Source organism: Microcebus murinus, chromosome 23 (genome assembly GCF_040939455.1).
Source record: "Microcebus murinus isolate Inina chromosome 23, M.murinus_Inina_mat1.0, whole genome shotgun sequence".
In the NCBI taxonomy this organism is placed as follows: Eukaryota; Metazoa; Chordata; class Mammalia; order Primates; family Cheirogaleidae; genus Microcebus; species Microcebus murinus.
Window position 1 is genome coordinate 30,212,807 of NC_134126.1, and position 104,466 is coordinate 30,317,272.

At 55.5% G+C, this 104,466-nt stretch overlaps 4 protein-coding genes across 8 annotated transcripts; 3 read left to right on the forward strand and 1 right to left on the reverse strand.

Annotated features, from left to right (window-relative positions):
• Nucleotides 1-13,786: 13,786 nt before the first annotated feature.
• On the forward strand, nt 13,787-24,846 carry CHIT1 (chitinase 1). The gene is made up of 11 exons (XM_012758734.3): nt 13,787-13,918; nt 14,910-14,939; nt 16,761-16,962; nt 17,543-17,599; nt 18,763-18,928; nt 19,126-19,250; nt 19,955-20,078; nt 21,745-21,930; nt 22,260-22,373; nt 23,743-23,869; nt 24,412-24,846. The coding sequence occupies exons 1-11, from the start codon at nt 13,894-13,896 to the stop codon at nt 24,654-24,656; spliced, it is 1,401 nt and encodes a 466-aa protein (XP_012614188.1). The 5' UTR covers nt 13,787-13,893; the 3' UTR covers nt 24,657-24,846.
• A 23,516-nt stretch (nt 24,847-48,362) lies between these two features.
• Nucleotides 48,363-55,689, forward strand: CHI3L1 (chitinase 3 like 1). The gene is made up of 10 exons (XM_012758724.3): nt 48,363-48,494; nt 48,713-48,742; nt 49,727-49,928; nt 50,417-50,473; nt 51,249-51,399; nt 52,164-52,285; nt 53,347-53,470; nt 53,962-54,144; nt 54,747-54,863; nt 55,057-55,689. The coding sequence occupies exons 1-10, from the start codon at nt 48,470-48,472 to the stop codon at nt 55,195-55,197; spliced, it is 1,152 nt and encodes a 383-aa protein (XP_012614178.2). The 5' UTR covers nt 48,363-48,469; the 3' UTR covers nt 55,198-55,689.
• Nucleotides 55,690-59,043: 3,354 nt separating this feature from the next.
• Nucleotides 59,044-66,765, forward strand: MYBPH (myosin binding protein H). Of its 2 annotated transcripts, XM_012758670.3 has the most exons (11): nt 59,044-59,337; nt 59,439-59,573; nt 60,268-60,435; nt 62,759-62,847; nt 63,175-63,370; nt 63,577-63,716; nt 64,296-64,455; nt 65,351-65,487; nt 65,629-65,815; nt 66,022-66,077; nt 66,565-66,765. In XM_012758670.3, the coding sequence occupies exons 1-10, from the start codon at nt 59,127-59,129 to the stop codon at nt 66,036-66,038; spliced, it is 1,440 nt and encodes a 479-aa protein (XP_012614124.2). In that variant the 5' UTR covers nt 59,044-59,126; the 3' UTR covers nt 66,039-66,077; nt 66,565-66,765. The 2 variants fall into 2 exon arrangements, with proteins under 2 accessions (XP_012614124.2, XP_012614133.2); XM_012758679.3 differs by lacking the exon at nt 60,268-60,435.
• Nucleotides 66,766-67,062: 297 nt separating this feature from the next.
• On the reverse strand, nt 67,063-101,430 carry ADORA1 (adenosine A1 receptor). 4 transcript variants are annotated; one of them, XM_075996941.1, is made up of 3 exons: nt 100,843-100,979; nt 100,128-100,454; nt 67,063-69,013 (listed from the first exon to the last, which is right to left on the reverse strand). In XM_075996941.1, exons 1-3 carry the CDS (start codon nt 100,962-100,964, stop codon nt 68,374-68,376), a joined length of 1,089 nt encoding a protein of 362 aa, XP_075853056.1. In that variant the 5' UTR covers nt 100,965-100,979; the 3' UTR covers nt 67,063-68,373. The 4 variants fall into 4 exon arrangements, with proteins under 4 accessions (XP_075853056.1, XP_012614155.1, XP_075853055.1 ...); XM_012758701.2 differs by having other exon boundaries at nt 100,128-100,525; nt 100,834-100,910; XM_075996939.1 differs by lacking the exon at nt 100,843-100,979 and adding an exon at nt 101,342-101,430 and having other exon boundaries at nt 67,064-69,013; nt 100,128-100,525.
• Nucleotides 101,431-104,466: the final 3,036 nt, after the last annotated feature.

Genomic DNA, 104,466 nt, shown 5'->3' on the forward strand with positions numbered 1-104,466 from the left:
CTCTTGCTTCTGGCCTGGGGGCTGTGTATCAGTCAGGGTGGAAGTTAACTACATAGTGGGAATAAACGGGAATGTTAAAGAATCCCCTAGGGGTGAAGGAGAGTACAAAAGGAAGCAACAAATTTGAAAAGGGATGGCTCTCCAAGGCTGGGGTACAGACCTGATCGGAGAAGGTGCAGCTGCAGCCCAGTGATAGCAGAGAAGTTCTCTGGGTGGTCCCTGGACAGAGCTGGTCCACAGTCAGAGGGCTGCACTGGTGGGCAGAGGACCACAGGCTGGGGCTGGTGGGCTGGAAGCCTCCTGCTGGGGTGCCCATAAAATTCCCCAAAAAGTTGCTTATGAGGGATGTGCTGATTCATGGCAAAGCCATGTAGGGCTGACTCAGAACTCGCTGGGGAGCTGCCTCAGGGGAGTGCTGCAAGCTGGATTTTGCAGAAACTGGCGGGGTTCACCCCTGCCCCACCAGGAATCCACCCAAGGAGTGCAGCTGAACTCACTGAGAAGAAGCCTACTGGAGTGTGCTGGAACTTGCCAGGGGAACTCGGCTGGGATTCAGAGTCCCAAGAGCAAGTAGGAAGGACAGTGCAGTGCAACCAGAAGAGATGTCTTCCCCTTTTCTCCGGGGCCCCTGCTAACAAAGCCTAGCATCGCAGGGCTAGCAGGGGAGACGGGTTCCAAGTATCTGTGAAGGGCGGATATGGAGCCAGAAGGCAATCAGTTGATAACTAGAACAGGACATGAGTGAATTCCACTAATGGGGACATGGGGAGAACTCTTCCATAAATCTTCTTTGAAAGGATATTACTTGAGGGAATATTCCTGCCAGCTGAGAAGTGAATCAAAATAAAGAATTCAACAGAAAAAAAGATGACGTGTAAAAGAAAAAGCAAAGAACAATTAAATCAGTAAGACTAAATAAAACTACATAAACTAAATAATTACAGTTAATATGATATGAAATGCAAAAAATATATAAAAATAATTTTTAATATTTTATATAAAAATATTTCGTGATTATAAACTGGGGTTTTTGTACTGCAGTTTACTTTGACAAAACCCAGGAGCAAAGGAAAGCATGCTAAAAACCCCAGGTAGCAAATAGCATGCATCTGTCATAGGATGTCAGTAGATACGGCTTTATTCTTCATGTTAAGAAATTTAAGTTAAGAGATTTTAAAGACAAAAGATATCCTTCCATTAGCAGAATAAAGTTGAACAGAAAATTCCCAAACTAGAGAGGGAAAGAGCAAGGAAAAATTGATTAATATAACAAAAGAAAATAAAGAGGAACAAAAGTATATAATGTATAAAACAAAATTACAGTAGATCAATAATACTAATGAAGAAAGTAAACATGAATGTTTTCATAACACATGCTTAAAGCAAAATGTTTCTGAATGGTTAAAAAATAATGAGATAGGCAACGATATACAAAGTTAATGAGAATCCAAAAAAAAAAAAACCCCAGACAAAGTAGAATTTAAGGCAAAAAGCAATGGCTGGGAAATTGAGGGCCTAAAATATCCATCATATGTTTACAGCAGTCATAAATTTTAAGATATTAAATAATATTACATCAAAACGTATGATGTGAGGCTGGGGGTGGTGGCTCACGCCTGTAATCCCAGCACCCTAGGAGGCCAAGGTGGGAGGATCACTTGAGCTCAGTAGTTCAAGCCCAGCCTGAGCAAGAGCAAAACCCCATCTCTAAAAAAAAAAGTATATATATATAATGTGAAATACACAAAAAATTCGGAAGTTGCCCAAACCACAAATGATATGGTAGAAGAGAAATTTGAAAATACTGCTCTTAGCTTTTGAAAGAATAAACTAAGATACAGAGATGGCAGCTTCTGGTAATGGCAAATTAGGTGACTTGGACCAACCCTCCTACTAAGGACAATTAGATGCTGAACACAAGATTAAAACACTTGCTTGAAAGTGTAGGAGCACTAACAAAGTATTAATAGTATAGAATTATGGGCCAAGGTCTGGAAGAAAACAGATATGCTGACAGGTGAGCCCTGCATTGGGGCCACTTTTGCCCTAGCAACATTTGCCAATCAAGAAAAGGCAGCTGAGAGGCTGAACAAGACTCACGACAGCCTCATGAGATGGGGGGACAAAATTTGGAGTCTAGAAGTCAGCAAGGTGGGTGCCCTGGTAACACCTCCCTCCTCCTTTTGGAGGGCTACATCCTAGGAGCAAGTCATCTCTCTATTCTTTATACACTGCAGACTGGCTTCAAGTCATCCGGCTGACCCAGAAAAACCTCCAGTTTTGAAACTGGATTAAAGTCACTCCAGACTGCCAGCACTCCTAGGCTTGCTAGGCTTGGAAGAAGCAAATAAAAAATTTTCTCTGGAAGAAAATGACATCATCCCAGGCTCAATTATTCCTACAAACAGTTTTGCAAGTACAGTGTCCTGAGCATATTTAAAAAACAACTGAGGGCGTTCTGCTCCCACTTAGGAGGTAGAAAATCCCGAGAGAACGTGGCTCCCATTATGACATCGCATACCAGCTGGAACACCTACAGACACCATAGTTTTTAAAAGCCCATCAGAGAGCAGAGTGAAGCTGCAAACAAAACAAAACAAATGGAAATAGATTAAAATGCCGGAAAGCGATGAGCCACTCCTAAGATATAAGAGCACCACAGCTGCTTCCGGAAGAGAGAGAGGAGGCCACTATTAACCAAAGAAGAAGGACCCAGTGTGGGCTGGCATGATGGGCCAGAGTCCCAAGGAGCCCCAGCCACAAAGAATCTGCACCTGCTCACCAGACCTTTCTATGGACCTTCCCAGAGCGTGAAGGTTGAAACAGAAGATGGAGAGTAGAGGAAGAGAGCTGAGAGACTCTCTCCTCCTCAGGTAGACACACACATAGGGTCTGTTGAGGGCAGTGCAGTTAACGGAGAGAAACCCTCTGAGAAAGCCTGGGCCCCCCCGTGAGGCTGCCTGAGATGGGACAGGACAGGAGAGCTGAGAGACCTTCCCGAGGTACAGACATGCAGAGTCTGCTGGAGCCGGGATCGAGGAAGGAGAACTGAGTAAGCTGCTAACGGACACTCTGGTCTTCCCTGTGTACCTTGCCTCAGCCCTCCATGGAGAGGGGCAGGAAATCAGGGTGGCGAGAGAGACCCTGAAGCACAGAAGGCCAGGGGTTGGACTACAGAGCCAAGAAACCTCCCCAAGGATCCAAAAGCTAGCAGCCAGTCTTTAAAGCCAAGTAGTATGTTCCCACAGCTCAAAAAGCTAGCAGCTGGACTAGAGAGCATGAAGAAATTCCTGGAATTTCTCTGGTACTTGGGAAGGTTCTCATCCTGCCTCAAATCATTGGAAGCCAGTGGTAACCTGAATCAAACTAAAGCTTTACCAAGCCCAGTCCCACCTCAATTATATATCAACCTGCCTCAGTCTGACATTCTAACAGCCCGGCACAGGAAGGGGCATGCCCTTTTCCAGGACTATGTTGTATTCACTTAAGTCTCTACTGTTACTTTACACACAATGTCTGGCATTTAATAAAAAATTATAAGCCAATTAAAGAAGGAAGAAAATAGTCAATGGAAGCAGATCCAACACATAGCCCAGGTGTTGGAATTATGAGACAGGAACATTAAAATAACTTTACAAGTACGTTAAAATATCTAGTGGAAAATGTGGACAGTATGCACGAGTATTTGGGGAACTTCAACAGGGACATAAAGACTATAAACAAGAGCACAAAGAAAAACGCTAGAAGTTATAAATATTACATTAGAGATAAAGAGTTCATTTGATGGTCTTATCAGCAGACTGGAAACAGCAGAGAAAAGAATCATGTGAATTTAAAGACATGTCAATGGAAGTTATCCAAACTAAAAAACCCACCATAATAGAAATAATAATAATGAAGCTTGAAATATTGTGAGAATTACCAAAATGTGACACAAAGTGAGCACATGCTGTTGGAAAAATTACACCAATCAATTTGTCTGACACAGAACGGCTACAGACATTCAATTTATATAAAAAAATACAGTATCTACCAAGCATAATAAAGCAAAGTATAATAAAATGAAGTATGTCTGTAGTAAAAGAAAAATTATCAATCAAGAATAATAGATCTGGCAAAACTGCCCTTCAGAAACAAAGGTGAAATTATGATTTTCAAGATAAATAAAATTTGAAGGAGTTTATCACCACCTGCTTTGTCCTACAACAAATGCTGAAGGGAGTCCTTCAAATTGAGACAAAGGAATGATAAAACTAAAAACCATATGAAATATGAAACCCCCTGGTAAACATAAATATATAGATAAATATGGAATCCTGCAATACTGTAATATAGGCATGTAAATCACTCTGAAATCTGGTATAGAATTTTAAAAGCAAAGCATAACAAATAATTATAAATCTATATTAATGGATATGCAATATAAAAAGACATCATTTGATTCATCAACAACATAAAGGTGAGGGGGTAGACATAAAAAGAAACAGAATTTTTACATATAATTGAAGCTACATTGTTATCAGTTTAAAATAGATTGTTATTAATATGATATTAGCAATGCTGATTCTTGTCTTCTATCTGAAAGTGTAAATCTTCACTTGTCCCGATGGTCCTGAACCCTAAAGCTGGAATTACTCATTTGATGATTGAGAATGAAAGAGTGGTTTTGTTTCCAGTCCAAAGCCAAATTTCTGTGGGGAATTCTAGAGAATAATTCTATTTGGGGAAAGTGTTATACCATCTTTTTATTGCTTTCCCCCAGGGAGGAGACAGTGTGTCTATGGAGAAATCTAATTACAACTTCTTTTGCTTTTTTTTTTTCAATACAAAGGGACAGATTTCTTGCTAATTTGTCTATGGAGACACACATACATAAAAGAACAGGAAAACAAAGTAAGCAAATGTCCAAGCAGGTTTTCTAAATTAAGGGATTTGATCAGGAAACCATCACATGTTACTCATGTGATCAAAACAATCAAAAAATAGATTGTTATAACATTAAAATGTTTTGCTTTGTGTAATTGCAATGGCAACTACAAAAAACCCACAGAATGTAAATGCTATTGTTTGAATGTTGTTTGTCACACTGAAACTCATGGTGCCCAGTGACATGGTATTGAGAGGTGCTGGGATCTTTAAGAGGCCATTTGGATCATGAGAGATCTACTCTCATGAAGGGAGTAAATTCTCACTCTTCAGGGACTGGATTATTTACTATGAGAGTAGTAGATTGTTATAAAGCAAGGTTGCCCCTCATATTTTCTTTCTTTTGCACATACCTACTTGCTGCTCTCACATGCATTCCCACCATGTGATGCCATCTGCTGTGTTATTATACAACATGAGGCCCTCACCAGATGCAGCTGCCTGATCTTGAACTTCCCAGCCTCCAGAACCATGAGCTAAATAAAACCTCTTTTCTTTACAAATTACCTGGTCTTGGGTATTTTATTATAGCAACAGAAAATGGACTAAGGCTATAAACAAAATGAAATAAGAAGGGAATGAAAACATGTCACCACAAAAAAAAAAAAAATCCAATGAAATACAAAAGAAAGCATCAAAGGAAGAAACAAGGGACCAAAAAAAGCACTACAAGCCATACCAAAAGCAATTAACAAAATGGCAATAGTAAGCCCTTCACCATCAGTAATTTCTTTAAATGTAAATGCTATTATGAACAATTACATGCCAACAATTGGATTTGGCAGCAATTTCTTGGAAATGACACCAAAAGCATAGGCAACAATAAAAAATAGACAAATAAGACTACATCAAAGATAAAATGTTTTGCACATCAAAAGGAACAGTCAAGAGGGTGAAAAGGCAGTAGTTTTTCCTTCTAGTAAGGAAGTAGAGAAAGAGAATGGGGGAAAGCACATATGAGGAGATAGTGGATAAGAAATTACTAAAAATTGTCAAAAGATATGAGTCCACAGAATCAAGATGTCCAATGAACCGGAAGATGCATAAATAAAAGGAAATTCACTATGAGAGATATTAGCATAATGGAGGTCAAGAGAATGCAAAATACAAGTATGAGGATCAGAAAGGAAGATATAAAACTGTCATGCACACCCTTAGCCCAGTGATTGGCTGCTGCTTTGCCAGGACACAAGAGTGATACCATTAGGTGACATTTTAGCAGACTGCCGTCCTTGCTGTCCAGAAACGGTGTACCAAAGTTGGTATTTTCCACACATACAGATGATAACTGAAGGTATATCTAGAAATATATACATAGATATACATATATACGTACACATATAAATGTGGACATATTTTAATATATAAAAAAGTCTCCTATCTAAATAGATACATCCACATATAAATTGGGTAAATACCAAGGAGCATGACTACTGGATGGCATATTAACACCGTTTAGCATTATAAGAAACTGCTGAACTGTCTTCCAAAGTGGCTGTACAATTTTACATTTTACCAGCAATGAATGGCAGTTCTTACTGCTCCATATCCTCAACAGCATTTGGTGTTGGATTTGTATTTTGTTTTAGCCATCTTAATAGGTATGTATTATTGTTTTAAATTGCAATTCCCAAATGATATATGATGTTGAATATATTTTTATATGCTTATTTGTCATCTGTCTATCTTTTTTGGTGACATGTCTGTTCAGATCTTTTGCTCATATTTAATTGGGTTTTTTTTTTATTGTTGTGTTTTAAGAGTTCTTTGTATATGTTGGATGCAAATCCTTATTTAGATATGTATTTTGTAAATATTTTCTCTGGTCCTTCATCCTCTTGACAGTATCTTTCACAGGGCAGAAGTTTTGAATTTTAATAAAGTCTGACTTATCAATTTTTTCTTTCCTGTGCGGTGCTTTTGTATCTAAAGACTCATCTCCAAATCCAAGGTCATCTACATTTTGTCCTCTCTAATCTTCTATAAGTTTTATAGTTTTGTGTTTTACATTTAGATTTATGATCTATATTGAGTTAATTTTTATGAAAGTTGCAAGGTCTATGTCTAGCTGCTTCTTTTTTTTTTTTTTTTTTTTGGCATACAATGTCTGCAGCAAAGGGTTAATTTAGCAGGCTTGAGGTGTGCAAACCCTGTGCATTCCAAAGAAGAGACTGACTACTGACCTGCTCTTGGGAGATAATCTCTAAGCCCTTGGAATATCCTGCCTGCCATTGAGTACCTGGGGCCTTGGGCCATGCTAGAGAATTTATGCTAACAATGTGACTTATGGTGGGAATCTTGTGTGATGTCACATTAATCTGATCTCTGTAGGGGCTGGAGACTGAATAACTAAGGTAAGTCACATGGATACTCCATGCCTATGTGACTGACACCATGGCTCAGGTGAGCTTTCCCCGTTGGTGATAATTCCTACATGTTGTCACACATCATTGCTGGGAGAAATAAATACTGTCCATACAGCTCCACTGGTGGAGGATCACTGGAAGCTTGATCCTGGGCTCCTCAGGACTCTGCCCATGTGTTTTTTCACTCTGGTGACTTTAGTCTGTATGCTTTCACCGTAATAAACTGTAACCATGAGTATAACAGATTTTCTGAGTTTTTTTGAGACCGTCTAGTGCATCATTGGGCATGAGGGTGGTCTTGGGGATGCCCACCACAATGTCCAATCGTTTCAGCACTATTGGTAAGAAAGACCATCCTTTCCCCATTGAATTGTCTTTGCTCCTTTGTCAAAGATCAGCTGATTATATTTGTGCGGATTTATTTCTGGGTTTTTAATTCTGTTATATTAGTCTGTTTGTCTCTTCTTTCACCATTACCACCCTGTCTTGGTTACTGTGCCTTCTTAATAACTGTCAAAGTCACGTAGTGCCAGTCTTTTGACTTTGTTTTTCTTTAATATTGGCTTTCCATATAAACTTTGGTTTGTCAATATCTATGAAATAACTTTCTGCCATTTTGTTTGGGATTGTGTTGAATTGACAGATCAAGTTGGTAAAAATTGACACCTTAACAATATTAATTCTTCCTATCCATTAACATGGAATGTCTCTCCTTTTATTTAGATCTTTTAAAATTTATTTTATCAGAATTTTGTAGTTTTCCTCATATAGACCCTGTACGAATTTTGTTAGATTTATGCCTAAGTATTCCTCTCCCCACACTTTTCTCCCCCCTCTCTTTGATACTAAAGTAAAATGGTATTGCATTTTTAATTTCAAATTCCAATTGTTCATTGCTGGTATATAGAAAAACAATTGACTCTTGTATATTAATCTTGTATCCTGCAACTATGCTATAATTGCTTATCTGTTCCAGAAGTTTGTTGTTGATGCTGTGGGATTTTCTGCATAGGCAATCATGTCCTTTGTGAACAAAGTTTCATTTATTCCTTTCTAATCTGTATACTTTTCATTTCCTTTTTCTATCTTACTGCATTAGCCATGACATCCAGTACAACCTTGAATAGGAATGGCAAGAGAGAACATCATTGCCTTGTTCCCAGTTTGTTTTATTACATGGAGAAAATCTAGTTTCTTACAACTAAATATATTAAGTGTAGGGTTTTTGTAGATGTTCTTTATCAAATTGAAGACGTTCTCCTCCATTCCTACTTTGCTAAGAGTTTTTGTCATGAATGGGTATTGGATTTTGTCAAATGCTTTTTCTGAATCTATCTATATGGTCATATTATTTTTCTTCTTTAGCCTGTGGATGTGATGGATTACATTAATTAATTTTCGAATGTTGAGCCAGCCTTGCATACCTGGAATAAATTCTACTTGGTTTATAATTCTTTTTTTACATTCTTGGATTTGATTTGCTAATATTTTGTTGAGGATTATTATGTCTAAGTTCATGAGATATATTGGTCTGTAGTTTTTCCCTTCTAGTAATATTTTTATCTGGCTTTGATATTAGGGCAATGAGAATCTCATAGACTAAGTTAGGAAGGGTTTACTCTGCTTCTATTTTCTGCGACTCGTAGAGAATTAGTATTTTTTCTTTAAACATTTGATAGAATTCACCAACAAACCCATTTGGCCCTGAGACTTTATTTTTAGAAGGTTATTAATTACTGATTCAGTTACTTGAATACATATAGGCCTATTTAGATTATCTATTTCTTCTTGTGTGAGTTTTGGTAGCTTCTGTCATTCAAGGAATCGATTCAATCAATGGGAATAAAGTTGTTCATAATATTCCTTCATTATTCTTTTAATGTCTACAGGATCAGTAGTGATGACCACTCTTTCATGTCTGATATTGGTAATTTATGCCTTCTTTTTTTCTTGGTTATCCTGGCTAGAGGTTTATCAATTTAATGAATGTTTTCTAAGAACCAGCTTTGAGTTTTATTGATTTTCTCTATTGATTTCCCCTTTTCAGTTGCATTGGTTTCTACTCTAATTTTTACTTATTTTTTCTACTTGCCTTAGGTTTATATTGCTCTTCTTTCTTAAGTGGGGTCTGTGTCTTGTCACTCTCTCAATTGCAGTCCATCATTATTTTACTGAAGCCCTGTTAATGGGGTGGAAAATTGTTGTGGAGGGCAAGCATTCTATGATTAAATCTCGGTTTTTTTAGTGGGCCTGAGTCTCCGGGCTGTGACCTTCAAAATAATTTCTTAGCCTTTGTGTTTTCTCTCCTTACATGAGATGAAAAAGATAGCAGGGCCAGTGGCTTTCCCAGCATGTAAGGTAAGACTGGTAAAGTAATTTCCCTTGGAGGCCAAGCCTTTGCTATGAAGGATGCTTTAGGCACATTTCAAAATAATTACTTTCCTCTGTGTGGGTAACATGAGGGTATTTTTTTTTCCAACTTTCAATATGAGAACCTGGTGAGAGCTCTGGAGGTAAAACCCACAGAAGCGTTATTTTAGGATGGATACCCAGGAGCTTCCGACTGTACTCGGCCTCCAGCCATTCATCACTATTGCCATTTAAGTATTCCAGCCAGTTTATTAAAAACTGTAGAATCGATTAGTAAATACACGAGCTTGTTTCCTTTAAAAAATAGAATGAAATGAACAAAGCCTTGGCCATGCCAATTTTTAGAAGGAAAGCACTCCAATACCTAGATGTTAGAGTGAGAATGTAAACGAGTATACAAGGACACAACGTACAATGGCACAATGTGTCCTTCCAGGCCCGGCCCAGCCAAGCCCACATCAGAGCCTGTGACAACACATCCCATGATGGTCTTGGGGAGCCCACGAGAGAGGAAGAAGGTGACTTGGAGTCACTCAGTCAGCAGGCAGAGAGTAGATAGAAGACCCAGAAATAGAAGCCTGCGCACAGCCCCCAAGTGGGATCTGAGGAAACCCAGGGCCACGATGCCCCTACTGGGGCCGTTCTTGCACAAGCCCTCCCTGCCTAGCTCCCCAGAGGCCAGGAGGAACCCGTCTCAGAGGGACCCGCAGGCCCTGGTCCACAACCCCCTGCTAGAGTTCCCTGCCCTTGCATGTCTTAAACCTTGAGTGATGAGAAGTCCCAGCTTCAAAAAGTTTGGGGGAAGTTAAGAAAAACCTCAGGACTCATGGTGGGGACCAAAGATTCTCCCTTCCAGCGAAGAGAAGCTAATGTGACTCAGAGCGGTTGTATCACTCAGGGGATTTGCATTTTGAGAAATGACTCTGGTGACAAGCAGTGCTTAACCCTGCAGGCTGTAAGCTCCACAGGGACAGGGGCTGCGAATTCATCTCAAGGTCCCCAATGCCTGGCAAGCACCTAGAAAGAATGCAACGAACAAGCATCTTAACATATGTGCACACGTACGATGGAATATAACAGACTACAGGGGCAATGTTGTACAGCAGAGCTCTGGAGCTTGTTCATCTTGTTTCACTTAAACTTTATGCCCATTGATTAGCATCGAGTGAGTTTTAAGACTAAGAGTAACGTGTACTCATTGTTACTGGGCGGAATGTAATCATGTGAGGGTAGAAAGTCAGAATCCCGGGGAGCTGCCTGCTCTGCTCTGAGTCCTTCTATTCATTTTGGTCTTTGCTGTGGGGACTCCTTCCGCGTAAGTCTGAGGATCTGGTTTCTTACGAGTGCAACAGTGCGTCATTAAAAGCCAGCTGGAAGCTCTGGGGGCTTGGTTGGCATCTTATCTGCGGTCCCCACCTTGGAGAGATGCAGAAGGACACAGCTGTCATCTGAATTTTGGTAGACTGAGTTTCAGTGACTTTTCTCCAAGCCTGGTCAGCTTTCCTTGCGAGGAATTTTTCAACCTTCTGCCTGGGGCTCCGGGAGCCTAGTGGGGGGAGAGGCTGGTGAGCCCGAGCCCGAGGGCCCCATGTGCAGACTGTCATTGAATCCCCCAGGTCACTGTCTCGGCCTTCAGTCTAGCATCCTCCCCCACCCTGGTCCCCTCCACCCTCTGCTGGGCAGCTGTCCCCAAGTCTGTGATCACATTTAGTGAGGATGAGGAAGAAGATCTGGGGGTCTAAGAAGTCACCCACACTCTCGCTTTTGTCAGCTTCAGCCCACTTTGCAAGTCTCTCTGACTCCTGCACCTTTCCAGGGTTCTTTGGCGTGAGTCCCTCCCTTCCCGCGGGCTCCCCACTGCAGGGTGAGGTTTCAGCTTTTTCAGGTCGGCTAAACCAGTTCCCCTGGTTAGTTCTGTTTAATCTTCCGAACATTTGTTGTGCTCTCTCTCTCTCTCTCTCTCTCTCTCTCTCTGTCTCTCTCGTTCATTTTGGTCCCCTCTTCTATTTGCTTTGTCCTAGTGGGTTTATACCATTTTATTCCTTTCACTACTATTTTCAGGGGTGTCAGAAGCAGGTGGAGTAAATACCTGTGTTAATCTGCTGTGTGCAGTGGGCACACCTTTCTCTTTTCCTTTAACAACATATTGAGGACATCTTTGTTTCTTTGTCATGGGGCATACATGGAATTCCAAGCTCCAATTGGTGGCACCTGAGACAGTTCTAGGTTTATGCCATTTTAAGAAATGCTACAATGAATCTTTTTTTTTTTTTTTTGAGACAGAGTCTCACTTTGTTGTCCAGGCTAGAGTGAGTGCCGTGGCGTCAGCCTAGCTCACAGCAACCTCAAACTCCTGGGCTTGAGTGATCCTTCTGCCTCAGCCTCCCGAGTAGCTGGGACTGCAGGCATGTGCCACCATGCCCGGCTAATTTTTTATATATATATCAGTTGGCCAATTAATTTCTTTCTATTTATAGTAGAGACGGGGTCTCGCTCTTGCTCAGGCTGGTTTTGAACTCCTGACCTTGAGCAATCCGCCCGCCTCGGCCTCCCAAGAGCTAGGATTACAGGCGTGAGCCACAGCGCCCGGCCTTACAATGAATCTTTTAACCAACATCTCCCTATCCTCCTCTCCTCCCTACCCTTCTCATCCTCTATCAACAACAACAACTCTATTCTCCATGTCTGTGAGTTCAGATTTTGTTTAGCTCCTACATAAGAAAGATAATATTTACATTTTTAGTGGTGCTTTTTCAATAATTTTTTAAAAAAATGAATACAATTAGATATAGTTTTTCCTTTTACATTTATTGCTTTCTATGTTGCATAGTAAATGTCTACAATAAAAAAAGAAATGTTACAATGAATGTTATTATTGTGCATCAATAATTACATATAGATATAAATAAATGAGAGGAAAAAGAGGCAGAGAGAGAAAGAGGGTGAGAAAGGGACAAGGGAGGGAGGAGGAGGTGAGGAGCAGAGCCTGTTACCACCTGGGACTGTCACTGAGCCGCCCAGACCACTCGCGTTAAGCCCAAGCACCAAGGCCCAGACCCCTTAGAAGCTGCAGTTTCTCCAGGGACCCTGGACTTCACGCATGCACCAGACATTGTCTGCAGACAGTATAAGCAATATGAACCCACCTAGGTCCTGGGGTGAGTTGGATGGTGCCCTCCTTCCCCCGCAAAAGATACCTCCACCTGGAATTTCAGAATGTGACCTTATTTGGAATAAGGGTGTAAGGAAGGTAAATTCTCAAGATGAGATCATCCCGGATTAGAGTGACCTTATGAGAGACAGAAAGGAGGAGACATACAGAGACAGCGGGGAGAAGACCACCCGAAGACAGAGGCAGCAGAGATCGGATGAAGCTGCCACAGGCCAGGGGCTGCCAGGGGCTGGAAGATGCAGGAAGGATTCTCCCCTGCAGCCTTTGGAGGAAGTGGCCCTGCCCATACCTTGGCCTCAGGCCTCCGACCCCCTAAACTGTGAGAGAATAAATTTCCGTTGTTTTAAATCCCTCGGTTTGTGGTCATTTGTTCCAGTAGCCCGAGGAAACTAACCGGGTGTCCACGATTTTTCACAAGAAATGTAAGCATTGAAAACTATTACTAAACACAGTTGCTATTTATCATTATGAGTTTTTCTCAATGGATGGATATAAAAATATTACTATCATGTGGATAGTAATAAAATATTACTATCATGGAAAATAAATTGTATTTGCAATCCCATTATCTTACAGATGGGGAAAGTGAGATCCAGAGAGGGCAGTGGAGAAGCCAAAAGGCTGGTCTGGAACCCAGCGCCCTGGCTGGATCATGAGGCCTTCTTCCTCCTCCTGCCTATGGTCCTCGCCAACCCACACAACGAGAAATCAGTCACGGTCATCCAACAGGATGAAGTGTTTAGAAACACTTCCCGCTTTCCTCTCTTTGCCTCCCAGTTTGGCAACACTAAGAGTCCTGTGTACACCCTGTGATTGTTCCAGAAAAGCAAGAATTGCTAAAGGCCATTGTGTCAGGTTTGGCCATTGTGTCAGTTTTGCCCAATCCATGCTACTGGATGTTCTACCCCTCCCCACTCCTCCCCCAGCCCCCCCTCTCTCCTCCCTCTGTCCCTCTGATTTCAACACTCCCGGCTGGGGCAGGACAGGACGACCAAATAAGAACAGAGCAGGACCTGGGAAGCTGGTCTGCAGGGCTACAGCCTGCCACCGAGCCGCATCATGGCGAGGTCTGTGGCCTGGGCAGGTGAGCACTGTCGGGGAGAGTGGGCGGGGCCTTGGGAGCCACGGGGAGGTGGCGAGACGTGTGTCCAGTGGCTCCTTGCCACCGTCTGCAAGGAAGCAGAGGGCTCAGGAGAACTTCAGAGGGTCATTCGATCCCTCTCCCTGCCTCCTGGCTTGCAGTCCCACCATCGCCTTTGAGTTGCCAGGGAAGTCTTTTCTCAATAGGCTGAAGATGACTTTTCTCTTTCTGTCCTGGAAGACCAGAGTCAGTGAGGCACTGGATCTTTTTGTCTTTCCCATGTCTTAGGTCCCTACTTTTGGCCTTATCCAAGAATCATCCATTGCTAGGACATTCTTCCCCAACCCCATGCTGGTGGTCCTGCAAGAGGGCAGCCTGGGGCCCATGAGCCCGGTGTCCTTGAAAATTTCCATGCAGGTTCTATTAGGTTAACAGGTCGCCAGGTGGAAGGAATCTCTTTGAAGGAGTCGTGCTGAGCCCTAGATGTTCCAGGATGCTGGTAACACAGTCAGGCAGTGGAAGCGGCGGAGAGCCATACATGTGGGAGCAGGGGCACAGGGGCCTCAGCAGGGCATGCACTCGCCTGGTCCAGCCCCTCCAGACTGGTTCTTGCTAGCCCCAGAATGAGTTTCCTTCTTGTTCCAAAAGAGAAGCTTTCACTCTGGATAGCTCCCAAGTCAGCGGTTTTTCCACCATCTTCCTAAATCCACACCAACCTCCGCTGAGGCTCTAGCAATGGAGCAGCAAATGGAACTTTCCATCAGCTTCTGGGACCAGCACAGGCCAGGAAGGGGCCCCTCCTGTCTGGCCTGGGTGAAAGGGTGGGCACAGTGCCCCCCCCACCGGGTCCCTTCTGGAAGGAGAAAGCTTGTTTGTATGAAACCACCCTGAACCCAGCCCTCCCTGACCACCTCTCTCTCCCGTGTTTCGTAAGCTATGGGGCCTGAGGTGAGAACGACGTGTAACCTCGGCCTTCTCTCCTGTGTTGTTTCAGGTTTCATGGTGCTCTTGGTGACCCACTGGGGTAAGTGGCATCTTTCTTGAGGCTGGTCCTTGGTCCCCTCAGCCCTTGCTCTTGACTCTGCTGCATTCTCCCAGACACCTCTCCCCAACTCACCCCCCCAAGAGCTCTTGCAAGATTTCTGTGGGGGCTCCTCTCCAAAGCTCAGCCCCTGCAAATGTCTCCTTCCCTCCTCCTGCCCTCACTTCTCCCAGGAAGATTCTGGTCTCCTTACCGACCAGCTGACCTCCTGCATGTGCCCGGGCTGGCTCACACGCCAGTCTCCCTCGGGTCTTTCTGAGGCCACTCGCCCCACCTCTGTGCTCTCAGCACCTGGGCATGTTTCACAGTAGGTGTCACAGGGTCTGCGACTGCTGACGCAGGCGTCTTCCCCACCGGACTCTGAGCCACTGGAGGGAAGGGACCTCAGTCTTCCCCAGCGGCGTGCCCCCAGCCCCTCAGCTCGGTGGGGAACACACGCCGCCGGCTCCTGTATCCGCTCAACTGATAGCACGTGGAGCGTGGCGGAAAGGAGGGGCCCTTCTCATGCCAAACAGGAAAGAGATCTCCGGGGCTCAGCAACTCGGACTCCCCGGTGCCCCTCCCAGCCCACCCCGGAGCCCACACGGCCACTCTGGCAGAGGCAGGAATGGAGACTAGCCTCGTGCTTTCTAGTGTCCTGCAGAGCTGACCCGAGTGGGGACGTCACCACCGGACCCCACTGGGAACAGAGTCCCGCCCCCGCCCAAAGTCTTCCCGCACGCTTTAGGGCAGGAGGCCAGAGACGAACTGCCTTTTCCTGGATAAAATAAGCTCTTCGCTAGAATCTTAGCAGCGATATTGATAAACACAGATCCTCCACGAGGGGTAACAAGCAAATGAAGTGAGCGCAAACCACAAGCCTAAAGAAACATAAACCTGGGCCTGTAGCGGGGCCTCTTCTCTGCTATCTTGTGTATTTGTGTCTTACTTGACATTTGGAAGTGTTTCGAGCCCTGTCGTGGCAGTCTTGCCCCCGTTCCTGCAGCAGACAAGCCTGCCATGCTGAGTCCCCTCTGGACCTTGTGCTGGGGCTGCTTTCTGGGTGGCTTCAGGGAGCAGAGAGGAGCATCCACCTAGGGGCAAGGGGGCCTGCCTGCCAGACCCCGGCTGGGGACCCAGGCTGTGAGCCTGGCCACTTCGAGGGCTGTCAACAGTCAGGAGACTGGGTCTTAGCCACCCGGCTCTTGCCTCTTAGCTGCCGTGCTGGCTGGGCCGGGTCTCCAGCTCCCGCATCCCAGCTTCCTTACCGGTGAGGTGACGATGGTCCTCACACTCACAGGTGCTCTGAGCACGCCATGACCGGCCCTTGGAAACGCTTTCCCAACCATGAGGTGCTGCCCAAGCAAAAGCAAACGCCATTTCTGACTGCGGCCCCTCGGCTTAGCCCAGGTGTATAGGAAGGACACACGGGGCACTGCCTGCCCTGGGATGCAGGTCACCCGTCCCCAGCAGGCCCTTCTTATTTTTGAGACAGAGTCTCACTCTGTTGCTCGGGCTAGAGTGAGTGCCGTGGCGTCAGCCTAGCTTGCAGCAACCTCAAACTCCTGGGCTCAAGCGATCCTCCTGCCTCAGCCTCCCGAGTAGCTGGGACCACAGGCATGTGCCACCATGCCTGGCTAATTTTTTCTATTTTTGGTAGAAATGGGGTTCTTACTCTTGCTCAAGCTGGTCTTGAACTCCTGAGCTCAAATGATCCATCTGCCTCGGCCTTCCAGAGTGCTGGGATTACAGGTGTGAGCCACCAAGCCTGGCCCCCAGCAGGCCCTTCTGACAGCCATGTCTTTTCTTAACCCCACTGGCCAGGCTCTGCTGCAAAACTGGTCTGCTACTTCACCAACTGGTCCCAGTACAGAGAGGGGGCAGCTCGCTTCCTGCCCAAGGATGTGGACCCCAACCTGTGCACGCACCTCGTCTACGCCTTTGCTGGCATGAACAACCACCAGCTCAGCACCCTGGAGTGGAACGATGAGGCTCACTACCAGCAGTTCAACGGCCTGAAGAAGATGTGAGCCACAGCGGAGGAGGGGGGACGGGAAGCAGAGGGGACAGACACCTCCTCCTCCTCTCTGAGCCAGAAACCTCCCCCAGCACTGCAGCCCTGCCACGGGCGGGCCTGGGCCTCTGCGTGGCTCTGGGAGAGTCAGATCACCCAGTGGGCTTTCCTGTGCTTAATGGAAGAGGTGGGGATAGATCCGGATCCTAAAGGGCCCTTCCAGTCTAGGTCTAAGTGGAATCCGGATAGTGACACTCTTTCCCTCTTCCGGGAATGCCCTTCCTCCTCCTGAAACCGACTCACCCTGCATCTCAAGTGCGATGGCCACCTACACAAAGCCCCCGGGGACCCGCCCCAGTCGCTTGCTTCCTGAATCCCTTGTGTCTGCACACGTGAGCTGCGCCTCCCCATTTAGACGGGAGTTCCCCGAAGTTAGGAACGTGCCTTTTCTTTCCCAAGCTGCGGCTTTCCCCGGAGCGCTCAGTACAGGCTCTGGGTGTAGGGACTTTCATACACTCCCACCCCGTCACCCCTCCCAGGGAGCCCTGGGAGCTGGCCCCGTAGCCTCTGCCACGCCCGTTGTCTTTCCCAGGAATCCCAAGCTGAAGACCCTGTTGGCCGTTGGGGGCTGGAGCTTCGGCACTCAGAAGTGAGTGGACTGTGGGGGATCGGGCCGGGCTAATGGGTGGCCGGGGGCAGGGGGAGAGGGAGGGAAGCTGCATGCCAGGGGCTGACTTTCCTTGTGGGTTCTTGGTGCCCCACCAGGAGGGCAGCGGGGAATGGGCTTAGCTCCAGGCCGTTCCAGACCCAGTCTTGCCAGGAGCACAAGATCTAAACACAGCACAGAGAGTTCTGACCTCTCCGGGCCTCGGCCTCTTCCTCTGTGAAATGGGAAGAGGGAGGGTCTTAACTAATCCCAGACAACACACAGTGTCTATGTTTTCTCAGCTCTGAAATGGGATGCCTTGTCTGAGAAATAAATTTTGTTCCACTTCTGGGCGTAACAGGTAGCCTGTGAGATCGAGGCCGGATGCCAAAATATTGGCATTTCTGGGACATGTTGGATGACTTAGGGAGATAATGGACAGTCTTCCTAAAACTTTTTTTGGATCGTCAACCCGTTTGAGAATTTTGATGAAAGTTATGACTCATCTTCCCAAAATAATCCTTATACACAGGTTTTTCGTTGACATGCAGGGACCCCAGGCACATGGGTCCCACTTAAGAACTGCTGCTGCTAATTAAATTGTAAATTAAAACAATAAGCTAAAATAGGATCAGTCTGTAAAGAACTTGAGACCCCCAGGAAGTCCAGAGACTCTTGTAGGGCCACTGTGGGAGGTGGCTCCTGGGGCAGGCGGGGACTGTGAAGAGCTCTGGACTAGCGACAGTAGCACAATGCACTGCACGGAGGGGAGTTGGAGGAAAGACAACAGGGTTAACCTTCAGAAAACTAAGGCAGCAGCTCCCCAGGCCACCAGGCCTTTGCCAACCCTGCTGCGCTTCTCTCTTCCTCTCCGTCATAGAAACTGGTAAACTTCTGCTGGGAAGCAGGACGCCCAGGGAGCCCATGTGGCCCCAGTGGTGTCGCTGTTTAGGGGTAGAAGGTGCTTCTAGATGGCCCGTTTCCCTTAACCAGAGCAGTAACTCACCAGCAAATACCCCAGCAGCCTCCAAAGCAGCCCTCCCAGGGCTGGAGGAGGCCTGGAACCAGGAGCACGATACCCTGAGTGGTTTTCCGCTCGCCGCTGAGCAGGAGAGCAGCCCCGGTGTGGTCCGAGGCAGGCCTGTACTCCCCTTCCCGCCCCACAGGTTCACAGAGATGGTGGCCACAGCCGACACCCGCCAGACTTTCACCCGCTCAGCCGTCGAGTTTCTGCGCAAATACGGCTTTGACGGACTTGACCTCGACTGGGAGTTCCCAGGAGGCCGGGGGAGCCCTGCCGTGGACAAGCAGCGCTTCACGGCCCTGGTGCAGGTATGGCTGGGCAGGGCCGGGGTCACCCAGAGCTGTGGCCAGGCACCCAGAGCACGTGGTGCTGCTCCGCCTGGAGGAGCAGCTGTTTCTCGTATCTGCACAGCTTTCAGACTCCCGAGAGTGCACATCTATCTACGTGGGGCTCACGGGGCCTGCCTGGTGCCTGCCTCTGTGTTTACTCAAAGCCACCCCCACAGGACTTGGCCAGCGCCTTCCAGAAAGAAGCCCAGACCTCCAGGAAGGAGCGACTCCTCCTGAGTTCAGCCGTCTCTGCCGGGCCAGCCATCGTGGATGCTGGATATGAGGTGGACAAAATTGCCCAGTGAGTCTTGGGTGCATGCTCTGGGCCTGTGTTCTCCAAGGTGGGGAGGCTGGGACAGACCGAGCTCCCTGCGGGTAGAGCAGGTGTTTGGGCGCAAGGTGTCATTTGGGAGAGCCCCTTCCTCCGCCAGCAAACCTGGCAGGGTTTGCCCCCTGTGTCTGCTTCTCCACCCTGGGGCCTGGGCCGTCTCCAGCAGCTCCAAGAGAATGGGTCGTCTGGATGCTTGCTCCTCACAGCGTGGCGTGTGGACCCGCAGCCCCAACACGCGGGTGCTTGTTAGAAACGTGGGCTCTCGGGCCCCACCCTAGGTCTGCTGAATAAGAACCTTCATTGTGATGAGATTCCTGGGCAATGTGTGTGCACACTAAAGTTTAAGAAGCACTGAGCTAGAGTTCTGTCCCAAGTAGCAAAATAGCAAGAGGTTTCCTGAGTGGAACAGGGAGGGCCTGAGGGTGCTGGGGCGGGACAGTGGGGTGAGGCTGGTGGGAGCCACCAGCCTCTCGGTTTGAGTGAGAATGGCCGTGATAAAGGGGGGCTGCCTGGGGGGGCCGTCTGTGTCATTTGTCCACAGAGCCAGAGGGGAGCCCGCCACCCCTGCCTCTGACCACAGCGGTCCCCCATGGGCTATGCACCATGAAGTTGGGGGGTGAGCAAGGGGGCTCCCCCAAGTACATGCCTCCCCCCTCTGTCTGTGCCTCTTGCAGGAACCTGGACTTCATCAGCCTTATGGCCTATGACCTCCACGGCTCCTGGGAGAAGGTCACAGGGCACAACAGCCCCCTCTACAAGAGGCAGGGGGAGAGCGGTGCGGCGGCCCAGCACAACGTGGTAGGTGGCTGGAGGGAGGAGGCAGGACTCCCCTGTCCTGCAGGTCCTGTCTGGTGGCCTCTTTTGAACATCAAGGCCCTCATGGAAAAAAGGAAAAGATGCAGGAAAACGAACCGGGAACTAAGAAAGAGGAATCTTTTGTTTCTTTGCATGTTTGTTTTACTTTCCTGTGCCGTGCCACTGCTGGGGAAACCTCACTTCCGTGGCGCACCTTGGCTGAGAGTAGACACCGCAAACCAGTGTGACGTCAGACGAGTGGCTGACGGGGAAGGCCCTTGTCTGCAGCCAGCGTGGCTCCGGCCTCCCTCACGCCCCCCACCCGTTGCCTTCCCGACAACCCGCAGACTTTTGCTCCCTGGTCCCTGGTTGACCTTCTGGAAGGTGTTTTCTGGGATGAGAGCCTTCCCATGTTGATAACATCCCTCCTGGGGTTGTCACTCAGAACAAAACCACCCCCTACCCCTGCCCCTTCCAAGGTCAGGCTTGGTTTAGACTGGGCTGGGCTGGGCTGGGCTTCCCTGGATATGTTTTATAAGCCCACTCTATATTTTAAAAGTCAGGAATAACCATATTATATCTCTTTCTTCAAACCAACAACAACAGCAACAAGAGGCCCTAAATTAGAATGCGTTTTTCTTTGGGGGAGCCTGCCTCTCTGTGTGTCAGCTGGAGTAGGGCGGATTTTGCTTTCTGGCTCTTTCACAAATAAAGCACACGCCCGTGGGCTGGGGAGTCAGGCGTGCGTGTTTCACGCTGAGCCCAACGCCCCCCCAGCCCCATCGGGAGACCTGTGTGGGTTCTGGAGGAAGCGGTGTCCCTGGAGAGCCCCCGGCCCGGTGGGCAACGCAGAGACAGGTCGCCGAGGGGTGAGAGGGGTCGGCGTCCCACCAGCATCCTGCTGGCCACGCCACGTGCCTGGACCCCCTGAGGAAGGGAGGCCCCCTTCTTCCCACAAAGGGGCCTTCTGCCTGCGCTACACGGTGTGTCTGGGGACTGCTTCTGGCCAGAGGGGTGACTTTTCCAAACTTGCACACAAGTGCCATATAAGTTAGCAAAGGCCCTGACCTCAGAAAGCTCCAGTCTGGTCATAAATAAATAAAACAGATCCAATTCCCTGCTCTTGCGCTCAGGGTGAAACTTAAAACGGCAGCAGAAATAGTGATGACGGTCCCAGCTTTGTCGCCCTTTATTGCCTGATTCTAGGCCCCGTACTTGTATCACAGCCTTCAGTTCTTACAGTGCCCTGGGAGGCGGATATTTGCATCGTTTCCATTTTACAGAATGGAAACCCAAGGCCCAGTGAGGTTAAGTGAGCTGCTGCGTGAGTACGGCAGGGACCTGTGTCTTTGTTCACGGATGTGTCCCAAGCTTCCAGGGCGGAGCCGGCACACGGCGGGTGCATGCTCGTTCAGAGAACGGCTGCCGGACTCTGAAGCCCGAGCTCTCAGGCTGCCGCGCCACGCCGCTTCCCTCACTGGGGTCGAGGGTCCAAGACAGGCTCTGAAGAAGATGGGGTAGGGATGGAATATTCATGAAGGCCCCGGAAGCTCCAGCTGAGGAGTCCCTGCCCTCCTGGCTCTGTCTCTGGAGCCCCCAGTCTTAGACGACCAGAGCCAGGCTGAGGGCAGAGGAAAGCAGCCCTGCCCTCCTCCTTCTCTACCGCCAGGACGCTGCCGTACAGCTGTGGCTGAACAAGGGGACCCCCGCCAACAAACTGATCCTCGGCATGCCCACCTACGGACGATCCTTCACTCTGGCCTCCTCCTCGGACACCGGGGTGGGGGCCCCAGCCACAGGGCCTGGCAGCCCTGGCAGCTTCACCAAGGAAGCAGGGGTGCTGGCTTACTATGAGGTAGGAAACCCCACAGCCACGCTGGGCAGTGTGGGGGGCAGGGGCTGCCTGGGAATGGAGGGGGTGCTCCCTCTCCCACAGTCGTTGGGCCAGGATGCCAGGCACGGAGAATTCTGGCCAGGTGGATTCCACCCCAGTTATTCCACCTTGTGAGTACCCTTAAGGCCAGGTGCCTCAAGTCGAGTCCAGGGTTCTAGATCACTCAATCTAGAACCTCCTAGCCCCTCCAGGCTTCCTCAGAGAGGAATTTTCCAGTCCCCAGTCTCCTCCTGGTGTGGAGGGGCAGGAGCCTGCCTCCTCCGCCCCAGCGCTCTCCTCTGCTCCCACAGGTGTGCTCCTGGCAGGGGGCCACTGTGCACAGAATCCAGGACCAGAAGGTGCCCTACATTGTCCAGAACAACCAGTGGGTGGGCTTTGATGACGTGGAGAGCTTCAAAGCCAAGGTGAGGCTCAGCCCTGCTGGGGGTGGGCGGGTGGTCCTGGGGGATCGAGCCTGTCGGTGACACAGAATAAGCACAGAATAAGCACCTTCACGACCTCCTTAAGGGGGAGTCTCCTTTTAAACGTCCCAACATTGCACAAATCTCCATGCGGGAGCACTTTGCATCTTTCCTACCTATTGACTGAGAAAAGACACAGTGACAAAAAGATTGCTCTACATTGAGTAGCGTTCTTAAAAGAGTTTGTATTTTATTAAGTACTGCACAGATTCTATAGACATATGAAGAGGAGAAATATGTATGGCGAGGTATATGGTTTTATTCAGCCCATTGGCAATATTTGTTCAAATTATAGGCCTTTTGATTTAGTTATTAAGACCCCTTCCTCCTGCCCATATTTATTGGTGGCCCAAAGCTTTAAGGCTTTTATTTGTTTCGGTGCCAGTCTCCCCCCACCCCCGAGATGGTTCACTCCTGAAGAAGGACACCACACTTGCTTATCTGGACATCCCACGCCTGTCATGGCATGTGACTGACAGTGGCAGGTTGTAGAGGTGGAGACAAAGTGCTCCAGGAGAGCCGAACCAGGAGCATGATCCTGGCCAGGGGAGACAGGAGACGGGGTCATGGCAGAAGGGCATGTCTGATAAGTCTGAAAGCACAGAAGGTTGGCACTCGGGGCAGGGGGTGGGCATCGCCCAAGCAAAGACATGGTGGAGAAGAAAGTGGAGGATGGGCTCTGAGAACAAGGTGCTGGCCCCTGAGCAGGGGTGGACACAGAAAGGGAGGCAGCTGGAGGGGGAGACTGGGCCCAGCCAAGGGTCCAGACCACCCCTACTTCCAGCCCTCAGCCCCACTCCTAGGGGGAGCAGTGCGGCCCCTGGCAGGGTTCAGGGACAGAGAAGCCCCCTCAGAGGGAACACCCAGCCATGCCCTCAGGAAGCCTCAGGAATCTAGCAGAGGAAAAATGGCTCTCGGGGAGGACAAAGACATAAAGACAAGGGAGCGAAACTTGATTCAGCTCTTTTGGGCAGCTCCGTCATTCCTGTGCTAACTGCACTCTGACACCCAGCAGACAGTGCCCTCAAATAAAGAAAGCAACGCGGCCCAGAAATGACCAAGGTCTGCAGGCTTCCTCCTTAGGGATGTTCACACACCTGACCCTATTCCTCCCCCATCCCCTGGCCCCACCTCAACCTGTGCTGATGTCAGGACAAAGGGACTGCACAAGGACTGATTCCCAACAGGGTCAGGGCTCCGGCCCAAGGGTGCTGGAGCAAAAAGGGCCCAGTCCAGATGAGGAAGCCGGGCCCTGGGGCTGGCCCAGCTGAGCTTGCCTGGGCTCCTCCACCCGCCTCTCCTCCTTGCGCAGGTCGCCTATCTGAAGCAGAAGGGCCTGGGTGGGGCCATGGTCTGGGCACTGGCCTTGGACGACTTCGCTGGCTTCTTCTGCAACCAGGGCCGATACCCCCTCATCCAGGCGCTGCGGCGGGAGCTGAGTGAGTAAGGGGGGAGGGGCCAGAGGCGGAATCTGGAGGTGGGATACAAACAAGGAACCATGCTGGGTCCATCTCAGGAAATGCCTTTGCCTCAACACTGATTTCCCAAGTTTCATGCACCCCCAAGAGCTAAGGAAACTGTCAAAACAATTCTCTTTCTGTGCTCTTCTTTCTTTTCCTGGTTGTAGCAAGGCCTTCCCTGGGGGTGTTGTAACTGCGGCTTCCCTCTAGGAGGCCCTCGGCCTGGGAGGTGCAGCTTGCCCCTCTTATCAGGGAGAAAGCCTGCTGGCGCCTGCAGAGCGGGACCCTGTCTCCCCTCACCAGCATGTGGTTGGGCTTTGCCGGTGTATACGGCCACAGACCGCCTGTTACTGCGGAGCTCACTGCTGTCTGGCTGTTCTCTGCCCGGGACACTGGGCTGTGCTCGCCTGGAGGGTGTGGGGGCTGCACTGCTGCCTGCCTGCAGTTACTGCCTGTATACTCGGCCTGCAGGTTTGGGATTTCTTGGAGAAGCCTGGGTGGAATCCTCACTGTCTTCCCAGGTCTTCCAGATCTGCCTTCAGGCTCCCCAGAGCCTGAAGTTCAAACCCCGGGTCTGCCCTCTGAGCCTGAGCGTGGCCCCGAGCCTGGACAAGACACCTTCTGCAAGAGCAAGGCTGACGGGCTCTACCCCAACCCCCAGGACCGGTCCAGCTTCTACAGCTGTGCAGGGGGGCGGCTGTTCCAGCAGAGCTGCCCGGCGGGCCTGGTGTTCAGCTCTGCCTGCAAATGCTGCACCTGGCGTTGAGTCCCCACGGCCGGGCCTGGGATCACGCTGCAGCTGCCTCCTCCGCTTTCCCGGGGACTGTCCGGCTCCTACCCGCCTCTCTGTGGTCTTTGCATACCCAGGCTTTCTGCTCTCAGCCTTCGCTTCCTTCCTTCTGAGTCTCCGGGGTGGCCTCTTTCCCTTGCAAAATAAATCTTTGGTTTGCACAATAGATGTGGTGACTTAAGAGGCTACCTGGGGAGCCAAGAGGGGAAGCTGGCATGAGGCACGCACAGGTCAGAGCCAGATGGGAAGGTGGTCGGTTCAAGATGTGCCAGCCCCCGTGCCAGGTCTCCCACCAACGAGTCCACATGCCAGTGGGTAGTGTCCAGAGCACAAGTGATGGCATCTGCCGCATGGCCTCGGGTGTGACACATTCATTGGCCATTGGCTCAAAGGCCTTCAGAGACAGGTGTCATTCCCAAGATGCGCACCAGATGGCAGCAGAGAAGAGCTTGTCCCAGCCTTAAGTGCTCGCCGGGCGGCCACCATGCATCAGGATGAGGATTCCGACCCCCATACTGGGTGCTCTGAGATAAATCCTGTTTGGGGCCTTTCACAGGCCTTGTCTCACCTATTGCTCGCGTTCACTGCACGAGGCAGGAACGATTATCATCCTCATCTTACAGGTCTTTAGACTCATTCCAAGCAGCCCTGAGTCCCAAACCAAGGCCTGAAATGGGCGAGACTCTGCATCGCGGTGTCATTGATAAACAGAGTGAGCTAAACGTCCCTGAGAGCTTTGGGCTGTACCTGGGTCAGTCTGTCTGAAGAAAACCTGCACCTCCCCTAGGGTCCGGCCTGCCGTGCACTCCAGGCTGGGTTTTGGATGGCACTGGGGCAGGCACCCGGGGACGGGGTCAGGTGAGGAGGGAGGGAGAGAGAGGTGTGGACCCCATGTGAGTACGACCACCACCAGACCTCACTCCCGAGCCTGCCCGTCTAAAGTCTGCTCTTCCCCAGACCAGGGCACACCCTGCTCGGGCATGTTTCCGTCCTCGTCCTCGGAGTTCTCAGCCAGGAGGGTCTATGCCCCGCCCACACCCCAGCGGGAGCTCCCTCGGCGTCCAGGGGTGGCCCCCTGCACACCAGCTGTGTGACTTCAGGCAGAGAAATGGATGGAGCCTCAGCCTCCACATCTGTAGGATGGGGATGCGCCCGGCGCTCAGTGCAGCGGTGTGCGGCTCCCCTCTGGTCAGCGTGCGCTCCTTCCCGTCCGCGTTCCTTCTCAGCCCTTTCTTTCCTCGTGTGAGCCGGACACGTCGAGAATTTAGCAAACACTGCAGTCTCCTTGTAGCAGAATGAGCCCGCCTACTGACACCCAAATAACCCAAGTCCTGCCTAGGAATCCAGCCTTGCGTCTGTGCTCATTTTATCCTCAGGAAAGTATTGGTCTTCCAGCCACCCTGCCCCCCTGCAAACTCAGGGTCCCTGCCTCAGCTCAGACCAGCGTCAGCTCGCACCCGGACCATCTTCTACCTGGTCTTCCTGCCCACCTCCACACGGAAACCAGCTAATCTTTCCAAATTAGGGGTCCTAACCTGTCACTTCCCTTGCCTAAGAACTACCAAGAGCTTCCCCCAAAGAATAAAGTCCCTACTCATCAGCACAGCATGGAGACCCTTTCGTCTCCTGTCATCCCCACCCCCATTCAGTCTCTGGGTGCCTCAGCCATGCCGGCTCCTCCTGTGGGATCCCCCAGATGTCCCCTGTCACCCCATATATGAGGCCCACTCCATTTTCTGAATGGGTCCTGCCTGAGACAGGAACAATAGAGCACCCTAAAAGCCATCTCTGCTCAGACCAGGCCTGACTCCCCCTTGGCCTCTGAACCCCATGTGGCTCTGGAGTCTTTCAGTCAGCACACTGAAAGGGGTGCTGTTCCTCCTTCCCCCCCCCCCCCCCCCCCCCCCGGCCTCCCCTAGTCACTCTTACAGAGCCAGATCATGGGTTATCTCCTGCAGGGAACATTCCAGACATCAGGTGACTGCTTCCCTGCTGCCCTGCAGCCCTGGGCCACCACACCCACGTGTGCTACTATAGCTGCCTGTGTGGACATTAGACTCCTGCCCTAGGGTTCCAGTTCTTAAGAGCAAGGACAATGTCTTCATCGGTCCTCTCCATCCATGACACGTTGGAGGCTCAATAAATATTGAGCCATACATAATTTCTGATTTTTTTCTTCTTTTATCCTTGGGTGCAGAAATCAGTTATGCACCTATGCTAGACCATTTCCAGGTTGAAGTAACATCTTGTGACAAGAGTATGACTTTCCCAAGCCCTTCTATGGAATTCCATTTGCTCTTTGAATGTTAGTGTCCAGCCATTAGCCCTATCCTCCAAAGGGAGAGGGGAATTAACATGTGTTGCATGACATGGACCATGCTAGGCATGTATTAGGCATGCGATAAATACTGAATGAATGAATAGCAAATGAATGAACTTGCGTCATTTAATCCTCACCAGATCCCTGCCAAGTAGGTGTGGTTATCGGTTTCTCTCAGGTTATGGGGGCAGTATGTGGCAGACCTGCGACTTCGATGTCAGTCTAGACGAGGCCCAGGGCTCAAGTTTGCTCTCCCAAAACACTGCTGGCTTTTCCTCCCCGAGTTAAAACCATATTCATTTTCTTTGTCTCCTCTACCCTGTCACTGGTGTGTGGACCTCAGAGTCCACGAGTGTTGGGCACTTCCTCTGTGTCCGGCCACGTGCTAATGTGCACGACCGTTTATCACCAACGTCGATCCTGTGGGATCCCAGAGGCAGAAGCCACGTGCTCAAGCCAAGCCAGTGGTGGAGTCTGGGTGTGACTCAGTTCCACCTGTGTCTCACTCACCCTCCCTCCTGTGTCCGTCGTGCCTCAGCTCTTGTCCTCTGTAATATCCGATTTTACAGTTTACCTGAGCATGAAGGGTTAATAATGCCCGAAGCAGTGAGCATTGCCTGGGCACCGACCATGTGCCAGGAGCTGTGCTGGGGCCCAAAGGGGATGCAGAAAGGAACCCTGCCCTGCCCGGTGGGCATCTCCAGGATCAGCATGGCACCTGGGTCGGGGGTCAGCCTGGGGGGAGGGGAGGACACTTCACCACTGACACTGTCTGCGGCTGCAGGCTTGTGGGGATACAAAGAGCAGACCAAGTCTGGCTTTGTTCTTGTTTTTTAAAATCCACTACGTACAAAGCACCCTCACTGTCTTCACCTGAGGTGGACCTCTCCTCCTGTTGCCCGGGACAGTCCCACCTTATGAAGTTTGAGCCCCAAAGCAAATACCACTTTTATATAAGACTTTCTCCCTTTACCCACAAGACCTCCCCATCACCCCTACACACTTTAACTTGTAAACCAGGTGATACAATCGTATATGGCCTCTGAAGACAGGCACAAATGCGGCTGGAATTGTGAGGTGTGCTTGACTTTGAGCAATACAGTTTGAAAGGAATTTGGGCTTATTTACACTTTGGTATAATAGCTTAAGCAGTGAATGTCCGGCCATTCTCCCTAACGGTGAGGACCACTCTCAGCCTGTAAAGAAGGGGTCCCTGCAGTCTTCTCTCTGGTAGTGTCCATCATTGCATCCTACGCACCTGTCGGAACCCCGGCTAATCTGCCCACACCCACCCCACCCCCCTACCCCACCCCCGCCGACTGCTCGGCTCTCATCACGCCCTACCTGGAGCAGTGAGAGCTGGAACTCTTTGATGTTTTTATTTTGTTCCGATTATAAAATATGTCATATATACAAAAAAGCGTTCAAAATACATATGTTCAGGAACTCGCATGAATCTGTCTCCCAGGAAAGGAAGCAGGACATTACCAGCTGTTACCTGATTAACAGCAACTAACTAATGTGCCCGCCCTCACGCCATAGATCTCCAGCTAGATTTGGTTATCCATTTCCTCATTTTCCTTGCAGTTTCACCAGCTGTGTGTGCATTTCTCTACAAGATATTATTTAGCTGAGCCTGTTTTGGGAACTTATATAAATGCAGTCATACTGTGTGGAATCTTCTGTGGCCCACTTCTTAAGCGTCTCGTGGCATTTCGCCGCTGTGTGGATTCCCATCACACGCGTGTGCCACAGTTCATGCGCTCCACCGTCAGTAGGCGTCTGGGTTGCGTCCAGTTTGGGCCACTGTGGACCATATTGCTATGAACTCTCATCTGTCTCTTCCTGTAAGTAAAGCCCATCTCCCCCTGTTCAGAGCTTGGTGCCAAGAGAAAATAGCCAGATCCCTCTTAATTAATTCAGGCATTCGGCAACAAATGTTTTTCAAATACGTAGAGAAACACCCCTTCCAAAGGCCCACTGCCGCATCTGTCGCATTTGTCGTGGGCCTTGCCTCTTTCTGCTCAGGGTGGGTGGGGAAGGGAGCACACAGGCGTTCCTGGCATTCCCCACGCTCCTGGGCCCCGACACATGGCATGTGGGATCCTGGGAGCTTAGGATGGCCCCAGCCCCACCCTACTCCCTTCGCCAGGGTGTCCTTGCCATTCCCAGCTGTCACCCAGGCCAATAATAACCTGACGGGGCCAGGCTTGCTGGGGACACCTCTCAGTCCCCATCCTCCACACTCCAGTGGGGGGCACTGAGAAGGGGGCATCTAGAGGAAAGGGGCGAGGACTCTGTGTCTGCCACTTGTCCTTGGCCTTTTTCTGGAGCAGACCAGCTGGGCCACTGAGGAGCCAGGCCCCCCCAGCCCAGCCCCGCCCAGACAGGAGCTGGTCCTCTCGTTTCCCACACTCCTTCCTGGCATCTAATATGAGACCTTCACGCTGCAGCCATTGTCCATGTGGCTGTGTCTGGGCCTCCTTAGGAGTGAAAATCGCCACCCCATTCAAGTTTAAGGTTAGCTCTCAGCTTGCCACGTGTGGCTCACCTGCCAGATAGGTAAGTCCTGGGCTGCCTTCTGGGGCACAACCCTGGGCTCCTTTGCTGAACCTACCTGTCTAAAGGCAGACGTGGGGCATGAAGGGACTCATTACATGAGCCAGGCCAGGGCTTCACGCCCAACGTCTACGACCCTTAACACCAGAGAACAGGAGGAACGTCACCCCTCCCCATTCCTGCTGCTGCCAAAGGTGACTCAGCATGGGAGAATTCACTAGGCCCCTCACCCTTGCCTCCCATGTGACCCGGGCACGGCACTTCCCAAGCCCTCAGTGTGCATTGTACAGTGGGCAGGTTGGACTGGGTGACCCACTAGGCCCAGCCAGCCACTGCCAAGCCCCTTGGGAAGGGTGCCCCTTCCCAGAAGATAAGGACAGCAAGGGAGGACCAGAGGCTTCATTTGGAATCCAGTACTGACCCCTCATCCTGCTCTCCCAGCCAGAAGGCCCTTTCAGTATGAGCATGAGCTGAACGTGGGGCTTGCTCTAGGGCCTCCCCCTCCCCCCACACGTGCACACACATGCACACACACACTCCTGCGTGTGTGCACACAGAGGGGACTTGTCCTTTCTTGGTCAAGCACAGGGGCCTACAGCAATGGGAGGGAGGGTGTCTTACAGCGCACTTCACAGCAGAGCCTGTCTTTACACGGTCCCCAGGGCCTGAGCCTGCACTGGCTGCCCCCGCACACCTGCCTTGCCCTCCCGCCTGCCCGGTTCCACACCAGCAGCGGCAGCCACAGGGCCGCAGCCAGCCAGCGGTGGTGGAGCCGTGGAGCCGGATGCCCCGGCTGAGCCCCAGAGCACCCCTGGAGTGACTCAGAGGTCGTTGACCTCTGGAGAGCGTCCAGACCTCCCCTCCCTACCAGCAGGGAGATCTTCTCCGGCACACCAGACCTCAGATGCCTTGAGACGACCTCTTCCTAATCCTTTGATCCAGTGGCGGGAGCCACTTTCTATCAAGGGACAGTGACCTCAGTGGAAAAACGTAATCACACGAGGGCCGCATCATTGTATAAAATTACTCGATTGAGGTGTGCCTGCTGCCGCTGCTTCTTTTCAATGAAGAAAGATGTATAAAACCTGATTTTAAAAGGAAGACAGAAACCACACCAAACAAAGATGACCGATTTGTTAGGACGTGTCTCCCAAACGTGAGGCAGTTGAGATGGCATGACTTGAAAGAGTGTGAAGGAAAGAGACAGAAATCACGGGAGGAAAAAGAGAAAGATAAAAAATAAGAAGAAGGAGGAAGGGGAGAGAAAGGGCAGGGGAGTGGGGAGGAGGGAGAAAGAAGGGAATGAGCTCAGGAGAGAGCAAAGGAGGCTCTTTAGGCCAAATGCTTGCTCGTGACTCAGCTCCGTGCTCCGGAGCAGCCCTGACCTTGCAGGGCTGGTTTGCAGATTATTGTCCGGGTTGCAGGCTGCCATGTATACGTGCTCAACCCGGTAGTGCTTATTTCTCTGACATCATTTAGTCGTCATGAGAGCTCTAAAAGTGAGGTATTTCACAGATGAGAGAAGTTGCCCAAGTTCACACACCACTAATAATTAGTCGGGACTCAAATCCATCCGAGGTCAGAGCTCTGCTCTTCACGCGGCACCGTCCCTTGCTGGCTCCCTCCCTGTTAGCTCTTCATTGAACTGTTGATCGTCTCAGCTCACTGCTGGCTGGTCCACCACGGTCCAGCTACTCGTTCCTTCCTGCTGGTCCTTGAACCGGTTGCGTTTGTCCCGTCTCTGGTCCCCGCCTTTCCTGACCTCGGACTTGGTCTTGTCCGCTCCCTCTCCCTGGGGTGCTCATGCCCAGCTCTTCCCAGGGCCTCCCGGCTGGCCCGCCAGTGCCACTCCTTCAGACGAGGACTCAATCACGCGGTCACTTCACTCTGGCTCGTTTGTGCCACGGTGCTTACAGCCCTGTGATGTGTTTTCCTTGCTGGTTATCTTCCTCCCTGGGCTAGAAGAGACTCTTCGCGTGCCAGGACTTCGTCAGTATTGCTGTTTACTATACCTCCAGCATCTGTGCCGGCACGTAGTAGGGGCTTGATTAAGTGTGTGCTGAATGAATGAGTGAATATGTGAATGAACGAATGAGCTTCTCTCTATCCCTTTGTAGACGCTGCTCTCAGCTGTCGGAGGTGCATTTTTGCAGAGAACCAACAAATCAAGCCCCGGGTTGCATTTTCCGCATCAGCTCAAGCTCCCCCCTCTACAGCTCTGATCCAAACCCCTCCACCCCACAAGCAGGTCCAGGCTCTTGGCTGAGCTGGGCATGGAGACAAACGAGCTTTGACTCCAGACTCAAGGCCAATCTTCCGGAGTTTATAGAGTCTAGAAGCGGGGATAAAGCACGCCCACGAAGTATTATAATTCGAGATGAAATGAGTCAGAAGCAGCAAAAAGGGAGCAAACCAACCACATTCGAAGGAAGGAGCAATCCTCTCTGGTTGGGTGATCGGCACGGGCCTTACAGTATAGACACCTCCGCACCGAGATTGAGCCTGGAATGAGGGCTCAGAGCCTACTGCAGGTCTCAGCCATGAGGCTGACCATGGCCTCAGACTGAGAGCCAGGATCCCCGGGGCATGTCCAGCCTGGACCGGGCATGGGCAGAGGAGGGGGGCAGCAGGAGATGAGGATGGAGAGAGAGGCTGGGGCCAGACTGTGCATGTTCATGGACGGAACATGGTCATGGGAGAGAGTGGCCACGCCCAGGCAGCAGAGCGAACAAGTGTAGCTCAGCCCCCTGCGCTCTGCTGCTGACAGGAGGATCGGGGACAGCCAGGGGAGGACCTTCACCCGCAGGCAGGAGGGGGTTAACCTAGTTGCTCTCTGAGCAGCTCAATGGGCCAGATTGCTCTCTTTTCTTAATAATGTGAAGCATCATCTGGTCAACACACATGATTTCTCAACAGCAGGAAATGAAGCAATTGTTTTTGAGACAACAACTTGTCTCATGGAGGCCAAGGCTTCAGGCTGTAGTTATTTTGCTGTCAAGTTAATCCTGGTTTTGGAAAACAGTCTTCCCCAGGATGCTAGCCCTTGGGGAAGGGGCCGAGACCTGGGCGCCTGGGGATGGGGATGGACGTGGGGGAGAGGCAGGGCTCCGTGTTGTCAGTCGTGGCCGTGGGGTCGCTACAAGGAGACCAGGGTGTGAGCAAACACAGACTGAGGGGTGTGGCGGGAGGCGGGGGGAGGGGAGGGGGGGAGGTACAACCGGGTTCGAGGGGAGGAGGGTCTCAGGGAAGGATGCCGGATCTGAAATGGTTCCCAGCCCCTGCGTCTTCCCTCTCTGTCTTCCCAAGGCCCGCAGCCCCCTGCACAGACCCGGCCATACCCCTGGCTTCTGGGACCTGGGACCACAGACATTTCTTCTAGTTCCTTCTCCTGGGCCCAGCTCTGCAAATACTTTACCGCACCGTAGCATGATTATCAGCTCATACAACTGCCTGCTACGCAGATGAAGAGCCCCTGTCCCGCTCCCCTGGCGTCCCCAGCACCTGGAACAGGTGGCGCTGAGCCTACAGGCTCTGTCGATGTTGGGTTGAATGAAGTAGCTGAAGTTGTGCCTCCCGGGTCTCCCCTAAATGTCAGGATGCCTCAGGGAGGGGGCATGGGCCCCTGTCCTTCTGTCTCCATGAGCTCATCCATCCCTAGGGCTTTACACGGCTCCTTGGTGCTGTGACCCCCCACGCACCTGTCTGCAGCCTGGGCCTCCCCCCTGCTCCAGGTGTGTGTACCCCTTGGCCTACTTGCTCCCCAGTTTATTTTTAACATGCCTGAAACAGACCCCTTCCTCTAACACCTGTCCCCACACCAAGTGTGGGGACACCTTCCTAGCTGTCCCTTTCAGCTCCTCCCATCAGAAAAGCACTATGACCTTGTCCGCGTTGCTAGAGGTAGGACCCTGAGGCGGGTCCTGGTTCCTCCTGTGTCCTCCTCCTCACGCACCCGACTCATCAGTAAAGGCGCTGCTTTCCCTCCGGTGAGTGTCTGCAGTCTCGCTCCTGTGCCTCCACTCCCCAGCCCAGCCGCCCGCATCTCTTGCCCCGAGCGCTAGTCACTGCTTATGCTCACGCTGCTTCGGCCCCTGTCCCCTTCCAAAGCCACTCTCTACAGAGCCACAACAGTGACTTTCTAAGACATAAGTCCTACCCGGGCTACCTGCTCAAACACCTGGTGGCATCTGATTGCAGGAAGGACAAAACCTCCTCCCTGGCTTCCAAGGGCCCCAGGCCCCAGCCCTGCCTCTCTGCACTAGCCCGGTACGTTCCAGCAGCCGGGCTGCTTGCTCGCTTGCTTTTTTGTTTTTAAAAAGAAAATACCCCAAACTCCCCCACCTCTGAGGCTTTGCACACGGTGTTCTCTGCCTGGATCACGTTCTCCCTCTTTGAGGAGGCGAACTCCCTCTCATCCTGATTCCGGCTGAGGGTCGTCTACCCAGAGTCCTCCCTGGCCATCCTCACTGAACGAGGTCCTCCCACCCCACTCCTCCCCCGCCCCCCGCCTAGCCTGGGACGTGGCACCTAACAGGGGCTCAGTAACTCTCGGGGCAGGGCCGCCCCGGGCCCAGGCTGACCGCTGGAAGGTACCGAGGACTGGCTCCCCTCTCCCCTTGTGTTCCAGTTTTCTCAAAACTGCCCACACGAACAGCATATTCTGGAGTTTCAGTCTCCCCCAGAGTAGCTGCAGAACTGGACGAAGACTCTTTGGATACCTGCTTCCTAGCTGTCCCTTTCAGCTCCAGGGTCCCAACGCCGCCGTGGCAGGGGAGCCGTGGGGAGGATGGAAAATAACCAAGGGGAGGAGCGGCGGTGTCCAGAGGCTGACGGAGCTGTCCCGTCACAGGCCCTGGGCTATAGTTAGCGTCTGACTTCCTCTCTTGGCAAGATCTGTACCCCTTATCTAGGCCAGCCCCACTTTCAACCACCCTGCACTAGCGCCTGACTGCGTGCTGTGAATTTGCTCACCGCGTGGGCGCCCGGTCCTTCCCTCCCACTCTCCTTTGGTCCCCGCGAGCGCGGCTTTGCTTAAACACCCCCCACACTCGGTGTCGGACAACACGGAACAGATCCGGTCCACGTCGTGCTCATCAAACCGGCAGGACCTGCGGCAGATCACTCATCCCCTCCACACCTCACCCCCCTGTACAGCAGGAGCAAGGCCAATGTCTCCGTTCCAGGGCCTGGCGGGGGCTGGCCAGTGTGATACGTGCCGAGCGCTGCACACCCACAGAAAGTCTTCCTTCCCCCTCAGGGTGGATTCGTGGTGTGAAGCAGTTTTCCAGCCAGACGCTTTCCCCAGCAGCGCAAGTGTGGGGCGATGGGGCGTGGGCGAGAGATCTATTCTCTCGGCTCTGCGGTGGCCCCGGACGGCGAGCCAGGAGGTCTGCAGGTGGGAACCGAACCCCCATGAAGAAGAGGGGCCCGCCCCAGTCCCCGGGGAACGGCCGTATCGTTGTTGAAAACCCGAGCTCAGAAGCCTGGCCTTAGGCAGACGGCACCGTCTTGCAGCAGGTGCTTGGTGCACGTCACCCCAGGGCCTCCCCTCGGGTCCCGTTCGAGCCTTGGCTCAGGCTCAGCTCTGCAGAGAGACGGCCGTGCCACCTCCTGGGTCAGGGTTAAGGGACCACCAGTGCCTCCACGGCCCCTTGGTGACAGCCTCTCAAGGGAAGGTGCACCCTGGCGGGTCTGAGGAGCAGAGCAGGCACCGTGCGGTCCTGCCGCCTCTCCTCCACCTCGTGGGCTGTCTTCGTCCACCGGCCTCGGCCGTGCTTTTATCAAGGGAGCTGGCACTTTCTCTCAAACGTCAGAGGTTCCAGATCACGACAGTTCCGCTTCCTCAGGGCCCTTGCTTAGTAGGAGAAAGGTCACCTGTGGCATGTCCTGCTTTGGGCCACGCCCGGTCAAAGGAAGCTGCAGGCCGGGCTCTAGGGCAGGCGCTGTCATTAGCAGCTGAGGAAAAGCCACCTACTTCCTCATTGTCCACGGAGAAAACAATCTCTGCACTGCTTCCCCGCGGCCGCGGTCACAGATTGCTACACACTTTGGTGCTTAAAACAACACACATTTTAATACCTTGCCGGTCTGGGAATCAGAAGTCCAGTAAGTTTCATGAGGCTAAAATCAAGGTGTTAGCGGGCTGCATTCCTCGTGGAGTCTCTTGCCGTTTTTACCTTCTAGAAGCAGCCCACATTCCTTGGCTTGCGGCCGATCTTCAAAGTGCCTCACTCCTCCCTCTGCCTCCATGGTCACACACCCTTGGCCGTGTCTGACCTTCCATCGTCCCTCTCGTGAGGACCTTTGCGATTACTCGGGGCCCACCCAGGCAATCCAAACTTACCTCCCCAGCTAAGATCCGTAACTTACACACATCGTCAAAGTCTCTTTTGCCGTGCAAGGTGACGTGTTCACAGGTTCTGGGGATTAGGACTTGCACATCTTTGGGGAGCCGTTATTCCCTCTACCACAATCTTCCCACTATGCAGGCTGCTCTGCTCAAACCTCATCCATTTCTCCAGCTCCAGAGAGGACCTTCTCTCCTTCCTTCAGGCCAAAGTGCCGGGACTTCAGGGCCCCTAAGGATGGAGGGTCTGTAGGTGCCTTCAGGTGCCTGTTTCAGTGTGGAAGCCCTTAAAGGGAGTTCCGACTGGTCTCCCACTCATCTCTTGGCTGTGACAAAGGGGACCCGGGTAGCTCTGTCCTGTGTGCTCCCCAAGTCCAGCACTTAGGGGGGAGCCACAGAGTCATCTCAACGGCAGCAGGTGGAAATCCCGCAGAAGAGCCAGAAATTAAGATGGGGTTGTAGGAGGAGGGGGCCAGTCTCTACTGAGCACCTGCTCGGGGCTGGAGCCTCACAGGGAGTGGCTCATCTCACCCTACAACGTCCTGCGGGGAGCTGGCTGAGCAATGCTCCCAGGGCAGCGAGTGGCAGAGCTGCGTGGGGACAGGGACTTCTGAGTCCACCACAGCACAGTGTGGGGCGGGGCTCACGGAGTCCCGGCTTTGCATGTTGCCAGTGGTTCTTGTCTCCCGGCACTAGAAACACTTCCAGGGAGAGGACCCGCCTTTCTGGTGAACAGGGCTGTTTAGACAGGTTAGAGCCAGGCCTCTGTAGATGACAGAGCATACAGAGAAGGTAAGTGTGTGCATGCGCATGAGAACACGTGTTTCATTCACTCCTACCGTGTTTCCCTGAAAATAAGACAGGGTCTTATATTTATTTTTCCTCAAGAAAACACGCTAGGGCTTATTTTCAGGGGATGTGTTATTTTTTTAAGTACGGTACAACAATCTACATTTATTCAAATATAGTGAAGTCGTCTTCTTCTGGAACATCATTATCACTCTCCAAACCCCGAATTCCATCCTGAATGTCTTGCGACTCTATTTCCTTTAGAACCACTGGCCCGATCTCTCCTGTCCAGCCAGAGCTCTAATGGGGCAGATGAGAAGGGCTGCTCGTCTTCTTACCGCTCTGTGACGACACGCATGGGCTGTGCATGTGCGCTGCGCAGCCACGCCCGTCACTAGGTCTTATTTTCGGGGTGGGGCTTCTATTGCGCAAATGCTCAGACATCCTGCCAGGGCTTATTTTATGGGTAGGTCTTATTTTCGGGGAAGCACGGTACTCGCCTCTGGCTAGCGATGGAGAGGAGAAGGGGAAATGTCTAGTAGGTTGGATTTTTAGATTGCCATCTGGACAGGGAGGGAGGCCCAGCTAAGGGGCACTACAAGCAACTTCTGTGTTCCCTGCGGAGGAGCACACGGCGTTCCTCGCACGGCGGTTTGAGGTCGTCGTCGTCGTCCAGAGAGACTCACCAGAGGCCTGGGTCCTCTGGCGGAGGAGAGCTGCCGAGCCAGGCCCGGCGATGGAGAAGTGCAGCTGAGGGAGAGAGATGCAGCCCCCGCCCGCAGAAGGCACCAGGTCTGAGAAGGGAAGGAGGAAGGAGTCCCCACCTCCGGGGAGACCCACGTGCAGCAGACAGAGAAGGGACGCCGTGCCCTCGGGCAGCGCGGGTCTGAGAGGAAGGATCCGGCACGCGGGCACTGAACCTGAGCCACAGACGCCAGCATGCCCGGTCCCCACAGATTCGACAGTCGCAACACCAGAGTCAGCAGGTAGAGCAACTAGGTGTGAGCTTGGTGAAAGGGAAAGGCTTCCAGAAGGAGGTGGGTCTGGAAGCAGGGAGAGGGACCACCGAGGTGGGAAGTCGGCGCCCCGGTGTGTGGGAGGGACGTGGGAAGGTGACACAGGTGGGAGCCAGCCAGCTGGGCCCAGGTGGGGAGCGAGCACCTGGGTCGGCTGCAGTGGCTGTCACCGCTCTGACAAGATGGGCCGAGGCTGGGGGTCCTGTAGGAAAATAAATTCAGACTTCGCTGATCCAGGTGCCCTTGGATGGGTGACGACTGCTGGCCCCAACTTCTCGAGCGGTTCCTCACCCAGCTTTCTCCCCCAGTGCGCTGCCAGCGTGCCCAGAGACCGTGGACCCCGGGGAGCCACTGCTCCCTTACGGCAGAGGCCACCTGGATGTGGCCGTACCACCCGCCCAGGTAGAAATGGTGCCGGGGTGGAGCCCCATCCCATCCGCCCACCCAGAGACTGAGTTCAGGTTGGCTGCGGGGACCCTCGTACAGTCACGTGTCCGCCGCCTTCACGTGGCATCTCCGGGAGACCAGGTTTTCACAACCCCGTGGGGGACTGCCAGTTCCGTTCACTTTGACAAATGTGCACTTGAGCGTCGCTGACACTTTGCCCCATTTCCAATGTGACTAAGCACTTCACATACCACAGCAGGAAGAAAAAGGGAAAAAAACAAACCGGTCTGGCCACCCTGATTGGTTCTGGGCCCCAAAATAACAAGCCTTGAATATTTCCGAGAAATTTGGACTCCCTAACCAAAACAAGCTGATCCCTGAGTTTTGCTATGTGAAGTCTGAGGATATGTTGCGAATGTGACAACCATGTGACAGAGCTGCTATTTTCCACCGCGAAGAAACGGAGAGCTAATGTAAACGTGGTAATCTCGGCCATTTGGGATTTTCTTTCCTTCCTGTAAACACTCGTGCTTTGTATTTGGCGATCCGGTTCTGTTTGAAAGCGGACGCACTCGCATTCTTTACAAGTAAACGTTTGTCTCTCCCTTTTCTAAATGCATTGGCCTCGGGTGCTCCTTTGACAGCTTGTTCCTGGAGGTTCCACAAAGCAAGTGGCCGCCTGGCTCCTACCAAGGAAGCCAACAGACACGTGGAGGTGACAGTGGACCGTCTCCATGCCCGGTCCCATCCATCCCTACCCACCCTCCCCTGGCTCCTCTGCGAAGTCTCATGTCCCATGATGGAGCTAAATCTGATGCTTGCCAAGTCTGGTCCTGGTCCTGGTTCGGCCGGCAGACAGCCAGCTGTGCCCACAGCTGCAGGGCAGCAGCAGGAGTGGAATCTGGGAGTGATTCTACGGCCTGCCCATTACGTGATTTCCTGCAGGGGAGCAGACAGGGTTTCTGGGATCCGATTCCCCTGGTAGTTTCACTGGGGTGAATGTGTTTGTCCAAGAATTCCGATACCTGCTAGCACTTGAGAATACAGGGTCGAGAAGGTTTTTAGTGTCTCTATGACTATTCGATAGAATTCTGTGTGTGTTATGTGTTTCACATGGGTGCCAGTAGGGGTTCTTTTAATCCTGAGCTCAGAGCTTCCTTCCTCGTCCCACAGTTTTGGTTTTTAAAGTCATTGTGGTCCCAGTAGTTGTTGATAGCAACAAAGATAGAATTCACTATAGCAGTGATAAAGGGAAACAAGTCAGCTTTCCCTAATTTTTCTAAATAATTAAATGATTCAAAACATGATGTCTCTTCAGAAATCTTTATATAAGGCTTAAAAGGGAGATTGCCATTATTGTAATGCTAGGGACATAAAAAGAGAGAGACTGCCCTGCTAAGTTCAGAAGGAAATCTCCAAATTACTCAGATTTTCAATAATAATGCCTCCCCCAAAAGACCTAAGGATGCTGGATTGCATGTCTTATCTGGTCAACTTTCTTAATAGGTGTTGAGGGCGCCTATTTCTACTTTGGCTTCTGCTGCAAGAGGGGATAAAATAACCTTTTTCATAAATATAAAAAGAGTTTGAGCAAACAGATATAGTTTATCCACTCCTGGAGGGGATTAATAAATCGGATTATAAAATCTTTTTAAAATCTAGTAGAATAAGCTTCTGTTCCAAATGGCTTTTTTCTAAAAGCAATATTACCATTTAAGTACTTGCATAAATATAAAGAATTCAAAGATTTCTAAAACATTTTTCTACTTTTACCCTTTCCCTTTTTTTTTTTTGGCTAAAACTATAATTCAGGGGGAAAAAAGAATAAAACCTTTTTTTTTTTTTTTTTTGAGACAGAGTCTCACTTTGTTGCCCAGGCTAGAGTGAGTGCCGTGGCATCAGCCTGGCTCACAGCAACCTCAATCTCCGGGGCTCAGCGATCCTCCTGCCTCAGCCTCCCGAGTAGCTGGGACTACAGGCATGCGCCACCATGCCCGGCTAATTTTTTGTATATATATTTTTAGTTGGTCAATTAATTTATTTCTATTTTTGGTAGAGACGGGGTCTCGCTCAGGCTGGTTTCGAACTCCTGACCTTGAGCAATCCGCCCGCCTTGGCCTCCCAAAGTGCTAGGATTACAGGCGTGAGCCACCACGCCCGGCCAGAATAAAACCTTTTGACTGTGGGTTTAATTAATGACCTTGGTTACTAGGGCACATAATAAAAGGAGAAAAACATTACTATTAAATAACTTAAAAGTTTTACTAATAAGATATAAATTATATAATAAGAAAAATTTATCTAATTTATTCTAATCAAGATGATTCTCTGGAAAAATCAGACTGATTTAATAATTTTGGTTTAAAACAGCTCTAGGCCTTCTCCCTGATTTTGCCACCATTATAAAAACATGGTAAGTGAGAATGGCCTTTATCAAAAAGTCTCCAAAGAACAAATGCTGGCGTGGATGCGGAGAGAGAGGAACACTCCTACACTGCTGGTGGGACTTCAAACTAGTTCAACCTCTGTGGAAAGCAATATAGAAGTACTTCAAAGTGATACAAGTGGATCTACCATTTGATCCAGCAATTTTGGGCATCTACGCAAAAGATCAAAAGTCATTTTATGAAAAAGACACCTGCACTCGAATGTTTATAGCAGCACAATTCACAATTGCAAAGCTCTGGAAACAATCCAAGTGCCCATCAATTCATGAGTGGATTAATAAAATGTGATATATGTATACCATGGAGTACTACTCAGCTTTAAGAAACAATGGTGATATAGCACCTTTTGTATATTCTGGATACAGCTGGAACCCATTCTACTAAGTGAAGTATCTCAAGAATGGAAAAACAAGCACCACATGTACTCACCAGCAAATTGGTATTAACAGATCAACACCTAAGTGGACATAAAGGAGTAACATTTATTGGGTGTCGGAGGGTGGGAGAGGGGAGGAGGGGATGGATATATACAACAACGAGTAAGATGTACAATGTTTGGGGGATGGACACGCTTGAAGCTCTTACTCGAGGGGGGAGGGGGGCATGGGCAATATATGTAACCTTAACACTTTAAAAATGAATGAATGTGTAAAATTTTAAAAAATAAAAACATGGTAAAATAATGGGACCACAATATTTTAGTTTCTATAACTCTAGGGTTTATTTTCTCATGAAAAGTCCAATTATTTTGAATTACCTAAATTTCCTCTACTGTTCTTGTTCGTCAGATAAACTATTATTGATTTATTTTAGATTATAAAATTTAAAAATAAAATATCTAAATTAATGATAACTAACATCTTTATAAAAAGAGACTATTTTTAGAACACTAAAAATCATACAGACTTAATGTGTCAACTGAAATTGTAATTTCCACATTGTCAGTTAACTCTAAGACTTTAATAGTAATTTTTGTGAATAATAAATAATCTTTGATTACTTGAGCAACATAATTTTAAAATATTGCTGCTGTTTTTTGATACAATATAGCACAGACATCAGTAACAGATTGAAGAGCTTGTACAAATGCCTTTGCATTGTGTTAGTGTACATACTGATTTTTTTTTTCAAGAAAGGTATAAAATGTCCATGGCAATAACAGAGGAATATATATAAAAAATAATGGGTGTTTGTTTATCAAGAGGAGAAAAAGAATAGTTTTGTTTGTTTGTTTGTTTGTTTGTTTTGCTTAGGGATTTCTCTTTGCTTAGGGGTTTCTCTCTGTCGCCCAGGCTAGAGTTCAGGGGCAATAATCAATCATAGCTCACTGCAGTATTGAACTCCTGGGCTCAAGCAATCCTCCCACCTCAGTGTCCTTAGTAGCTGGGACTCCAGGCACAAGCCACCATGCCTAGCTAATTTTTTTTTTTTTTTTACATTTTTTTAGAGACAGGAGGTCTTGCTATGTTGCCCAGGCTAGTCTCAAACTCCTGGCCTCAAGAAACCCTCCTGCTTTAGCCTCCTGAGTTGCTAGGATTACAGGTGTGAGGTCAAAAAAGAATAATTCTATCTTAAATAAAAATGTACTTGGTGTGTAGAAACATAAAGGTAGATAATGAATGACAAATTTGAGATTGTACTATAAGTTTAGATGGTCTGAGGAAGTGAATTTTATTTTCTTGGATTTAGAATAGCTGTAGATAATGCGTTTGAAAGGAGCACTAATGTGTTAAATTTTCTCAGTGAAGTTGGTTCACTGGGCTCAACTCCCAATACAGCGCGCCCAGGTGGGGATTTGTAGGCCAGGAGCAGGGTGGGGGGCAGTGCGAGGGGGATTCTGGCTGACCCACCTAACAGGGGTCTTGCTGAAGACAAGGGGGGGGGTCAGGCATCACCTGGGGGGGGTCAGGCATCACCTGGGGGGGGTCAGGTATCACCTGGGGGGGTCAGGCATCACCTGGGGGGGTCAGGTATCACCTGGGGGGGTCAGGCATCACCTGGGGGGGGTCAGGCATCACCTGGGGGAGTCAGGCATCACCTGGGGGGGGTCAGGCATCACCTGGGGGGGGTCAGGCATCACCTGGGGGGGTCAGGTATCACCTGGGGGGGTCAGGCATCACCTGGGGGGGTCAGGCATCACCTGGGGGGGTCAGGCATCACCTGGGGGGGTCAGGCATCACCTGGGGGGGGTCAGGCATCACCTGGGGGAGTCAGGCATCACCTGGGGGGGGTCAGGCATCACCTGGGGGGGGTCAGGCATCACCTGGGGGGGTCAGGTATCACCTGGGGGGGTCAGGCATCACCTGGGGGGGTCAGGCATCACCTGAGGGGGGTCAGGCATCACCTGGGGGGGGTCAGGCATCACCTGGGGGGGGTCAGGCATCACCTGGGGGGGTCAGGTATCACCTGGGGGGGTCAGGTATCACCTGGGGGGGTCAGGCATCACCTGGGGGAGTCAGGCATCACCTGAGGGGGGGGTCAGGCATCACCTGGGGGGGTCAGGCATCACCTGGGGGATGGTGGAGGATGAAGAATGTGATCAGATGCTGGGAGGGGGGGTTCTTGCGAAACCAGCTTAGCAGGGCTCTATGCTAAAACTAGATTTTACAAGGAAGTGCAGAGGTGGGTCTGGGAGAAAGTTCGGAAGTCTGACTAAAGTTTGACCAACCAAAAGATTTTTGTCTTATTTTAAGCCACTGTTAAGGAACAAAGACCACACTGTACATGTGGAATCGACAACTATGAAGTCTCTGGAAAACACTGGGATAGCTTTGCGACTTACGAAATTCCAGCCTTAGAGGTAGCAAAGGACTGCATTTCCTAGCAGGCCAGGAGTATTAACAAATATGGGAATTTTAGAGAAAATATTGCTGAAAATGATGGCACATAATTACCTCACTCATAAAAATAATTCATTCCCGGCACTAGGAGCTTTACAAAGCCTGCAGATAGAAGTCAGTGTAAAAACCCTAACACCATTCGGCTCTAGTTTTTCCATCCATACAAAAAGATAGTATGTATGTATGTACTGTGTTTCCCCGAAAATAAGACAGGGTCTTATATTTATTTTTCCTCGAGAAGATACCCTAGAGCTTATTTTCAGGGGACGTGTTATTTTTTTTAAGTACAGTACAACAATCTACATTGATTAAAATAGAGTTAAGATGTCTTCTGGAACATCCTCATCACTCTCCAAACCCAGAATCCTTTCCTGAATTTCTTGCGACTCTATTTCCTTTAGAACCATTGGCCCCAATCTCTCATGTTGAGCAACAGAGCTTTCATGAGGCAGATGAGAAGGGCTGCTCGTCATCTTTACCACTCCGCGACGAAATGCATGGGTTGTGCAGATGCGCTGCGTAGCCACTCCCGTCACTAGGGCTTATTTTTGGGGCAGGGCTTCTATTGCGTAAATGCTTAGAAATCCTGCCAGGGCTTATTTCATGGGTAGGTCTTGTTTTCGGGGAAACACGGTATTCATCAACACCTCTTGTTATGCCAATGGAAATAGATTTTGGTCAAATAAAGCAAAATATCCACTTAATAACATTGAATTGGAAAGTATTAAGCAACATATAGGGCCAAACCCATGCCTTGATGGCAAGAACTTGCCCACAAGGAAGGAAAACTGTAGAAGCAAAACCTGCCACTTTCTTTGCTCTGCTAACTTCACTTGGGACTAAGCACCACTGTGGGGTGGAGGTGTGGACGATTTGCATCTGAGATAAACCAAAAGTAACAGGTTATCTTGACTGCTTTGGACTCCAAAATAATAAGCCTTGACTATTTCCCATAAGCACAGACTCCCTGACAAAAGCAATTTTATCCCTGATGTTTGCAATACTGATAAGTGCAGATAGGCTGTGAAAATGATGGACCCCCGAGGAAGCTCCTGATTCCTACCACGCACATGTTGACCTTGGTCTTTTTCTTCCTTCAAACACTTGTGTTTTGTGTTTGATGAGCCCGTCTTCCCAAAGTCTGACTCTCGTTCGCTTTTCACAAGTAATTGTTTTTTTCTAGATGTCTCTGCCTCTGGGTCTGTGATAGCATCTACTGTGTGCCAACCACAACACCGAGCTGAGGATTTAGAAATGACTTTGAACTCCTGCCTGGCAGAAGTTCACATCTGGAGACAGAGACCTGCCTGTGAAAAAGAGAAAGCCTCCTCAAGTACGTGATGGGGCATGAACACCACCTCTGTTTGCTCTGATACCCTGTGCAAAAGGGAAGGATCTTCAGAACAGTTACGCCCAAGAGACCGGCCCAGGGGTGGTGGGGACTTGCTCTCTGAAGGGTGGTCATGTCCACCTTCAGGTTCCTGATCCAGTCTCCTCTTGGGCTCCAGGCTCCCTCCCCCCAGTTCAATGCCGCAACTGCTCTTGAATTTTTGCAGTTCCCAGGCCTGGCGCGGTGGCTCACGCTTCTAATCCTAGCACTCTGAGAGGCCGAGGCGGGCGGATCGCTCAAGGTCAGGAGTTCGAAATCAGCCTGAGCAAGAGCGAGACCCCGTCTCTACTAAAAATAGAAAGAAATTAATTGGCCAACTAAAAATATATAGGAAAAAAATTAGCCAGGCATGGTGGTGCACACCTGTAGTCCCAGATACTCGGGAGGCTGAGGCAGGAGGATCGCTTGAGCCCAGAAGTTTGAGGTTGCTGTGAGCGAGGCTGACGCCACGGCACTCTAGCTCAGGCAACAGAGTGAGACAGAGTCTCAAAAAAAAAATTTTTTTTTTCCAGTTCCTGGAACAAAACAGCCTCTTCCCATCCAGGGTTTTTGCAATTTCTCCTGCCTCACCACTTTTTTTTTTTTTTTTTGGTCAGGCTAACATCTGCCCTTCCTTCCGACATCGGCTTAAACATCACTTCCTAGGGAAGCCTTCCTTGACCACCCACACCCTGTTATGGAGTCTCCGAAGCCTTGAAATTGCCTTGGAGAACTTCTCACAAGTGTCATAAATGACTTGTTACTCTTTAACGTCCCTCTTCTCTGCCAGACCGTGTGCTTCGCGAGGACAGGGACGGCCTCTCCACGGCCACTCACCTTCTCTCTCTACCACCCGCCACTGTGCAAGGCTACTAGTACATGCCCAACAAGCACTGGTTGAACATCAGTGTAGAGTGGGGGCCTGGGAATATCTGATCAGGGAAATTAAGTGGGGACACTTGTTTTGTGGTTCTATGGTACCTCCGGAGTCAGTTATTCACAGAGTGACAAGAACTACTGGATGAGATGAAAGTTTAAGAACATCAGGTTTTAAACTCAAAACCTAAGAGTTTGGAGTTATGTCCCATTTTGAGATCATTCATTTATGCGGCCATTCAAAGAGTATTTTACTAAGCATCTACTATGTGTCAAGCACTGCAGGTAGACACAAAGGTGGATAAAATGCCCCAGTCCTTGTCTTTCTCAGTTTGTAGTCTAGAGAGGGAGGCAGACATTAATAACACGCCCACACACCAAATGTAAAATTGTAACAGTCAGGTGTTAGGAAGGGAGGTACAAAATGCTCTGGCAGCCCCAGTAGGGTTTTCCATCACCTGGGGGACTGTCTTTCCTGCAGAAGAGAGGCCTACTGAGCTGCGATCTGAAGGCTGAATAGGATGGAAACCGCTAAGAAGGGCAGTGTGGGTGGTAAGTCTCCACGGGCCTCCTACATTTCCTGGACATTTTATGAGCAGAGGCAATGGCTGCCTTCGTTCTAGGCTCTCTTTTCAATCATGTTTATATAGCAAACAGCCTTGGAAGATAGAAATAGTGTCTCCCTCCAGAGCAAAAGGCAGGTCTGTTTACTGTCCAGCAATAAAGCTAATGTCTCCTTCACCTTGGGCTAGAGAAGACGAGGCAGGCCTACTGCCGATTATAAAATATTTTGGTTCCTTAAACTAGGATTCCACTGCTGTGTTGCAACCCACTGCATGCACACCGTCTACCTGGGTTCCTCCAGCATCACCCCTGTGGGACTTGGGGGCCGAGGGGAACGGACTCGCGCATGAAGTTCATGCTGCTTGCTGTGCCATAAACAGAAAACGTCTTTTGTCTCTGACCTACAAGTCTCATGTCCTCCGCCAGCATCCATGAAACCGTGGCTGTCTGTCTCATTAACTTGCATGTAGCATAAAATCTCAGACCCTTCACTGTTATCACCAGGCAGATAGACAGCATGTGCAAAGGCCCTGTGGTGGGAGAGAGTAGAGCAAGGTTCCCAGAGAAGACATGCGTGGGTAGGATGCAGGAAGTGAGGGCAGCGTGGTGTGAGATAGAGCCGTGGCACCTTGGCAAATCCCACTGAGGCAGGTCCGTGGGGTGTCTCTGCCATTTGTTGTGACAAGGTCGCCTTCATGCAGAACATGTGGACTTAATAAACTGAGCCCGAGGGAGCACAGGATAATGAGGCTTAGGACAATCTGAGCCTATGATATAATTTTTAACAAAGGAAGAGCATGAAGATATTAATAGGAGGTATTTTCTTGCCGTCCTGTACTCTGCATGAAAATGTTTGCATGCACGTGGCGTTTTGTAAAATCTCTATTAGAAAAGAGAGGAAGTCTTCCTCTCAGTTCCCCAAATGAACGAGAAAAAAGTTATCATTGACTGTCACTGCTGTCGATCATCTTGGATACAAAAAGAAACAGTCACCTGAAAAGGGAGAAGTGGTGATCCTTCAGTCCACAGAGGGTGACTCCGGGCAAGCAGTGACTTGGTCCTTGGTCCACTCCTCTTACAGTGAAAAGGAGGGATCGTCGGAGCTTTATAGGAAGAGAAAGGGAGAGAGGGAAAGCAGACGGAGAGAGGACAGAGACTTCACCAAGACAGGGCTGCAAAGCCGTCACAGATAAAATCTGATCATCATTACTTAACATAATTGTAAAGATAGAAAGACTTTGTTCAAAAGCCCTCTGACCCATTCTGGCTCTTGGAGTTCTAAACTTTTCATTCGTTGCTTATTAATTAATTTATGGCTTACAAAGAATGGAGTTGTCCCGGATCTTTGGCCAAAAAAAAAAAAAAAAAAAAAAAGATCCACAAACAGGGGCCCAACCAGGCAGAGCCTCGTTAAGAAGTGCCCTTCTTATCCCAGGAGCGCTAAGGAGGCTCTGAAAGGTTTAGAGAGAGGCCACATCATTAGGCTTGGGCTCCGAGATCCTCTGCAGCTGCTCCTCGGGGAATAATCTCGAATGGCCTGTATTCCTTCTGTAGTGCCTCACTGTAGTCCTGTAGTCCTGGGCTTGCAAAAGATCGTCTTTCCTGGCATTTCAAAACTGAAGCCAAAACATCAGGGCTCAAAAACATTCCTGGGAATTTCCCACTTTCCCTTTAAATAACCAGCATATAAACTGTGAAAGGAGGGGAGGCATGACCCCCAAAGGGAGCACTCGGCCTTCCTCCCAAGGCTCTCTGGCCCTGACCTAGACCAGGGAGAAAATAACAGGCTTGTTCGGGGGGCGTCGTGGCTTATGTAACTCAATTGCGCCCAGTTTCAACCTGGCCAAGGGCCTGGGCTGAGGGCTGGAAATGCCAAGGTAGAGGCTGCCAGAAAATCCAGGAAACGGCTGGCAAGAAGAGCGGCGGTGGGTGTGCAGGAGGCCTTTGGAAATGGGGCTGAGTCACAGCCCCCGCAGCACCCCCCCACTCTGCTGGCCCTTCTGCTGGCAGGTGCTCATGAAGACCTGGCCCCAAATTTTCAACACTCCGAGGTTTCCCAATCCTGCCCTGGTGGCTGCAGTACTCCCCGCCTCCACTGCCAGCCTCTGGTTCCCTCATTGACACACAGCTCAGTTCCCATAAAAGGGACGGTTTGGGCGGAGGGGAGTGGAGTAGGACAGGTATAAAAAGGAAGTGCAGGGCCTGGGGCAGAGCCCTGTCTAGGAGGCTGGGCACCGGAAGAGGCTGCAACCACCGTACTGCTCCCTGCAGCCAGCATGGGGCTGAGGGCAGCTGGAACAGGTCTCTGGGCTGGCCAAGGCCGGATCAGGGTTGAGGGTTTTTTTTCTGGGCAGCCCAGAGAGCTAAGTGGGCCACCCTACCGGCTGTGGGGGAGGGGAGGGGAAGCAGAGCCAGGGGAAGGACTGAGGCTGCAACCAGGGGCTTGGAAGGAGGAAGGGAGGGAGCAGGAGGAAGGGCAGGATGCACCTGCAGGGTTCTGACCCTGGATTTCCCTCCAGGCTTTGCGGTCCTGGCGCTGCTCCAGTGCTGTAAGTAATCTCCCATCCCCCCCACACACACACACTTGGAGACCTGGCGAGGGGCACCGGGTGTTTGGAGGAGGTTGGCACCAGGGGAAGACTCTTCTTCCCCTGGTTTCTTCTGTGATTCAAATGGCTCCGAAATCACCACCTTTGTTAAACTGCAGTGATGGGTATATGGATGTTTATTAACCTGTCTCCGCTCTTCTGTATATTTGAAAATTTTCAAAATAACAGACTTTAAAAGGTTCAGGCTCAGGGAGGGCTTTGACGAGCAGCCCGTGGGAACCGCTAACACGAGCCCAGTAGCCACACGGATGAGTGGCGCCAACTGCTCTTCCCCCACAAGCAACGGCCAGAAAAGACTTCATTTGCGGCAGGAGAAACTAGAATTAGAGGAGAGGGAGAAATTCCTGGTCTATTGTGATATTGTGCCCGGCTTGGGGCACGTGGGACTGCCCTTCTGGGCGGGTCACAAGTTAGGGGCACTCCCACCAAGAGGCAGAGAAGAGGCGGGCCAGATCCCTCCCTCTCGATCAAGGGCTTCACTGCAAGTCCCAGAAGGCTCCAGGCTGTAGGCCAGGGCCATCTTCTGACGCTGGCTGTCTGGGGCTGGGTCCTTCTTCTCCCTCAAAGCCACCGCCTCCAGGAAGCCTGCCGTTCCTGCACGAGTCCCATTTCACCTTTACTCATCAGCTCCTACCCTCACCCCACACAGTGCCCCCATTTTAGTCTGCAGTGGACACTCATGCACTGCATTTGATCTTTTCTAGGCATTTCCAGAATAGGCCTTATTCCCATCACACAGGGAACTCCGCAGAGGCAGGGGGCCCTGAGCCAGCGCCTTTCATTTGAGAATTCTGACATTGCTCACAGCTCTGTGCCCCACTCCTCCCGCCCCACCCCTACGCCCCACTGGTGCTCAGCCCCGGGCTCAGCCAGAGGTCCCTTGCCGAATCCCGGCCCAGGCCCCAGCCCACGCTCCTCCTTCAGGCGCTGCGTACAAGCTGGTCTGCTACTACACCAGCTGGTCCCAGTACCGGGAAGGCGATGGGAGCTGCTTCCCGGACGCCATCGGCCCTTCCCTCTGCACCCACATCATCTACAGTTTCGCCAACATAAGCGACGACCAGATCGACACCTGGGAGTGGAATGATGTGACGCTCTATGACATGCTGAACACACTCAAGAACAGGTTGGGCCACGGGCTGGCCGGGGCGGGAGAAAGACTGAGGGTTGGCTGGGCCGGTCCCAGGGCAGGACAGCCCTGCCCAGGAGGATGGGCGAGGGCCCACGGGTCCACCTCTGGGTGGAGAATGGCAGGGCCTGGGCTTAAACGGGAGGAGGTGACGGAGGCAGGTGCTGGGCAGCGTTTGGGGTGGCGATGGGGGCAGGGCGAAGGGAGCCCTCTCCTCCCCCAAGGGTGCCTCCAGGGAGCATGGCTCTACTTCGCCACACTCTGGCCTCCCCACTGGGAGGGGAAAAGCGGGCAGCATATCTCAGGGTGACTGCCACACCTATGAGCTCTCGGAAGACTAGATCTCAGGGATGGGAGCAGGTCAGAGGTCTGGTCCAGCCTCTCCCAAAGCCAGAAACCTACTACGTCCTCCCCGTCATGGGGCCACCCAGTGTCACAACAAGCTCATTCAACCTCTGCCCTCTCCTCCTCCCTGTGCCCCACAGGAACCCCAACCTGAAGACCCTCCTGTCTGTTGGGGGATGGAGCTTCGGCTCTCAAAGGTAGGGGCGCTCCACAGGGGATGAGGGCATGGGAGGGAGGAGGCCGGGACCCCCCACCCACCGCGTGGGGGTTGCAGGGGGTCCAGACTGGCCCGGCGCAGAGCCCTCGCTGGTGGTCGGGGGTCAGCCTCACGTGTGGCCAAGAAACCAGAGAGGCGGAGGGATTTGTCGCATGGCCAGTCAGCGGCAGGTCTGATTCCCTGCCGATGCTCTGTTTACTGCCTGTCTGGCCTGAAAGCCAAGGACATTCTGGGGCCACTGCCACAGGGCTGGAAGGAGAGGGGTGAAAACCAACGGGGAAATTGGGGGTGTGGAGACCCAGGAAGAAATCCTTAGAGTAGACAGGGATGACGCAGGGCTTAAAAAGCGGGGGGTGGATGTGGCCATCACGGCCCCACTTACTGAGTCTGGCACCTTGCCCGCCATTGTCCCACGTTGTCCTGCAGCAGCACTGTGAGCTGTTACAACTATGCCCATTTCACAGACGGGGAAAATGAGACTCAGGTTATAACCTGACCAACGTGGCTGGCCAGTGAGTGACAGGGCCGAGCTTGGAAACCAGCACTGTCTGGCTCCAAAGCACGCGCTCTGTCTAAGATGCCTGCAGGTGGGCCCCGTCCCAGCACGCCCTCCTAGAGCTGCGTGGATTCAGGCTCCCACCCCCACCCCCCGGCCCTGGAAACCCACCACCAGAGGGCCGAGGCACCTAGCATATCCGTGGGACTGACTTCAATCCGAGATTTCCCAAAATCTACGGGGGTGATTTCGGTCCTAGATTTTCCAAAATAGCCTCCAACACCCAGAGTCGCAGGACCTTCATCAAATCGGTGCCACCATTTCTGCGGGCTCATGGCTTTGATGGGCTGGACCTAGCCTGGCTCTACCCCGAACGGAGAGACAAGCGGCATTTCACCGCCCTGATCAAGGTGCTGGTCGGCCAGGGAGACGGGCAGGGGTCAGGGGGGGTGGGTTAGAGGCCGTCTTCAGCTGATGTCCTGAGGACAGGCAAGGAGGGACTTCAGCCTTCTCGCTGCAGGGTCCTCGGACCCCGTGCCCTGGAGATCCTACACGGCAAGGAAGACCTCCCGTGACCACGGCGGGAGGCGGGGGTGGGCTCTAAGAGGCAGACGGGAGCAAGTGCGCAGAGCGCCCGCTCCTCACTGCCCGCCTAGTGGGCTGTCCACTCCGGTCCCAACCTGATGCCACCCACTGCCCAGCAGGCACCGTGTCCAGGGGCACTCAGCTGCAGCCGGGACAGCCCGAGCCTGGCCAGCTACCCAGGGCACAGCGAGAGTCTAAACAAACGTGCACAGTGCCCACACGAATCACTTTAGCTTTGCGATTTTACCCACCAGCCACACAAAGCACAGACGGAAAAGCAAGTGTCTTCCAACATCGTCTGTGGGCCTGTTGGGACCACCCACTGTCCTGACGGTCCCCCAGGACAGGGAGTACTCGAGTGCTCGTGGGTGTGCATGGGGTGCGGGGATGAGGTCGGCCTAAACAGTTGTTTAGGAAAAGGATGGGTGGCCCTGAGGATGGGACCACTGAGGGGCCATTTTACCCTCTCCACGCGGCCCCAGGCGGGTTGGGGACCACGGCAGGTGCTCAGGGACCTCGTCCTCTCCCAACAAGTCTCTCTCTCATGCCGCCTGGGCCCCTGCCACTCACCCCCCTGTCTCCCGTGCAGGAAATGAAGGCCGAATTTGCAAAGGAAGCTCAGCCAGGGAAACAGCAGCTCCTGCTCAGCGCGGCGGTGTCTTCGGGGAAGGTCACCATCGACAGTGGCTACGACATCCCCCAGATATCGCAGTGAGTCTCCTGTCCCCACTGCAGACCCTCCTCCTTCCCCGCCTGCCCCAGCTCTCGGTGTAGACTCGGGAGACGGGGCTTCCTGTCCCAGTCCTTCCAAAACGTCAGTGCGTGACCTTGAGCAGGTCACTTCCCGACCCCGTGCCTCAGTTTCCCCATCTGTCAAATGGGGCATGATAATCCCTGCCCTTCCTTTTTCCCATGGGGTGTTATTAACCAGTTGGGAGAATTGTTATGAAGGCATTTTGGAAAAGGAAGCAGAAAAATCTGTACTAATCCACCTGCCAGTATGGGGTTATTTCTCCGTGCCAAAGGCTGCTCCCTGGAGAGGCGACGGAGCTGCAGGAAGACCTGCGGTTTCTAGAAAGCTGGGGGGCGCTCCAGGGGCACTCACACACACAGGCAGCCCCCGTTCCTGTTCACCCCGCCCCACCCCCTCGTGCAGGGGAGCAGGAGCAGCACCCGCCAGGGGTGGATCTTGGGAAACCCAGGAGTAAGGAACGAAGACTCTGAGAAAGGACTTAGGAATCGCCTTTAGGACCTTAGGGAGGTGCGGGATCCAGAGCTTAGTTAAATCGACCCTTTAGAGCGTGAGAAAGAGTTTGCCCAGATAGCTGAGGCACACATTCACGAAATCCCCCTGCGGCCCCCCACCGGCGAAAGCCTCCTCCTCGTGCACCTGAGCTTCACACGGCCCTTTGTCCCGCTCCCACCCCCGCCAGGCTGTCTGTTGATGCCATCTTTAATCTGCCTGCATGGCAGGAGCGGAGGGCGTGAGGTGGGACAGAGGCCAGCTCCCAGCGTGCACTGGGCGTGAGGGAAGGCCCCAGTCTTGCCTGAAGTGCCCTTGTGGGACCCTGAGCCCACACCCCGGCGTGGCACAGGGGAGGCAGGCCGGCAGCAGGGACAGCGGTCACCTGGAACAGCTGGGGTGTGCGTTAGCGGCTGCCCCGCAGCTGCCTGCTGCCCTTGCCCGTATCCTGCCGGATACGTGAGCCTGGCAGGTGAGGCCGAGAGATTTTCCAATTTCCTTCCCCGCCTTCCATCCCCTTCCTCCCCAGACACCTGGATTTCATCAGCATCCTGACCTACGATTTTCATGGAGTCTGGCACAGGACCACTGGCCACCACAGCCCCCTGTTCCGAGGCCAGCAGGACGCCAGTCCCGACAGGTTCAGCAATGCTGTGAGCACGGGAAGGAGGGAGGGCCGGGAGGGGGTCCCCAGAGACCTGCCACCTGTCGGAGTTCTCACACCACCCCTCCACTCCTCAGTACAATCATGCAAGAGCGGGGTTGTGGGCCCCATTTCACAGATGAGGAAACTGAGGCCCAAAGCCTGTGCATTCTGCATGGCCCTGGGAAGGGACAGCGTGGGGGCTGAGGAGGGGGGAGTCTAGCCTCAGCCGGCTATTCGATGGGTGTGCAAACACCCCCGATTATCTGACTTCTGCAGGTGTCAAATAGCAATAATCCTTCCTAGGTCTAAGAGGCTGTTTTTGAGAATGTAGCTACAAATTCGTTTTAAACTGGCAGTGTCAGTCCCCAGAGGGACGGGGAGTCCAAATGCACCATGTACCTGTGACCCCCGTCAAGGCCGCAGTGTTAACCGCACGACCTCTGGCGTCCACGCACCACCCCCTCCCCTAACCACGTGTCTGCCCCCCCCCACCCCCAGGACTACGCTGTGGGCTACGTGCTGCGGCTGGGGGCTCCCGCCAGCAAGCTGGTGATGGGCATCCCCACCTTCGGGAAGAGCTTCACTCTGGCCTCTTCGGAGACGGGGGTCGGCGCCCCAATCTCGGGGCCGGGAATACCAGGCCGATACACCAAGGAGGCGGGGACCCTCGCCTACTATGAGGTAACGCAGCTGGGGGAGGAGGTAAGATTCCCCCGGCACCACCGGCAGCCCTGGGGAAGGTGACCCCCACTCTATCCTCAGCTTTTCTCCTTTGGGAATTAAAAAACATGTTCAGTTGCGCTGGTATCCCTGGGGAAGAGGAGGGGAGAGGTTAGGCCTTTCGCGACTAAGGGTCCCAGCAGGTGCAGGCACGCAGGTCTGCACCACCAGGCTCCCCGGATGGCCCTCTGGCCTCGAGCTCTGCTCTTCTTTCCAGCCCAGGAAAGAGCGATGGCCAGGAGGCAGATTTTTTGTTTCAGCCTCGCCTCTGCTGCTCTGTGGCCTACGGCCCGTCCTCAGCCCCATCTCCCACGTCCGTTCTAAATGGAGGAAGAGGATCAGAAACCCCTGTAGAGTGCTCACCTAAGGCAACCAGGAATTCTGGGACTTTCTCATCTGTTTTACATAAGTCTGCATGAAGCCTGCAGCCTGCAGACCCAGGAGAACCAGGCTGCAGGATGAAGCAGGGGCTGAGAGAGGTTTGGGGAGTGACACCTCCTGGTGACCTGCCAAGTCTCAGCACACCGGCTTCCCACGCTAACCCTGCCCTGTCCTCTGCTCAGATCTGCGACTTCCTCCAAGGAGCCACGGTCCGCAGACTCCTGGGCCAGCAGGTCCCCTACGCCACCAAGGGCAACCAGTGGGTGGGATATGACGACCAGGAGAGCGTCAAAAGCAAGGTAGGCTTCCCCAAGGCCAGCCTCAGGGTAAAGAGGAAGAGGAGGGCCCTGCTCCAAGCAGCCGGCATCCGGCCGGCACTGACGGCTGGGCTGGGCCACCCGCGTGTGGGTCTCAGGACCTCAGAGCACAGTTCCCCGCATACACGCCCTGGCCCGGGAACCCAGCCCTGCCCCTCTGGACCTTCCCCGCCAGGTGCGGTACCTGAAGGACAGGCAGCTGGCGGGCGCCATGGTGTGGGCCCTGGACCTGGATGACTTCCGTGGCTCCTTCTGTGGCCAGAACCTGCGCTTCCCTCTGACCAATGCCATCAAGGATGCGCTGGCTGCGGCTTAGCCCTCTGTCCCTTTGCACACGGTGGGGGGCCAGCTGGCCTGGAGCCTGATCACCTGCCCTGCTGAGTCCCCGGCTGAGCTTCAGTGCCCCTCCATTGGGACCCTGCAGAGGGCCACTGCCCTGGGACTGAGCTCAGCCCCAGTGGACAGGAGTGGGGTGGGGCTGAGGGGACAGCGCAGCGAGGGCCTGGGGACCCGCACAGTGTGAGACGCAGGATGAGCACACACCTGCTGTGAAGGGAAGTGCTCGCAGACCCCGAACCCGGCACAGGGACCCCTGCAACCCCCTCTCCCCCGGTTCTCCTTATCGAAGGACACCGTTTTGGCAAGCTCTGCTGCCAAGCAGCCAGACGTCCTACAAGACACAGTGGCCGTGCTAATTATACCCTCTGCAAAGCCCAACTTGAGACCTTCACTTAGGGACCTAATCGCGTCTCCTATCCTACTTCCCTCGCCTAATTCCACAGCTGCTCAATAAAGTGTGACAGCTTGACGTGTGTTGGCGCCCGCTTCAGTCTGTCTTCGTGGGCCCACTGGGCCATCGGCCTCGCCCCCCCATCTCTCCTGGATTCCTTTCTCTGGGGTCGGGAGGGAGCCCTGGGCGTGCAGGGGCCAGGCCCCGCGGAGCCCCGATGGGAGGCCAGCATCCTCAGATCCAAGATGTTAAAGTCGCTGCATCCAGACCTCTAAATTGAGCTCCTGTTGAAAGAAGCCCTTTCTGTTTGCTGAGGGCTGGCAGGCGCTGGGAAAGGAGCCCCTTAATCCCAGCACTTCATCCCCCCTGCCCCGCAGGAAGGTGGTGGGGGCTGCCCACAGGGCCAGCTTAGAGAGCCCCGAACCCGGGGCCCCTTGGGGCCAGAGGGAATGGCAGATGACCGCTCACACCCTCCCGGCCTCCCAGCGCTAGAGTCTCTGCAGAGCACTCGCGAGATGGCCCTGCACCCTCCCCATGACCCCAGTGCAGGGCAGCTCTTTCCCTTGGAGGCGGCCTGTCCCACTGCTGGGCTGAAATCTGTCCCTGCCCCAGGTGCCAGCGCTGAGCTCAGCCCTCTGTCCTGCTTGCCCTGGCCTCGTCCTCCTCCCTCACCCCAAGCAGAGGTCAGAGCCCCTCTGCTCACGCTGGCTGAGACACTGGGTGGGGAGGATGGCACGGACGGCTCAAACACCCGCCGGTGCCCCGGCCTTGCCGAGCTGGAGGTGGAGATGCTGTCCCCGGGCCACTGTGAGTTTCCAGGGCCCTTACGCAGAGAGAGTCCAGGCACACACGCCAAAAGTAAAGAGAATTCATTTGTGGGTTCCTTGATGTTTGGGTTATCTGTGGCTTGGGGTAATCACGTGTGGGCCTGACGGTTTGTGACTCTGGTTTGAGATGGAGGGAAGGAAATATCTGAAATTTAAACCAGCTGGAGCTGGGCAGATGCAGCTAGTCCCAAGGTCAAGTCCTGCTAACGGCAAAGGAAAGCAAGAACTTGGCCAGAGCCTGGGGCGGAGGGGGGCGGGGGTGTTGTACCTGGCGTTTCACTGCCGGCCAGTGGGGCGAAGTATTTCCCAGTCCTTGCCACTGCTTGCCCCCCCACGCAAAGGTCTTAGAAACCCCAGAGCTGTGGGCCCTCCTGGGCAGCCAACCCTTCTCCCCTGGGGTTGCCCTCCCCCCGCCTGGGACAAGCTCTCCAAGGCTGACTCAGGGTCCGGCAGGGTTAGTCACATTCACTTATAGCTGCAGAGTCACAGGCCAAGGATGGAGATCGGGTCTCCAGGACCTGCTCCCTGCCCAGCAGGACACTGAGTCACCTGGCTGAGGACAAGGGTACCCAGAGGCTCCCAGGCCCTCCACTGCCACTCCCCAGCAAGGACAGCTGGGGTTGAGAGGTGGCCACACTCCTGTGTCCCCCGTCCCTAGGAAGGGAGAGAGTATGCATGCTGCTGAGGGCCTTGAATAAATTACATGTTTATTTATTTATAACACATTAACTGCCTCGTGAGTTGTATTTAACTCACGCCAGTTTTGAGTGCGGGGCCTTGTGAAGTGTATGTAACTCACACTTCTTTCTATGTTGGGAGCCACGTGGTGCACAGGCAACTCACAATGCCCAGGGGGCTGCCCATCACACATGTTATGTGATGGGCAGTCCCCTGGGCAAAACCCTGCAGTTGGTTCATGAAAGTCTTACTCGATATTCTTACTGTTACAATTAATATTGACAACTTAATTGCATATGACTCATGTACAGAAAACAATGAAAAATATCAAATTTTCCATTGAATTAGAATCGTTTTGTTTTCAAAGTTTTTATTCTATTCTCATCATAAAACACCATGACCCCAAGGAAAAAATATTTCTTCCAGCGTGGCAGTCAATGTGTTAAATATCCGGACATATCACACTTGCTACAGAGTGCATAAAATGTATTTGTTTAATTTAAAGAATTATTATGTAGTGAGAACCTGTGTGACCCCCATCTGGAGCCCCTACAATCACACACACCCCTGTCCCTCCACCTGGAGTCAGCCACCATCCTGACTTCTGCGCTGACCTTGGCCTTGCCTTCCTTCTCGGCCTTACCCCCTGTGGCTGCACCCCAAAGAAGAGAACTTGGCGTCGCCTGTGTTTGAATTCAACGTTTGAATTTCCGTGTGCGTCCCTCCTTCTGCTCACCGTTAGGTCTGGGAGATCTTCCGTGTTATTGTTTGTAGCTGAACTTTGCTCATTCCATTCTATATTTTGCTTTATGGTTGCATAAACACTGCACAGGTATGTATCCACCCCACTGTTGAGACGCAGCTGTTTTCCCCCAGATTTCTGCAATTACAAATAATACTGCCCTGAGCATCCCCCTGTGCCTCCTGGGTGCACGCGTGGGCATCCCTAGGACTGGACCCGCCGGGAGGTGGCGTGGGCACAGCACCCATTGCACTAGGCGCCGTCGCACCTCGTCCAAAGCGACTGCTCCAGTTCATACTCCCGCCAGCAGTGACAGCTACCTCCCCCTCCTCCCTGACACATGGGAGTGTCTATCTTCTAAATTACCACCAGTCTTTTGACGTTTTACTGAATGAATGAATCGATGGCTAGAAATTTGATCACACCTGCCTCATTTCCCACACTAGGAATGCCCATGCCCATGGCCTGCTTTGAAGAGTCTAGAAGTTTCCAAACGCCGTCCTCCAGCAGGGTCTCTTCAAGATCTGCCTATAACTGGATCCCACCCCAGGGGCCGCAGGACCCCTGTAATAGACAGAAACCCAAAGCCTGGGGCAGGGACCGGGAGACCAGATGCCCAGCAGCCTCCCTGACAGACAGGACCTTCCCCCAGCCAGCCCCACCTTGGACACCCCAAGTCCCTCCCCCTGTAGGGTCCTGAGCCTCCTACCGCACAGGTGACAGTCCCCAGGGACTGTGGGGCCAGGGGAGTGTGGGCCCCAGGGCCAGAGCTGGGCCTGCCCCCCGTGAAGGCTGTTCTGGGCTGTCTGGGCCCCAGCACCCACTCTGAGCAGCTCTGGGCACAAGTGGCCCTGCAGAGGCCAGACACACAGAGCCTGGGATCAGTCTCCAGATAGAAGCTGTTTCCCCCGTTGCCCTGATGCCTGGCACAGGTCCCCATCCGTGTCCATCCCGCCCATCCGCGCCCTCCCCCTGTCCGGGCAGCGGCACCTTGGCTGTCGAGGGCCCATCCGGGTGATGGACAAGATAGCCCGCTCCGCTAGGGGCCTGCGGTCCCTCCCCGAGAGCTATTCCTAGCCTGGGCGCCTCCCCGCCCCCAGCCCTCCTGTTTGACCTGACCCCGCAGCTGGGAATCGTTTGCTGGGGGTGGGGCGGCCCCTGGCTATATAAGCCTGGACCTAGGTGTCCCCCCCCGGCACCCTGGAGGTCCAGCCCCTCCACTGCCGACCCCTGCCACTCCAGCCCGACCCCCAGCCAGGCCCGCAGTGATGGAAAACACCACCTCCAAGGCCCCCGCCTGTGGTCCAGAGGAGACCTCGTCTGAGTCTGCCAAGGTGCCCGCCACGGAGCCTCCCGGAGAAGTGGCGGCACCAGAGCTCCCCGGGGAAGAGCAGGCTCCCCAGCCACAGGAGCCTGCCTCACAGGCCCCCACGGCCCCCTCGGCCCCCGCAGCCACTAAGCCTGTACCCGCAAGCGAAGGTGAACAGAGGTGGGGCAGGTGGAGGGGAGGCAGCCGTGCGGGGGGGTGGAGGGGAGCTCTTGGCCATGAACCCCTTCATCGCGCCCTGGCTCCTCCCCAGACATTCCCAGCGCCCCGCTGCTGCTGACCCTGGAGGACGTGAGCCACAGCTCCGTGACCGTGAGCTGGGAGCCCCCCGAGAGGCTAGGGAGGCTGGGCCTCCAGGGCTATGTGCTGGAGCTCTGCCGAGAGGGAGGTGAGTGCTGAGCTAAGTCCCGCATGCACCCAGGAGGTGGACGTGGAGGGCAGCAGGGACAAGTGCCGGACCCTGCAGTCGGTCAGGGTGGGTCAGACACGGAAGGAGGGGGTGCAAGCGGTGGTTCCCCCGACCCACCCACTCGCCACTTCCCGCTCCACCAGCGTACCTCTGAAGGCGGGGGACACGCAAGTGACCTCAGGAGCCCCTTCGGCCTCCACTCAGAGGAGCCTCTGGATAAAAGAAGGGTGGGGACACCCGGCCCTGCTCTGATGAGAGGGGGGAGGTGCTGAGTCTCAGAGAACCTGCCGGGGAGGGCGCTGCAGGAGCAGAGGGGGGGTATTAGAGTAAGAGCCAGTGAGGAGAGATAGGGATGGGGTGCTCTGGCCACATCCCTGCTGCCACCGTCCCCCTCCATGGCCTCAGTTCGGCCTGGCCTCTGCCTCTGCCCCTACCTTGCTGTGTGACTTTGCAAATGTGTCCAGCTCTCTCTGGGCTTCAGCATCCCCAACTCTGGCCACGATTTCAGGGCTCTAACATCAGGTGTCTTTAACACCATTTGACAAGAAGTCGGGGAAGGGGACAAGGGGCAAGCAAGGCCCAGAGAGGGAGGTCTGGTCCCCAGATCGCCAGCAGGAGGGAAGGCCCGCAGAGCGGGGTGCCGTGGACCTCACACGCCCATGGCTCCCCTCAGCCTCGGAATGGGTGCCCGTGAACGCCCGGCCCGTGATGGTGACCCAGCAGACCGTGCGGAACCTGGCCCTGGGGGACAAGTTCTTCCTGCGTGTGTCCGCAGTGAGCTCCGCGGGGGCCGGCCCCCCTGCCATGCTGGACCAGCCCGTCCACATCCAAGAGAGCGTCGGTAAAGCCCGTCCTGGCCTTCCGCTCCCCAGCAAGCCCCCTCCCCCCAGGCACCTTATCCACCAGACAAATTGAGCCGGTGGGCGGAGGGACCTGGGCAGTCACTTCCCCACCCCACGCTCACATGCACAAGCCACACACTGTCACCAGCTTGCCTTAAGAAAGTTCCAGGTTCCTCAGCAGCAAGGGGCCTCTGGAGACCAAAGAAGCCATTCCCCTGAGCAGTCCATCCCCCAAGCATAGGGGAAGGGGCTTCCTGACCCCAGAAATGAAACCTCAAGTTCCCCGGGTCACCTGCCTCAGGTGCTAAGAATCCACCTGTTCTTCCTCTGATCTAACCTTAATCCCTCCGGTGGCCACAGAAGCTCATTTTCTGCCCATTTCCTATGACCAGAATTCCAGACCCACCCAAGGTTCTGGAACAGAGAGAAGGGCCCGCTTGTGGGAGGAACGAGAGGCCTGCGAAAGGCCGGTGAGGACCTCTCCATCCCAGAGGGCAGTGCCTCTCGGGGACCTGCAGGCCAGCTGCTGTCCCCGTTGCTAATATTTCTATTTGCAGGGTGCATTAACCTCAGTCCTCCCCTCCGTCCCCTCCCAGGGCTGATCGGGTTTCAGTCTGTTAATGGCAGTGAGTCATTTGGTCTGATCTGAGGTCCCTGGGGACAGCGCAGTGCCCCAGGGTGGGGAGAGACGTGGGCAAGCAGGTGGCCCGAGGCCTTCTCCACCTTCCTTCTCGCTCCTCCACCAGGGGGATGTACGGTCCCTGGCCGAGGCTGGGGCAGACCTTGCAATCTGGACAAGGCCTCCAGGAGGGGGTCTCCCCGGGAGGGGTCACCTCCGGCTTCAGGAGACTCAACTCAGAGGTCTGAAAGACGCGGGAACCGTGGGGTTAGGGACTGAGACTCATAGACGATCATGGCCGGTCCGTCCCGGCCAAGCACATCCCAAGGAGCCCGGGGACTCCTCCGAGGCCACCTGGCTTTTTAGCAGCAGTCCCAACATCTGACACCCACACAGGGCCATTCCTGCCCCATGGCACTGCAGGGCATCTTCTCTGGTGGTGTTCAAAACCCAAGGACATCCCCAGCCTTGGGGGCTGGGTGAGACTGGCCCTGTGAACTCTAGCCTGGAGGCGCCGGGAAGCGCTCCGGGCTGGGAGGGTCCTGGACCTTCGCCCAGGGCCGCAGGGAGCTGAGACTCTGAGGGGCCCCCGAAGCCCAGTGCGGAAGGAGCCATCCAGACTCAGCACCCACTTCTATAAATTCCTCCGGTAGGGAGCAGGGGATTTCCTGGAGAGAAGAGGGGAGGAGGCCGTGAACAAATGGGGGACAGCCAGGCCCGTGGCAGGCAGGGCGGGTGGGGCCTGTCCAGGATCCTTGGCTGCTCAGCTGTCCCTCCTCAGCCACCTGGAGCTGCCAAGCGTTCCTGGCCCCCCACAGCTGTCCCTAGAGCATTCCACACCCGAGGCTCCCAGAGCCAAGTGCCTGCTCAGCTAATCCTTGGAGACACAGTGTTCCTTCTCAGTGTCTCGTCCTCCTCTGCCCTGCGTGCCACCAACCAACTGCTGCCACCTGTTTGCTGCCGAGGAGTCTCAGTCCCCACCCCCGCACCCTCCCCAGGGGTGGGACGGCAGCCGCTGCAGCTTCCCTTGGAATGGCTATGGCTTCAGTGGTGGCACCCCATTCAGTGATGGCCAAAACGTGGCTCCCTAGCATAGCGGGGCTGAAACAGGACTCCAGGGAGGACTTCCTGCCTGTGAGAAGAACAGACTGCAGGTGGGGGTGACAGGGGAAGAAGGGGGTATACCTGCCCTGGCCTCATTTAGGAAGGAAAGGATCCTAATCTTCCCAACAGGGCCTCAAGACAGAGGAAGGGGCAGACGGGTTTCATAAGGGCATCTTTGAAAGACGGGGCTGGTGGAGGGTGGGGCGCTGCCTCCTTCCTAGAGTACAGTCGACAGGTCGACAGGTGCAGCACCTGCTCCCCGCCAGGGGGAGACAGAGAGTCAGCCGGCCCATCTGGTGCTCGGATGCCTGGGCTGCGGGCAAATCCCAGCCTGGCAGAGCGGAGGTGCCAAGGGAGTGCCTGGGATGCTTACCATTTCGCACCACGGGGCCCTGACCCCGGCGGCCTTAAGGGATTTGGGCTCCTAGACCTGGGGAGTGAGAGCTTCACCCTTCCCACATCCAGCAGCCCACGGCAGCCAGAGCACACCCGAGCCCTCCTGCCCGGCCTGCGGCCCTCACCAGCCGTCCCTACCCTGCCTCGGCAGCCCCAACCTGCTGCCCTGCTGGCACTAAGCCTAGACTCTTGCTTTGGCGCAGAGGCCCCCAAGATCCGTGTGCCCCGCCACCTTCGTCAGACCTACATCCGCCAGGTGGGAGAGGCGGTCAACCTGCAAATCCCCTTCCAGGTGGGTTCGCCTCCACTGAAGTAGGAGGCTGGGAGGAAACCAGACCCCCATCTGAGGTGTGTCAGGGCAGCTAGGAAATGTCAGGGTCCCCACGGGGGTCTGGCTGGGACCCCTTGAGACGGCCGCATCCTCCCCCGGTTGTGCACAGGATGGCTGTGAGTCCCCAGCTGCAGACAGGTGGGGCTCCAGTGCAGGCTGCACACCTGGGGGCGGGGCTCTGGGCAGCACCTGCAGCTCCAGCCCTGCGGTGCCCGCTGAGAAGGGCCAGTGGGGCGGGTGCAGGTGCCGGCAGCTCCCTGCACTCACCTGCGGGCTCCTCCCTGGCAGGGGAAGCCCAAGCCTCAGGCCTCATGGACCCACAACGGCCACGCCCTGGACAGCCAGCGGGTGAGCGTGCGCACGGGGGACCAGGACTCCATCCTCTTCATCCGCTCGGCCCAGCGCTCTGACTCGGGCCGCTACGAGCTCACGGTGCGGCTGGAAGGCCTGGAGGCCAAGGCAGCCATTGACATCCTGGTGATCGGTACGAGACCAGGGCCGACAGGGCTGCCTCCCCAGAGCCCCAGCTCCCACCCCAGAGGGGCCGGCTGCCGGGAGCAGGCCCAGGGAGGCTGCGGGGAGCAGGCCCAGGGAAGATGGCGGGAGCAGGCCCTGGGAGGGTGGCAGGAGCCAAACCCTGGGTGTGGGGACTGGGCGGCAGGCCTGGCCGCTCACACTGTGGTCCCGCAGAGAAGCCTGGAGCCCCCAGCAGCATCAGGCTCCTGGACGTGTGGGGCTGCAACGCCGCGCTGGAGTGGACGCCGCCCACGGACACGGGCAACACAGAGCTGCTGGGCTACACCGTGCAGAAGGCGGACAGGAAGACAGGGGTGAGGCCGGCGGGGCAGAGCGGGGCCGGGGTGGGAGGCGGCCGGGAAGGCCCATTCCACCGAGAGTCTGGGGACCGGGTTCTAGTCTGACTGCCACTGGCCTGACCCCCTCTGCCCCCCTCGACAAGACCCTTTCCCCCTCTGGACCTCAGTTTCCTCCTGGAGACTGCAGGGGGCGCTGGACGGGGCCTTCTGAGCACTTTCAAGCTCCGAACCGGTTGCCCAAATCTCAACGTGCATCACCTAAGGGCCTCTCTGAGCCCAGGTTCTGATTCAGTAGGTCCAGGTGGGGCCCGAGATCCCCATGTCTAAGAGGTTTCCAGGTGATGCTGAGGTTGCACACCTGCAGGCCACACTTTGAGTAAGAAGGTTCTAGATTTCTCTGAAGACCCCACAGAGGTCACCTGAGTGACCCAGGGGCCCCTTCTCCAGTTCAAATCCCTTGGATGCAAAGCTGGAGGGTTCGGCCCCCCGGGGTCGGGGACATGGAATGAGCCCCTCTAAGGAAGGGGCGACAGGGCAGGCAGGGAGGGCGAGGCCAGGGCAACAGGGGAGGGTGACAGGCCGTGCTCCCCACAGCAATGGTTCACGGTGCTGGAGCGCTTCCACTCGACCACCTGCACCATCTCCGACCTCATCGTCGGCAACTCCTACTCCTTCCGGGTCTTCTCGGAGAACCTGTGCGGACTCAGTGCCTCGGCCGCGGTCACCAAGGGACTCGCCCACATCCAGAAGGCAGGTGGGTCCGGGCGGGGCCGGGAACCAAGCCAGGGCTGGCCGTGCTGACTCTCGCCCTGTCCTCGTCTCTGCGTCCCTCTGCCGGGTGGCTGAAGCAAGGCCCCAGGAACACGTGCCACCCCCTCTCCCCACAGCTAAGCCGCATGCACCCCCCCCCCCGACACAGTGCGGCTGTAAAGCAGTGGACGTGGCCGATTGGTTTTAACAAACAGCTCAGGGCAGACCCCTGCAGACAGAAGGTGCCCGGGAGGCTGTGCACGTATTTGTTCTAAAGACGCGTGGGGCTCCCGACGTCACAGCAGTCACCGGGCTCAGGCACGGGCCCCAAGGGGACTGCCCTGCAGGGCGGCGTGTGCGCGGATGGCTGGTTTGTGTGTTTGCTGAAAGAGCGAGGCTCCCGCCCTGAGACACAGCCACGGTGGACAAGAGCCATGTGGGTGTTTGCCGTCTCCACCAGGCGCCCGTAGCTCCTGCGTCAATGTCAGACCCTGGGCCCTCGTCCCTGCCACCCTGAGTGCTCCTCCCTGACCCAGAGTCCGCGTGGGCTCCCCAAGGCACTCTCTCTTTCACACCCGCCTGAGCCGCACAGAATTAGGAAGACATTTTCGTTTAAAAAAGGAAAGCTGGTCAGGTCTCCAACGACAGACAGAGGAAATGCAGTGTCTCTGACTTGCGAGGCTCCGCCTTGTGCCACGCCCGGCGTGTCCCTCTGGTTGTCCTGCCTCTGCTCACCGCCTGACCCCCGGCACTGCCTGGGCTCTCTCCGCTTTGCCACGTCCTGTCTCCGAGTTCCCACAAATAGGCCATGGCTTGCTCCCCACAAATCCCGGATTAGAGCAGTCCTAAGAGGTCTCCTGCACTCCTCAAGTTCACCCCGCTTTCTCCCCTGAGCCCAGACATTGCTGCCAAACCTAAAGGGTTCATGGAGCGAGACTTCTCAGAAGCCCCCTCGTTCACCCAGCCCCTGGCGGACCACAGCTCCACCCCCGGCTACAGCACGCAGCTGTTCTGCAGCGTCCGAGCGTCGCCCAAGGTGGGGGCCAGGCCCCGCTGTGCCTGGGCTGGCGGGGACCACTGGGGCTAGCAGGGTTGGGGGGTCCTCCAGGCATCGCCACCTGAGCCTGAGGGTGGCCTCAGCGACCCCAGCCCAGCTCTCCCCTGCCCATGCCTCCAGCCCAAGATCATCTGGATGAAGAACAACATGGAGATCCAGGGCGATCCCAGGTACCGCACCCTCTCTGACCAAGGCATCTGCACCCTGGAGATCCGGAAACCCAGCCCCTTTGACTCCGGCGTCTACACCTGCAAGGCCGTCAACGTGCTGGGGGAGGCATCTGTGGACTGCCGGCTGGAGGTCAAAGGTAAGGGCTCGAGGAGGGTCATTCCTCAGGGACCCGCCCGTGGATGGGCAAGCAGCAGAAGCCGCCCGGTTGGAGCGGGACTGGGGGGCTGACAAGGCAGGAGAGGCGGGGCAAAGCGGGAGGGTGGCCCAGTGTGGGGAGGGCATGTAATCGAGAGGCCCCGCACCCCTCACCTCCCCCACCCTAACCTGCGAGATCTCTTCCAGCCTCGGCCACTCACTGAACAGCTGAGCCGCGGGAGGAGGCTGGGATGAGGACCCAGGTAAACGGCAGACCTGTCCCTCTGCTTCCTCTGGGGGCGGCAGGGAAGCAAAGAGGAGGCTGGGAGCAGGGGTGGGGGAGAGGGGAGGGTGGCAGTGGGTTCTGGGTACTGGTCCGCAGCCGCAGGCAGGCAGCACGCACGCCCCGAGACATGCGGTGATGTTACGGGGCGATGCTGCTGGGGCCCGGAGGGGTGATTCAGTGCACGGTCACGGGGCAGAAGTCTGGTCCTGGCTCTGAGTGACCTCGGGCCAGGGCGTCCTCCTTAGACGGGTCTCCTCCTCAGGAAAGTGGGGACAGCAGCCCCTGCCCTGCGGCCTCCCCTGCTGGTTCCGAGGCTCTGGCTGCCGTGGGCGGAGCTCGGACCGGGCGTGGGGCCTGAGGGAGGGGCCAGTAGGAAGAGGGCGCCCGGCCCCTGCCCCTCCGCACCCCCTGGCACCCCCGGCTCCGCCCCAGCCCAGACGCTCACGGAGCCTGTTCTCTGCCAGGTGCTGCAGGCCCAGAACTCCTGTTTCCATAGCAACAGCCGATGGAGCTGCGCCCGGTGCCTGCTGGCACCCACCCCCAGGGGCTGGAGTCCCGGCCTCAGGAGGGGGCCTGGCCGGCCCCAGCCGGGGGGCGCGGAGAGCGGAGCACCCAGAGAGTGTGTGCTGGGCGAGGGGCACGCGAATAAACAGGTGTGGTGTTACTGTGTGGGGTCTCTGTGGCAGCGAGCGTCACCACCTGGGGGGGCACCGTGTCACCAGGGGGGTCCCCAGATATGTCGCCATGAGGAGCATGGTGCCAGAAGGAGGGGGTCTCAAGATGTCGGGGTGGGTGGGTTCTGGACATGTGAATTGTCAAGACGCTGCTTCCTGACCCAGGGTTTGTGGCCCCAAGTGCGTAACTATAGAAACAGACACACCCTCTCTGGAACCCTCCTTGCTGGAAGGCCTCCCCTCCCCCGGTAGCGTCTCCCCCTCCCCCCTTAGCTTCTCCTCCCCCGAGGCTGTTCCCCCCACAGTGGGGGGCGGGTGGCCAGCACTGTGCTCTCCACAAGGGTTCACAGTCTTTTATTAGTCACATGGGCCTCCCTCGGGAGCCAGGGACCCCATCTCCAACAGTGGGGAGAGCCTGGAGTCCCTGTTCACACTCGGAACCCTCAACTTGACCACCACCTCCCCTCCCGCACCCTGCCCCTCTGCAAAGGGGCTCCGGCTTGGCAGGGGGTGGGTCGGTCCTTCCCCCACCCCTAAAGGCCTAGACCCCGTCCGTCCGCAACAGAGCTTCTGAAGCCCCGGGAAACAGATCTGAATGTCCTCTCGGGCCCGGCCCCTGTGCTCGCCCTCCCAGACAGGCAGAACTCCCCCGAGAGTTGGAGTGTCTGGGGTTCTCCTCTCCACGGGCCCGGAAGCAGCAGAGATTGTGTCACCTAGGAGAGTCCAGGCCTGTCACCAGGGCCGGTGGCCCAGATGACAGGTAATTACGCTCCAGGCTCCTCAGGAAGCTCAGGGCCAGAAGGAGGGCTCAGTGCTGCCGCCTGGTGGCTGCCTGAGGCCAGCACCTGCCGCACCACGCTCACTTCCCAAGGGGTCAGAGCCCCCCCACCCCCCGGGGGCCAAGGGCTGATGGGGAATAAAGCAAATGTCAGAAATGATTTCTGGACTCTCCCTTCCCACCTCTCCCAAATACGATCCCGGGCTGCCCAGGGCAGGGAGAGCAAGCACCCTGGCACCCAGCATGGCCTGGGGCACAGAGTCCTCAGCAGTGGGGACTGAGGCTCCCAGACTCCCGCCCCTTAGCTGCTTCTGGCCACCTTCCCCTACAGAACGGGAGAGAAGGCAAGGCCAAGGCAGGCCCCGCTTCCCTCCTTGCCCCCATCTCGGAGGGCATCCCCTCCTCGCCCCCAGCTTGGTCCCCGGGCAGCACCGGCCACACCTAAGACAGGCAGGCTCCCCGCCCTGCGGGGGCCCGAGCACCTTCTCCCAGACTCCGCCTGCCCGGGACCTGCCCAGCCCGGACCTCTGGACTGGCCGTGGGACTCCCCGGGCAGGCGGGGGCTCTAGACACTTTCTCTCGCTGCAGGGCCACGCTGCCCACCTGTGCCCCTGCGGGACCCACAGGTGCAGGGGGCTCAGCTCCCTGTGCAGGGCCCTCGCCCCATGGGCGCCCATCTCTCCAGAGCCTCCCTCGGCCCGCGGCCCAGCGGCCCAGCGGCCCAGCGGCGCAGCCTCAGGGGACACCAGCGGGACAGCAGGCAGGTGAGGCCCCGGCTAGAGCCCCGCCGGGGGGCGGCCGGCAAGCGCACAGGGCAGAGTCTAGTCGTCCGGCCTCTCTTCCGCGAGGTCCCCGTCCCCTGGGGGTGCGGGCTGGCAGCGGAAGTGGTCGTTCCAAATCTTGAGGAAGGTGACCCGGAACTTCTGGATGCGGAAGGCGTAGACGATGGGGTTCATGGCGGAGTTGCCATGCGTGAGGAAGATGGCGATGTAGATGAGGATGCTGGGCTTGTGGCAGGAAGGACAGAAGAGGGTGATGCAGTTCAGGATGTGCAGGGGCAGCCAGCTGAGGGCGAAGAGGAAGAGGATGAGGGCCAGCGACTTGGCGATCTTCAGCTCCTTCCCGTAGTACTTCTGCGGGTCGCCGGAGGAGGCCGACACCTTCTTGTTGAGCTGCTTGCGGATCAGGTAGAAGACTTCCAGGTAGATGAGGACCATGAGCAGCAGCGGGGGCAGCACCCAGACGAAGAAGTTGAAGTAGACCATGTACTCCATGCTGATGACCTTCTCGAACTCGCACTTGATCTCGGGCTCGCCCACGCTGCCGTTGGCCGCCCAGGCCCGCTCCACCTCGCTCAGGTTGTTCCAGCCGAACATGGGCGTGAGGCCCACCACGAAGGACAGGATCCAGCAGCCCGCGATGGCCACCGCCGCCCTCCGCGGGGTCACCACCGTCTTGTACCTGAGGGAGAGGAGGGCAGGGTGTGAGGAGCTGCCCCTCCGAGGCCCGCCCGGCCCCTGGGGGTCTCCACGAGGAGGCACCCCCACCCACCCAGGGCCCAGGGAGCAGAGAGGTGCGTGTGTCTTTTACTCAGGGGCCGAGTCTTCATGATCTAAGATTTAGGGCAGAGCTTGCAATGCGCTGGCTCATTCTCCTGCAGAGGAAGGAAGCCCTGATTAATGATAAAAAATAACAACAGAAAATAGCAAAGGACTTCCTTTAGGTGTTCCGAGAAGATAACCAAAGTAAAAATTGCTTACAAGTGCTCAGCACACCCCCACCCGGGGTTATCTCCTCATTACTTCTAAGGACTGCCCCCCTTTTTTTTCTTTTTTCTTTTTTTTTTTTTTTGGTGAGACAGAGTCTCACTCTGTTGCCCTGGCTAGAGTGCCCTGGCGTCAGCCTAGCTCACAGCAACCTCAGACTCCTGGGCTCAGGCGATCCTCCTGCCACAGCCTCCCGAGTAGCTGGGACTACAGGCATGCGCCACCATGCCCGGCTAATTTTTTCTATTTTTAGTTGTTTGGCTAATTTCTTTCTATTTATAGTAGAGACAGGGTCTCGCTCTTGCTCAGGCTGGTTTCAAATGCCTGTGCTCAAGCGATCCTCCCGCCTCGGCCTCCCAGACTACCAGGATTACAGGCGTGAGCCACCGTGCCCGGCCAGGACTGCCCCTTTGACAGATGAGGAAACTGAGGTTCAGAGTGGTCTCGTGGTCTGCCCGAGGCCACACAGAAGGCGAGAGTGCTGTCCGTGCTTCCTAACACACGTCCACACTGACCAACACAGCCAGGTGATTAACAAAGCACCTCTTCCCCAGGGCGGGCCACCGACACACTGTCATTAAAAAAACCCTTCACCCGACCCCCGTCCCACCCTCCCCTGCCGGGACGTCTCCCACCTCCATCTCCACCTCCCATTCCCCTCCCAGCTGCTGCGCAGTGCTCACCTCCCAAGCCGTGGGGCTCAGGAACCAGCTCTGCACCCCTCGCTAAGTGCGAGGCTCTCAGGAAAGCAGACTAATGCTCACCCAGCGCCTAGTGCGGCTGCGCCCCGCCCGCTCACTGTGCACGCCAGCACGCCTGGGCGCGTGCATTCAGCCCGCTCACTGTGCACGCCAGCACGCCTGGGCGCGTGCATTCAGCCCGCCCACTGTGCACGCCAGCACGCCTGGGCGCGTGCATTCAGCCCGCTCACTGTGCACGCCAGCACGCCTGGGCGCGTGCACTCAGCCCGCCCACTGTGCACGCCAGCACGCCTGGGCGCGTGCATTCAGCCCGCTCACTGTGCACGCCAGCACGCCTGGGCGCGTGCATTCAGCCCGCTCACTGTGCACGCCAGCACGCCTGGGCGCGTGCATTCAGCCTGCTCACTGTGCACGCCAGCACGCCTGGGCGCGTGCATTCAGCAAGCGCTTATCAAGCGCCTGCTGTGCCAGGCACGGCTCTCTGTGCTGAGGACAAGATAAAAGGTCCTTGCCTCTGTGTGTCTCACGTTTTGGATGAACAGACATAACACAGATCACGATATGTCCCTCAAAGGAAATAAATAGGATGATGTCAAGGGACAGAGCTTTCCACCCCTTTTCACACCGTGACACACAAAGAGGAGGAAAACATCTGGGCCTCAAGTGACGGCCCCTCCCCGTCGCGGGGGGATGGGGAGCAGGTTTTAACCTCTCCGGACATCGTCCAACCTCCCTTTACGCCAATCTCGCTGGCAGCCACCGTGTCTGCTGCCCACACGCTGGCCTTGGCTCGAGTGTCAAGGGCTGGGTCCCTCCTAGCTCTGGCCAGTCGGCAGCGGCTGGCCCAGTTGTTATTTTCCATCGCTGTTCTGAGACGGATGGAGCGCCCTGCTGAGCACGTGACAGCGCCCGCCGGGACCCAGCGGGGCGAAGGGGCGGCTGCTGACTGTCTTCTCCTGTCCCGGGCCTGCAGGATCTGCAGCGCTCCCTGCTTGGCGACGCGGCTTAAAGTCCCTGTCGCCCTGGACAACACCTCTCCCAGCCCCCGTGCCATCATCGAGGCCACCTGCTCTGTGGAGGCTATGAGGGCGGGAAGGGGGACGGCTGGGAGGGTGGGAGACACCAGGTCCCCCCCACCCCACCTCATCTAGACGGCAAGCACTAGAAGGGAACTGGGGAACCTCATTCCCCTCTCCTCACCGTTGTTCCACTGAACACCCCAGGACCCAACCCCTTCGAGCAGCACCCCAGCGTCCCTGCCCTGGGGCCGTGGTGCCCCAAGCCACCAGGCGCTTTGAGAGCTGCCCAGCTTACTCCTGCCTCACTGGGGTTTTCTTAGACACAATCCTCGCGCTCTTGCTGTGTGCGAAGGCCATTCCCTCCTCCATGTCCTCAGCAGAACAGCCAGGCCTGCGGCAGCCACCGTGTGATTTGCTAATTAATTCCTCCTCTGTGGACTGAGACCTACCCCAGAGGGCGAGGATGAAATAAGATGGTACACGGTGCAATGCTCTGTGAACTCCCTACCGACATCCCTTTGCCCACGCTCTCGTCCCTCCGGTCCCCTGGACCGACGCACACCTGGGGAGAGGCCAGCAGGTCCGGAAGCTGGGCAAGCACAGCCTAAGCACCCACAGAGCATCTGGCTCAGGGCTCGCTCCTGAGGATCTCAAAGTGTCCCCGCATTCGGTGGAAGAAGTTCTGGGCATGAGACTGTGGGGAAAGACGGAAGGGACGTAGGTCATTCTTTCCAGAAAGAAGGTGGGGAGAGACGCTGTCTGGGCGGAAGGTGGAAGATCGGGCCAGGCCGCAGAGGCTGCAGTGGCAGAAGGGAGGGCTGGCCGGCGTCCTGCCCCCACTGCCCGTCACGTTTGCCATTTACAGAGCCCTTTCTCAGTCCCGTCTCAGGCAATCCCTGCCACCACCTGTGCGGTGAGCGCAGCAGGTAACCGGACCCCCCATTTCACAGATTAGGAACGTCCCTTGCCCGGGTCACCTGACTCCAAGCCCAGCTCCCTGCAGGGCACCAGGCTGGCGGTGGGTCATTTAGACGGGGATGATTGGCAGATTGAGGACATCCCTTGTCTCAGAGCCTTAAAATAGGAACATGCAGGTGCCGTTCAGGAGGGTATCACCTGGAGTGAGCGGGTGACCTCTGGGGCCGCCATCCAGCCTGAGGATTCGGGGGCCTAGCCCCGGACCCAGGTCTGGGCAATAACGGCCTACCGAGGGCCCCAGGTGGGAGAGAGAGAGGAGACAGCTTCCAGCTGGAGAGGTGCCTGCCTCCCCCTCCTCCCTCGCCCTTCCCGACTGCCTGGAGCCCCGGGGTTAAACCTTTCCTGGGGCTCCTCCAGCACCCGGTCCCAGCAGACCCTGCAGCTTAGGGTATCGGTTCCCATCTGTTTTTCTTGCTATTTTCTCCTTGGTGGGAAAGGCTAGACCAGGACCTCGGCCGAGGTGGGGCAGGCTCTCACAGGAAGGGCTGCCTCCCGGGCCGGGGGAGAAGCTCACCTCTCCTTGCACGTGGGAAAGGGACGCAGAGGCTGCAAGTCCTGGGGTGCACATGGGTGGGGGCGTGCGGAATGTCCCTCCCAAGGCAAGGCCTCCCGTCCCCAGGGGCTGTGCCGGGAACTGGCCAGAGATGGCCACTCCCAGGACCGTGCGGTCTGGGACAGACATGGAGAGGAGCAACCGAATGGGGACACTAAAACCCCAAGTGGGGCCCTGTCCACAGGCAGGCAGGGCTGACAGCCCCTTAAAGACATAATTAATGGAGCCACGGGGAGCCCCACCACCCCCGGTACCTCCCCACGGGGCACAAAACCCACCACCAGGGAGACGTGCCTTTGGGTGAAGAGTCGCCCTCCCTGTGCGCTGTTTTGAAAAGCCAAGATAACGCAGACTCCGCAGTGTGAGCTAGTTTATTGGTCAGCACCATCTTGTTGACGAGGACAACACGGAAAGGCTGGGAACCTGGAGCAACGGGCAGCAGAGAGCCCGGGAGGGGAAGGGGTGTTAGCCGAGCCTCTCCGCCCTGCCGAGAGCCGGCCTGGCCGCGCAGAAAGGGTCCCAGGCCACGGCCGCTGCGGAGCACGGCGGTGTGGTTCAGGCATGGAAATGAGGGAAGAAGGTCTGCAAATCCCACATCCAAGTGGGGCAGGGCAGAGGAAGCCACTGCTTCCTCCCAGGACACCCTGGCAGGGCTGCCGCACGAAGGGAGGGAGATTCTGGGAGCTGAGTGAGGCGGGAGCTCAAAAATAATGGTTAACAGGCCGGGCGAGGTGGCTCACGCCTGTAATCCTAGCACTCTGGGAGGCCGAGGCGGGAGGATTGCTCGAGGTCAGGAGTTCAAAACCAGCCTGAGCAAGAGCAAGACCCCTATCTCTACTAAAAATAGAAAGAAATTAATTGGCCAACTAATACATATAGAAAAAATTAGCCGGGCATGGTGGTGCATGCCTATAGTCCCAGCTACTCGGGAGGCTGAGGCAGGAGGATCGCTTGAGCCCAGGAGTTTGAGGTTGCTGTGAGCTAGGCTGACGCCAAGGCACTCACTCTAGTCTGGGCAACAAAGCGAGACTCTGTCTAAAAAGAAATAAAAAAATAAAGGTTAACTGATGGATGATAATAACACCAGCGATGCAGACAGGAGCTAACCTTGACTTCTGTGTGCGGGGCCCTGACCTTGCAGACACGATTCCACTCCCGCCTTAGCACAACCCGCGAGCTCAGTACCACAGGCTGAGCATCCCCAATCCAAACATCCAAAACTCGAAATGCTCCAAAACCTGAAACTTTTTGAGCACCGACACGATGCTCAAAGCAAACGCTCGCTGGAGCATTCCAGATTCCAGGCTTTTTGGATTAGGAATGCCTGACTGTCGAGGATAATGCAAATATTCCAAAATGTAAAAAAAATCCAAAATCTGAAACACTTCTGGTCCCAAGCAGAATTTTGCATAAGGGAATCTCACCCCTTATTCTTGTTCCCGCCCCCTGTTTGCAGTACCTGACACTCAGAGAAATTAACACACATAGGCAAGGCCACGCAGCCAGGAAAAAGCAGCTACAGAATTCCTAAGACTGAAATAGGTCCAAGTCCAAAGCCCGTACCGGTCTCAGCTCTGCCACTCCGGGAGATGGAGGACGACGGAGGTCGGGAGGGGTGAAGCCTGGAGGGGTGAAGCCTGGAGGGGAGGAAGGGAGCTATGGCCTGGCCCCAGGTCGCCTGCTCTGGGAGATCTCCCCGGACCCCGGAGCACTGAGGATGCCGTCAGGCCTTGCCTGGGAGCCTCACTCATCCCCCGAAGTCTGGCCGAGATCTCCGTGAGCCCCCAGAATGACCTGTCCCTGTGATGTGTCACCTAGAATGTAGGCGGCTGTCCTGTTCCTGCTGGGGCAACCAGGCAGTGAGACCCTCCCTGTCGTTTATTAGACATATTCACTGAGCACATTTCTGGTGCCAGGTTCGGGAACGTAGAAGAGAACAGGCTGCCGTGAAAGCGCATTCTATAGGCAGAGAGGCGGGGCAATAGATACGCAAACAGATAAACCTGATCGTTTTGGAGAATGAAAGGACCTATCAAGTGAATTCGGCAGGACACCCTGAGAGCGAGTGACTGGGCAGGGTGGCCTGTCTGAGGACGAGATGATGGGCTGAGAGCCAAATGATCACCAGAGAGCCAGAGAGGCGAGGATCTGGGGCACAGCCTTGCAGGCGGAAGGTGGCACCAGGGAACGGTGCTGAGGCCGGAGTGGGTCTAGGGGGCAGAAAGAGGGCGGGTGCGGAGGAGCCTCAGGACCGGGGCAAGAGAGAGGCCAGCTCAGTGTGCGACCTGGCCAGGGACGGTCCCCTGGGGCTGAGAGGGCCACTGCAAACCCTCTGGGCTTTGTTCTCAGTGCAGGGTGAAGCCATTTTAAGCAAAGGAAAAACATCATCCAATGTCTGTTTTTAAAAGATAGCTCCGGCTGCTGCGCGGAGAAGGTGCTGCGGCAGGGGACGGGGGTGAGCACGAACAGCAGCCGGAGGCTGTTTCACCATCCAGGCGGGCGAGATGGGGGGACGGGGGGGGGCTCTGTAGTCGGTGGCAGTGGAATTGAGGAGAAGCATATGGCTTTGAGATGCATTTGGGAACAGGGCCAGCAGGACCTGCTGCTAAGTTTGGCTGTTGCTATGGTTTGAATGTGTCCCCCAGAGCTCATGTGCTGGAAACCTAATCTCCAGTGCAACGGCGCTGGGAGGTGGGACCTTGAAGGGGTGATCAGGTCATGCGGCTCTGTCCTCGAGAATGGGTTAGCGCGGTTGTCTCGGAGCGGGGCCCTTAGAAAGGACGGGCTCAGCCCCTTTCCCTGTCTCTCCCCCGCCCACGTGATGCCCCCCGTCACACAGCCTGGCAGCAAGAAGGTCCTCACCGGATGCCGCCCCCAGTCTCGGACGCCCCCTGCCTCCGGAGCTGTGAGCCAAATACACTTCTGCGCATTGTCAACCACCCCGTCTCTGCTCTCCTGTCACAGCAGCGTGAAACAGACGGAGGCGGGTGTCCAGGTAAGAGTGAGGGTCGTCAAGGTGATGCCCAGGTTTTTATCCTGGCCACTGGGCAGAGGCGGTGCCCTTCCCTGAGTCTCTTTGACACCTCTGTCCCTTACCCCGAGCCCCACGCCACTCGCCCAAGAACGCCACACATCATGCTACCGGACATGCCGTGTGTGCACGTGTGGGCGCCCTCCCGCCTCGGGGCATTCCCACTCCCTGCTCATCTCCCGAAATGCCTGGGAAGGCTCACCCCACCCCCACCCCCATCCAGGTCTCAGCTCAGATGGCGCCTCCCCAAAGAAGACTCCTGACCGCCCTGGAAAACAGTCTCCATCACTCTTACACTCTGTACGCTCTTGCTATGTTTAGTGTCCCTGAGAGAGCTTTATCACGTCCTGACCTTTTCTCTCCCTCCCACTCCCTCTCTCTCTCTCCCCCCCCTCTCTCCCTCTCTCTCTCCCTCTCTCTCTCTCTCTATATATATATATATATATGTTTATTGATGTACTATTTGTTTCTCTCCAGTATAGTGTAAGGTCCATTAGGACAGAGTCTTTATTTTGCATGCTCACCACTGCACCCCCAGTCCCCAAAACAGTGCTCAGTGACTATTTGCTGAGTAAATGAATAAATACATGTAAAAAAGGATGAACCAATTCATGTATCGTATCCACTTATTCAGAAATGACTAATTGAGGACCTGCCACATGAGTGCATCCCGGGGAGCAGGAGCAGGGATTAAATGGCGGGTGTTCAATTAGAGAGGTCGGATTAGAAAGGCCTGGCTAGACCGGAGGCAATTACAGTGCCCTGGACGAGGACGGCCATGCCTTGCTCCATGGCCCACTGTGCTGGTAGCTGCTGGGGACCTGCCGCTGAATCACAGGCTGCTATGACAGGGGCCTCGTATGAAAGGTATGAGCCGGTGCCGCCGGGCCCCCAGCCAGCCAGCAACATGTCCCCGGCCGTGCCGGGCCCCAGCGGCGCCCCAGCACACCGTGAGGCCCGCAGAGGCCCCCCTGGCCAGCACGGCCTGCCCGGAGTCTTCCAGCCTGCAGCCCGGAGAAGGGTGTCGCCTTCCCGTACTAACTCCCAGCAGGAGTCACGGGAGCGCCCGAGCTCCTCATGGCTCCTTTGCCTGGTGAGCGGCCCCTTCACGGATGAGATCACTTCCGGCTGGAGGCCAGCTGTGCACGGAGGGGCGGCCTCTCCCCGCCTAGAGCCCAGAGGAAGGCTCTGCCTGGACACCGCTGGGGACTGAGTTTTAGGCCGACACTACGCACATGAACACACACATGCACATGCCTGTCCCCCGCTTCCCCTCCCCGCACTGCCCTGCTCGGTTTCTCGGTGGCGCGGGCCCCGCAGACGCCATTTCCCCGGCTCCTGGGTCACTTGGCTCCGTGGGAAATACTGAAGTGCTGGAGGGCTGGAAAGAGGCGGAGAGCTGTCCCCATCTCTACCCCTGACGGTCTCAGGCCATGGTCACGTCTCCTCCCTGGCTCTACCTGGGCCCTGCTTCCACCAGCCCCGGGGCTCTGGGACCCCATTTTCTCCCTCTGCCCTCCAGCAGCCAGGCGGCTTCCTGTTTTGCTATAATCTCTGGGTGACCTCGCTCTCCCCTGTTTGGCGTCTGGGCTGCCTCATCGCCAATCCCCGGCACTGAAGCCTCCGCTGTAAACGCCTACGAAGACTCCTGCGTCCCTGGGCAGACCCAGGAGGTCGCAGCAGGAAGAACGGAGCATGTTTATCCCAAGGAACTCCCTGCCAGAGTCTGAGCAAACGGGCCGGACTCTCAAACACGTGTTGACTCAGAAGCAGCGAGAGAGAACCACGTGGTGGGCTGGAAAATGTTAAGCGTGGCTCAGTTTGAGGGCAGGGTGACAAAGTATCCTGTCAACTGCTGAGACTGGGGCAGGGTCCTCTGCCCTGGTGTCCCTGTCTCCCATCACCTGCTGTCACTGAGGTGCTGGGCAGGGGTGTGGGGCCGGATGGTCGGCGTCTCTCTGCAGTTCTGCAGTTTGAGTGGCCGGGACCGAATCCTCCATGCTCCCGGCCCTCCCTTTGGCCGAGGAGCAGTGACATTTCATAGCTTTGGTCCCCTCCTTCCTGCTTCCCTTCTTATCAAAGATCTCAGCCACTTGAAACTGGAAACTTGGATCTCCAGACCAGGGAAGTAGGGCTTTCAGACTATTAAACTACTTCCTGCAGAGAAATTCTTCCTCCCAAAGGAGAGCAGGAAACCAGATACAATCAAAAGGCGCTGGGCACACTCCGGGGGCCAAATACTTAGCAGTAACATTGCCCAGGGGAGTCTGGTGTGGGCCGGGGAGGGGGCAGGATGTCTGGGGACCTAAGAATCCTGCCTTGAATCCTGCTCTCTCGGGCCCTGTGGAGTCACCTGCCATCTGGAGCATTGGGGCCCACCAGTCACCAAAAGTGGGGCTCAGGCCGACACCCCCAGGCCAGCACGCAGGGCTACAGAGAGGAGGGGCATGAGCTCTGAGCGCCTCTGCCGCAGACAGCTGGATAAATTGATTAGGTCATTAGCGTAATGGGCCTTGGAAAGGGCTCCTGGTCACTCACTGAGGACAAATAACTCCAGCCTGGTGGGAAGACAATTAGGCTCGTGTGTGACTCAGTCACACCCCCGTTCTGAGCAGCCTCCCCCACTGTTCCTCCTGCAGATTCAGGGCCTGTCCCCGGGCACGGGGTGTGAGCAGAGACACAGCTCCTGCCCTAAGGGAACTCTCCGTCTGCAGACAGGCCCAGCCACCAGCAAAGAGTCCCCCACAGACACAAAGGCCACGCGACGGTGACGTCACAAGCTCCACAGCAGACGGCGTGCCTCGTCTCCTCCCTGGTGGCTTTGCTCAGTGCTTCCCATCCTCTGGAGGCGGCAGGGGGAGGGGTGCAGGGGGTGGGGTGCAGGGGGTAGGGTGCAGGGGGAGGGGTGCAGGGGATGGGGTGCAGGGGGAGGGGTGCAGGGGGTGGGGTGCAGGGGGTGGGGTACAGGGGGAGGGGTGCAGGGGATGGGGTGCAGGGGGAGGGGTGCAGGGGATGGGGTGCAGGGGTGGGGTGCAGGGGGTGGGGTGCAGGGGGAGGGGTGCAGGGGATGGGGTGCAGGGGGTGGGGTGCAGGGGGATGGTCTTTGATTCGGGGTGGGGGCGTATTTTCAAAGTGTGTTTGCCCACGATCCCCATCCCTTACCCCCAGCCCGGGCATATCAGGGTGAGCCTGCACAGGTGACAGCTGGCCCTCAGCGATTTTGAGGTGCAGCCACCTCCCCCCACCCCGAGGCCAGGTGCAGCCTCACATCGCAGACAGGGGTGGTCCTTGACGGGAGCTGGACCCAGGCCTCAGCATTCCCAGCGACTTCCTGCTCCGAGGTCTGATTCTCTGCAGCTTCGCCGGGATGGCGAAAGGACCAAGGCCTGTCAGCCCCACCTGCCGTGGGTGACTGTTTCTGACTCATCCAGTGGGAGAGGAAAAAACCGTCCCATCTGCATCAGACTTAATGGCCTGTGAGTGGCTGGTGCAGTGAGGCCTCACCGGGATGCCCCCCGGCAAAGGGGGCAAAATTCCTCTTCCAGCGGGGTGGAAAGGCCTGCCGTCGCGGGGGCAGGGAGGGCTCATTCGGGTTCCCATCGCCTGCCCTTTGGGCCTTTGCAGAGAATCCTCCAGCCCCACTGGCACCTGCGCAGGGCCAGGGCAGGAGGGAGCCGGAGAGCCGCAGAACTGAGCAGGCTTGGGAGAGCACAGGGAGCCAGGAGGGCGGACCCCAGACAAGGCCAGCACCCCTAAGGAACACCTCGTTGTGGCCAGTTCTGGCGCAGGCTCTGCCAGGAGCAAGCTGGCCTTGGATGAGACCCTTCCCCTCCTGGGGCGTCCCTGTCCCTGTCTGGATGATAAGGGATTCATCCAGAGATGTTTTTCAAGCTCTGGAAGGTCATGGTTCCCTTCCTCCGGAATGTGACAGATCATCCTCCGTGGAGAGCTGAGCTCAGTGTTAGCAGAAGGGGGGAGGGGGGAACCTTGGGGGGAGGGGCGAGGGGGAGGGGCACACAGAGCTCCCAGGAAGGCAGCCCCCGATTTAAGGATTCCACCCTCTAGCTCTGCACCCCTCAGAGAGGAAGATGGGGAGCAAGACACAATGTGAAGAGAAAGAAATATTTGCTGAGTGAGCAAACTAAGGAATGAGTGAGTGAGTGAAAGAGGTGTGCATGGAGTAAGATCCCAGCTCAAACCTCGGCTCCACCCGCTTGCAGCTGGTGGCCCTGAGCGAGGAGCCACCCTGGAGTAGCCACCCTGGAGCCCCGCTTCTGCGCTGGACACAGCGAGCCGAGGAGGCGGGCGCAGCGGGCTCACGGAGCGTGGGGCTGGCGCGCTACCTGGGCCTTCGGTAAACACCTGCATGGGCACCCATTCCTGTCCCTAGCAGGATACCTGATTCTATCGAAAACACAGTCAGCCCTGGAGGAAACACAAAACAGTTGCAGGGCCATAGGAAAACATAAAGTTACTTCTGTTTCGCCTTAGAAAGCTGGTCACTCGGCTTTCCTTCCTTTCTAGCTTGTACTCAGCCCTCTCGCCTAACGCCACCTTGGTGCAGGACGGGTCTGTGTTCCCTGGCCTGTCTGAGTCCGGCGGGGGAGTGGGAAGGGTTTGGGAACCTGCTCAGCCAGCACTAAGCCCTGCACAGGCCCTGGAGAAGCCACCACCTGGGTAACCCAGTGAAGCTCCTTTGAGGAAGTGGCCGGCGTGGGTACTGGGGGTGGGGGAGGTGGACCCTGGGTGGGGGGCACCATACCCTTTCTCCCAGCTCCCTTCCATGTCTGGCACCGTGGGCTGGGGGCATCTGCTGCAGGCCTGTCCACCAAGGGACCGTAATCCCACCCGCTGCGGAGACACCATGCGGACTCCAGATCAGCCCGAAGGCAGCGGCTGGGGTTGGGACCAGGTGGATAGGACCCAGCGGGTCAGATGTCCGCAGAGAGCCTGGAGTCACAAGAGGAGGTCCCAGAGCGTCCTGGCCGGGGAGACAGGGACGCTGTGCTCTGAGGAGGCGACTGCTCTCACGAGGCCTGGCCCTTTCTCTACTCTCACTGCCTGGGCCTCGGGGCTCCCTAAAGCTCACAGCATCTCGCCCCTGCCCTGGAAAAGATTCAGCCGATGGCAGGATGTGGGAGGAGGACAGAGGGGACAGCTCTCCACCCTGGAAATCTTTCCAGAGGCAGAGTCCACCCCCACCCTCAGTCCTGCCTTCCATAGCTCGTACTTCTACATCAGAAAGTTCTTCCCAGAGTCTAACTTCAGTCTCTCCCGATGCACCAGAACCAAGGAGACACTGCTCTTGGGACCTGGAAGAAGTGTCATCATATCGTCCCAGGCTCTGGCTTTTCTCCCCCACCCCCATCCAGGTCAGTGGGGTTTGGAGCTCAAATAACAGCAGTAAGAACCCCCCACCCCAGCCAGTTACAACCCAGCCCCTGACAGTTTCTCCTTGTCTCAGCTTGGTGTCTCCTGATTCCTCCTTTGCCCCGGTCAGCAGAGCCCTGTGCCCAGCCCCCGCAGATGAGGGCCTGGCCTTCTGGAGAACCCTCAAGCTTTCCATCTGAAGGTCCTGCCTCAACCACCCAGTCCCAGCGTCTCAGGCCTCTTAATTAGGTGGTTCTAGCAAGAGTCACACTGCCTCCAGCCACACTGCCTCCTGCTGCAAGACCAGCCCCCCTCCTCGCTGCCAGGCCTGGGCGGAGGTGGGGAACAGCCCGTTCTCCTCCAGGAGCTGGCCTGTGTCCCTGTCATTCGTGCAAGGAGAATGGAGCGGCATGTAGCTGCTGGCAGTGTCCCAGGGCAGGGGCCTGGCAGGCCGCTTCTCGGAGGGTTGATCAATAAACTCATTTTCAGTCACTTCTTCCACTTCTGCAAAGCCCTATAAATCCCTCCCATCAGCCGCGACCCTGGATGGGGGAAGTCACATTATGATGTGTGCGGGGGAGGAAGAAGTTTATTCAATCAAAGTGGTTTTTTTTTTTTTTTTTTCCCATCTACCATTCACGAAACCATCAAAGAGCTATGCTCAGAGCTGGAAAAAGAAAACGCAGGCAGCCAGCAGCAGTGGGCCTCAGGGAATTGCACCAGGCCAGAAGCAGGTAGGACGAGCACCGCAGCCATGGGTGGGGGGACAGACACAAGAGCGGCAGCCGCAGGGACACCTGGGGCGGAGGGCACCTGAGCCGCTTCCCTCCCCCAGCTGATAGAAACACTCACAATCTGGGCCATTTGCAAGGTGCAACCCAGGGCCTCCAGCTCTCAGGTCCTACAAAGGCCTGACCACCCACACCCCTCCCTCCCCTCCCGACCTCCACGCCGGGAGGCCAGGCTCAGGGCAAAAAAACAGGCCTTTGATAGGCGTTAGAGGCCAGGATTCGAATCAGACTCAAACCTGCCATGCCAGTGAGTCGCATCACCTCTCAGAACCTTAGTCTCTCCATCTGCGCGTGGAGCTGACATCTCCCCAGCCCACCTTCCCGGGATTCCAGAGTTCCCATTTGGCATGGAGCTTCACACACAGTCTCTCCTGTGTGTCCTTCAACAACCATGCTGGGAGGACGGTGTCCACCTGCACAGGTGAGCCTGGGTGACTTGCCCAAGGCCATACGGCTAGCAACTGGGATTGGAACTGCAACCCGAGCCGGCTCCTCCAAAGCTGGTATTTTGTTTGTTTGTTTGTTTGTTTATCTGTTTCCTGGGATTTAAAAACATATTTATTTTATTTTAATCGGCAAGTAATAATCACTGTGTAAATTTATGGAACACAGTGCGATGCTTCGATACCACGTACACATTGCGGACTGAGCAAATCCAGCTTTCAAAGTTGCTGCGAGGGTGGATTTTAAAGCTGGCGTTTTGTGTTTCCTGCACTGACTTCCCCAGGAGGCTGGGAGGAATTTGAGGACTTACCTACCCCTGCGTCCCTTACTGTCTGAGCTTCCCAAACCGTCAGGTGCACGTGAGTCACCTGGTGTCCTTTTAAATCACAGATGATGAGTCAGCACGCCTGGGCGGGCCTGAGACTCTGCATGTCTGGCAAGCTCCCAGCCATGCCACCGCTGCAGGTCCCTCTCCAAGCTTTGAGCTGCAGGGCCCACTGGCTGTCAGCCTAATACCTGGCACCCAAGTAGTTCTCCCCGCTCTTGTCTGGGGAAGAGGTTGCCTGAGGAAGCCCAGAAAAAGAAAGGCTTTGTCTTGGGTGGTGCAGGAAACAGAACACAAAGCCCTGCGTTCAATCACGGATCCACCAGTGTGACCAGCTTCTCTTAACGGATAGTCACCTCCCCCACGTGGGGAGAGAAAAGGCCGGGAACCAGGATGTGAGAAGAGAGGGGGCAAGAGGCTCCCTACGTCAGCAAGACGATAGTTTGGCACGGCGCAGCACGCCCGGCTCAGCACTTCCAAACCAGTGATCCGATCCATGCACACGGCAGCTTGTGAACCTGGAAGAGCAGGTTCCGTTGTTGCCACTTTACAGGTGGGGAAACTGAGGCCCAGGGAAGTCCATTGAGTGCCCAAAGCTACAGTTTGGCGGGTTAATGTTTGAGCTGAGACAGAACCTAGTCTCCTCTGCCTCTGGGCCCCGTGCCCTGTGCAGGGAGCACTCCGCCTGTAGGAACTGAGGCAGAGAGGGACTTTCTGGGCCCCTCGCAGCACCCCGCCCCAGCACCCTGCCCGAGGCCTGCGTCTCGGCCCACCTCCACCACTCCCACCTCCGAGGACCGCGTGGGATTATTTCTGCTACCGTGATGCTAGCAACACCTCCCGATTTAGCTTCCCTGCGCTTGTGACTGAGGGAGCCGTGCAAATGAGCGCATGCGGGCTCCGGGCTGCAGGGGCAGGCGGGGCCTGGAAGAACCCAGGCGGGAGCCAGGCCAGGCCCCTGCCCACCGGCCGTCTCCAACCCAGAAGCCTCAGCCCTCCCAGCTCGGCCGGTGCGAGTTCTCTTGTTACCTGCAAGATCTTGTAGCATGTGTCCCCCGAGCTGTGACTCTTCACTCTGAAAATCCCAGAGGACAGTGGCGCGGAGAATGGACTGTGCCACAAATGGCATTCACTTTGGTATCTGGCAAACTCGTATTCAAGTCCCGGTTTTGCAACTGGCTAGCTGGGCAATGACTTTCAAGATACCTAACTTCCCTGTTCCCCATGTGTTTGTAAAGTGGGGTTGATTCCAGCCTTGCAGGACTAAATAAAATCAAATACGCTACCACGGAGGCCACCCAGTGCCGCCCCTGACGGTGCGGAGACACTCACCCTGTGGGCACCCCTCCCCCACCAGGCTGCAGGTCTTCCCTCCCCGGGGCCTTCTGGGGCCAGGCAGCCCCTGGGCTCCCAGCGGAGCTGGAACGAGGGGAGGTGCGCCCCGGGCGTTCCAGAGGCACAGGCCCCAGGTGCTGTGCCAGACCGCGGGGGACTCCCCCACCTGTGCGCAGCCTGCACCCGCCTCCCAGTGCCCCACGGCCACTTCCCCAAGGCCCCGCCCGCCAGCTTCAGCCCGCGACATGCTGATAAAGGAAGTCCTCGAGCCACAGTGTCCACCCCAAGCCGGCAGAGACAGACAGACACGCACGCCACTCTCCGGCCATCCTGCACCCCCCCCCAAACAGCAGGAACGAGGGGGGACGAGCCCCGCGACACTGGACAGAGACGTCGGGCCGCACATCTGTTTTCACGTGCAGTTCTCGCGGGAGGTGCGTGTTATCATTTCCACCGCACAGATGGAGAAACAGGCTCAGGGGATGGCCGGGGCACAGAGCAAGCAAGCGGCAGAGCTGGGACTGGGAGACCAGGGCGACTGCGCAGCCCAGGCTGCGTCCCGCCAGCCCTCCCTCCCTCAGGAAGCCCTCCAGGCTCTGTGCCTCTTGGCACCCACCACTGCCATCAGACCCTGGGCGGGCACTCACGGGTCCCTTGCAGGCAACGGCCCTGAGAAGTCAGGCGGGGACCCCTGCGGAGGATGCGGTCACAGCGGGGAGGAGGCACATGGCAGCCCCAGCTGGAGCTCGGCCTCCTGCTCCCCAGCCCCAGGTCTCCTCTGTGCCAGGCAGACTGGGGGGACCCGCTCTCTCCCAGTCACCCCTGGCTTGGGGTGTTGGGGGGGCTCCCCTGTCCTTGCCTGTCCTCAAGGGTATACCCCGCTTTCTCTTCAAGCCTCGCCTGGGGACTGAGTCTAAACTCCCGCCCACACGGCACAGGGAGCCGAGCCCGGGCTGGCGCGGCGGGGGCCAACAGCGGCTGGACACGCAGGCTGGTCCCGCACCCCAGGACAGGGGCGGTGCCAGGGCCACCACCCGCTACCCCCTCGCACAGGAGTTGAGTGGGACTCGGTGTCTCCTCCCACAGCCGAGGCCGCACGGGCAGGGAGTGGAGGTTCTCTGGGCCCCCCTCTTCCTGCCGGGGCACCCCCAGCACGCACCCCCAGAGCCAGCTCACCCTGAACAGCGAGGCCGCCCCCCCCCCCAGGAGCAGCGCCTCCCAGCCAGCCGGGACCGGTGCCTGCTCTGCAGATGTGGGACCGGGACCCCGAGAGGCAGGCGGCTTGCTCAAGGTCACCCCGCAGCCACTGGAGGCGAGACTCACCCACGGGGCTTTTCACTCATCCCCTCAGTTACTCGTTCAGCAATTCCGGCTGCACTCAGCAGCTGGGTGGCTGTAGCGGGTTGTTTAATCTCTCTGAGCCTCAGCTTCCTCACGTGCCAGGGGGGGACATGGTTTACCGTTCGTATAAAACCCCATTAGTGCCTATCCACAGAACTGCTCGAGGATTTAAATAAGATTCTCCATATAAAGTACATAGCACGGGGCCTCCAGATCCCAGTGCTCGGAGGATTCCTCTTACTAATCATGCAGTGATTCATAGGACACCCAAACAGGCAGAAGCTACCCACTGCTGTGCACATAGAAACGAACGGACTGGCACCCCACCCTCGCGCTGCGCACAGGCCAGTCCAAACTGACGTGGGCTATGTTCATCCGGAGCGCAGGGAGCTGTGGGAACATGCAGGCAAACCAGAGCAGGCTTCCTGGAGGAGGTGTCATCTGAGCTGAGTGATAAAGAATGAGTAGGAGGCCCAGCGCGGTGGCTCACGCCTGTCATCCTAGCACTCTGGGAGGCTGAGGTGGGAGGATTGCTCGAGGTCAGGAGTTCAAGACCAGCCTGAGCAAGAGCAAGACCCAGTCTCTACTAAAAATAGAAAAATTAGCCGGGCATGCTCGTTCACACATGCAGTCCTAGCTACTCAGGAGGCTGAGGCAGGAGGACTGCTTGAGCCCAGGAGTTTGAGGTTGCTGTGAGCTAGGCTGACGCCATAGCACTCTAGCCTGGGCAACAGGGTGAGAATCTGTCTAAAAAAAAAAAAAAAAATGACTAGGAATGAGACAAGAAAAGGGAACAGCTTCCTGGGTGTGTGTGAGTGTGAGTGTGTGTGTAAGTGTGCAGGTGTGTGTATTTGTGTAGGAGGTGGCCTCAATGCCAAGTACCTTTCTTTTATCATTCTCCACAATCCCAAAGCCTAGACAGGTTAAGAACTGGCGGGGGACAAGGACAGTGAGGCTTGAGTGAAGAGGAAGGCGGGATGGGGCTGAGTGGAAGGCCAGGCTGGGGGAGTGGCCTTGCCCCGTGTGCCTGGGTGTGGGCCAGGCCTGCCAGCCCCTCCCCGGTGGCAGCTGGAAACCTGTCAGCCCCCACCGATGGCGGCGGGTCTGTGCCCACACAGACAGGCCGGTGCCGTCACAGAGCACGTGTTGACTTGAACGTGCAAACTGTGTTCCACATCAAGGGGGTGGATGAGAGGGGGGCGGCGGCGTGGAGACCGGAAAGGACACAAGCAGGAAACAGATGAGCATGGCTGGAACCTCTGTCCGGACCATGGAGAACGAGGGGCTGAGATGGGGGAGGGCACAGAAGTGAGCAAGCAGAGTTGAATGAAAGTCCTGAAGCCACCGTGGCCTCCTCCTGCGGTGACTAAAGGTGGGGGACTTCATGCCTTCACACCTGCTATGGTTTGACTATGTCCCCTAAATTTCGTGTGTTGGAAACTTAATCCCCAAATTCATATGTTGATGGTCTTTGGAGGTAGGGCCTTTGGGAGGTAGTTAGGATTAGATAAGGACGTCAAGGTGGGGTCCTCGAGATGGCACTGGTGGCTATATTAGAAGGGGAAGAGCGACCGGAGCTGCCTTGCTGTTGCCCGCTGGCCGCGCCATGCCCTCCACCCACCGTGTCGTGGCGCAGCAGGAAGGTGCTCACCACGCGCCGGTGCCATGCCCTTGGACTTCCCAGCCTCCAGAGCCGTGAGCTACATAAGCTTCTTTTGTTTATAAGTTCCCCACATTCTCCACGCCCTTCCCCAGTCTCTGGTATTCCCTTATAGCAACAGAAGACGGACTAAGACAGTGCCCCTCACTCTAGGCCGTCATCAGCCCTGGGGCCTGAGCCAGCCGCTCTGAATGTGGCTTCCATCATTGTCATCCAGGCGGCTCTATCAGCCCTCCCAGTTATGGCCCCAGGAGACCGTGACTCGGGGGTGGGGGTGTCGCGTTTGCAGAGGACAGGGCATCGCGGCAGGTGTGTCTGCGCGGCACAGTCCGCTGAGTCCCCAAACACACTGAATGGTTTCCTCCCCAGAGAGAGTTTGTGGAGCCGCCAGCCCCCAGGGGAGCCCTTGCTGCAGCTCCCCGGATGCCAGCTCCGCACTGGGAGCCGTGAGGGACAAGGCCCCCAGCAGGACAGGGGCTCGGGACAAGGGACAAGGCCCCAGAAGGACAGGGGCTCAGGACGAGGGACAAGGCCCCCAGGAGGACAGGGGCTCAGGACGAGGGACAGGCCCCCAGCAGGACAGGGGCTCGGGACGAGGGACAAGTCCCCCAGGAGGACAGGGGCTCGGGACGAGGGACAAGGCCCCCAGCAGGACAGGGGCTCGGGACGAAGGACAAGGCCCCCAGAATGACAGGGGCTCAGGACGAGGGACAAGGCCCCAGAAGGACAGGGGCTCAGGACGAGGGACAAGGCCCCCAGGAGGACAGGGGCTCAGGACGAGGGACAGGCCCCCAGCAGGACAGGGGCTCGGGATGAGGGACAAGTCCCCCAGGAGGACAGGGGCTCGGGACGAGGGACAAGGCCCCCAGGAGGACAGGGGCTTGGGACGAGGGACAAGGCCCCCAGGAGGACAGGGGCTCGGGACAAGGGACAAGGCCCCAGGAGGACAGGGGGTCGGGACGAGGGACAAGGCCCCCAGCAGGACAGGGGCTCAGGACGAGGGACAAGGCCCCCAGGAGGACAGTGGCTCGGGACGAGGGACAAGGCCCCCAGCAGGACAGGGGCTCAGGATGAGGGACAAGGCCCCCAGGAGGACAGGGGCTCGGGACGAGCTGCTCTCGGCCTGCAAGCAGAGGCATCCTCAGCACCCTGCCCCTCACACAGACGGGCAGCGCTGGGCCAGCGGGGAGCTGAGCGGACACTCAGGAGACCGGGCTACTCGCCCCTTAGCTTGCAGGGCAAGCTTGGGGGAGCCCCTTACCCTCTCTGTGCCCCCACGCTCTGGGCTCTTGGGAACGTTTAACGACGTAGCCCTCCATTCTCCAGGGCCTGCCTTTGCCCCCCGTCGGTGAACCTGGAGCATCCGAACGGCTTCTTCCCAGCCTGGCACTCGCCTTCCCCACTGAGGCTTCCTTCCTCCCCCTGATCGCTCCCGCATTCCTTCACTCCACAGACACTGGTTAAGCCACCTACTAAGTGCCAGCCAGACACACGTTAGGTGCTGGCTACATGAGCCAGACCGCCGGGTAGGACCACGCCCCGCCCTCGTAGCACGGCTCACGTCACACTGAGCTGAGCCCGTAGGGAGCACAGCGGTCACATGACCCCGAGTGGCAAAAGGAAAACAGGCTTTGGATCATGTCACAATAGCAACAGCCCGCATTTACAGAGCGCCTACTGTGTGCCAGCCCCTTAACGTGCATTATGTCTAGGCCTCACAACAATCCTAGGAAGGAGGTATTAAGAAGCCTGACTTACAGAAGAGGACATGGAAGCTCAGAAAGGTTAAGCAATTTATCCAAGACAACACAGCTCCAAAGCACGAGCTGGGATTTCTATGCAAGTCTGTCTGCCTAGGGAGATTGCCGCAGTGCATGGCGTCCCCTGCCGCGTGCGGCAAAAGAAGAAGGTTCTGCATGGCAGAGCCGATGAGACTGCCGTGAGTGGGCCGGGGTGACTGGGACACAGCATGCACCTGTGCCAGCCTCAGGGCGCCCCCGTCCTGCCTGCTCTGCCATCGGGGCTGGCTGGCGCTGTGACGACCTGCATACACACTGACCATCCTCTCTGCATCACGGGGACCGGCCACTTGGTGCCCTACAGCAGCCGAGAGAGGACCCTTTGTGACCACGCAGTATCCAGGGACAAGGCCCTCCCACGGTTACTGAGGATGGGCAGGGACCTGGGGTAGGAGTCGGGGGACTCAGCTGTCCCAGAAGCCACTGGGTCCCATTCTGAATGGAGCCTGGCTAAAGAGAAGAACCCCAACTCTGCTGTCCCCTTCTGGAAGATTTAGGGGAGCCCAGAGCCGGGTGTCCTTACTGCTGTGGTCTAGCCTAGAAAGCCGATAGCCTCCTGAGAAGGAAGGCGGGAAAAGAGCAGAGGGCGCAGCGGGAGGCGCCGGCAATGTTGGGATCCCTGGATGCTCCAGGAGCCCCTCCCTTGGCTGTGTGAGGCAAGAAGGGGCCCATGGCACCTCCACCTGAGCACCTCAAAGGATCCAAACCACACCCTGATTTCTTCTTCCTCCCCCACCCTTCCCGATCTCCGGAAACAGCCCTGCCATCCTCCCAGTGGCCCTGGAAGGTCCCATCCGATTCCTTCTCCCACGTGGTATGTCCAGCCCACTTCCAGCTGGTTCTAGCTCTGCATGCCGGAGACCCTCCCAGTTCCGTCCTTGCCCCTCGCCTGCCCGTCCCACCAGGGCTCCCCATCCTCCCTGTCCCAGTGCGTCCTGCAGGCGGCGGGCACGGTGGCCTTCTGACGCTAACGTGGCAAGGTACGATGATTGATTTTTTACAAATGTTAAACCACCCTGGCATACATGGAATAAATCCTTCTGGGTGGTGATATATAATCCTTTTTATATCCCTGGATTTGATTTGCCAATATTATATTTTGTTAAGGACTTTTGACCTTTTTCAAATGTAATTTGAATTATGTCATTCCCGGCTTAAACCAATCAGGGCTTCACGGCGCGCTGGGAATAAAATGCTAACTCTCAGCCTACACGGCCTTGCCTAAGTCCTGGGTCCTCCATGGGTCTCTCTGGACATCAGCACGGGGCATTGGAGAAGCCAAGTAGGGCCTGCCAGGATGCATCCCAGGATGGCTCCCTTCCTCAAATTCTTCTCCGCTTACAGCTGTAGTTACCTGCTTGTTCCCATGTCTACCAGCTCTGTCTCCCTGCTGGTCTCGGTCCCACATGGGCGGGACCAGGGCCAACTCCTTGAGCGTGATAACATAAGATACCCCACCTTAACAGGAATCTGGCACTTCTGAATTAAGGAAGGCGTTAACTCTCTGCCTCTCCATGCCTGTGCGCGTGTAGCTGACCATGGCCGGGCATGGGCACACAGCCACGCTGCCGAATCTCACTTCAGATCCATCACCGTGAACTTCCGGTGGGCCCTTCCTGCTGCCGTGGGAGACACCAGACTTCCTGAGTCTGGCCACTCTGCCACGTGCTCCGAAATGATTCCGCATTGGCTGCTCTCTCAACGCCTCCCCCTGCACGCTCGCGCTCAGCGGCCGACCTTGCTCCCCACTCCGCTACGGAAACCAAAACGATCACGGGAGAACGTCACCTCCCAGCCTCTGCCCCCACAGCCGCCGCCTGTTAGCACGGCGGCACCTCCAGGATCCTGCCTCAGCCAGCCCTCCTCGCAGGCCCCACTTGCCTGAGCGAGGAGATCACTCCGGAAATTCTCTCCCCTGTTCCATCCGAGCGGTTTGCTCCCCACGGGATCGTTTCGGTCAGCGCGCAAACATACCAACCCCTCCTGGCTTAAAAAGCAACATGAAGCAAAATGCCTTGTCCCCACGGCTCCTGACAGCTACCACCCCGTTCCTCGGCTCCCTCTGCAACGAAAGTCCTCAAGGGCGCCCTGCGCCAGCTGCCTCCAATCCCACTCCTCTTCTCTCTGGAGCCTTCGCCAGTCGGACTTTCTGCCCCGGCCCCGCGCCATCCACATTGCCCCTGCCAAGGTCGCCGGTGGCCTTGCTGAACCCAGCGGTAATTCTCAGTCCTCTTCTCTAGTCATCCACGGGCAGCATTCGAAACAGCCCGTCTCTGGCCCCTCCGTGATGGATGTTCCGCCCTTGGCTTCAGGGACGCCACCCTTTGGGCTCTGGGTTTTCCTCCCACATCTGAGGGTCTCCTTGCGTCTCCTCTGCTGCTGCCTCCTCTTCTCCCCGCTTCTCAGTGCTCAGCCCTTGGTCCTCTTCTTTATCCGTACTGTCACCCTTGAGGACCTCGTTCGTGCAGCCCATGGATTTCAACCCATCTATAAACCATGACTCCCACATTTCCCTCCCCAGCCCAGGCCTCCCTCCTGAACTCCATCCACGCAACGTCCAGCCCCCGGCTCCACATCCCGTGGTGGTATCCCGGTATCCGTGAGACACGCCCAAGTCAGCGACTCTAATCCTAACTCCCTCTGTGGCTCCTGCAGCCTGCACCACCCACAGCCTTTCACGCCTCGGATGTGCCGGCTCCATCCTCCCAGCCTCTTAGGACTAAAAGTTTGCCCATAATTGACTCCTCTGTCTCACATCCAACCTATAGGAAAATTCCCACATCCAACCCATGAGCAAATTCTTTGGCTCTTTCTCCAAAATATATCGTGAATTTAAGCAAAGCATGGAATTTCATCACCAATGAGAGGGAAAAACCTACTCGGTGAACAGCGATGAAACTCAGCCCTAACTTTGGGCTTCAGAAGCCACACACAAAGGTACAAAGAGCTTGATTCCATTTATAAAAGTCCAAGAACAAGCAAAACCAATCTACAGGGATGAAGGTCAAGATAGCAGGTACCGTTCTTAGGACATTGACCATAGGGCATGCCATGGGAGCCTTGTGGGATGCTGAGAACGTCCTAAATATTGATCCGGGTGGTGGTACATACACATGCAAAAATGCATTGGGCCGCACACTTAAGATTTATGCACTTTATTGTATAAAACTTTTACCCTAATAAAAATGAAGCAAAAAGTTAAAATTTTAAAATTCACATCCAGAATGAACCACTCCTCATCACCTCCTCTGCTGTCTCTCAGATCCAAGCCACCTCCTTCTTCTCTCTCCTGAATCACTGCAATAGCTGCTAACCAGTCCCCTGCTTGCACCCCGCCCCTAAAGCATGTCCTCTGCTCAGCAGGCAGCATGATCCATTAACGCCTAAGCTGGGTCACCTCTGCTCTAAACCCTGCAGTGGCTCCCCATTTCCCTCGGAGTAAAAACCAGTGTCCCCCGAGGGCCACACGTACATGGGCCGGTGGCCCGTTAACTCTGACCACTAGCCTCCTTGCTAGTCCCCAAGCATTTCAAGTAAACTCCTATCCTAGGGCCTCTGCTCTAGTTCTTTCCCCCGCATGGCATGCCCTCCCCATATCCGCGTGGCATGTCCCCTTACTCCAGGCTTTGGCTCAGGTGGCGCCTTCCCCACGAAGCCTCACGGACCACCTCGTCTAAAGTTGCCACCCTTCCTCCCCAGCCCCATCCTGCCATTTCCAATCCCATTTACCTTGCTCTTTTCTTCCTTTTTTCCATAGTGCATTTCACCTTCCAGCACGCTACATCATTTAGGCATTGTGTTCATGGGTTAGCATCCGTCCTCCAGTTCATTAGAAGCCAGGGTCCGCCAGGGTCTCTGTTTTGTTCATGACACTACTCCAAGTGTCTCCAACAGAGCCTGGCTCGCACGAGGCGCTCAACTAGTATGTGTCGAATGAGGGAGCGAATGAGTAGATCTGTCTCTATCAGGGCCCTGTGTGGGGACAAGCCAGGGTGACCAGCTGCCCTCCTCTCCCAAAGAGCAGAGTTCTAGAAGCGGAGGCCGGAAGACAGTCCTGAAGGGCCGCAGAGAGTGAGTGTGGCGTAGGATCAGCCGCCCAGCCCAGCACTGCAAGGAGTCGGCGCCAGTCTCCTGCCAGGCCCACAGTCGGGGCGCGGGTTTCTCCTTGGCCACCTTGCTCTGTAGGAATTCATAATCTCCAGAATGACTAAGAGCCCCCAGACAGAGCAGAGACGAGAGCAGCCTGCCATCTCTGGGTCCCCCGGCCTGGCAAAGTGCCTGGCACGCGTAGCAGGTGCTCAATGGGTGTTTATGAAACAGATAAACGGATGTCACCCCCAACTCCACACTCTCTGGAGTCCTGTTGGGGAGTAAACTGCCAGGGTAAGGAGCAAGACAGAAAAAGATGCCCCCATCTCCCTTCATTTGGGGTCAGGGAAGCCCCTTGCCAGCTGCCCCCATGTCCCTGCCCACCTTCAAGCCAGTATTTCCAAGGGAACATGGATGCCAAGGCCCACCCACCTGCCTCCCCTTCCCCTTCCCCTTCCCATCCCACCACTACCGACCAGCCTTTTCTTTGTATTGTAGTATATGGTGGCCTCCTTGGGGTGTGATTGGGAAGCTGGGGTTCAAGGAGTGAGTTCTACAGCCCAATGAGTTCTAGAGCCCTGTGCCTCTCAGCTCCTCCCTCCCTGCCCTGTGCACCTGAGCCCACCTGCCCAATGAGGCCAAGCAAGAAGACTCACACTCCCAGCCCTGTACCCTGGAGACCGCTCTCCTCACCAAGAGGCAAAGGAACAGGGAGCCGAGACCAGGCAATAAGAATGAGACCCGGGGCCATACAGCCCCACCCTGCCTAGCCTAGAAGGGCAGATGGCCAAACGCCCCCTGGAGATCTGCAGTGCAGGTGAAACTGGGCAGGGGAAGGGGCAAGTTCGAGTAAAGGGAGTTGGGAAATACATTTAACCTCACAAGAAAATCCTTACTGGTAGGGACTGTGCTGTTTACCAGGAGCACGACCCAGGGTTCTAGACTCGGCTCTGACCCCACAATGCGAATCACTAAAGCGCCTTTTGTAATAATAAAATATCAGTAACAATCTAAATAGGCAACAATATAAGAATAAATAATTAAATGATATCTAAAAAAAAATTTTTTTTGAGACAGAGTCTCACTTCTGTTGCCCGGGCTAGAGTGCCGTGGCGTCAGCCTAGTTCACAGCAACCTCAAACTCCTGGGCTCAAGCGATCCTCCTGCCTCAGCCTCCCAAGTAGCTGGGACTACAGGCATGCGCCACCATGCCCAGCTAATTTTTTCTGTATATATTAGTTGGCCAATTAATTTCTATTTATAGTAGAGACAGCATCTTGCTCTTGCTCAGGCTGGTCTCCTGACCTTGAGCGATCCTCCCGCCTCGGCCTCCCAGAGTGTTAAGGTTATAGGCGTGAGCCACCACGCCCAGCCTAAATATTCATTTACTCAAAAATGTTTGCGGCTCGTCTACCCTGTGCCAGGCGTGGGGCTGTGCAGGGTTGTAAGCAGACGTGGCCCTGGCTTTTGGGTGCTTACCAAGCCCAGAGAGAGGGACGTCTCACAGGAAACCACCCAGGCCACAAGTGACGGAGGTGGAAGGAGAAGCAGATCCAACCTGAGTCCCTCACAGAGGCAAATACCCTGGGGGCTCCGGGAAGGCCTCCCTGGGGAGGGGCTGTTTTAGCTGAGACCTAAAAGATGAGTCATGATACAACACGACTTCATACCGTCATCAAAGCCCTTACAAAATCATTTTAGTTGACGCAGGGAAATGCTCACACTATAACGCTAAGTGAATAAAATGGGATATAAAACCATTATATATAGATGTTCTCAATATGTAAAAATAATATATCTATATATGTGTGTGCATGAGTGGAAAAATTTTCTGGAACACCAAAATGTTAGCTGGAGTTCTCTCTGTAGGTGGTAGAATTACTGGTGATTTGATCATCTTTATTCTTTCTTATGTTTCTCACAATCAACATGGATTGCTTTATGCTCAGAAATAAATATCGAGACCAGGCGCGGTGGCTCACGCCTGTAACCCTAGCACTCTGGGAGGCTGATTCGGGCGGATCACTCGAGGTCAGGAGTTCGAAACCAGCCTGAGCAAGAGTGAGACCCCGTCTCTACCAAAAATAGAAAGAAATTAATTGGCTAACTAAAAATATATAGAAAAAATTAGCCAGGCATGGTGGCGCACGCCTGTAGTCCCAGCTACTCGGGAGGCTGAGGCAGGAGGATCGCTTGAGCCCAGGAGTCTGAGGTTGCTGTGAGCTAGGCTGACGCCACGGCACTCCAGCCCAGGAGACAGAGTGAGACTCTGTCTCAACAAAAGAAAGGAGAGGAGAGGAAAGGAGAGGAGAGGAGGAGGAGGAGGAGAGAGAAAGAGAAAGAGAGAGAGAGAGAAAGAGAGAAAGAGAGAGAGAGAGAAAGAAAGAAAGAAAGAAAGGAAGGAAGGAAGGAAGGAAGGAAGGAAGGAAGGAAGGAAGGAAGGAAGGAAGGAAGGAAGAAAGAAAGAAAGAAAGAAAGAAAGAAAGAAAGAAAGAAAGAAAGAAAGAAAGAAAGAAAGAAAGAAAGAAAGAAAGAAAGAAAGAAAAAGAAAGATTGAATGTCCGAGTGCAGCCCTACAGCCGCACCCGGGACTGCTGGGCAGCAGGCTTCTCCCAGAGGCACCTGGCGTCCCTGCTCCCAGGCTGACAGCCCAGCAGGCTGCTCCACAAGCACTCGGTCATTTCCGGGAGGTCATCCCGATGCCAGCCGGCCGGGGACGATTTCCCACTCGAAACGAATCCAGATTCCTCTTCGACTAAAGTCCCTGTCCCCCTGGTGCAGCACAGCCCTTAGCACAACCCACCGACCCACCGGAAGGCTGCCCCCTCCACAGAGATTAGCTTCTCCATCGCACAGCCATTTCACTGCATCACACTCCCCTGGGCCTGCCCTTGACTTGCAGACTTAACTCGCGGAGGCTGCGTTTTTCCTTTGTGTTCCTGGAGGAGCAGGTGATTGCCTAGAGCTCCTCTGCCCTAGCCAAGGCAGGGGAGCAAGACTGGGAGGAGGAAAGAACCCCGGCTGGCTCAGCTCCCTGTGCCTCGGTTTCCCCATCAGTCCGAGATTGTGAGAGGCTGGGCTTCGGGGCTTCCTTCGATGCCTCTTCCCTCCCAGATGCTCCAGGCCTGTGACTCACCCATCCTTAGACAGAGGGTCTGGAGATGGCCTACCTGTCCCGAAAGCAGATGGCATGGCCTGAGAGCAACTGTTCTGGGGCCCAGGGGTCACCTGCTGGGGCGTGGCAGCACACGGAGCACATTAGTTGTCACGAATGGCCCAGGCTAGCCGGAGTGTGAGGGCTAAATGGATGCCCCAAAGCGAACACGCCCTAGTCTCCCAGATTTTCCTTGCTGCCCGAGCTCAGGCCTAGCATGCCAGGCCACCCAGCCCTCTCGCCCTCCCTGCCTCGCTCCCCTGGGTCAGCAGCCCAGCTGGGCAGCCTTCCAGCTGTGGACAGAGGCAGGGCTGCCAGGGGCTCAGCTGCCCACTGGAGTGAAGGTGGGGAGGGAGGGCGAGATGGCGTGTGTGGGCTGAGCAGAGGGCAGAGGCCATTGGAAAGATCAGAGGAGAAAAGTCACCCCACTGACAGCTTTGAGGAAACTCCTCCACAAATCCTACAGAGTCTGGGGCTGACGCAAGAAGCACATGGGCTTACTGGTTGAAGGCATCTGTTAGGCCTGGATTCAAATCCTGCCTTTGCTCTAGACAAGCTGCCTGGGCAACTTACTGAACCTCCCTAAGCCTCAGACCAAAGTTTATCTAAAGAACTGTCTCTAGAATGGGGAGAACAATAATCTCTGCTAGAGGAGAGGCTATGAACATGAAATAAGGTGTCTGTGTGTGTGTGTGTGTGTGTGTGTGTGTGTGTGTAAAACGTAGCATTGTGCATAGCACACACTGGCCAGGAGCTAAAAAACACAACACAGCAAGAGCTGCCCAGGATCCCGACACAGCCCTGGCAGGAGTCAGGAGAAGGAAGAGCCACAGGGAGTTAGCGCCAACAGGAACCTCAGAGACCTCAAATCCAATGCCTTCATTTAACAGATGGCAGGGAGCAAAGGCTCAGAGAGGTTGAAAAACTTGTCTAAGGCTGCAGAGCTATTTAGCAACAGAGCAAGGGTCAAACTCAGCTCTGCCCGACTTGAAAACACACACGGCCCCTTCGCTCCACTCCAACCCATCTGGCCACAGACAGCCCCTTGTGGGGTCTCCTTCCCACAGAGGGCTTTGGTCCGGGAGCCCCCCATCAGCCCTCCTTCCTGCGACCAGCCCCCTGGAACAGGCACCAAATTACCGCAGAGTGCCCCCGAGAAAGCCTTGGGCGAGGAGGGGGTGGTGGAGATTCCCTAGAACCAGGAGCTGAGGGGAATAGGTGTCGATTACCAAGCATGCAGAGGCGCTATGCAAATAACATGCAAACTACATGTAAACGACCACAGGTTATTGATGAATCAACAATTTGAGCTTTTTGAAAAAAAATTTGTAACTGGATCACACTATATGATGTGACTCTCTTTTCTCTCTTGGCTCTCTGCCAAGTGGAAAGACATAAAATTTGTGCCTGAGCGACCGAACCATGCCTCGCTCAGCGAGGGGCCGGCTGACTCCTGTATCCAGATGCCCCGGACACGCCTCGCCGATGCCCGATGCCCGGGCAGCACGACTCCCCGGTACCCAGGGCCGCGTCTGCCTTTGACTGGTGCGTCGGGGCAGCGAGTGCCCCTGGGGGCCTCTGGCTGAGACCTCGGACAGACCCAGCAGCCTGCTGAGTCCAGCTGCCCGGAGGGGAGCAGAGCGTGCTGTTCCTCCTTCAGGGGCCCCCGGCGGGGACAGGCAGGGCCCAGAGGGGCCCAGTACCCAGGCCAGGGTCCCTGCTTGAGGACCCAGGCCCCGCAGCCCTTCCCTAACTCAGGAGGAAGGCTCCTCTCCTGGGCTCCACTCCCAGGCGCTGCCGCTGGTGGCCCGGAAAGGAGCCGTGCTGAGCAGGTGGGGCAGCTCTGGCCAGCACCCTGGGGTGGAAGGAGGGCAGATCTGGACTGCAGCAAGGAGGTTAGAGGTTAGTCATCTGGGAGGCCTGCCTGAGGCTCCACCGTGTGTGCTCTGGAAACTTGGCCAAAGCAATCAGCGTTCACTGCGGATCTGCAATGTGCCAGACACACACCGCGCCGGGCATTCTGGAGAATTTGCAGAAACAGACAAGACGTGGTCACTGCCCGGGTCACTGCCCCTGGGGCGCTGACAGTCCACCAGAGGAGAAGAAACACATGTAGATGTAACAACAGTGCTTTGACACCTCCTTGGAAGTGTGTGTGTGTGTGTGTGTGTGTGTGTGTGTGTGTGTGTGTGTGTTGCCATATAAAAGCACCAGCGTGGGGGGGAGGGCTGCCCCACCCAGGCTTACTTGGATAATAAAACTACAAACAGAGACCTACCACTTGCGGCTTGCATATAATATGTTAGGCATAATAATACTAAGCTCTCTGTGTAAGTTCCTTATGTTCTTCTAATAAATAGGAAGTAGATACTACTATTAAAGTCCTCTTTTATAGGTGAGGAAATTAAAGCTCAAAGAGGTTAAATAAGTGGCTTCCCCCAGGCTGCACAGCTAGAAGTTCAAAGCAAGGACTTGAACCCAGGCCTGCGGGAGCCCCTGCGCAGGCCCTGGCCTCGCTCCTCAAGACCCCCGCTCCGAGGCTACGGCAGCTGCTGCCTAAAGGAATGAGCCTGCAGTTCCCACAGCCCCAGCCCCGGCCCCCCCAGGGCAAGCAGGGCACATTCTGTGGCCATGACCTCCGTCACAGCTGGAAGGGGCCTTTGGTTCGCCTTGGCACCCAGTCAGCAGACAGAACCGGAGCAGCCTCCTCCACGGAACATCTGTGCGAGTTCCCAGATGTGGCCAAGCTTGGCTGTCGTGGTCCTGCTCGGAGGCCCAGCCCTTCACCTGGGTGGAGGGCAGCGTTGTCTGCATGGCCCAGCAACAACCCGGGCTACAGGCGGCACACAGGCCCCGCAGTGGCTGAGCTTGCGGGGCTTCCGGCTGCATCCCCTTCCCGGCCCCGTTCACCGGGAAGCCTGCAGGCTGTGAGGGAGGGGGACGGGGTGCTGGGAATGGGGGAGTTCGGAAGGAAGGCAGACCATTGGACCCAGGCTTTGCCCCCAGCCAGCTGCGGGAGACCCTCTGAATCTGTTTCTCCCTCCCACGGCTCCTGCTCTACCTCCCTTCCAGGCACACGATAACAACAGGAAAAAATTGTGCATCAAAAAATAATAATAATAATACTTTGGAAAGTTAAATATGCACAAATGAAACACAAAGGGAGAAATGTGGGTGCCTAGGCCTGCCCGGGCAAGGGGCCAAGCGAAGCCAGAGGCCCTACGTCCCAGGCAAGGAAGCTACGCTGGGGACGGCAGGTGCCGGAGATGACCCAGAGTTCCCCAGTAGGAAAGGACTCTACTGGTGACGAGAATTTAAAGAGGGGCAAGCACAGCTCACAAAAGTGGCCCAGCAGGGCCAGTCCCTGGCAGTATGCCCAGGCACTCATTGGCACTTGGTGGCCCAGGCACTGCCTGGCGATGATATTATGGTCTGGCAGGTCCGGGCAGGGAGCCCCAGCATGGACTGGACACCCACGCCGAGGACTGCACCAGCAGGCCACCCCCCGCCCCAGTGCTGCCTGGAGACGGCACAAGCACCTCTACTGCACAGACACACACAGTTTTGCAACAGAACGGGAACATTAAGAGCAGGCGCCAGCGTTTTTCCCTCCTCCTGCCTGCAACAGAGATCCCCTAAGTGGGAGTTGGGCAGAGGTAATCAGACCACTGGGTTCAGCAGGACAAGCCCAGAGGCTGCAGCTGGCTGGCACAGAGATACCTGGAGAACAAGAGAGCTAAAGAGCGCCTTCAGGAAGCTGCGTGGGGCTGGAGAACCAGCACTCGCGGCCCTGGTGTGCCACCCTCAGTACGTCCTCACCCTGGCCCTAGCTCTCTGCTCTGACCCTTCCTCTTCCCTGGGACTGGTGGAGCTCAGCTCGTTCCCACCCAGAGCTCACTGTGACCCCATCCCGGTGGCCTCTCTAAACTTCCCTCCTCTACAGCAGGCCCGACGAGCAGCCTGGGCTTCCCTGTCTGCAGCAGCTTCAGCTCTGGGGTCCTGGGCACTGCCAGGTTCGTGCTCCCCCAGCCACCCAGCCCCCTCCTGCTTCCCTGCCACTGAGAGCAGAGGACAGGAAGGCAGAGTGAGGACTGGGGCACGATGACCCAGGGAAGCCCTGGCTTACCTGGGGTCTTATGCTCTACTTCTATCCTTTCTAAATGGCCCTCGAGCCAGCCCGCTGGGGTGCCGCGAGTACCTTCGGCTGCTGTGGACTCACCGGAGGGGGATCTTGACACGGAGGTAGCGGTCCACAGCAATGGCCAGCAGGGCCAGGATGGAGCTCTGGGTGAGGATGAGGACTGGGCAGGCAACCATGAGGCAGGTGTGGAAGTAGGTCTGCGGCCCAATGTTGATGAGGATGGCAAGTGGGATGACCAGGGCGCCCACTGCCACGTCAGCCACCGCCAGCGACACGATGAAGCAGAAGGTGGCATCCCGCAGTGCCTGGTTCACCTTCACCGCCCAGATCACCAGCACGTTCCCGGGCACGGAGACCAAGGCGATGAGCACCTCGATGCTGATGTAGGCGGCCTGGAAGGCCGAGATGGAGGGCGGCATGGCGGGCCGGGGCTGGGCACATCAGCAGGCAGGCGCCGAGGGGCACCCGGCAGGCACCTGTGGTCAGGAAGACGGGGATGGGGAGGCCTGCGTGGGAGGCGGGAATCCCGCCGCCCTGTGGAGATGTGGCCCACTTGGCACACCCAGCGCCTGCCCAGGCTGGCAGGGGTCCCCAGCCCTTTCCCTGCCTAATCTCTGTCCCTGCCCTTATCACCCCAGAGGTTCCATTCAGCAACTGAAAATAGCAGCAGCCTTGCAGCTCTGTTATCAGGTGCGAGGCAGCTCCCAGCAGGCACACACAGCCCAGGGGGCTCCGTGCCCACCTCTGCCCACCCTGCCCTGAGAACAGGACGCAGGCAGCTCACCAACCCGCCCGCTGGCCCGCAGGGGGTCCTACAGCCAGTGCCCAAACTTCCCGGGACCTGGTGCCTCCGCCGGGAGCTCCGGGCCGCGTCGCGGGGCTGGGCTGGGCTCTGGGCACCGCGCGGCAGCTCATAGTCCCCCAGGCTCCCGCCGCAGCGCGCCGGCCCGGCCTTTCAAGCAATCACATGGTGCGGCGGAGGCTCGCCCCGGCTGCTTTTAAAGAGGTAGCGCCCGGGTTCCACCTGGGACTGGCGCGGCAGAGGTGGGTCTCGGGGACTGAGCTCAGGATCAGGCCAGGGCGCGGGCTCCCCATTCCCCAGCGTGCGCGCACACCTGCCCCGCGCCCACCCGCTGGAGATGTCGCGGGTGCCCGGCTCCGAGCCGTCCCCTGGTCCCGCTCCAGCTCTGTCAGGGACCCTTGCCGGTCGCCTGCCCCACGGGGACATTACAGTCGCTTCTCTCCTGCACCCCATCTGGGAGCCCCAAAGGCAAACGGAGGCTCAGACTTACCCAAGGTCACCAAAGCTGGCAGCGCTCCCAGCCACCTGAGCTGTTCTGTCCCAGTGCCCCCACACCTCGACGCCTTCAGCAGCCGCTGGCTCTGGGGATCCTGCAGAACCCACGGCCCGCCTGTCAGGTCCGGTCCAGGGGAATGAGACTGGAGACTCGGGCGCGGCGCCTCCGTCGCCCCCGGCGAGGCGCGGGAGCAGAGTGACAATCGGGCTCCGCACACCGGGAGGGGGCGGGGGCGGCGGCAGCACCCGCGGGCCCCTCCCTCCTCGCCCTCCGTCTCCTCCCCCATCCCCTCCTCTAAACAAAGGAAGTGATACTGGGTGAGAAAAGCTACAAAAATGTGAGCTTTGTCGAAGGGTCTGGTGTGTGCACCCGGCCTCCGGGCTGGACAGAGGCGCCGCCTCCCCGTGTCCACTCTCTCCCTTCCACACGCGGGATGCCCGGAAGCCCTGGTCTGGCCTCCAGAGACCCCTCCCTGTCACAACGCACGCAGCACCTCCCCTGCAGGGGTCCAGGATGCCCACCCTCAGACCCGCGGGGAGATGGCAGCCCTGGCACCCTCCCCGCGCGCCCTGCTCGCTCCGTGAACCGCTCTCCTCTCCGCAGTCTCCGCACACCGCGCAGCGCTTTGCTCGCTCCAGCCTGAGTCATTACCTTCCTCTCCCATCCATCTTTCAGAGCGGCCTGGTAGTCTATTAGCAGTTTCCATTCTGCAGATGAGGGTGCCGAGGCTGGGGGAAGTGGCCAGCTTCCCGGGATCTCTGTCAGTGTCTTCGCCCTGCGCACCTCTTCCTCCCTCCTCTTCCTCCCTCCCTCTGCCTCTTCATAGCTGTCCTGTTCGGGAAGGTGTCTAGTCCAAGCCCCTCGTGTCACAGATAAGTAAGCAGACAGGAAGGAAGGGACTTCTGAGAGGTCACAGGGCAAATCCTAACGGGACCAGAGTAAGAGACCCGGGCCCGACTCTCCCCACTGTGCCCAGAGTCCCCTCTCGGCCGCCTCCTGGCAGTTTCAGGTTAGGTAGCCCATGGGTGTTGGCTAAGGACCCCCAGGGCAGACCCTGGGAAAGAATGGGTGCCTCTCAGAGATCCCAAACTGAGAATGCTTGATCATGGGTGTTGGGAAAGGGCCCCGGGAGGGCAAAGAGAGTCAGACTGGGGGACCCCAGTGCCACCTAGCCAGGATCCGGCCACTTTGGACTCAAGAGAGGGGCTCTGGCCAGAGGAGGGGAGCAAACTGCTTCTGCGGGGGCCTGCACTGAATCACAGCGGGGAGCGGGTGGGGCCGGAACTGCGTAGCTGGGAGGAGGGAGGTAAGGGCCATCCAGTCTTCCAGAGGGGGCCCAACCTGGGGAAAGAGAGCTTCCATCTCTGCCTTCGTGGGGAGCAAGGAATCGGCGCCTCAGACAACAGCGTTTCAATTCTTCCCTAGGGGCCAGCTGGAGGAACTAGGAAGTGTAAACTCTCCTTCCTCCTCTTTCACGCCACTTCCCCTGCTGTCTTGCCAACACGCCCACTCCCCGAGCCACCCAGACATGCAGGCCTTTGCGTCCACCCCCTGACCTGCGGCCCTGCCCTTAGCTTAAGCCATTGCGGCTCAGGGCTTTTTTCTCTCGGCTTCCCAGCTGTGGCTCTTCTAGCTGCCTGGGCCACCTGCAAAGATCCAGTCGTGCCCAGCTTGGGGCAGAGGGTGGGCGATTGGGGTCATGCTCCCTGACCCTCAGCAGCATCTTCAGCCACACAACACACTGTCACCCCCAATTCTTACCATGGGCTGATCACATGTTACTGTATGCATTTGCATAATATCTGTAGATAATTTCTTCCTCAATTCTGGACAAAATGAGCCCAAACCTTCTTCCCTTCTGTCCTCCCTCCTTCCGCCCCTGCCTGTCCCCGGGCCAGGCCTCCTGAGGGATTCGACGGGTCTATCTGAGAACAAAGCTGGCCAAGGCAGGTCCAGCCCGGAGAGCCGCTCTGCAGGGGCGGGAGTCGGGGAGGGGTCGGCGCCGTGCAGTGTGGTGAGAAGAGCGCTTGACTGACTGTCAGACGCACTGGAAGCTGCCCTCTAGGCCAGACTCTGCCGTCAGGGGCTCTGTGGTCTCAGCAAGTCACTGTTCCTCTCCCAGCCTCAGTTTACCCATCTGTTAAGTGTTGTCTATCGTCCTTTCCTGCTCCAACAGCTGGTAAGTCCATTCCAAGGTGGGAGAGACAGACTGAGACGGAGACCATGGAGACCACAGAGCTCAGTCTTCCCATCCAGAAACTTCTCAGTCCCAGCTCCCCCTTTGCGGTGTGGATCCCAGGGCTGAGAGGAGGGGAGCTTTGTGGTGGAGGGAAGTGGAGGGAGAGGGGAGGCCAGAGGTCTATGGTGGGGAGAGGACCATGGGGGAGGATGTAGGCAGAACAGGTAGAGCCAAGGTGTCTGGAATGTACCCTGAGCCAAAAACTCACTGGCATTCACAGTGTGTCTAGAACCCCCTAACTAGATGACCCTTCCCACACCAGGGTCCCTTCATGCACTGCAGCCATGCGACTCTCCGAGCTTCGCCCTCCAAAGCCTCCAAAGCTGAGCCTTGGTTTCCTTGTCTGTAAAATGGGCATAGGAATACCTACCACTTCATATGATAGTCGTAAGAACGCAAGGAGCTGACTTATAGAGAGTGTCTAGCACAGATATTTTAGGCAAGTGGGTGAGGCCAGGAGTTCAAGACCAGGCTGGGCAACACAGGAAGACCCTGCCTCTACAAAAAAAGGCAAGTAAGCAGCCCCAGGCCTGGCAATTGGGGGGAGGGAAGGAGAGTGCAAACTTATGAGATCTGCTCTGGAGAGCCAGTGACACTAAAGGTACCACAAGTACCAAGTTTAGGCCCCTTAACAATGCCCAGTGCAAAGCTTCTATTCTGCACGTGACTCTGGGACCAAGATAGTGCCACAGGAGGTACAAATATCCCCAGCGCCTGGTCCTCACTCCCAATCCCCCCTTACCTCTTGGTCCTAGTTCCGTCCTTTCAAAGCCCCTGTCCTGGGTTTCTCCACTAGCCCCTCACCCTGTGGCCTCTCCCCTGTGGGCAGGGGTGAATGGGGAAGAGGGAGGGCTGAAGCGGAAGCATGCCTGGGGGTGAC

Coding starts and splice junctions, on each gene's coding strand:
- CHIT1 (XM_012758734.3), top strand. CDS start 13,894: ATGGCGAGGTCTGTGGCCTGGGCAG. Junction 13,919..14,909: donor GAGGTCTGTGGCCTGGGCAG/GTGAGCACTGTC, acceptor GTGTTGTTTCAG/GTTTCATGGTGCTCTTGGTG. Junction 20,079..21,744: donor CGGCGGCCCAGCACAACGTG/GTAGGTGGCTGG, acceptor CTCTACCGCCAG/GACGCTGCCGTACAGCTGTG.
- CHI3L1 (XM_012758724.3), top strand. CDS start 48,470: ATGGGGCTGAGGGCAGCTGGAACAG. Junction 48,495..48,712: donor GCTGAGGGCAGCTGGAACAG/GTCTCTGGGCTG, acceptor ATTTCCCTCCAG/GCTTTGCGGTCCTGGCGCTG. Junction 52,286..53,346: donor GACATCCCCCAGATATCGCA/GTGAGTCTCCTG, acceptor CTTCCTCCCCAG/ACACCTGGATTTCATCAGCA.
- MYBPH (XM_012758670.3), top strand. CDS start 59,127: ATGGAAAACACCACCTCCAAGGCCCCCGCCTGTGGTCCAGAGGAGACC. Junction 59,574..60,267: donor GGAGCTCTGCCGAGAGGGAG/GTGAGTGCTGAG, acceptor GGCTCCCCTCAG/CCTCGGAATGGGTGCCCGTG. Junction 64,456..65,350: donor CGCCCACATCCAGAAGGCAG/GTGGGTCCGGGC, acceptor CCCTGAGCCCAG/ACATTGCTGCCAAACCTAAA.
- ADORA1 (XM_075996941.1), bottom strand. CDS start 100,964: ATGAGCTGCCGCGCGGTGCCCAGAGCCCAGCCCAGCCCCGCGACGCGG. Junction 100,455..100,842: donor GGACCCCCTGCGGGCCAGCG/GGCGGGTTGGTG, acceptor GCCGCCCTCCAT/CTCGGCCTTCCAGGCCGCCT. Junction 69,014..100,127: donor CGTGTCAAGATCCCCCTCCG/GTGAGTCCACAG, acceptor CCTCTCCCTCAG/GTACAAGACGGTGGTGACCC.